Source organism: Hyla sarda, chromosome 5 (assembly GCF_029499605.1).
Source record: "Hyla sarda isolate aHylSar1 chromosome 5, aHylSar1.hap1, whole genome shotgun sequence".
Classification (NCBI taxonomy): Eukaryota; Metazoa; Chordata; class Amphibia; order Anura; family Hylidae; genus Hyla; species Hyla sarda.
In genome coordinates this window covers 67191067-67335245 of record NC_079193.1, presented here as the reverse complement: position 1 = coordinate 67335245, position 144179 = coordinate 67191067, and the positions used below count along the sequence as shown (strand labels likewise).

Here is a 144179-nt window from a genome sequence, read left to right as displayed (position 1 = left end):
TACTTGCCAGCAATTGTTATGATTTTTTTGTATTCCTACTTGTACCATTTTTTTTAACCCAAATCATAGTTTTTTTTTTACTGTCCATGATTTTTAACCAAAATCATGAGACTGAAACCTTTTTTCTTCACTTCAACAGCATGTAACTTCTTGAGACGTTATGTATGTTGACTTGACAAAATTGGTGAATTTTAAAAATTTGGGTTAAAATTTTTTGAGATTGTAGGCTATGGAAGTGTTTCTGTGTGCTGTCATTTGCATAAAATGATGCAAAGAATTGGTAAGGCACCAATTTTGGAGATGGATAGGAAGGCTGTAAGGGGAGGAGGAGGCCTCTATTAGGGCACAGTGTCTTTCATTTCGCTGTGCTCTTAATAGATAATACAGTAATGTTCCCATAGCCAGCTATCGTAACTCAGTTTAACATTGTGCTATTTGTTTTTGACAGGAAGTGGCACTCAAAAGCCTAGTAAGAAGAAATCTTGTTGTTTTCAATCTGTATGTAAAATGTGTAGTTTTGCTATGTGTAAATTTGTACCAATAGTGTGCTGTACTTGCCAGCTATTGTGATAATTTTTTTAATTCCTTTTTGTAACTTTTTTTTACCCAAATTATAGTTTTTTTTTTACTGTCCATGATTTTTAACCAAAATCATGAGACTGAAATTTTTTTTCTTCACTTCAACAGCATATAACTCCTTGAGACGTTATGTATGTTGATTTGACAAAATTGGTGAATTTTAAAAATTTTGTTAAAATTTTTTTCAGATTGTAGGCTATGGAAGCATTTCTGTGTACTGTCATTTGCATAAAATGATGCAAAGAATTGGTAAGGCACCAATTTTGGAGATGGATAGGAAGGCTGTAAGGGGAGGAGGAGGCCTCTATTAGGGCACAGTGTCTTTCATTTCGCTGTGCTCTTAATAGATAATACAGTAATGTTCCCATAGCCAGCTATCGTTACTCAGTTTAACATTGTGCTATTTGTTTTTGACAGGAAGTGGCACTCAAAAGCCTAGTAAGAAGAAATCTTGATGTTTTAAATCGTTACGTAAAATGTGTAGTTTTGCTATGTGTAAATATGTTCCAATAGTGTGCTGTACTTGCCAGCTATTGTTATGATTTTTTTGTATTCCTATTTGTACCATTTTTTTTAACCCAAATCATAGTTTGGTTTTTTACTGTCCATGATTTTTAACCAAAATCATGAGACTGAAACATTTTTTCATCACTTCAACAGCATATAACTTCTTGAGACGTTATGTATGTTGATTTGACAAAATTGGTGAATTAAAAAAATTTGGGTTAAAATTTTTTTGAGATTGTAGGCTATGGAAGCGTTTCTGTGTACTGTCATTTGCATAAAATGATGCAAAGAATTGGTAAGGCACCAATTTTGGAGATGGATAGGAAGGCTGTAAGGGGAGGAGGAGGCCTCTATTAGGTCACAGTGTCTTTCATTTCGCTGTGCTCTTAATAGATAATACAGTAATGTTCCCATAGCCAGCTATCGTAACTCAGTTTAACATTGTGCTATTTGTTTTTGACAGGAAGTGGCACTCAAAAGCCGAGTAAGAAGAAATCTTGTTGTTTTACATCTGTATGTAAAATGTGTAGTTTTGCTATGTGTAAATTTGTACCAATAGTGTGCTGTACTTGCCAGCAATTGTTATGATTTTTTTGTATTCCTACTTGTACCATTTTTTTTAACCCAAATCATAGTTTGTTTTTTACTGTCCATGATTTTTAACCAAAATCATGAGACTGAAACCTTTTTTCTTCACTTCAACAGCATATAACTTCTTGAGACGTTATGTATGTTGATTTGACAAAATTGAATTTTAAAAATTTGGGTTAAAATTTTTTGAGATTGTAGGCTATGGAAGCATTTCTGCGTACTGTCATTTGCATAAAATGATGCAAAGAATTGGTAAGGCACCAATTTTGGAGATGGATAGGAAGGCTGTAAGGGGAGGAGGAGGCCTCTATTAGGGCACAGTGTCTTTCATTTCGCTGTGCTCTTAATAGATAATACAGTAATGTTCCCATAGCCAGCTATCGTAACTCAGTTTAACATTGTGCTATTTGTTTTTGACAGGAGGTGGCACATTTTTTTTTATTACAAAAGCCTAGTAAGAAGGAATCTTGTTGTTTTTAAATCTGTTTGTAAAATGTGTAGTTTTGCTATGTGTAAATTTGTACCAATAGTGTGCTGTACTTGCCAGCTATTGTGATAATTTTTTTTAATTCCTATTTGTACCTTTTTTTAACCCAAATCATAGGTTTTTTTTTACTGTCCATGATTTTTAACCAAAATCATGAGACTGAAATTTTTTTTCTTCACTTCAACAGCATATAACTCCTTGAGACGTTATGTATGTTGATTTGACAAAATTGGTGAATTTTAAAAATTTGGGTTAAAATTTTTTGAGATTGTAGGCTATGGAAGCATTTCTGCGTACTGTCATTTGCATAAAATGATGCAAAGAATTGGTAAGGCACCAATTTTGGAGATGGATAGGAAGGCTGTAAGGGGAGGAGGAGGCCTCTATTAGGGCACAGTGTCTTTCATTTCGCTGTGCTCTTAATAGATAATACAGTAATGTTCCCATAGCCAGCTATCGTAACTCAGTTTAACATTGTGCTATTTGTTTTTGACAGGAAGTGGCACTTTTTTTTATCACAAAAGCCTAGTAATAAGAAATCTTGTTGTTTTAAATCTGTATGTAAAATGCGTAGTTAAGCTATGTGTAAATTTGTACCAATAGTGTGCTGTACTTGCCAGCTATTGTTATGATTTTTTTGTATTCCTATTTGTACAATTTTTTTAACCCAAATCATAGTTTGTTTTTTTTACTGTCCATGATTTTTAACCAAAATCATGAGACTGAAACATTTTTTCTTCACTTCAACAGCATATAACTTCTTGAGACGTTATGTATGTTGATTTGACAAAATTGGTGAATTTTAAAAATTTGGGTTAAAATTTTTTGAGATTGTAGGCTATGGAAGCGTTTCTGTGTACTGTCATTTGCATAAAATGATGCAAAGAATTGGTAAGGCACCAATTTTGGAGATGGATAGGAAGGCTGTAAGGGGAGGAGGAGGCCTCTATTAGGGCACAGTGTCTTTCATTTCGCTGTGCTCTTAATAGATAATACAGTAATGTTCCCATAGGCAGCTATTAGAGATGAGCGAACTTACAGTAAATTCGATTTGTCACAAACTTCTCGGCTCGGCGGTTGCTGACTTTTCCTGCATAAATTAGTTCAGCTTTCCGGTGCTCCGGTGGGCTGGAACAGGTGGATACAGTCCTAGGAAAGAGTCTCCTAGGACTGTATCCACCTTTTCCAGCCCACGGGATTATCTGAAAGCTGAACTAATTTATGCAGGAAAAGTCATCAACCGCCGAGCCGAGAAGTTTGTGACTAATCTAATTTACTGTAAGTTCGCTCATCTCTACCAGCTATCTTAACTCAGTTTAACACTGTGCTATTTGTTTTTGACAGGAGGGGCACTTTTTTTTATTACAAAAGCCTAGTAAGAAGGAATCTTGTTGTTTTTAAAATGTGTAGTTTTGCTATGCGTAAATTTGTACCAATAATGTGCTGTACTTGCCAGCTTTTGTGATAATTTTTTTGTATTCCTATTTGTACCTTTTTTTTTAACCCAAATCATAGTTTGTTTTTTTTACTGTCCATGATTTTTAACCAAAATCATGAGACTGAAACATTTTTTCTTCACTTCAACAGCATATAACCCCTTGAGACGTTATGTATGTTGATTTGACAAAATTGGTGAATTTAAAACATTTTTGTTAAAAATTTTTGAGATTGTAGGCTATGGAAGTGTTTCTGTGTACTGTCATTTGCATAAAATGATGCAAAGAATTGGTAAGGCACCAATTTTGGAGATGGATAGGAAGGCTGTAAGGGGAGGAGGAGGCCTCTATTAGGGCACAGTGTCTTTCATTTCGCTGTGCTCTTAATAGATAATACAGTATTGTTCCCATAGCCAGCTATCTTAACTCAGTTTAAAATTGTGCTATTTGTTTTTGACAGGAAGTGGCACTTTTTTTTATCACAAAAGCCTAGTAAGAAGGAATCTTTTTGTTTTAAATCTGTATGTAAAATGTGTAGTTTTGCTATGTGTAAATTTGTACCAATAGTGTGCTGTACTTGCCAGCTATTGTTATGATTTTTTTGTATTCCTATTTGTACAATTTTTTTTAACCCAAATCATAGTTAGTTTTTTTTACTGTCCATGATTTTTAACCAAAATCATGAGACTGAAACATTTTTTCTTCACTTCAACAGCATATAACTCATTGAGACGTTATGTATGTTGATTTGACAAAATTGGTGAATTTAAAAAATTTTGGTTAAAATTTTTTGAGATTGTAGGCTATGGAAGCATTTCTGCGTACAGTCTTTTGCATAAAATGATGCAAAGAATTGGTAAGGCACCAATTTTGGAGATGGGTAGGAAGGCTGTAAGGGGAGGAGGAGGCCTCTATTAGGGCACAGTGTTTTTCATTTCGCTGTGCTCTTAATAGATAATACAGTAATGTTCCCATAGGCAGCTATTAGAGATGAGCGAACTTACAGTAAATTCGATTTGTCACAAACTTCTCGGCTCGGCGGTTGCTGACTTTTCCTGCATAAATTAGTTCAGCTTTTCGGTGCTCCCGTGGGCTGGAAAAGGTGGATACAGTCCTAGGAAAGAGTCTCCTAGGACTGTATCCACCTTTTCCAGCCCACGGGATTATCTGAAAGCTGAACTAATTTATGCAGGAAAAGTCATCAACTGCCGAGCCGAGAAATTTGTGACTAATCTAATTTACTGTAAGTTCGCTCATCTCTACCAGCTATCTTAACTCAGTTTAACACTGTGCTATTTGTTTTTGACAGGAGGGGGCACTTTTTTTATTACAAAAGCCTAGTAAGAAAGAATCTTGTTGTTTTTAAATTTGTATATAAAATGTGTAGTTTTGCTATGCGTAAATTTGTACCAATAGTGTGCTGTACTTGCCAGCTTTTGTGATAATTTTTTTGTATTCCTATTTGTATCTTTTTTTTTTACCCAAATCATAGTTTGTTTTTTTTACTGTCCATGATTTTTAACCAAAATCATGAGACTGAAACATTTTTTCTTCACTTCAACAGCATATAACTCCTTGAGACGTTATGTATGTTGATTTGACAAAATTGGTGAATTTAAAACATTTTTGTAAAAAATGTTTGAGATTGTAGGCTGTGGAAGCATTTCTGTGTACTGTCATTTGTATAAAATGATGCAAAGAATTGGTAAGGCACCAATTTTGGAGATGGATAGGAAGGCTGTAAGGGGAGGAGGAGGCCTCTATTAGGGCACAGTGTCTTTCATTTCGCTGTGCTCTTAATAGATAATACAGTAATGTTCCCATAGCCAGCTATCATAACTCAGTTTAACATTGTGCTATTTGTTTTTGACAGGAAGTGGCACTTTTTTTTAATCACAAAAGCCTAGTAAGAAGGAATCTTGTTGTTTTAAATTTGTATATAAAATGTGTAGTTTTGCTATGCGTAAATTTGTACCAATAGTGTGCTGTACTTGCCAGCTTTTGTGATAATTTTTTTGTATTCCTATTTGTATCTTTTTTTTTAACCCAAATCATAGTTTGTTTTTTTTACTGTCCATGATTTTTAACCAAAATCATGAGACTGAAACATTTTTTCTTCACTTCAACAGCATATAACCCCTTGAGACGTTATGTATGTTGATTTGACAAAATTGGTGAATTTAAAACATTTTTGTAAAATTTTTTTGAGATTGTAGGCTTTGGAAGTGTTTCTGTGTACTGTCATTTGCATAAAATGATGCAAAGAATTGGTAAGGCACCAATTTTGGAGATGGATAGGAAGGCTGTAAGGGGAGGAGGAGGCCTCTATTAGGGCACAGTGTTTTCATTTCGCTGTGCTCTTAATAGATAATACAGTAATGTTCCCATAGCCAGCTATCTTAACTCAGTTTAACATTGTGCTATTTGTTTTTGACAGGAGGTGGCACTTTTTTTTATTTCAAGAGCCTAGTAAGAAGGAATCTTGTTGTTTTTAAATCTGTATATAAAATGGGTAGTTTTGCTATGCGTATATTTGTACCAATAGTGTGCTGTACTTGCCAGCTATTGTGATAATTTTTTTTATTCCTATTTGTACCTTTTTTTAACCCAAATCATAGTTTTTTTTTACTGTCCATGATTTTTAACCAAAATCATGAGACTGAAATTTTTTTTCTTCACTTCAACAGCATATAACTTCTTGAGACGTTATGTATGTTTATTTGACAAATATGGTGAATTTTAAAAATGTTGGTTTAAATTTTTTGAGATTGTAGGCTACGGAAGCGTTTCTGCGTACTGTCATTTGCATAAAATGATGCAAAGAATTGGTAAGGCACCCATTTTGGAGATGGATAGGAAGGCTGTAAGGGGAGGAGGAGGCCTCTATTAGGGCACAGTGTCTTTCATTTCGCTTTGCTCTTAATAGATAATACAGTAATGTTCCCATAGCCAGCTATTAGAGATGAGCGAACTTACAGTAAATTCGATTCGTCACGATCTTCTAGGCTCGGCGGTTGCTGACTTTTCCTGCATAAATTAGTTCAGCTTTCCGGTGCTCTGGTGGGCTGGAAAAGGTGGATACAGTCCTAGGAAAGAGTCTCCTAGGACTGTATCCACCTTTTCCAGCCCAGGGGAGCACCTGTAAACTGAACTAATTTATGCAGGAAAAGCCATCAACTGCCGAGCCGAGAAGTTTGTGACGAATCGAATTTACTGTAAGTTCGCTTATCTCTGCCGGCTATCTTAACTCAGTTTAACATTGTGCTATTTGTTTTTGACAGGAGGTGGCACTTTTTTTCATTACAAAAGCCTAGTAAGAAGGAATCTTGTTGTTTTTAAATCTGTATGTAAAATGTGTAGTTTTGCTATGTGTAAATTTGTACCAATAGTGTGCTGTACTTGTCAGCTATTGTGATGATTTTTTTGTATTCCTATTTGTACCTTTTTTTTAACCCAAATCATAGTTTTTTTTTTACTGTCCATGATTTTTAACCAAAATCATGAGACTGAAATTTTTTTTCTTCACTTCAACAGCATATAACTCCTTGAGACGTTATGTATGTTGATTTGACAAAATTGGTGAATTTTAAAAATTTGGGTTAACATTTTTTGAGATTGTAGGCTATGGAAGCGTTTCTGTGTACTGTCATTTGCATAAAATGATGCAAAGAATTGGTAAGGCACCAATTTTGGAGATGGATAGGAAGGCTGTAAGGGGAGGTGGAGGCCTCTATTAGGGCACAGTGTCTTACATTTTGCTGTGCTCTTAATAGATAATACAGTAATGTTCCCATAGCCAGCTATCTTAACTCAGCTTAACATTGTGCTATTTGTTTTTGACAGGAGGTGGCACTTTTTTTTATTACAAAAGCCTAGTAAGAAGTAATCTTGTTGTTTTTAAATCTGTATGTAAAATGTGTAGTTTTGCTATGTGTAAATTTGTACCAATAGTGTGCTGTACTTGCCAGCTATTGTGATAATTTTTTTGTATTCCTATTTGTACCTTTTTTTTAACCCAAATCATAGTTTTTTTTATTTTACTGTCCATGATTTTTAACCAAAATCATGAGACTGAAACATTTTTTCTTCACTTCAACAGCATATAACTCCTTGAGACGTTATGTATGTTGATTTGACAAAATTGGTGAATTTAAAAAATTTAGGTTAAAAAAATTTGAGATTGTAGGCTATGGAAGCGTTTCTGTGTACTGTCATTTGCATAAAATGATGCAAAGAATTGGTAAGGCACCAATTTTGGAGATGGATAGGAAGGCTGTAAGGGGAGGAGGAGGCCTCTATTAGGGCACAGTGTCTTTCATTTCGCTGTGCTTTTAATAGATAATACAGTAATGATCCCATAGCCAGCTATCTTAACTCTGTTTAATATTGTACTATTTGTTTTTGACAGGAGGTGGCAATTATTTTATTACAAAAGCCTAGTAAGAAAGAATTTTGTTGTTCCTATATCTGTATGTGAAATGTGTAGTTTTGCTATGTGTACTTTTATACCAATAGTGGGCTGTACTTGCCAGCCATTTTGATGGGTTTTCTGTATTCCTATTTGTACTTTTTTTTTTTAAACCCAAATCATAGTTTTTTTTTTTACTGGCCATGATTTTTAACCAAAATCATGAGACTGAAACATTTTTTCTTCACTTCAACAGTATATAACTCCTTCAGACGCTATGTAAGTTGATTTTACAAAATTAGTGAATTTGAAAAATTTGGGTTAACATTTTTTGAGATTGTTGGCTATGGAAGCCTTTCTGAGTGCTGTCATTTGCATAAAATGGTGCAAAGAATTGGTAAGGCACCAATTTTGGAGATGGATAGGAAGGTTGTACAGGAGGAGGAGGCATCTATTATGGCACAGTGTCTTACATTTCGCTGTGCTCTTAATAGATAATACAGAAAAGTTCCCATAGCCAGCTATCTTTAATCTGTTTAATATTGTACTTTTTGTTTTTGACAGGAGGTGGCAATTAGTAAGAAGGAACTTTGTTGTTCTTATATCTGTATGTGAAATGTGTAGTTTTGCTATGTGTACATTTATACCAATAGTGGGCTGTACTTGCCAGCTATTTTGATGATTTTTCTGTATTCCTATTTGTATCTTTTTTTTTTTTTTTTTAAACATTAGAACAAATGTTTTATTAAGTGCATAAAACAATAAACACGTGGACATAAATCACACAGAAGCTTTGGCATGAGGATAAAACAGCTCTGAAATACAAACAGAAGATCGCATAAGAACAATATCAGGTCCACTAAAGGATATCGGCAGATCTAGAAGAATACACTGAAAAGACCATGTCAACAGTAAGAAATAGCAAAAATAAAATTTGCAACCTAGGAACATAACGGAAAAGTTGAAAATAACCTTTTTTTTTACCCAAATCATAGTTTGCTTTTATTATTGTCCATGATTGTTAACAAAAATCATGAGACTGAAACATTTTTTCTTCACTTCAACAGTATATAACTCCTTGAGACGTTATGTATGTTGATTGGACAAAATTGGTGAATTTCAAAAATTTTGGTAAATTTTTTTTTGAGATTGTAGGCTATGGAAGCTTTCTGCGTACTGTCATTTGCATAAAATGATGCAAAGAATTGGTACAGCACCAATTTTGGAGATGGATAGGAAGGCTGTAAGGGGAGGAGGAGGCCTCTATTAGGGCACAGTGTCTTTCATTTCGCTGTGCTCTTAATAGATAATACAGTAATGTTCCCATAGCTAGCTATCTTTACTCAGTTTAACATTGTGCTATTTGTTTTTGACAAGAGGGGGCACTTTTTATTATTACAAAAGCCTAGTAATAAGGAACTTTGTTGTTTTTAAATCTGTATGTAAAATGTGTAGTTTTGCTATGTGTACATTTGTACCAATAGTGTGCTGTACTTGCCAGCTATTGTGATGATTTTTTTGTATTCCTATTTGTACCTATTTTTTTTAACCCAAATCACAGTTTTTTTTTTTTTACTGTCCATGATTTTTAACCAAAATCACGAGACTGAATTTTTTTTCTTCACTTCAACAGCATATAACTTCTTGAGACGTTATGTATGTTGATTTGACAAAGTTGGTGAATTTTAAACATTTGAGTGAAAATTTTTTGAGATTGTAGGCTATGGAAGCGTTTCTGTGTAGTGTCATTTGCATAAAATGTTGCAAAGAATTGGTAAGGCACCAATTTTGGAGATGGATAGGAAGGCTGTAAGGGGAGGAGGAGGCCTCTATTAGGGCACAGTATCTTTCATTTCGCTGTGCTCTCAATAGATAATATAGTAATGTTCCCATAGCCAGCTATCTTAATTCAGTTTAACATTGTGCTATTTGTTTTTGACAGGAGGTGGCACTTTTTTTTATTACAAAAGCCTAGTAAGAAGGAATCTTGTTGTTTTTAAATCTGTATGTAAAATGTGTAGTTTTGCTATGTGTACATTTGTACCAATAGTGTGCTGTACTTTGCCAGCTATTGTGATTATTTTTTGTATTACTATTTGTACAGTAACCCCCCAACATTCGATGGCCCCGACATATGATCAAATCGACATACGATGGCCTCTGTGAGGCCATGGCATGTCGATGTCAGCATCGACACACGATGCTTTTATATGTCGGGTCCATCGCATTAAATGCTATCCGGCAGTGCAAAATGCTTAAGCTGCTGTCAGTTAGCAGTGTTATGTGCCCCAGCAGGTTCACTTACCTATCCCTGCTGCTCTGGGTCCTCTCCGGGGTCTGGGCCTCGCTTTCCGGCATCATTATTACATAGCTGCGCACGCCGTCCCGGCGCAACAACGTAATAACGTCACCAGAAAGTGATGCCCGGACACTGGTGAAGACACTGGGCCGCAGGACCCAGAAGAAGATGCCGGAGCAGCGGGACCCCATCGTGATCCCCTGGGAGACATCGGGAGCAGTGAGGACGCGGTGCGGAGCGGCGGGGACAGGTGAGTATTTAATGCACTTTTACATTGCACGAATCCCTCAACATACGATGGATTCGACAAACGATGGGTCGTTTGGAACGAATTACCATCGTATGTAGAGGGACCACTGTGCCTTTTTTTTTAACACAAATCATAGTTTGTTTTCATTATTGTCCATGATTTTTAACCAAAATCACGAGACTGAAACATTTTTTCTTCACATCAACAGCATATAACTCCTTGAGACGTTATGTATGTTGATTTGACAAAATTGGTGAATTTTAAAAATTTGGATTATTTTTAGATTGCATACACTTACCAATGCTGTTCCATAGCACAGAATTGATCAGTGTTATCGGCGCTATCTTACTACAGGCTGTTGAAGCTTTCTGCACTAATGGAGCATAGATCAGACGAGCCGGAGGCAGATAGGCACCCTCCGCTGAGCTGATCGGGACACCACAATTTTGCCGTGGTCCTGATCAGCTCCTCTGGGCTATCTGACAACCTATTTTCATACTTTTAGATGCTGCAATGAACTTTGATTGTGGCATCTAATGTGGTTAATGCTGGACATCACCCTGATTGGTGAACTCTGACATTAGCCACATGTCCCAGCTTTGGTGATAGCAGGCGGAACCAACCGGTTATGAAGCATAGAACTGGAGGGGGGACAGGACGTACATTTACACCCTGCATCCTTAAGGAAATACACATACACATATGCGTACACAGTCTCTATATACTCATACACAGCGCCAATACACACATACAGTCATGGCCGTAAATGTTGGCACCCCTGACATTTTTCAAGAAAATTAAGTATTTCTCACAGAAAAGGATTGCAGTAACACATGTTTTGCTATACACGTTTATTCCCTTTGTGTGTATTGGAACTAAACCAAAAAGGGGAGGAAAAAAAGAAAATTGCACATAATGTCACCAGACTCCAAAAATGGGCTGGACAAAATTATTGGTACCCTTTCAAAATTGTGGACAAATAAGATTGTTTCAAGCATGTGATGCTCCTTTAAACTCACCTGGGGCAAGTAATAGGTGTGGGCAATATAAAAATCACACCTGAAAGCAGATAAAAAGGAGAGCAGTTCACTTAGTCTTTGCATTGTGTGTCTGTATGTGCCACAATAAGCATGGACAACAGAAAGAGGAGAGAAGAATTGTCTGAGGACTTGAGAACCAAAATTGTGGAATAATTTCAACAATAACAAGTCCATCTCCAGAGATCTAGATTTGCCTTTGTCTACAGTGCCCGACATTATCAAGAAGTTTGCAACCCATGGCACTGTAGCTAATCTCCCTGGGCATGGATGGAAGAGAAAAATTCATTAACCCCTTCCCGCTATAGGACGTATGCATACGTCCAATCATCCGACATGTTCGTGCAATTGGACGTATGCATACGTCATAGCGATCTCCTGCACTGCCGCGGGCAATCACAGCCAGTCAATCACAGCCGGATTCCCGCCGGTCCCCGCAGCATTAACCCCATAAATACCGTGATCCTGATCACGGCATCTATGATGTTGACAGGGGGAGCGCTCTCCCTCTGTTTTCCAGCGGCTGCGCCACAATACAATCGCGGGTCGCCGTTGGTTGCTATAGCAGCAGGAGGTCAGATCATGACTTCCTGTATGCCTGCTACGGAAGCCTGTGAGATCCAGCCAGAGGCTGAATCGCATAGGCTGTAGTGTCTGCAGCTCATCAAGTTATACTGTGCTGCAGTACAAATGTATTGCAGCATAGTATAACCTGTAAAAAATAAAAAGTTCTAAAGTTCTTCAATAAAAGTATGAAGTGTAAAAAAAAAATAAAAAAATGCCCCTTTCCCAATAAAAGCCCTGTATTATTACCAAAAAACATCAAAAACACAAATCATATACATAATAGGTATTGCCATGTCCATAATGACGTGTACTAAAAAATTATAATATAAATTATCCCGCACGGTGAACACTGTAAAAAAAAAAAAAACATACACAAAAATGCAAAATTCGCCAATTTTGGTACAAATAGCGGAAAGTGAAATATGGTGGAAGTTCAATGATGTTTTGGGGTTGTTTTGCTGCCTCTGGCACTGGGTGCCTTGAATGTGTGCAAGGCATCATGAAATCTGAGGATTTCCAATGAATTTAGGGTCGCACTGTACAGCCCAGTGTCAGAAAGCTGGGTTTGCATCCGGGTCTCGGGTGTTAGAGCAGGATAATGGGGGACATGTATCAAAGAATTTACACCGTTTTTGTGTGTAAATTCTTGCGCAAAATTTTGCGCAAGCAGTTTTTTGCGTCTTTTTTTTTGCGTTCATTCCTCCTGATGTTGTGATATGGGGTACCTTGGAGTGACATCTATAGTATGCAAGGATTTATTAACTGCGTACTTTTCTTTTACACACAAACATTTTCCGCAAGTAAATTTTTTTGAACACACATATAAGCCATCTTGGACTGCACTTAGCGAGATGCTCTAAATCATCGATATCATTTTACAGAGCGGATTGCGGAGATTACTCTGCTTCTGCCACTAGTCAGATTATTCCTATGATACTTAAAATCTTTCCATGTACCTTTAAATAACAATGAAATTATTATGGACACTTGTGATCACCCGTTCACTCGCAGTCTAATCGGATACACCCGATAATACACCGGGTTATAGTGCGGGAGAAATACTTCCCGACACAGATCACTGTGTAAAATTCAAACTCCCCACTTTCTTGATGAGTACAGGAGATTCCCTCCTGTGTAATGTAACTATGGTGACCACAGCTAAGAATATGCAACTGTAATGTGCAGGGAGGGAGAAGGAGGTACAGCTGTTGTGTGTATGTAGAGTGTGTATGCAGAGCTGAGTATGTTGTGTGTGTGTATGTAGCAGAGCTGAGTATGTTGTGTGTGTGAATGTAGCAGAGCAGAGTATGTTGTGTATGTGAATGTAGCAGAGCCGAGTATGTTGTGTGTGTGAATATAGCAGAGCTGTGCGTGTGAATGTAGCAGAGCTGAGTATGTTGTGTGTGTGAATGTAGTAGAGCTGAGTATGTTGTGTGTGTGAATGTAGCATAGCTGAGTATGTTGTGTGTGAATGTAGCAGAGCGGAGTATATTGTGTGCGTGAATGTAGCAGAACTGAATATGTTGTGTGCTTGTATGTAGCAGAGTTGAGTATGTTGTGAGTGTGTGTGTGTGTGTGTGTGAATGTAGCAGAGCTGAGTATGTTGTGTGTGTGTGTGTGAATGTAGCAGTGCTGAGTATGTTGTGTGTGTGTGAATGTAGCAGAGCATGTTGTGTGTGTGAATGTAGCAAAGCTGAGTATGTTGTGTGTGAGTGAATGTAGCAGAGCTGAGTATGTTGTGTGTGAGTGAATGTAGCAGAGCTGAGTATGTTGTGTGTGTGAATGTAGCAGAGCTTAGTATGTTGTGTGTGTGTGAATGTAGCAGAGCTGAGTATGTTGTGTGTGAATGTAGCAGAGCTGAGTATGTTGTGTGTGAATGTAGCAGAGCTGAGTATTTTGTGTGTGAATGTAGCAGAGCTGAGTATGTTATGTGTGTGTGAATGTAGTAGAGCTGAGTATGTTGTGTGTGTGTGAATGAATCAGAGCTGAGTATGTTGTGTGTGTGAATGTAGCAGAGCTGAGTATGCTTTGTGTGTATGTAGCAGAGCTGAGTATGTTGTGTGTGTATGTAGCAGAGCTGAGTATGTTGTGTGTGTATGTAGCAGAGCTGAGTATGTTGTGAGTGTATGTAGCAGAGCTGAGTGTTGTGTGTGAATATAGAAGAGCTGAGTATGTTTTGTGTATGTATCAGAGCTGAGTATGTTGTGTGTGTATGTAGCAGGGCTGAGTATGTTATGTGTGTATGTACAGAGGTGAGTGTGTTATGTGTGTATGTAGCAGAGGTGAGTATTAGGGATCGACCGATATCGCTTTTTTAGGGCCAATACCGATAATTTGAGATGAGCGAATCGAACTTGACGAACCCCAATTCATTACGATTTTCATGAAAAATTTGATTCGCAACGAATACGAATATCGCCGCGATTCTATCGCACGAATCGCTTCATTAAACTTCATTTTACAGCGTTCCAGGCTATTGTAGAGCTAAGATGGCGGATCCACATGTGAGTACATGGGGCAGGGGATTATGGGAGGGCGGGAAACAGCGGCGGGAATGAAGGTAGGCGGGCTGACCCTGAACCACATGTGAGATACAGCCTGTCAGTGTTCACTGACCCCTGTGATGTCACAGCCCCTATATAATCGGCGGCCATCTTGCTTCTCTTCATTTCATCTATGCACTCAGATGGAGAGGACGGGACTGTGTGTGTGTGAATAGCTCATACCACAGCGTTACACTGCAACTGCTAGTCACATCAGCATTAGGGAAAGGCAGGAGTGCAGAGTGCTGTGCTGTTACACTGAGAAGGATCATTGATTGCTAAAACTCCTATACACGTTATTGAGCATTGCAGCAGAGAGGGGCAGATAGCTGTCAGCTGCCTCATACAGATCTCCAAGCTGCCTGAACTTTCTGAAGTATGTTTTCTCCTCATTTTTTAGCCCGATTGAGTTTTTTTTTTTTTTGCTCCACAAATCTTCTGCTGCTCTGAATTGTGTGACAGAGTGCAATTTAGGGTTCAATCCCTGGATTTTTTTTTTTGTGGTGCTGCACTGTTAGTTCCTGCTGCTGTTCAGAAATAAGTCATATTAGTGTGGACTTTAGTGCCTTTTTGCAATTTTTCACCTGTTACTCTGTCTCTGTGCTAAATTCAGTGTTGTACCACATGTTATACACCTGCTGGTGTATTAAAGAAAAAAAAGGTTTTCCTGTGTAAAAATACGCTTAACAGTGGCCTTATCATTGCAAAGGGCCTAAATACAAGAAAATAGCATACCATCTACTATCTTTTTTTCTGTCTCTGTGCTAAATTAAGTGTTATACCACACGTTATACACCTGCCGGTGTATTCAAGAGAAAAAAGTTTTTCCTGTGTACAAATATGCTTTTTCAGTGGCCTTATCATTGCAAAGGGCCTACATACAAGCAAATAGCGTATCATATACCACCTTTTTTTCTGTCTCTGTGCTAAATTCAGTGTTATACCACAAGTCATACACCTGCCGATGTATTAAAGAAAAAAAAGTTTTTCCTGCGTAAAAATATGCTTAACAGTGGCCTTATCATCGCAAAGGGCCTAAATTCAAGCAAATAGCGCATCATATACCATCTTTTTTTCTGTCTCTGTGCTAAATTAAGTGTTATACCACACGTTAAACACCTGCCGGTGTATTAAAGAAAAAAAAACAAATACAAATACGCTTAACAGTGCGCTCATCATTGCAAAGGGCATACATACAACAAAGGAGTGTACTATTTAGTAACTGTTATTCTGTCTAGAGCCTATATACTTTGAAGCCGAAGGTGGGTTGTGTGGAGCTGTAACTACGGGCAGGGACAATACATGTCTTTTACGGCCCACTGGGTAAATGTTGTTCCTGCACAGCCACAACAGCAACTTGGACAGGTCACACCGCTTCCTCCTCTATGCTTTGGCTCCCAGGCAGTTGGTCCTTTTACAGTGTGTGCCTCCTCCTCCTCCCCCGTGTCCACGGCCTCCACTGCACGTCCAAATCTTGGTGGCCCTTCATCATTCCACGTGTGTAGGGCACAGCGGTGTCAAGCCGTCCTTCACATGGTTTGCCTCGGCGAACGGAGTCACACAGGGGAGGAACCCCTAAAGTTCATTAGGGAAGAAATGCGAGTATGGCTTACTCCACGAAATCTGGAAATGGGAACCATGGTGACCGACAATGGGAAGAACATTGTGGCCGTGCTGCGACAAGGAAGTGTGAACCATTCGCCCTGCATGGCACACGTGTTGAATCTGGTTGTCAAGAAGTTCATCAAGTCTTCACATCATTTGCAAGACATCCTGACAATGGCAAGGAAACTATGCATGCACTTCAGCCACTTGTACACCGCCAAGCACACTTTGCTTGAGCTGCAGCGTCAGAACGGTATCCCACAACATAGTTTCATTTGTGACGTTGCCACACGTTGGAATTTCACCCTCCATATGTTGGACAGACTATAAGAACAAAGAAAAGCCATCACGGATTTTTTGATGATACAAGCAGATAGGAGTGCTACCCTGTGTAACTTCAATGTGAACGAGTGGCAGCTCATATGTGACACCTGCCGTTTGCTGAGGCCCTTTGAGGAAGCCACATTTTTTGTTAGTCTCTCGAATTACGCCATGAACGACGTAATTCCACTCCTACATTTACTCCAAAAAATGATTGAAAACATGGCTGGTCACGGCAATGGAGATGTTGCGCCTACATCAGAAGGCTACATGAGTCCTGTGGGGGATGAACTGGAGGAGGATGATGAGGGGCAGAACGGGGCACTGTTTACGGTGGATGAGATGGCCGGTGTTTCTGGTCATTGGACAGGAGAGGAGGAGCAGGAGCAGCCAGAGGAGCTGGAGGGTTATTACGAGGGAGGCGAGACAGAGGACCCAGACGCACCGTGGCAGTATGCAGTGGAGATGGAGGCAGGTAGTCCCAGCGAGTCACTGTTACAAATGGCACTATGCATGCTGAGTTGCTTGCGTAGTGACCCCCGAATTGTCAAAATTCATCAGCGCCATGACTTCTGGATCTCCACCTTATTAGACCCTCGCTACTGGCCCAGAATGGGGGCCTTTTTTACACCCACTGAGAGGGAGGATAAACTGACCTACTTCTGGGAGCTTCTACGTAGTCGGTTGGCCGAAGCCATCGGCCACATGGTCCATCCACTCGCAGGTCTTACTCGGGGGGCCCTCTGCTCTCACCTTCCACTGCCACGGCTGCTGGGGAGGGGAGGGGTGGCAGGAGCAGTACCGGCTTAATCAGCAGCAGCCTGAGTCTACAGTCGCTGATGAGTAGCTTCCTTCAGCCGCATAGTGAAGCTACTCATCAGCAGCAGGTGGACATGGAGCAGGACCTGAACCAGCAGGTGGTGGCTTACCTCGACATGACCCTGCCAACAACCGTTGAAGATCCGCTGGACTTCTGGGCAGCCAAATTCGATTTATGGCCGCAAGTAGCGGAGTTTGCCCTGGAAAAGCTGTCCTGCCCGTGCCATCAGAGCGGGTGTTTAGTACGGTGTTTAGTGCGGCCGGGGCCAGAGTCACCCGAAGGCGAACTCGTCTGTCCACTAAAAATGTGGAGAGACTGACATTTGTCAAGATGAATCAGGGATGGATCAACCAGGATTTCCAGCCACCAATGACAGATGGGTCTGAGTAGATTGACCATGCTCCTACAACAACATTTTCTCTATGGTGGTTGGTTATGAAACCCTCTGGGGCAGACCTGGGCATTGTACAGCCCGCTTGCCACATACGGCCCTTTGATTGGCTCTGACAGGCCCGCGCTGATTGGGGGACAACTATGCTGACTAATCTGGGGGATATCTATGCTGCCTAATCTGGGGGACATCTATGCTGCCTAATCTGGGGGACAACTATGCTCCTAATCTGGGGGACATCTATGCTGCCTAATCTGGGGGACAAGTATGCTCCTAATCTGGGTGACATCTATGCTGCCTACTTTGGGGGACAAGTATGCTCCTAATCTGGGGGATATCTATGCTGCCTGATCTGGGTAACATCTATGCTGCCTAATCTGGGGGACAGCTATGCTCCTAATCTGGGTGACATCTATGCTGCCTAATCTGGGTAACATCTATGCTGCCTAATCTGGGGGACAACTATGCTCCTAATCTGGGGGACATCTATGCTGCCTAATCTGGGTGACATCTATGCTACCTAATCTGGGGGACAAGTATGCTCCTAATCTGGGGGACATCTATGCTGCCTAATCTGGGTGACATCTATGCTGGACAACTATGCTCCTAATCTGGGGGACATCTATGCTGCCTAATCTGGGGGACAAGTATGATCCTAATCTGGGGGACATCTATGCTGCCTAATCTGGGTGACATCTATGCTGCCTAATCTGGGGGACAACTATGCTCCTAATCTGGGGGACAACTAAACTCCTAATCTGGTGGACATCTATGCTGCCTAATCTGAGGGACATCTATGCTTCCTAATCTGGGGGACATCTATGCTGCCTACTCTGGGGGACGAGTATGCTCCTAATCTGGGGGACATCTATGCTGCCTAATCTGGGTGACATCTATGCTGGACAACTATGCTCCTAATCTGGGGGACATCTATGCTGCCTAATCTGGGGGACAAGTATGCTCCTAATCTGGGGGACATCTATGCTGCCTAATCTGGGTGACATCTATGCTGCCTAATCTGGGGGACAACTATGCTCCTAATCTGGGGGACAACTAAACTCCTAATCTGGTGGACATCTATGCTGCCTAATCTGAGGGACATCTATGATGCCTAATCTGGGTGACATATATGCTGCCTACTCTGGGGGACGAGTATGCTCCTAATCTGGGGGACATCTATGCTGCATAATCTGGGTGACATCTATGCTGCCTAATCTGGGGAACAAGTATGCTCCTAATCTGGGGGATATCTATGCTGCCTAATCTGGGGAAAAACTATGCTCCTATTCTGGGGGACATCTATGCTGCCTAATCTGGGGGACAACTATGCTGCCTAATCTGGGGGACAGCTATGCTCCTAATCTGGGTGACATCTATGCTACCTAATCTGGGTGACATCTATGCTGCCTAATCTGGGGGACAACTATGCTCCTAATCTGGGGGACATCTATGCTGCCTAATCTGGGTGACATCTATGCTACCTAATCTGGGGGACAAGTATGCTCCTAATCTGGGGGACATCTATGCTGCCTAATCTGGGTGACATCTATGCTGGACAACTATGCTCCCAATCTGGGGCAGACCTGGGCATTGTACAGCCCGCTTGCCACATACGGCCCTTTGATTGGCTCTGACAGGCCCGCGCTGATTGGGGGACAACTATGCTGACTAATCTGGGGGATATCTATGCTGCCTAATCTGGGGGACATCTATGCTGCCTAATCTGGGGGACAGGTATGCTCCTAATCTGGGGGACATCTATGCTGCCTAAGCTGGGTGACATCTATGCTGCCTACTCTGGGGGACGAGTATGCTCCTAATCTGGGGGACATCTATGCTGCACAATCTGGGTGACATCTATGCTGCCTAATCTGGGGAACAAGTATGCTCCTAATCTGGGGGACATCTATGCTGCCTAATCTGGGGGACAAGTATGCTCCTAATCTGGGTGACATCTATGCTGCCTAATCTGGGTGACATCTATGCTGCCTAATCTGGGGGACAACTATGCTCCTAATCTGGGGGACATCTATGCTGCCTAATCTGGGTGACATCTATGCTGCCTAATCTGGGTGACATCTATGCTGCCTAATCTGGGGGACAACTATGCTCCTAATCTGGAGGACATCTATGCTGCCTAATCTGGGGGACAAGTATGCTCCTAATCTGGGTGACATCTATGCTGCCTACTCTGGGGGACAAGTATACTCCTAATCTTGGGGACATCTATGCTGCCTAATCTGGGTGACATCTATGCTGCCTAATCTGGGGAAAAACTATGCTCCTATTCTGGGGGACATCTATGCTGCCTAATCTGGGGGACAACTATGCTTCTAATATGGGGAAAACTGATGCTTATGGCCTTGGGCCTATAATTTTTTGAAGTTTAACAGTAGCTAAATACATGCTTAATGCAAATGTCAACATTGATCTTTAAATGTAAGGGGTTATGAAACCCTCTTGGGTACTGCGAATGACTGCTCCAGACTCATTCTGTGTCTTTCACAAACTACTTGCCTCCTTGGTGCCTCAGGCCTTGGGCCTATAATTTTTTGAAGTTTAGCAGTAGCTAAATACATGCTTAATGCAAATGTAAACATTGATCTTTAAATGTAAGGGGTTATGAAAATCTCTTGGGTACTGCAAATGCATGCTCCAGACTCATTCTGTGTCTTTCAGGAACTACTTGCCTCCCTGGTGCCTCTGGCCTTGGCCCTTAAATTTTTGGATGTTTAGCATTAGCTAAATACATGCTTAATGCAAATTTCAACAATGATCGTTATATTCTCGGCGCTCTGCCAGGGCCTTCTCCTACCCCGCCTGGGCCGATCCGAGGACCTCACTAACCAACTCACTAACTAATCCAATCGCTTATAGCAACGGGCGGTGTGTACAAAGGGCAGGGACTTAATAAACCCCAGCTTATGACCCTCACTTACTGGTAATTCCTTGTTTTAAGATTAAATAATTGCAATCACAGATCCCTATCACAAACTGGTTTCAGCGTGCAACACCCACCTGTTCTTGAAAGATAGAGACACGCTAATCCGTTCAGTGGAGCGCTAGTGCGGCCCAGGACATCTGAGGCCATAACACACCTGTTATTGCTCGATCTCGCAATTGATCGGGCAAGGTAAGGGGTTATTAAAGCCTCTTGGGTACTGCTGAGGCCTACTCCTGACTTCTCCTGGTGCAATGTATGGGGTAATTAAAGGGTACCTCTCATCAAATAAACTTTTGATATATTTTAGATTAATGAATGTTGAATAACTTTCCAATAGCATGTTAATGAAAAATATGCTTCTTTCTATTGTATTTTTCCCACAAGCATTTCTGATTCATGCTGGAGTCCTAAACACTCAGAGCTGCCAGCATGCTTTGTTCACAGCCAAACAGGCTGTGAACAAAGCAGGCTGGTAGCTCTGAGTGTTCTCCTTTGTGAACAAAGAAGACTGGCAGCTCGTAGTGTTTAGGACTCCAGCATGAGTCTGAAATGCTTGCTGCCAGGACTGGTAGGGAGACCCCTAGTGGTCATTTCTTCAAAGTGGAAAATTAAATAGAAAGAAGCATATTTTTTAATAACATGCAATTGTAAAGTTATTCTGCATACATTAATCTATAATAAGGAAAAAAGGGGGTACCAAAAGCCTCTAGACTAATACCATAAATGGTAGATGATGATAAAATTGCAAAGGAATAGAGTCAGACTGTGCTTCACTTTAAATGATGAATAATATTTAATATAAAATAATTACAAATAAGACATAAATGTAAAAATAATATAAATAGTATAAATCAAATACATAAATATCTCCTTCCACAGGGCCCTTGTGGGGAGCTGATAGTATAGTAATAAAATAATTTAATGATTTAAAATCCGCATGTATGGTATATTCTTCCGCTAATCCAATTTTGTGTAAACCAGCATAGTTCACTTTTTATAAAGTGCACTCCGTGATCATAGAATTTGAAACAGTTCATATAGTAATATAGTTACCAACTCCCATGGATGATGTGATTGTATGGCTGGACGTCCCAGAGGCAGATGCAAGTGCTGTGGAGGCTATGTCCAGCGCTGGCATGCGCTTGCGGTGACGGGCCCGGTTGCCACAGGCCTAAGAGAAGTCGCCGGTCACGGAGTTAGATGGATTACTCCGGAGATGGAAGCACACTCTGAGACAGATGGATCTACTCCGGGGACAAAGCAAAGCCTCATGGAGAATCTCTCGGCGTCTGGTGGTGAAGCAGGTAAAATACAGCCAGGTGTAAAAGCAGCGTATAACGGAGCATGGCAGGAGTGGTATCGGAGGTAGGAAGTTGCGGTTAGTGGATTGCGGTGGTCATGCGGTTAGTCTCTTTCCCTAGACGCGTTTCAGGGTACTTTGTAAACGACCCTTTCCTCAGTAGAGATATCTTTAACATTGAAGCTCAAAGTCCTTTTATACATGTTGCCTGTCTAATTGTAACAGGTGTGTTTCTGTTTAGATCTTCCACAAATAGCGGAGTGGAACAGAAACCAAACGGTTATTTCATCTTGATGTTCACATTTAGTATCATTATACATGCGTTCGCAATTGAATACAGTGTCATATATATTGTAAACATCGAAAACAATACATGTAGCAAACAACAAGATATTTAAAATATACAGACTAAATAAACTGAAATAAAAATAAAATATGAAAATAAATATAAATAAAAATGAAAATAAGAATATAAATATAAATAGAGAATAATAGATAACTAATATAATGTAAAACGAATAAATAAAAATAAATGGAAATGTAAAAATAAAATAAAAAAAATTGACATAAAAGTAAAAATAAAAATAGATATGATAAGGATGAAAATGAATAAAAATAGAAATAAATGAATATAGAAGAAAATAAAATAAATAAGTAAGAGAAAAAAATATATAAAAAAATATATATATATATATAGAAAATAATAATAATAGAAAATGATAAAAAATAAAATACAAAAAACATGTGGAGTAAATCAATATAAAATCAGTAAACATAATTAAACTTAGGGGATGGCTTGTCACGCAGAACAGAATAGGGTGGGTCCAACTCCCCCATGGGGGCCCCCATTGTTGAAAAAATTGAGGGGGGCCCCCATGGGGGGAGTGAGACACACCCTAAAGAAATCCAAAAAGTTCAAAGTTTGAATTCAGGCCATTCGGCTCTAAAGAATTAAATTCATAAATCTTCTGACTTTCGGCCTTAGACATTTTGACAATGAAGCTGACAATGTCAAAAGGCCGAAAGTCAGAAGATTTATGAATTTAATTCTTTAGAGCCGAATGGCCTGAATTCAAACTTTGAACTTTTTGGATTTCTTTAGGGTGTGTCTCACTCCCCTCATGGGGGCCCCCCTCAATTTTTTCCACAATGGGGGCCCCCATGGGGGAGTTGGACCCACCCTATTCTGTTCTGCGTGACAAGCCATCCCCTAACTAAGTTTAATTTTGTTTACTGATTTAATATTGATTTACTCCACATGTTTTTTGTATTTTATTTTTTATCTTTTTCTATTATTATTCTTTTTTTTCTATATATATATATATATATATATTTTATATATTTTTTTTCTATTACTATTATTTTATTTATTTCATTTTATTCTATATTCATTTATTTCTATTTTTATTCATTTTCATCCTTATCATATCTATATATTTTTTTATAAATATATGTTTTTATTTTAATAATAAAAATTTACAAAAATACATTGTACAATTCAGATATAACAACGTCCCCAATCAAGAAAAGACCAAAAACAAAAAGGCCAAATAGCCATACTTATACTTGTTTACATCTGAGAAGTATACCTACTCATTATTAACACCGACCCCCACCGCCACCCTACCCCCACCCCACCTACTGGCACCGAGAAAAGGAAAGAGGAAAGAAAAAAAAATATTTTTTTTTTTAGTAAATAATTGTTTATGTTTAAGTCTACCATACATTCCAAATTTTTCTACATTCTCTTTGACCCTTCTTACTCCTCATCCATCTAAACTCCTTATTTTTCATGATTTTTAACCCTTCCTTCCATTCCTCTATCTGCAATTCTTTAGGGGATATCCAATTCCTTAGTATGATCAGTCTGGCGAAGAACAAAATCCGATGTAATAGGCACTCAAATTTCCCCATATTACCAATAGCTCCCAGCAGTATAAACTCTATCGTACGAGGTACCTTCACAGGGATTTTACTTTCTATCTCTTTTATTACAGATTCCCAGAAAACAGATATCTTCTCACACGACCAGAAGCTATGTAAATAATCCGCTTCTTCCAAACCACATTTAACACACTGTGACGTAATTTTCACCCCTATCCTATATAAATGAAGCGTGGAATAGTGGGTCCTGTGTAGTATCTTAAATTGTGTGATTTTATGTTCCATGTTATGAGAAACCTTACTTATATTTTGGGCCATAATGTCCCACTCATCTTCAGACACAGTACCCACTATCCCGGACCATTTTTCTTTAATTCTATCGGTCCCCCTTACTCCAATAATCTTATTTAATTTCTTATACAAAATTGATATTCCTTTTTTTTTTTAAGTGCTCTATTTGGATTAGTGCTTCTATCAAATTGTGTTTCTGTGCTACATATACCTCCTTATCTATCGTGTTATGGACTGCATGATTAACCTGCCAATAGTACAGCCAATCATTATCACTGATGTCATACCCCCTTTTTATGTGCTCAAATTAAAAAAGTTGTCCTTTATCAAATATTTGTTCCAATCGTTTTATACCCTTACTATCCCAAAAAGTTGACTCACAATCCACCAATTCTTTAAATTTGTTGTTACCCCATAAGGGTGTGAACCCAAAACTATTTTCTATATGTAATTCTTCCTTTAATCTTTCCCATACTTTTCTGTATTTATGCAGTAGCATCGTGTTATTTGAACCGCTCTTCTCATAATCATCTAATTCCAACACCTCATATATGTTCTCTTTCTCCTTATCTACTACAATCTTCTCCAGATATCTAGAATTCCTCCAATTCACGACTCGTACCAACTGCGCGGCCAAGTAATAAACAAGAAAGTTGGGCATGTCCAATCCCCCCCTATCTCCAGGGGCCATAAAATATCTGTACTTCAGACGGACCCTTTTTCTTCCCCATAACAATCTGCCCAGTATCACTTCTATCTTCAGGAACCAGCACTTGCCGATCTACATTGGCGAGGCACTAAGGAAAAAAAAGGATCTGTGGGAGGACCACCATTTTTACTATCGCCATCCTTTCTGACATAGAGAAAGGCATTTTAATCCATACTTCTACTCTCTTCACTAGACTATTTAATAGGGGGCGTATATTGTTAATCACAAACCTATCATTTGTGGCTGCTATTTTTACTCCCAGATAGGGGAAACATTCGTTTTTTTAGCACGGATAGTCTTCCCACCATCTCCCCCATATCTTCATCCAGGGGAGCATAGTAGATTTACTCCAGTTTATCTCCAACCCAGATAGAGGGGCAAACACCTCGAACAGCTTAATGATACGATGTATTTTTTCTTGTGGGTTAGTTACAAAAAGGAGGATATCATCTGCAAATAATAAGATCTTACTCATTTCTCCATTTACTCCAAATCCCTCATAGACATTGTTATCTCTTATCCAAGCCGCTAAGGGTTCAATATAAATTAAAAATAAAGAAGGTGAGAGGGGGCAGCCCTGCCTTGTTCCTCTACTTAGTTTGAATGGGTAGGAGGGAATTCCATCCACCACTACACTCGCCTCCGGGTTAGTATACAATAACTGAATATAACTCAAAAATCTAGGGCCCACCCCCACCCTCTTCAAAACTTCCCAGAGGTATCCCCACTCCACCCTGTCAAAAGCTTTAGTAGCGTCCAGTGGCAGAATGGAGCGGGGGCCCCGGGATCCATTCTGGATTGCCTCATACACCTGGTGGATATTGTCATGGACCGTTCTTCCTGACCTAAATCCTCCCTGGTCATTCCCCACCACTACCTCCACCACTTTATCTAATCTCCTTGTCAATACTTTCGCTATTATCTTTATATCTGTATTAAGCAAGGAGATAGGGCGATATGAACCCAAATCCAAAGGATCTTTATCTTTTTTCCTAATGAGTCTAATATTAGCCTCACACATTGATTTAGAGAGAACCCCCTCCAGGATTCATTAATGATACCCAGCAGTTTTGGAAGTAGCAGGGTTGAATATATCCTATATATCTGGAATGGAATACCATCGGACCCGGGGGATGTATTCCCTTGAATTGATGCCAATGCTTTCTCCAGCTCCTGGAGGGAGATTGGGTCATCCAAGGAATCCTTGGCATCCTCTGTCAGACTTGGAATATTAATTCCCCTCAAAAATTCCACTACATCAGCCCTATTAATATTGCTACTTATATAGAGATTGGAGAAAAAAGAGCTAACCATTTGGGCTATTTCTTCTCATTCTGTGGTTATGCTGCCATCCTCCCTCCTCAGAGCAATAATACCACATTCCTCACCTTGATTTTTAAGTAATCTTGACAATGTCTTATTTGGTTTCCCTTTCTCAAAAAAGTTAAATTGCCCACTAAAGAATAGTTTATTTTGTGCCTTTTTAAGTAGATATTCTTTATATTCCTCTTGAGCTGCCTTCAATTCTAACAGCCGTTCACCCCCACTGTCCTCATCTATCTCTGCTTCTAATGTTGCCACTTTACTATTCAGTGTTGATTCTTCCTGTGAAAATTCCTTTTTCTTTTTATTAATTCGCCCTATATATAGGCCCCTCAAATATGCCTTCATGGTATCCCATACTACCTGAGGGTTCGCTGACTTATGATTAATCTCCCAGAATGCCTCTATTTCCTGTCTAAACCAGTCCTGGTCTCCCACTAATTCTATCCAGTGGGGGTTGTGCCGAAAGCCCAACCTTTTCCCACCCATTGCCTTACCTCCGATTTCCACCACCACTGGGCAATGGTCCGATAGGGTTTTAGCTTTATACTGCACCCTACTGGTCCAGGTCATCGCATTCTTATCACAAAGACAAAGGTCAATTCGGGAAGCAGTGTTATGTGAGGTACTAAAGCATGAGTACTGTCTTACTCCTGGGTTTAATTTCCGCCACCCATCAACCCAATTCATCTCTCCACAGTACCTCGCCAATGCTGTTTCACTCCCCCCTACATTCCTACCTAATTTGTATCTGTCCATACTAGGGTCCATTACATTATTCAAATCTCCAACTATCCATAATGCCGCATGTGTCTTACTTTCGCTATAACTCACGAGGTCCCTCAGAACATCCACTCTAAAAGGTGGAGGAATATAAACAAAGGCCAAGATAATGGCCCTATTTTCCCATATTCCATAAAGAAATACGTATCGACCATACTTGTCTACCTTTGCATTTTTAGTTTCGAATGGTACCTTCCTATGGACATATACTGATACTCCCATGGAATAAGAAGAGAGTAAGACTAAGCATATGATCGCAGGAAGGCACCTCCGAATATAATCAAAGATTGCACACTTTTTAATTCTATCCGACATGCCCCGCACGTTCCAGACTAACAATTTAAGCATAGACATATTAACCTAAAAAAAAAAAACACCTCTTTCCACCCCCTCCCCATAATGCACCGTACTTCTACTATGCATTCCTATCCTAGTGACACCCCAAAGGTCCCCCCCACCCCCCCTCCCCCCTGAGACGTAGATTTAATACTCAGCTATTACTTCCAACCCCTAATGCCACAATAGTATCTTATATTACATGCCTTCTTCATCCATCCAATCTGAGACTTCCTGTGGGGTTCCAAATATTGTTACCTTTCCCTTATGCTCTACCCGGAGTCTTGTTGGAAACAAAAGAGAGAAAGGCACCCCCGCATTCTTTAGCCGCCTTTTTATCTCCCGAAAGGATGCCCTTTTCCTCTGGGTCTCCCAGGAGAAATCCGGATATACAAAAATATTCTGCCCATTGTACTGTAGGTCCCTCACCTCTCTTGCCCTCCTAAGGATAGTGTCCCTATTCTGGGAGGTATATAACTTAATTAGGATTGTCCTAGGGGGGCCCCCGGAGGGGGCATCCGCCTTGGTACCCGATGAGCTCGTTCAATCCCAAACATTGGGGTAAAATGCCCTTCACCTATCACGTCCTTCAGCCATCTACTGAGAAACTGGATAGCAGAGTCCCCCCCCTCCGCCCCTTCAGGAAATCCCACCATCCTTATATTACAACATCTAGATCTATCTTCAAGGTGAGTGAGCTTATCTTTGATGGATATCTTCTCCTTTTTCAAATCATTAACCTCCTCCTCCAGAACCTTAATCCTATTTTCTGTTTTAGGGGCTTCTTTCTCCAGTCTGGAAATCCTATCTCTAATCTTAGTCATATCGTGTCTTATCAGAGATACCTCAGTAGATACCACACCCAGTTGTTTATCTCCTCAATTGCACAGTTAGATTTTTTTACCCCTCCCAAGATCTCCTCCAACATCTGAGTTCCCATAGGGGGCACAGTCTGCCTATCCTCAGTTTCTTCCACCTCCAAAACCGAGTACCTAGAGCCTGTTTTACTAGGGGAGAGATCCTTCTGGGTTCTAGTTTTAATACCCACAGCTGGAGACTTCCATATTTTATCCAGTTTACCCATAGCCCCCTTATCTTTTTGTGGCGAGCTGCCCCCTGATCTTCTGGGGTTCACCTTAGGGGCCATTTCTCCCGCTTTATCTCTTCGCTTTATATTTGTAAGGTGTACGTATCGCCACCAGGGTGTCACCTATTATCTTAGCGACTTTATGCACCATAGGCCCCTCCCACCCAGAAATTTACATCCAATTATTTACAACATACAAAGGTGAGGATTCGCAGTCCCACACGGCTCTGGGATGCGCTTTGAACAGAGGGTATCACAGCCTGATCTAGCAGTATCCACCACCAAATATAGCATACTAATATGCAACTAAAGAATCGTTAGCGTGTTCACGCTCCCCCTGATAGACAGTCCGATCTCCCCCTAGAGTCACTGATCTTATTGGGTCCAGGGAGAGGGTCCAATTCCATGGAAGAGGGGGTCTGCTAAGGCCAAGTTGTTCGATTTAGTCCGTGAGTCCAGGTTTCTCCAAGTCGCTAGGAGGAGTGACCAGGCAGGGAGTCTGGCATCCAGTATTGTCTATTCCACATGGGACCAGTGCTGGGGGCTGCTGCTGTTCAAAATATTGCCGAGGTATTAATAACTGGTTTCACCTGCTTAAAGGCTGTTAAGATAATTATCACATGTAGCATCAGATCGTTTTCTCAATTCCTCTCTCCTTTCCACAAGAAAGGGTCTGGTCCGGCCTAATCAAGTCCCAGCAAGGAGTAGCGGAGCTCCACGCGTACCCCTCACCACCTCCACGCCGCTATACCGCGCTGTGAGGCAGGTGCCACCATATATGGGCTTCCGGAGCAAGCCCAAAACTCCTCTCAGTGACTGGCCGCAAAGTCCACACCTCCCTCTCTCTCACCTCCTCTCCGGCGTCTCCTTCCGCAGCACACGGGGGGAGAGAAGACATCCGCCCCGCCACCTCCGCCTCCCGTCCGACAACGGGTCGCGCCACCACCATCTCACTCCTCCCTCCTCCCGCGGCCAAATCCAGCGCCCCAAGCTCTCACAGGGTGTCCGGGTAGGCAAGCATTGCTGGCGGCATTACTCTGTGAGTATCCCGGCATCCTGGGGTCAGCATCAGCTCCACGTCCGTCCCGAGGGCTCAGGGGGCGGGGCCAGAGCCCCGGAGTGCGCGGCCCTAGCTCATGCCGCCGTCACTTCCTCATTCCCATCTATTTTTATTTTTACTTTTATATCTATTTTTTTATTTTATTTTTACATTTCCATTTATTTTTATTTATTCGTTTTACATTATATTTATTATCTATTATTCTCTATTCATATTTATATTCTTATTTTTATTTATATTTATTTTCATCTCTTTTATTTTTTATTTTTATTTCAGTTTATTTAGTCTGTATATTTTAAATATCTTGTTGTTTGCTACATTTATCGTTTTCGATGTTTACAATATATATGACACTGTATTCAATGGCGAACGCATGTATATTGATACTAAATGTGAACATTGTTCTCTCAAGATGAAATAACCCTTTGGTTTCTGTTCCACTCCGCTATTTGTGGAAGATCTAAACAGAAACACACCTGTTACAATTATACAGGCAACATGTATAAAAGCACTTTGAGCTTCACTGTTAAAGATATCTCTACTGAGGAAAGGGTCTGTCACGATTCGGCTTACGGGTTGTGGATCCGCTGTGTCAGCGAGGGATTGGCGTGGACCGTGCTAGTGGACCGGTTCTAAGAGGCTACTGGTTTTCACCAGAGCCCGCCGCAAAGCGGCATGGTCTTGCTGCGGCAGTAGCAACCAGGTCGTATCCACTAGCAACGGCTCAACCTCGCTGACTGCTGAGAAGGCGTGGGACAGAAGGACTAGGCAGAGGCAAGGTCAGACGTAGCAGAAGGTCGGGGGCAGGCGGCAAGGTTCGTAGTCAGGATGGATAGCAGAAGTTCAGGTACACAGGCTTTGGACACACTAAACGCTTTCACTGGCACAAGGCAACAAGATCCGGCAAGGGAGTGCAAGGGAGGAGATCAGATATAGCCAGGGAGCAGATGGAAGCCTATTAAGCTAATTGGGCCAGGCACCAATCATTGGTGCACTGGCCCTTTAAGTCTCAGAGAGCTGGCGCGCGCGCGCCCTAGAGAGCGGAGCCGCGCGCGCCAGCACAAGACAGCAGGGGACCGGGACGGGTAAGTGACCTGGGATGCGATTCGCGAGCGGGCGCGTCCCGCTGTGCGAATCGCATCCCCGACGGCCATGACAGTGCAGCGCTCCCGGTCAGCGGGACTGACCGGGGCGCTGCAGGGAGAAAGACGCCGTGAGCGCTCCGGGGAGGAGCGGGGACCCGGAGCGCTAGGCGTAACAGTACCCCCCCCCTTAGGTCTCCCCTTTTTTTTGTCCGGTAACTGCCTCCCCTGGGATGAGGACACCGGGAAAGAATGGAGGGTTTCCTCAACGGCAGGCAGTACAGCAGGAGTTGGAATGGGGAGGGAGGGCAGAGGGTGAAGCTTGGCACGGGGCAGGGTGACACAAGGACGGGAGCCATGAGGAGGCACAGAGGCTTGCCTGACGGGACCGGGAGGGGGGGAGAGGCACTTCCTAAGGCAGGCAGAGTCCCAGTTCTTGATCTCCCCGGTGGTCCAATCAAGGGTGGGAGAATGAAGCCGGAGCCATGGCAGACCGAGGAGGACCTCAGAGGTACAGTTGGGGAGAACGAAGAGCTCAATCCTTTCGTGGTGGGGACCAATAAACATCAGGAGGGGTCCTGTGCGGTAACGCACGGTGCAATCCAGTCTGACTCCATTGACCGCGGAAATGTAGAGCGGCTTGACGAGACGGGTCACCGGGATGCTGAATTTATTCACAAACGACTCCAAAATAAAATTACCAGAGGCACCAGAGTCCAAGCAGGCCACGGCTGAGAGGGAGGAGTTGGCTGAAGGAGAAATCCGCACGGGCACCGTGAGACGTGGAGAAGCAGACTTGGAACCAAGAGACGCCACACCCACGTGAGCTGGGTGCGTGCGTTTCCCAGACGTGGAGGACGGATAGGGCAATCCACCAAGAAATGCTCGGTACTGGCACAGTAAAGACAGAGATTTTCTTCCCTACGGCGATTCCTCTCTTCCTGGGTCAGGCGAGACCTATCCACTTGCATGGCCTCCTCGGCGGGAGGCCCAGGCGTAGATTGCAACGGATACTGTGGGAGAGGTGCCCAGAGATCTAAGTCTTTTTCCTGGCGGAGCTCTTGGTGTCGCTCAGAAAAACGCATGTCAATGCGGGTAGCCAAATGGATGAGTTCTTGCAGGTTGGCAGGAATCTCTCGTGCGGCCAGCACATCCTTGATGCGACTGGATAGGCGTTTTTTAAAGGTCGCGCAGAGAGCCTCGTTATTCCATGATAACTCGGAAGCAAGAGTACGAAATTGGATGGCGTACTCGCCCACTGAAGAATTACCCTGGACCAGGTTCAACAGGGCAGTCTCGGCAGAAGAAGCTCGGGCTGGCTCCTCGAAGACACTCCGGACTTCAGCGAAGAAGGCCTGGACTGAGGCTGTGGCAGGATCATTGCGGTCCCAGAGCGGTGTGGCCCAAGACAAGGCCTTTCCTGAAAGAAGGCTTACTACAAACGCCACCTTAGACCGTTCTGTAGGAAACAAGTCCGACAACATCTCCATATGCAGGGAACACTGAGACAAAAATCCACGGCAGAGTTTAGAGTCCCCATCAAATTTGTCCGGCAGGGACAAGCGGAGGCTAGGAGCGGCCACTCGCTGCGGAGGAGGTGCAGGAGCTGGCGGAGGAGATGGTTGCTGCTGTAGCAGAGGCAGAAGTTGCTGTAACATGGCGGTCATCTGCGACAGCTGCTGTCCTTGCTGGGCAATCTGCTGCGATTGCTGAGCGACCACCGTGGGAAGGTCAGCGAGACTTGGCAGCGGCACCTCAGCGGGATCCATGGCCGGATCTACTGTCACGATTCGGCTTACGGGTTGTGGATCCGCTGTGTCAGCGAGGGATTGGCGTGGACCGTGCTAGTGGACCGGTTCTAAGAGGCTACTGGTTTTCACCAGAGCCCGCCGCAAAGCGGGATGGTCTTGCTGCGGCAGTAGCAACCAGGTCGTATCCACTAGCAACGGCTCAACCTCGCTGACTGCTGAGAAGGCGTGGGACAGAAGGACTAGGCAGAGGCAAGGTCAGACGTAGCAGAAGGTCGGGGGCAGGCGGCAAGGTTCGTAGTCAGGATGGATAGCAGAAGTTCAGGTACACAGGCTTTGGACACACTAAACGCTTTCACTGGCACAAGGCAACAAGATCCGGCAAGGGAGTGCAAGGGAGGAGATCAGATATAGCCAGGGAGCAGATGGAAGCCAATTAAGCTAATTGGGCCAGGCACCAATCATTGGTGCACTGGCCCTTTAAGTCTCAGAGAGCTGGCGCGCGCGCGCCCTAGAGAGCGGAGCCGCGCGCGCCAGCACAAGACAGCAGGGGACCGGGACGGGTAAGTGACCTGGGATGCGATTCGCGAGCGGGCGCGTCCCGCTGTGCGAATCGCATCCCCGACGGCCATGACAGTGCAGCGCTCCCGGTCAGCGGGACTGACCGGGGCGCTGCAGGGAGAAAGACGCCGTGAGCGCTCCGGGGAGGAGCGGGGACCCGGAGCACTAGGCGTAACAGGGTCGTTTACAAAGTACCCTGAAACGCATCTAGAGAAAGAGACTATTACCGCATGACCACCGCAATCCACTAACCGCAACTTCCTACCTCCGATACCACTCCTGCCAAGCTCCGTTATACGCTGCTTTTACACCTGGCTGTATTTTACCTGCTTCACCACCAGACACCGAGAGATTCTACACGAGGCTTTGCTTTGTCCCCAGAGTAGATCCATCTGTCTCAGAGTGTGCTTCCATCTCCGGAGTAATCCATCTAACTCCGTGACCGGCGACTTCTCTAAGGCCTGTGGCAACCGGGCCCGTCACCGCAAGCGCATGCCAGCGCTGGACATAGCCTCCACAGCACTTGCCATCTGCCTCTCGGACGTCCAGCCATACAATCACATCATCCATGGGAGTTGGTAACTATATTACTATATGAACTGTTTCAAATTCTACAATCACGGAGTGCACTTTATAAAAAGTGAACTATGCTGGTTTACACAAAATTGGATGGAAGAATATACCATACATGCGGATTTTAAATTATTAAATTATTTTATTACTATACTATCACCTCCCCACAAGGGCCCTGTGGAAGGAGATATTTATGTATTTGATTTATACTATTTATATTATTTGTAATTATTTTATATTAAATTTTATTCATCATTTAAAGTGAAGCACAGTCTGACTCTATTCCATTGCAATTTTATCATCATGTACCATTTATGGTATTAGTCTAGAGGCTTTTGGTACCCCCTTTTTTCCTTATAAACTACTTTATATTTGTATTTTTTGGTGTAAATACTTTCCATATAGCCTCGACTAATTTATTTTGTGAGCTGCACATACCCCAATTTTTTCTATTAATCTATAATATATCAAAAGTTTTTTTGATGAGAGGTACCCTTTAAACTCTCTTGGGTAGTGTTATTGTTAAATTTACTGGTCATTCTATCAGTAATAAAATTGAATTTTACAGAATGCTAACCGTTACACAACAGAACGCTTGTTGTGTGTGATTTTTTAATGAAAAAAAAAATTTGATGGAGAGGGATTAACTCTGCTTGATAATTTTTGGCGATTAGAATCCTTTTGCCATCTGATTTTTTGGAGACAGATGCGCTTACACACTTGTAATAATTTTTTTAACCAAATTTCAAACATTGTGTGGTTTATTATTTTTGAGAAGAATGTCTTTTGGTGGTCCACCATCCTGCATTGTAGAGTCTTCTGAACTGCTGTATATGCGCTTTAAAAAAAAAAAAAAAAAAAAGGTATTTTGTCAGAGAATTTCGATAAAATTTTGCATTTTTTTGGGGTGGATTGTGAAGCCTGGGTGATGGGTGTGTAGTGTGTACTCGTGCATCAGTCAACTCCAGTCTGTGTCCGTTAGGCAATATATGGGTTACTGATGCAGCAGAGGTGGGGCCTTGGTCTTGGAATTTCAATTATTTAAAAAAATTTAACATATTGTGTGGTTTATTATATTATAAAAAGAATGTCTTTGGGTGGTCCACCGTCCTGCATTATAGAGTCTTCTGAACTGCTGTATATGCGCTTGTTTTAACATAAAGGTATTTTATCAGACAATTTCAAAAAAATTTGCGTTTTTTTGGGGTGGATTGTGAAGCCCGGGTGTGTACTCGTGCATCAGCCAACTCCAGGCTGTGTCTTTCAGACAACCTATGGGTTACTGATGCAGCTAAGGTGAGGCCTTGGTCTAGGAATTTCAATTTAAAAAAAAAATTCAACAATTGTGCGGTTCATTATTTTTGAGAAGAAAGTCTTTGGGTGGTTCACCGTCCTGCCTTATAGAGTCTTCTGAAATTTTGGATATGCGCTTGTGCTTACACAAAGTTGTAAATTAAAAAAAAAATTCATACAATTTTGATGATTTTGGGGCGGATTGTGAAGCCCTGGTGTGTACTGGTGCATCAGCCAACTCCAGGCTGTGTCCTTCAGGCAATATATGGGTTACTGATGCCGCAGAGGTGGGACCTGGGTCTGTTAATTTCAAATTTTTGGATAACGGGTGCTACCAATGAGAAATCTTTGTCAAAAATGTCATATATTGTGTTGTTTTTTGGGGGGGGATTGTGAAGCCCTGGTGTGTAGTGTACTAGTGCATCAGCCAACTCCACGCTGTGCCATTCAGCCACTAAATGGTCTCCTCTTGCTGCCAACATGTCCACGCTATGTCATTCAGTCACTATATGGTCTCCTGACACTGATGCCACCACCAGGCTCTGTAATTGTGCTGCTGTGCGGCAGTGATTCTAAGAGCGATGCCGGTAATCTGCATGCTATTCTGAATAACAGTATTATTTCACTACCCCAGCACACTCCATATGCATTTTAGGACACAGCAAAGTGTTCTATACCCCTATAGAGGCTGTATGTAGGCTAGAAATAGCCTTTTTTAATATCGATTTGCCGCAAATAAATTTGGATCGAAACAAACTTTTCAGGAAAATTCGGCGAATCGGCCGAATCGGATTTTTGAAAAGTTTGCTCATCTCTACCGATAATCTGTGGAGGTTAGGGCCGATAGCCAATAACTTATACCGATATTCCGGTATAAGTTATCGACTATTTATCCCCCCGCGACAATGCTGCAGATCACTGATTTAAAGCGGGTGCTTTAAATCAATGAACTGCAGCGGCTTTTGCGGTGCCATAGACCACCGCTGCCTCTCGCTTCTCTCCCCTGCCTGTCCGGGGGTCCTCCTGAGTCCTATCACCGCCACCGCGACCGCCCTCCCCCCCACCGCTGCACCGCTCCGCGATCCCTACAGTGCCACTGCACCACGCCGCACCCCCCACCGCACTGCTCCGGCCCCATTGCCTCCCCCATCCCCGGTTTTATAATTACCTGTTCCCGGGGTCCACTCTACATCTGGCTCCGGTGGTTTCCTCCTGAGCTGTCACTGTGCGCACTGACGGTGACGTCGCGTCATGTCACTCGTCATTGCGCACAGCGTAACGCAGGACGCAGAAGGAGCCAGAAGTAGCGTGGACCCCGGGAACAAGTAATTATAAAACTGGGGATGGGGGAGGCAATGGGGCCGGGGCGGTGCGGTGGGGCTTTTGCAAAACTGCAACTCACAGCATGCCACGTTTTGCAACACTTGGAGGCATTCTGGTTGGTAAACACAGATATAGAGGTAAGGGGACAGATTGTTCAGCAAAATTACATATTTTTTAAACCCAGACATTCTGGGGGAGATTCACAAAAACTACTGTAATTTCTGTTCCAGCGATATTATTCACAATTTTTTTTTCTCCTCACATTTCAAATGTCTCTTTTGCTGCTTTGAAAATATGTGAAAATTAATTTTTGCACCACTTTTTTTTTTTTGTGCCAAAATTGTCGATTTTTGCGCCAACTTTTACATCCAGGAAAATTCTGGTGGAAACATCTCACGAAATATTCCATGGTTACTAGTGCCCAGACAAGGGATAACTGTATAAATAAAACATTTCTGAGCTTAAATGTGAGTGCAGGTGCAGTTACCAAGAAAAAAATTTAAATAAAAGTGTGTATATATATATATATATATATATATATATTTATATATATATATATATATAACATTATTCAATAAGAATTTTTTTTCATTAATACTTACATAACCCCCCCCCCCAAAAAAAAAAAACACTAAACAATAAAACTGCAACCATTTCTGTGATTTCTACACTATCAAAAAGCTGGTGTGAAATTTTTGATGCAAACTGGACTCTCACCCCACGTATAAATATCATGTAAAGCAGAAAATATACGCGGACACGCCCACTTTTACAAAACTGACGTGAACAGTGTAAACTGCGGCACAAAGCTCTTTAAACATGTGGTGATACTTTTCGCACAAAAATTGATTTTTCATTTTATTTTTTGGTGCAAAATTCTTTGAGAATCTCCCACTCTGTGTACTTTATACAGATTTATGATTTTACTATTATACAGAGTTTTGTTCGGCCCACCTGCTGCTCCAGCACTTCTAGCTATGAGCAGTGAGCAGTGTACCGTGGGAGGTAGAGAAGGAGTGCACGGTAGAGCGAGGGGGGGGGGGCGTTTCTATATTTGCACAAAATTTATCAAAGGACATGCACAACTTTAGTAAATCTTGAGCAACAGTGTAAATTAGAGAAGCAGTGTAAAGGGGTAGAACTGTGTCTACAACAGACACCTAATGATACATGTCCCCCACTGCCCCTATATACACACACATGGCCATCATACACAGCTTCTATATGCACATACACTGCCACTATATAGACACACATCCATCATAAATATATACACTGGCCCACATTTATCATTGTAGGTGTAAGTGAAGCATTTTTTTGTGTGCTGGTAATGTGTAGGAGCACCATATTTATTAAATGTTCACAGAGCATATGATAAATTTTATGCAGGTCACATTTTCTCAAATTTCTCTCTTCACATACACTAAAAATCTACGCCAGGTCTGGGAGACTTTTCAGTGGCTTTGCGCCTTTTTACAAAAAGGCGCAGTTCATAAATCCCTTCTATATCATGTGTATTGCCAAAATCAGTGGATTGCAACTCAAAATCAGCAGAAATGTGTAAACAAAAAGGCGGAAATAAACCCTGCTTGCGCATTTTTGTGCCTTTTGTAGAGACAAAAATCAGTCTAAAGACAATGATAAATGTCGGCCACTGCCTCTATATACACACACTGCCCCTTTATACACACATGGCTAGGGCTGCAACGATTAATCGATGCAATCGATAAAAAAATCGATAACGGGATTCGTTGTCGACTAATCCCGTTATCGAATAATCGCCCGATTCGTTGTCTGCCATCAGTGGCGGCAGTGAATGAATGAATGAAGCCGACATGTCTCCGCCGCTGCCCTGCTTCTAGTGCAATCAGCCACCGCCGGGACATGTTTATTCTATGCTGCTCATCTCTGTTGGGTAAAGAGATGAGCAGCAGAGAATAGACATATCCCGGCGCTGCGCTAGGAGCAAGGCAGCAGTGGGGACATGTCGGGCTGCGGCAGCAGGGCCCCCTTTAGACCGCAGCCCCCACCCTTGTATACAGCTCACCTACAGCTGTACTCTGTCGCGTACTGCCGCTCCGCTGCCCCGTTCTCTCGTCCGCATCACGTTGTCCTATGGAGGACCATGTGACATACATGTCACTCCTCCTCCTCCCCTGCGCCCGACGTAACGTTACGGAGTGACGTGTGTGTCACATGGTCCTCCATAGCACAACGTGATGCGGACGGGAGAACTGTGCAGCGGAGCGGCAGCCCTGACAGAGGACAGCTGCAGGTGAGCTGTCTACAAGGGTGGGGGCTGCGGTCTAAAGGGGGGGCCTATTCTCTAAAGGGGGGGCCTGCGGTCTAAAGGAGGGCCCTGCTGTCTAAAGGGGGGGGGTGCTGTCTAAAGGGGGGTCCCTGCTGTCTTAAAAAAAAAAAAACCACTAAACAATAAAACTGCAACCATTTCTGTGATTTCTACACTATCAAAAAGCTGGTGTGAAATTTTTGATGCAAACTGGACTCTCACCCCACGTATAAATATCATGTAAAGCAGAAAATATACGCGGACACGCCCACTTTTACAAAACTGACGTGAACAGTGTAAACTGCGGCACAAAGCTCTTTAAACATGTGGTGATACTTTTCGCACAAAAATTGATTTTTCATTCAGCTAGAATGTCCTGCTGTCTAAAGGGGGGGGGCTGCTATCTAAAGGGGGGGTCTTCTGTCTAAAGGGGGGGCTGCTGTGTAAAGGGGGGGGCTGCTGTCTAAAGGGGTCTGTAAAAGCAATGTTCTGCAGTCTGCATATACACATGTGTATAGGAGTGCTATATAACAAAAAAGTTTAAAAAAAAAGAAATAAAATTACATTTACTTCTCCCCCAATAAAAATGAGCTCCCCCATTTCCTATAGCAATACAAAAAAAGTTAAATAATTATTTTTTTTAAATATTTGATACTACCGCATGCTAACTGTCTGAACTATTAATATATTAGTGAATCATTAACATTTTTTTTATAGTTTAATAGTTACCCATGCGGCAGTATCAAATTACGCTGGTTTCTGTACAGGATCATTAATAATGATCCTGTACAGCAACCGGTTTAAACTTGAAAAAAATTTTTTTTTATAAAATTGCTGCTATTTGGTCACATCACATGCTAGAAACTTTTAATATGGCCATTGTACATAGTTTTTCAAGTAGAATCAGCTGAACCCCTTTTTATGGCATTTTGACATTTTTTCCAATTAATCGATAAAATAATCGACAACTAATCGATTATTAAAATAATCGTTAGCTGCAGCCCTACACATGGCCATCATACACACATACACAACTTCTATATGTATATACACTGCCACTACATATACACACACTGCCATCATACACACATATACAACCACTATATACACATACACTGCCACTGTATATACACACACATCCATCATAAATATATACACTGTCTCTATATACACACACTGCCCCTTTATACACACATGGCCATCATACACACATACACAACTTCTATATGTATATACACTGCCACTACATATACACACACTGCCATCATACACACATACAACCACTATATACACATACACTGCCACTGTATATACACACACATCCATCATAAATATATATACACTGCCTCTATATACACACACTGCCCCTTTATACACACATGGCCATCATACACACATATACATCCACTATATACACATACACTGCCACTGTATATACACACACAGCCATCATACACACATATACAGCCACTATATACAAACACTGCCACTGTATATATACACACACATCCATCATGAATATATATACACTGCCTCTATATACACATACACTGCCACTGTATATACACTGACATCCATCATAAATATATACACTGCCTCTATATACACACACTGCCCCTTTATACACACATGGCCATCATACACACATACACAGCTTCTATATGCATATACACTGCCACTATATAGACACACACTGCCATCATACACATACACAGCTTCTATATGCATATACATTGCCACTATATAGACACACACTGCCATCATACACATATATACAGCCCCTATATACGCATACACTGCCACTGTATATACACATACAGCCATAATAAATATATACACTGCCTCTATATACACACACTGCCCCTTTATACACACACATGGCCATCATACAAATACACACACAGCTTCTATATACACACACTGCCCCTTTATACACACATGGCCATCATACACATACACAGCTTCTATATACACACACTGCCTCTTTATACACACATGGCCATCATACACACATTCACAGCTTCTACCTGTATATGCATATACACTGCCATTATATAGACACACACTGCCATCATACACACATCTACAGCCACTATATACACACATACACTGCCACTGTATATACACACACATCCATCATAAACACATACACAGCTTCTATATACACACACTGCCCCTTTATACACACATGGCCATCATACACACATACACAGCTTCAATATACACACACTGCGCAGGGATGTGGAAATCCTATCGCCCGACGCCCGGGACATGTAGTTTCGGGCGTTGGGCAGGTGAATTTGTCATATATTTAGCCCTGTATTGGACAAGCAGGGACAGACCGACTTCCCCCTTATTTTTCTTTTATGCCGGTGTGAGGCGCAGGAGCCTATGCAAGTCTGAACCTCACACCGGCGCTCAGGGTGTATGGAGGGGGCGGTGGCGGCCCTCAGCTGATTTCAGTAGCCGGGGGCCGCTGCTCAGAGTCCCCCCAGCCAGTGTGAGTCCCCCCAGCCAGTGTGAGCTCCTCGCCTCCGCTCTTCAAAGTTTGCCGAAGCTAGAGCCAGGAGGAGCGAGGGCAGAGCCCGAGGTCGCACGTCTGAAGGAGATGATTAAGCCACGCCCCCTCATCCCCCCTCCCGGAGTATGGAGAGCGCAGCTCTGCATAATAAAAGACAGGGGGAGAATGAGGACGTACACAGCTCCTCCCCTCCCCTGCTCTGTCTATACAGGACCTAATTTACAACGGGGAGGTTTCAAGTTTTCACAGGGGAAAATACTGAGCAGGGGGAGGGGAGAGGACATGTGTGAGGAGACATACTGCACTGCACTGCACAGGCTGGGGATTTCACCTCACACCGGCTCAGGTGGTTGTATATGTATGTAATGTATGATTGGGGGGGGGGGGGGGGTGTATCAGCGGCAGGTGTATGTATGATGTGTGCATATGTATGGTGTATGTGTGATATTTGTATGTAATGTATGATATAGGGGGCAGTGGCAGGTGTATGTATGATGTGTGCAAATATATGGTGTGAGTGTATGTGTATATATGATGTGTGTATGGTGTATGTGCGTATGTAATGTATGATGTGGGGTGGGCAGCAGCAGGTGTATGTATGATGTGTGCATATGTATGGTGTATATTTATGGTGTGAGTGTATGTGCATATATGATGTGTGTATGGTGTATGTGTGATGTGTGTATGTAATGTATGATATAGGGGGCAGTGGCAGGTGTATGTATGATGGGGGGGATTCATCAATCTATATAGAGTAATTTTAAGTGTATTTTCTTGCGCAAAATCTTGCGCAATTATATTTTCTGCGTTCTTTTTGTGCATCTTTTTTGGTGGAACTTTTTCTACAGATGTCACCCTTCGGGTGTACCGTAGAGCCATTTTTCCCATAGACATCGATTTACAAACTGTGGGGTTTTTTTTTGGGACGCACAAAAAGAACGCAAGTGTCATTTTTTTTGCGCAAATATACACCACCTCGGAGGACACGTACCGAAGTGTGTATTTTCACACAATAAGGACTGAAACTCCCATCATAGACAGACTCTGCCCATGATGGAAGTTATAGTCCAGGGGCTGAGGTGCAGATCGCACCGGGTCATTATCCAGAGACCCGCTGCGATCCGCATTTATTAACTGTAAAAGCCGGCGATACATACGGCTTCACTGCGCTGACACGACTTCTATATACACTGTCATAATTCATAATCCCCGCCGCCGGGAGAGGAGAGCTCTGATTGGTCAATAGCTATTCTCCAATCAGAGCTCCCCTCTCCCGGCAGGGATTATGAATCATTACAGTCTATATAGAAGCCGGTGGCAGCGTGATGTAGCTGCATGTACCACCAGCTTTTTAATTTAAATGCAGATTGCAGCAGATCATTTTGGAAATTTGCTGCGATCTGCATTACATCAGTGGCTCCCCAATTTAACCTGTTCCTGCAGAATGACATATATAAATGTCATGATGTGCAGGTAGTTCGCGCATCATGACATTTATATATGTCATGCAGTTAACCCGGCGATGCGCGGCATCGCACGGGTTAACTGGCAGAAGTCCCGCTGTTACCAGCGGGGGACAACTTCTGCAAGCCCCCCCAGGACCATCAGTGGATGTCCTGGTCAGCGATCATTGTGGTTGGTCCCTGTGGACCAATCACAGTGATCGCTGACTGTGGGGGGTTAAAGTTCAGATCCGCCGCTCTTCCAGCACCTAGAAGTTGGGTAGAGCGGGGGAAGAGGATCCCGGAAGCTGCGGGGGGCCGCAGCACATACCTGCTGTGGGACCGGCGGGGACGGCATGGACCGGGGACCGTCTAGAAGGCAGCTGCGGCAGGTAAGTGGAAGCAGCAGTGAAGATCGCCGTAAAGTGATATTCACTGCTGCTTCTAGTAGTTTCAAAACTACAACTCCCAGCATGCCCAGACAGCCTTTGGCTGTCTGGGCATGCTGGGAGCAGGGGCGGATCCAGAGTCGAGTCTCGGGAGGGGCACTATTAGAGTATTTTGTGTTGGCGGACAGAAAATAAGATGTTGCTTACGGAACATACAATATTATTAAATGTATCATACAGTCCTAACCTTGTTTAAGACTCTTAGGCCATGTTCACATGTCAGAATAATTATCAAATATACCAATTACCACAGAATGGGAAAGTGCTAAAGAAGTTTTTACCATTTAAAACTACAGCTCCCAGTATCACCTAAGCAGTGGTACGGGGATGCTGGGAGTTGTTGTTTCACCCATCATTACTGCAGAACTTCTTCAGTGACTACAGCTCTGATGGGACACACACAGGAGGATACAAATGATATCAGTGATTACAGGTGACGTCTTCTCTATAGTCTTTCCTTATCTAATTCAGATGTACATACCACCGGGACTTGTTCCAGCTAAATCTTCTCTCTGCAGAACTTGACGCCCAGATGGTTCCTCACTATGTCAGCGGATTCTGATCCTTTATATGAAAACAATAATTATTATAAACCTGCCAGACACTGTATTCTTCGAATATAATACTGGCACATACCTTCTGAATATAATTCTGACACACTGTACCCCAGAATAAACAACACACTGTACCCTCTGAATATAATACCGCCACACACCGTACCCTCTGAATATAATACTATCATATACTGCACCCTCTGAATATAACACTACCACACACTGTGCCCTCTAAATTTAATACTAGCAAACACTGCACTCTCTGAATATAATACTACCACACACTGTGCCCTCTGAATTTAATACTACCACACTGTGCCCTCTAAATTTAATACTACCAAACACTGCACTCTCTGAATATAATACTACCACACACTGCACTCTCTGAATATAATACTACCACACACTGTGCCCTCTGAATATAATACTACCACACACTGTGCCCTCTGAATATAATACTACCACACTGTGCCCTCTAAATTTAATACTACCAAACACTGCACTCTCTGAATATAATACTACCACACACTGCACTCTCTGAATATAATACTACCACACACTGTGCCCTCTGAATATAATACTACCACACTGTGCCCTCTAAATTTAATACTACCAAACACTGCACTCTCTGAATATAATACTACCACACACTGCCCTCTCTGAATATAATACTACCACACACTGTGCCCTCTGAATATAATACTACCACACACTGTGCCCTCTGAATATAATACTACCACACTGTGCCCTCTAAATTTATTACTACCAAACACTGCACTCTCTGAATATAATACTACCACACACTGAACTCTCTGAATATAATACTAGCACACACTGTACCCTCTGAATATAATACTACCACACACTGTGCCCTCTGAATATAATACTACCACACTGTGCCCTCTGAATATAATACTACCACACTGTGCCCTCTAAATTTAATACTACCAAACACTGCACTCTCTGAATATAATACTACCACACACTGAACTCTCTGAATATAATACTAGCACACACTGTACCCTCTGAATATAATACTACCACACACTGTACCCTCTGAATATAATGCTACCACACTGTACCCTCTGAATATAATACTACCACACACTGTGCCCTCTGAATATAATACTACCACACTGTGCCCTCTGAATATAATACTACCACACTGTGCCCTCTAAATTTAATACTACCAAACACTGCACTCTCTGAATATAATACTACCACACACTGCCCTCTCTGAATATAATACTACCACACACTGTGCCCTCTGAATATAATACTACCACACACTGTGCCCTCTGAATATAATACTACCACACTGTGCCCTCTAAATTTAATACTACCAAACACTGCACTCTCTGAATATAATACTACCACACACTGCCCTCTCTGAATATAATACTAGCACACACTGTACCCTCTGAATATAATACTACCACACTGTGCCCTCTGAATATAATACTACCACACTGTGCCCTCTGAATATAATACTACCACACTGTGCCCTCTAAATTTAATACTACCAAACACTGCACTCTCTGAATGTAATACTACCACACACTGCACTCTCTGAATATAATACTACCACACACTGTGCCCTCTGAATATAATACTACCACACTGTGCCCTCTAAATTTAATACTACCACACACTGCACTCTCTGAATATAACTTGCTGTGCAGTGCACCCTCTGAATAAAATACCCAAATGTTTTGTGGCCCATAAAAAAACGTACCACCCCAGAAATTCCTCAGAATCTACAATATACTTCTGAAATGCAGAACACTCTGTGCCTTCGCATATAGTAATAATGCCCCATCTTGTGCCCCTACATATAATAATTATGACCCGTCCTGTTCCCCCCACATAATAATGCCCTGTGCCCCTAACATATATTGCCCCCTGTGCTGTGCCCTTCACATATAATTCCCCCGTTCTTTGCCCCTCACATATAATGCCCCCATCATGCACCCCTCATGTATAATGCCCCCATCATGCACCCCTCACATATAATGCCCCGTGCTGTGCCCTTCACATATAATGCCCCCGTTCTTTGCCCCTCACACATAATGCCCCCATCATGCGCCCCTCACATATAATGCCCCCTGTCCTGTCCCCTCAGGGGGCATTATAAGTGAGGGGCACAGCACAGGGGGCATTATATGTTTGGGTCACATGACAGGAGCATTATATGTGAGGGGCGCATGATGGCGCATTATATATGAGGGGCACAGGATGGGGGCATTATATATGAGGGGCGCATGATGGGGGCATTATATGTGAGGGGCACAGCACAGGGGGCATTATATGTGCGGGCAAAGCACAGGGGGCATTATATGTGATGGGCACAGAACAAGGGGCATTATATGTGTGGGGCACAGCATGGGCATTATATGTGAGGGGAACAGCAAAGGGGACATTATGTGTGGGGCACAGGGGGCATTATATGTGTGGGGCACAGCACAGGGGGCTTTATATGTGTGGGGCACAGTACAGGGGGAATTATATGTGTGGGGCACAGCACAGGGGGCATTATATCATATAATGCCCCCTGTGCTGTGCCCCATACATATAATGCCCCCTGTGCTGTGCCCCATACATATAATACCCCCTGTGCTGTGCCCCTCACATATAATATCCCCTGTGCCCCCCACACATATAATTTATATGTGTGGGCACAGCACATGGGGGCATTATATGTGAGGGGCACAGCACAGGGGGTATTATATGTGTGGGGCACAGCACAGGGGGCATTATATGTGAGGGGCAGCCCCTCACATTAAAAATTCCCCCCTAAGTTTTTAAATCCCCCTCCCCACTCCTCCTGTACGATATAGTGCCCTTAACAGTGGCACATATTCTATCCCCCAAATCCCCTGGGCCCTGAGCATACTCTTAGTACTTACAGTATGCTGGCCGCGGGGACGGAATTTCCGGGCGCCGGCGCGATGATGTGACGTCATCGCGCCGGCCTGCAGTGGATCGCGACCCCGCAGCTCACACGCTGTGTACTCACAGCGTGTGACAGTCAAGGTTAGTGAATGGTGGAGCGGTAGCTTACAGCTTCGGCTCCACCATTCTAGGGGGCAGCAATCTCGGGTGGGGGGGGGGGGGGGATGTGCCCCGTTGCCCCCCCCCCCCCCCCTGGATCCGCCACTGGCTGTGAGTTGTAGCTTTGCAATATCTGGAGGGCCGCAGTTTGGACACCACTGTGCAGTGGTCTCCAATCTGTGCTCTTCCAGATGTTGCAAAACTACAACTCTCAGCATGGCCAGACAGTCCAGGCATGCTGGGAGCTGTAGTTCTGTAACATCTGGCCCTTCAGATGTTGCCGAACTACAACATCCAGCATGCCTGGGCAGTCTGGGCATGCTTGAAGTTGAAGTTTTGCAACAGCTGGAGGCACACAGGTTGGGAAACACTGAGTTTCCCAACCAGTGTGCCTCCAGTTGTTGCAAAACTACAACTCCCAGCATGCTCAGACAGCCGAAGGGAATGCTGGGAGTTGTAGTTTTGCAACAACTGGAGGAGAACAGTTGGGAGACCGCTAAGTAATGGTGTCCAAACTGTAGCCCTCCAGATGTTGCAAAACTTCAACTCCAAGCATGCCCAGACTGCCCAGGCATGCTTTGAGTTGTAGTTAGGCAACGTTTGAAGGGCCAGATGTTACAAAACCACAACTCCCAGCATGTCTGGACTGCCTGGGCATGCCGGGAGTTGTAGTTTTGCAACAACTGGAGGCGCGCTGGTTGGGAAACATTGTCTGTTTTCTAACTCAGTGTTTCCCTACCTGTGTGCCTCCAGCTGTTGCAAAACTATAACTCCCAGCATGCACTGACAAACCGTACATGCTGGGAGTTGTAGTTTGGCAACAGCTGGAGGCGTACGGGTTGGGAAACACTGAGTTAAGTAACAAACTCTCAGTGTTTTGCAACCAGTGTGCCTCCAGCTGTTGCTTAACTACAGCCCCCTATGATGGGAGTTGTAGTTTAGCAACAATTGGAGGCTCCCTTTTTAATAATACGCTGCATTATGTGCGCTCTTCCCAGGGGAGAGCACAAAAAATGTACTAACCCATATTTCTTGTTTTTCTCTTCATTTCAGATACGTGAATGCGGAGGACTACTTCAGATTCGGTGGACTTCGACGATGACCAGCGTTTTTTTTTATTTATTTTAATAAAATGGTTAAAGAGGCCTGTGGAGGAGTGATTTTTTTTTATAAAATTTTTTTTTCAATGTGTCCGTGTTTTTTATAATTGAATTTTCAGGGTTAGTAGGGGAAGCTGTCTTATAGACAGAATCCATTACTAAGCCAGGGCTTATCGCTAACCCCCAATTATTACCCCGGTACCCACCACCACAGGGGTGCCAGGAATAGTCGGTACCAACAGGCCCGGAGCATCAAAGATGGCGCTTCTGGGCCTAGGCGGTAACAGTCTGGCGTTATTTAGGCTGGGGACCCTGGTAACGTCAGGCTGTTGCTGCTTGGTTGGTATCTGGCTGATACTGAAAATAGGGGGAACCCTATGTGTTTTTTTTTATAAATAAAAAAAGTGTGTGGTTCCCTAATTTTTTCAGTATCAGCCAGATACCAACCAAGCAGCAACAGCCTGTGGCGGTAGGTACCGGGGTAATAATTGGGGGTTTGCATTAGCTGTTTTGGGGGCTAACGCTAAGCCCCAGCTTAGTAATGGATTCTGTCTACAAGATGGCTTCCACTACTAAGCCTGAAAATTCAATTATAAAAACACAACACAATGAAAAAAACATTTTATTTAAAAAAACACTCCCCTACAGCCCTCGTTAACCCTTTTATTGACATAAAAAAAGAACGCTGTTCATCATTCCAATCCACAAAATCTGACATAGTCCTCCGCATTCACGTATCTAAATTTAAAAGATAAAAAAAAATATTTAGTAAATTTTTTTTGTTTCCACACACATGCAAAAATGCAATAAAAAAAACACAAGAAAAACTGACAAAGCGCAGGAAAAAGCTGGGACAGTTTTTCTGGCGTTTTTTATGATGCATAAAAAATCTCAATGGAATCCTGGCCTCAAAGCAATAGAACAAAATCCCTGTGTCCACTTTTCCTGTGAGGTAGAGAAGGAGTGAACGGTAGAGCGAGGGGGGGGGGGGGGGCGTTTCTATATTTGCACAAGATTTATCAAAGGAGTGCAACAGCCTTAGTAAATTCTGAGCAAGAGTGTACCATAGACAAGAAGTGTAAATGGATAGAACTGTGTCTACAATAGACACATAATGATGAATCCCCCCCGGATGTGTGCATATGTATGGTATATATTTATGGTGTGAGTGTATGTGTATATATGATGTGTGTATGGTGTATGTGTGATGTAAGTATGTAATGTATGATATAGGGGCAGTGGCAGGTGTATGCATGATGTGTGCATATGTATGGTGTATATTTATGGTGTGAGTGTATGTGTATATATGATGTGTGTATGGTGTAAGTATGATGTGTGTATGTAATGTATGATATAGGGGCAGTGGCAGGTGTATGCATGATGTGTGCATATGTATGGTGTATATTTATGGTGTGAGTGTATGTGTATATATGATGTGTGTATGGTGTATGTGTGATGTGTGTATGTAATGTATGATATAGGGGCAGTGGCAGGTGTATGCATGATGTGTGCATATGTATGGTGTATATTTATGGTGTGAGTGTATGTGCATATATGATGTGCGTATGGTGTAAGTATGATGTGTGTATGTAATGTATGATATAAGGGCAGTGGCAGGTGTATGCATGATGTGTGCATATGTATGGTGTATATTTATGGTGTGAGTGTATGTGTATATATGATGTGCGTATGGTGTAAGTATGATGTGTGTATGTAATGTATGATATAGGGGCAGTGGCAGGTGTATGCAAGATGTGTGCATATGTATGGTGTATATTTATGGTGTGAGTGTATGTGTATATATGATGTGCGTATGGTGTAAGTATGATGTGTGTATGTAATGTATGATATAGGGGCAGTGGCAGGTGTATGCATGATGTGTGTATGTAATGTATGATATAGGGGCAGTGGCAGGTGTATGCATGATGTGTGCATATGTATGGTGCCTTGGGTGTAAAAGGAGCTAGATACAGCTCTCTCGCTGCTAATAGCCTGGCATGCTTCGATCGCTGTGGCCGGCTATTAAACCATTAGATCACCACTGTCAAAGTTGACAGCAGTGTCTAAAGGGATCTTATAACCATCCCTGGTGGTCTAGTGGAGTGGATCATACTATTTTGGTTGAAATTATTTTATCTACCAGGACAAGTGGATTTTCTTGAGGGACAAGTAGATTGTGTTCCGCTTTAGTCCCTTGGACAAGTAGTTTTTTTTTTTTTTAATTTCCACACCCCTGCTGCCACATTATACACACATGGCCATCATACACATACACAGCTTCTATATGCACATACACTGCCACTATATAGACACACACTGCCATCATACACACATATACAGCCACTATATACACATACACTGCCACTGTATATACACACACAGCCATCATAAATATATACACTTCTCCTATATACACATACACTACCCCTTTATACACACATGGCCATCATACACATACACAGCTTCTATATGCATATACACTGCCACTATATAGACACACACTGCCATCATACACACATATCCAGCCACTATATACACATACACTGCCACTGAATATACACATACAGCCATCACAAATATATACACTGCCTCTGTATACACACACTGCCCCTTTATACACACATGGCCATCATACACATACACAGCTTCTATATACATATACACTGCCACTATATAGACACACACTGCCATCATACACACATAGACATCCACTATATACACATACACTGCCACCGTATATACACACACATCCATCATAAATATATACACTGCCTCTATATACATACACTGCCCCTTTATATACACATGGCCATCATACACACATACACAGCTTCTATATACATATACACTGCCACTATATAGACACACACTGCCATCATACACACATATACATCCACTATATACACATACACTGCCACTATATATACACACACAGCCATCATAAATATATACACTGCCTCTATATACACACACTGCCCCTTTATACACACATGGCCATCATACACATACACAGCTTCTATATGCATATACACTGCCACTATATAGACACACACTGCCATCATACACATATACAGCCACTGTATACACACACTGCCACTGTATATACACACACATCCATCATAAATATATACACTGCCTCTATATACACACACTGCCCCTTTATACACACATGGCCATCATACACATACACAGCTTCTATATGCATATACACTGCCACTATATATACACACACTGCCATCATACACACATATATACATCTACTATATACACATACACTGCCACTATATATACACACACAGCCATCATAAATATATACACTGCCTCTATATACACATACACTACCCCTTTAAATACACATGGCCATCATACACATACACAGCTTCTATATGCATATACACTGCCACTATATAGACACACACTGCCATCATACACATATATACAGCCACTATATACACATACACTGCCACTGTATATACACACACATCCATCATAAATATATACACTGCCCCTTTATACACACACATGGCCATCATACACATACACAGCTTCTATATACCGTATTTTTCGTCCTATAGGACGCACCGGCATATAAGACGCACCCAATTTTTAGGGACAAAATCTAAAAAAATAAAGATTTTGAACCCAATAGTGGTCTTCAACCTGCGGACCTCCAGATGTTGCAAAACTACAACTCCCAGCATGCCCGGACAGCCGTTGGCTGTCCGGGCATGCTGGGAGTTGTAGTTTTGCAACATCTGGAGGTCCGCAGATTGAAGACCACTGCAGGAGGAGGTAAGACTCACGTGTCCCCGCCGCTCCGGACCCGTCACCGCTGCCCTAGATGTCGCTCCATCGCTGTCGCCGTGTCCCCGTCGCTCCGGAACGTCTCTACTGCCGGCCGGGAATCCTCGCTCTCCGTCGCCGCCATCACGTCGTTACGCACGCCGACGCACGTACGCGACGACGAGGAAGGAGAGCGCCGGCCATACAGGGGATCCCTGAACGGAGAAGACACCGAGGAGGCAGGTAAGGTCCCCCCCGGTGTCCTGTAAGCACTAACCCGGCTATTCAGTCGGGCTGTTCGAGACCGCCGCGGTGAAATCGCGGCGGTCCCGAACAGCCCGACCAAACAGCCGGGTTAGTGTCACTTTCCCTTCAGACGCGGCGGTCAGCTTTGATCGCCGAGTCTGAAGGGTTAATACAGGGCATCACCGCGATCGGTGATGTCCTGTATTAGCCGCGGGTCCCGGCCGTTGATGGCTGCAGGGACCGCCGCCATAGGGGTGTATTCGCCGTATAAGACGCACCGACTTTTTCCCCCCAGTTTTGGGGAAGAAAAAGTGCGTCTTATACGGCGAAAAATACGGTACATATACACTGCCACTATATAGACACACACTGCCATCATACACACATATATACATCCACTATATACACATACACTGCCACTGTATATACACACACAGCCATCATAAATATATGCACTGCCTCTATATACACACATATACAGCCACTATATACACATACACTGCCACTGTAAATACACACACATCCATCAAAAATATATACACTGCCTCTATATACACACATATACAGTCACTATATACACATACACTGCCACTGTATATACACACACATCCATCATAAATATATACACTGCCTCTATATACACACACTGCCCCTTTATACACACATGTCCATCATACACATACACAGCTTCTATATGCATATACACTGCCACTATATAGACACACACTGCCATCATACACACATATACAGCCACTATATACACATACACTGCCACTGTATATACACACACAGCCATCATAAATATATACACTGCCTCTGTATACACACACTGCCCCTTTATACACACATGGCCATCATACACATACACAGCTTCTATATGCATGTACACTGCCACTATATATACACACACTGCCATCATACACACATATACATCCACAATATACACATACACTGCCACTGTATATACACATACAGCCATCATAAATATATACACTGCCACTATATAGACACACACTGCCATCATACACACATATACAGCCACTATATACACATACACTGCAACTGTATATACACACACAGACATCATAAATATATACACTGCCTCTATATACACACACTGCCCCTTTATACACACATGGCCATCATACACATACGCAGCTTCTATATACATATACACTGCCACTATATAGACACACACTGCCATCATACACACATATACAGCCACTATATACACATACACTGCCACCGTATATACACACACAGCCATCATAAATATATATACACTGCCTCTCTATACACACACTGCCCCTTTATACACACATGGCCATCATACACACATATACATCCACTATATACACATACACTGCCACTGTATATACACACACAGCCATCATAGATATATACACTGCCTCTATATACACACACTGCCCCTTTATACACACATGGCCATCATACACATACACAGCTTTTATATGCATATACACTGCCACTATATAGACACTCACTGCCATCATACACACATATACAGCCACTATTGTCACGATTCGGCTTCCAGGTAGTGGATCCTCTGTGTCAGCGAGGGATTGGCGTGGACCGTGCTAGTGGACCGGTTCTAAGAGGCTACTGGTGTTCACCAGAGCCCGCCGCAAAGCGGGATGGTCTTGCTGCGGCAGTAGCAACCAGGTCGTATCCACTAGCAACGGCTCTACCTCGCTGACTGCTGAGAAGGCGTGGGACAGAAGGACTAGGCAGAGGCAAAATCAGACGTAGCAGAAGGTCGGGGGCAGGCGGCAAGGTTCGTAGTCAAGATGGATAGCAAGGGTTCAGGTAACACAGGCTTTGGACACACTAAACGCTTTCACTGGCACAAGGCAACAAGATCCGGCAAGGGAGTGCAGGGGCAGTGAGCAGATATAGTCTGGGAGCAGGTGGAAGCCAATTAAGCTAATTGGGCCAGGCACCAATCATTGGTGCACTGGCCCTTTAAGTCTCAGAGAGCTGGCGCGCGCGCGCCCTAGAGAGCGGAGCCGCGCGCGCCAGCACATGACAGCAGGAGACCAGGACGGGTAAGTGACCTGGGATGCGATTCGCGAGCGGGCGCGTCCCGCTGTGCGAATCGCATCCCCGACGGCCATGACAGTGCAGCGCTCCCGGTCAGCGGGACCGACCGGGGCGCTGCAGGGAGAGAGACGCCGTGAGCGCTCCGGGGAGGAGCGGGGACCCGGAGCGCTAGGCGTAACAGTAGCCCCCCCCCTTAGGTCTCCCCTTTTCTTTGTCCGGTAACTGCCTCCCCTGGGATGAGGACACCGGGAAAGGATGGGGGGTTTCCTCAACGGCAGGCAGTACAGCAGGAGTGGGAATGGGGAGGGAGGGCAGAGGGCGAAGCCTGGCACGGGGCAGTGTGTCACCAGGACGGGGGCCATGAGGAGGCACTGAGGCTTGCCTGACGGGACTGGGAGGGGGGGAGAGGCACTTCCTATGGCAGGCAGAGTCCCAGTTCTTGATCTCCCCGGTGGTCCAATCAAGGGTGGGAGAATGAAGCCGGAGCCATGGCAGACCGAGGAGGACCTCAGAGGTACAGTTGGGGAGGACGAATAACTCAATCCTTTCGTGGTGGGGTCCAATAGACATCAGGAGGGGTTCTGTGCGGTAACGCACGGTGCAATCCAATCTGACTCCGTTGACCGCGGAAATGTAGAGCGGCTTGACGAGACGGGTCACCGGGATGCTGAATTTATTCACAAACGACTCCAAAATAAAATTCCCAGAGGCACCAGAGTCCAAGCAGGCCACGGCTGAGAGGGAGGAGTTGGCTGAAGGAGAAATCCGCACGGGCACCGTGAGACGTGGAGAAGCAGACTTAGAACCAAGAGATGCCACACCCACGTGAGCTGGGTACGTGCGTGCGTTTCCCAGACGTGGAGGACGGATAGGGCAATCCACCAAGAAATGCTCGGTACTGGCACAGTAAAGACAGAGATTTTCTTCCCTACGGCGATTCCTCTCTTCCTGGGTCAGGCGAGACCGATCCACTTGCATGGCCTCTTCGGCGGGAGGCCCAGGCGTAGATTGCAACGGATACTGTGGGAGAGGTGCCCAGAGATCTAAGTCTTTTTCCTGGCGGAGCTCTTGGTGTCGCTCAGAAAAACGCATGTCAATGCGGGTAGCCAAATGGATGAGTTCTTGCAGGTTGGCAGGAATCTCTCGTGCGGCCAGCACATCCTTGATGCGACTGGATAGGCCTTTTTTAAAGGTCGCGCAGAGAGCCTCGTTATTCCATGATAACTCGGAAGCAAGAGTACGAAATTGGATGGGGTACTCGCCCACTGAAGAATTACCCTGGACCAGGTTCAACAGGGCAGTCTCGGCAGAAGAAGCTCGGGCTGGCTCCTCGATGACACTCCGGACTTCAGCGAAGAAGGACTGGACTGTGGCTGTGGCAGGATCATTGCGGTCCCAGAGCGGTGTGGCCCAAGACAAGGCCTTTCCTGAAAGAAGGCTTACTACGAACGCCACCTTAGACCGTTCTGTAGGAAACAAGTCCGACAACATCTCCATATGCAGGGAACACTGAGACAAAAATCCACGGCAGAGTTTAGAGCCCCATCAAATTTGTCCGGCAGGGACAAGCGGAGGCTAGGAGCGGCCACTCGCTGCGGAGGAGGTGCAGGAGCTGGCGGAGGAGATGGTTGCTGTTGTAGCAGAGGCAGAAGTTGCTATAACGTGGCGGTCAACTGCGACAGCTGCTGTCCTTGTTGGGCAATTTGCTGCGATTGCTGAGCGACCACCGTGGTAAGGTCAGCGAGACTTGGCAGCGGCACCTCAGCGGGATCCATGGCCGGATCTACTGTCACGATTCGGCTTCCAGGTAGTGGATCCTCTGTGTCAGCGAGGGATTGGCGTGGACCGTGCTAGTGGACCGGTTCTAAGAGGCTACTGGTGTTCACCAGAGCCCGCCGCAAAGCGGGATGGTCTTGCTGCGGCAGTAGCAACCAGGTCGTATCCACTAGCAACGGCTCTACCTCGCTGACTGCTGAGAAGGCGTGGGACAGAAGGACTAGGCAGAGGCAAGGTCAGACGTAGCAGAAGGTCGGGGGCAGGCGGCAAGGTTCGTAGTCAAGATGGATAGCAAGGGTTCAGGTAACACAGGCTTTGGACACACTAAACGCTTTCACTGACAAAAGGCAACAAGATCCGGCAAGGGAGTGCAGGGGCAGTGAGCAGATATAGTCTGGGAGCAGGTGGAAGCCAATTAAGCTAATTGGGCCAGGCACCAATCATTGGTGCACTGGCCCTTTAAGTCTCAGAGAGCTGGCGCGCGCGCGCCCTAGAGAGCGGAGCCGCGCGCGCCAGCACATGACAGCAGGAGACCAGGACGGGTAAGTGACCTGGGATGCGATTCGCGAGCGGGCGCATCCCGCTGTGCGAATCGCATCCCCGACGGCCATGACAGTGCAGCGCTCCCGGTCAGCGGGACCGACCGGGGCGCTGCAGGGAGAGAGACGCCGTGAGCGCTCCGGGGAGGAGCGGGGACCCGGAGCGCTAGGCGTAACAACTATATACACATTCACTGCCACTGTATATACACATACAGCCATCATAAATATATACACTGCCTCTATATACACACACTGCCCCTTTATACACACATGGCCATCATACACACATATACAGCCACTATATACACATACACTGCCACTGTATATACACACACAGCCATCATAAATATACACACTGCCCCTTTATACATACTTGTCAATCTAACACATACACAGCTTCTATATGCATATACACTGCCACTATATATATATATATATATATATATATATATACATATATATATATATGTATATATATACACACACTGCCATCATACACACATATACAGCCACTATATACACATACACTGTCACTGTATATACGCACACGGCCATCATAAATATATACACTGCCTCTATATACACACACAGCCATCATAAATATATACACTGCCCCTTTATACACACATGGCCATCATACACATACACAGCTTCTATATGCATATACACTGCCACTATATATACACACACTGCCATCATACACACATATACAGCCACTATATACACATACACTGCCACTGTATATACACACACAGCCATCATAAATATATACACTGCCTCTATATACACACACTGCCCCTTTATATACACATGGCCATCATACACATACACAGCTTCTATATGCATATACACTGCCACTATATAGACACACACTGCCATCATACACACATATACATCCACTATATACACATACACTGCCACTGTATATACACACACATCCATCATAAATATATACAATGTCTCTGTATACACATACACTGCCACTGTATATACACACGCACATCCATCATAAATATATACACTGCCTCTATATACACACACTGCCCCTTTATACACACATGGCCATCATACACATACACAGCTTCTATATGCATATACACTGCCACTATATAGACACTCACTGCCATCATACACACATATACATCCACTATATACACATACACTGCCACTGTATATACACAAACATCCATCATAAATATATACACTGCCACTATATAGACACTCACTGCCATCATACACACATATACAGCCACTATATACACATACACTGCCACCGTATATACACACACAGCCATCATAAATATATACACTGCTTCTATATACACATGCACTCCCCCTTTATACACACATGGCCATCATACACATACACAGCTTCTATATGCATATACACTGCCACTATATAGACACACACTGCCATCATACACACATATACAGACACTATATACACATACACTGCCACTGTATATACACACACATCCATCATAAATATATACACTGCTTCTATATACACACACTGCCCCTTTATACACACATGGCCATCATACACATACACAGCTTCTATATGCATATACACTGCCACTGTATATACACACAGCCATCATAAATATATACACTGCCACTGTATATACACACACAGCCATCATAAATATATACACTGCCTCTATATACACATACACTGCCACTGTATATACACACACATCCATCATTAATATATACACTGCCTCTATATACACATACACTTCCACTGTATATACACACACATCCATCATAAATATATACACTGCCTCTATATACACACACTGCCCCTTTATACACACATGGCCATCATACACATGCACAGCTTCTATAAGCATATACACTGCCACTATATATACACACATTGCCATCATACACACATATACAGCCACTATATACACATACACTGCCACCGTATATACACACACAGCCATCATAAATATATACACTGCTTCTATATACACACACTGCCCCTTTATACACACATGGCCATCATACACATACACAGCTTCTATATGCATATACACTGCCACTGTATATACACACACAGCCATCATAAATATATACACTGCCACTGTATATACACACACAGCCATCATAAATATATACACTGCCTCTATATACACATACACTGCCACTGTATATACACACACAGCCATCATAAATATATACACTGCTTCTATATACACATACACTGCCACTGTATATCATAAATATATACACTGCTTCTATATACACATACACTGCCCCTTTATACACACATGGCCATCATACACATGCACCGCTTCTATAAGCATATACACTGCCACTCAGGGGCGTACCTAGAGCATTTGGCACTCGGGGCGGACCCTTTGTTTGGCACCCCCCCCCCCCCCCCCACACACACACACACTTTAATTACACCCCCTCCCCCAAGGAGCGGACTGACAACACTCGGGGCCACCGGACCAAAGAAAAAAGCAAGGGCCCCTGCAGCTCTTCAAACTTCTGCCACACTCCTATTCCACCCAAATCCCACACATAATAAACTAAAATTTATATATGCAAGAAACACTTTAACGTAGGTAAATTTCTATAACCAATAATACTGGTATACAAGGAGTAAATATATACCACCACACAATAACTGGATAATACCACCATACTGTACTGAATAAAACCACTATACACAGACCAATATACTATACAGGATCTGTATACAATATAAGTGATTATACACAGGACCATATGGCGGTAGATATCAGCTGTACACACGATCTGTACATCATATAAGCGATTACAGTTACATTTTGGGACTCACAATTATGTATTTTCTGATCAGCGGCGTCCTCTTTCCTTTTCTTCTCCGTCCGGATAAGACCGCCATGTGGATCTCTTAACATCTGCAGGAAAAACATGTCAGACTCTGCATATTTTCAGTGCCCTCCCCTCCTCTACACAATCTTCCCATCTATAGGCCCACAAACTGTAATAATGCCCTCCTTGGTGTCCTGCACAGTAAAAGGGCAGGTAGGTAGGTAGGTAGCCAGGTAACCCCCTCTTTCCCATAGGTATATGCAGAGCTACACCCCCCCCCCCCCCTCTTTCCCATAGGTATATCTAGGGCTGGGCGGTATACTGGTTCATACCGAATACCAAATTTTTTGGGCTGCACAATATGGATTTTCCCCCATACCGCAATACCGGTTGGGCCCCTCCCCCTCGGGAATGTATTATCAGCCTAGCACAGCGCTGTCCCCACATCGGGGAACTAATCCTATGTTACCCGCCAGCACTGTTCTGCTCCCCCCAATTAATGATCAGCCCAGCGGGGTACTACTCACATATGTCAAGCACTGCCCTCCTCCTCTTTGTTGGGGGCCGCCGGGCGCTGGAACTCTATACTGTACGCCAGTGGTCTCCAACCTGCAGACCTCCAGATGTTGCAAAACTACAACTCCCAGCATGCCCGGACAGCTGGCGATGGAACTCTCTGTACGCCAGTGGTCTCCACCCTGCGGACCTCCAGTTGTTTCAAAACTACAACTCCCAGCATGCCTGGACAGCCAACAGCTGTCCGGGCATACTGGGAGTTGTAGTTTTGCAACAGCTGGAGGTCCGGAGGTTTGAGACCACTGCTGTACGCTGTATACCTATGCCCGGGCTGCAAAAGATACAGAAAATAAACTTTTAACTCACCCATGTCGCTGGGGATGGGAACGCCGGATAGCCGTCAGCCTATCACCGGCCAGAGCGATGCCCCGCCCCTGCCAGAGATAGGCTAAGCCCACTGTCATGTATGACGCCGTATACAGCGTACAGCAGTGGTCTCAAACCTGCTGACCTACAGCTGTTGCAAAACTACAACTCCCAGCATGCCCAGACAGCCGTTGGCTGTCCGGGCATGCTGGGAGTTGTAGTTTTGCAACAACTGGAGGTCTGCAGGATGGAGACCACTGGCTTGACATATGTGAGTAGTACCCCGCTGGGCTAATCATTAATTGGGGGGAGCAGAACAGTGCTGGCGGGTCACATGATTTTTTATTGGGGGGGGGATACCGGTATATACCGCGGAACCACCGTAAGTTAAAAAAATACCGTGATACACATATGGTCATACCGCCCAGTCCTAGGTATATGCAGAGCACCCCCCTCTCCCCCCTTCCCTAGATGTATACGCAGAGCACCCCCCTCCCCCCTTCCCTATAGGTAAATGCAGAGCACCCCCCTCCCTCTCCCCCCCTTCCCTATAGGTAAATGCAGAGCACCCCCTCCCTCTCCCCCCCTTCCCTGTAGGTAAATGCAGAGCACCCCCCCCCCTCTCCCCCCTTCCCTATAGGTAAATGCAGAGCCCCCCCCTCTCCCCCTTCCCTATGGGTAAATGCAGAGCACCCCCCCCTCTCTCCCCCTTCCCTATAGGTAAATGCAGAGCACCCCCCTTCCCTTTAGGTAAATGCAGAGCACCCCCCCGTCCCTATAGTAAATGAAGAGCACCCCCCTCCCTCTCCCCCTTCCCTATAGGTAAATGCAGAGCACCCCCCTCCCTCTCCCCCTTCCCTATAGTAAATGCAGAGCACCCCCTCCCTCTCCCCCCTTCCCTCTAATAAATGCAGAGCACCCCTCCTCCCTTTCCCCCCCTTCCCTATAGTAACTGCAGAGCACTCCCCCTCCCTCTCCCCCCTTCCCTATAGGTAAATGCAGAGCACCCCCCCCCCTCTTCCCCCCCCCTTTCTTATAGGTAAATGCAGAGTGTCCCGGACCTCAGCAGCGGCGGCGGCGGGTCAGTCCGCCCCTGGCACCCCCCTTGAGAGTGGCACCAGGGGCGGGCTGCACCCCCCGCCCCTCCTTGGTACGCCACTGCTGCCACTATATATATACACACTGCCATCATACACACATATACAGCCACTATATACACATACACTGCCACTGTATATACACACACAGCCATCGTAAATATATACACTGCCTCTATATACACACACTGCCCCTTTATACACACATGGCCATCATACACACATATACATCCACTATATACACATACACTGCCACTGTATATACACACACATCCATCATAAATATATACACTGCCTCTATATACACACACTGCCCCTTTATACACACATGGCCATCATACACATACACAGGTACTATATGCATATACACTGCCACTATATATACACACACCCATCATAAATATATACACTGCCTCTATATACACACACTGCCCCTTTATACACACATGGCCATCATACACACATATACAGCCACTATATACACATACACTGCCACTGTATATACACACACATCCATCATAAATATATACACTGCCTCTACATACACACATATACAGCCACTATATACACATACACTGCCACTGTATATACACACACATCCATCAAAAATATATACACTGCTTCTATATACACACATATATTTACAAGGGGTAAAAGGAGAAAATGTATACTTATATTTGTAGCCCAATTTCTCTCGAGTAAGGACATACCTCATATGTCTATGTAAATTGTTCGGCGGGTGCAGTAGAGGGCTCAGAAGCGAAGGAGCGACAAGGGGATTTTGGAGAGTACGTTTTTCAGAAATGGTTTTTGGGGGGCATGTTGCATTTAGGAAGCCCCTATGGTGCCAGAACAGCAAAAAAAAAAAACATGCCATACCATTTTGGAAACTAGACCCCTTGGGGAACGTAACAAGGAATAAAGTGAGCCTTAATACCCCACGGGTGTTTCACGACTTTTGCATATGTAAAAAAAAAAATAATAAATTCTTTTCACCAAAATGTGTGTTTCCCCCCCCCCCCCCCAAATTTCACATTTTTGCAAGGGTTAATAGCAGAAAATACACCCCAAAATTTGTAACCCCATCTCTTCTGAGTATGGAGGTACCCCATAAGTGGACCTGACGTGAACTATGGGCGAACTACAATGCTCAGAAGAGGAGGAGCACCATTGAGCTTTTGGAAAGAGAATTCGTTTGGAATGGTAGTCAGGGGCCATGTGCATTTACAAAGCCCCCCGTGGTGCCAGAACAGTGGTCCCCCTCCCACATGTGACCCTATTTTGGAAACTACACCCCTCACAGAATTTAATAAGTGGTGCAGTGAGCATTTACACCCCACTGGCGTTTGACAGATCTTTGGAACAGTGGGCTGTGCAAATGGAAAATAACATTTTTCATTTTCATGGATTACTGTTCCAAAAATCTGTCAGACACCTGTGGGGCGTAAATGCTCACTGTACCCCTTATTACATTACATGAGGGATGTAGTTTCCAAAATGGGGTCACATATGGGGGGGTCCATTGTTCTGGTACCATGGGGGCTTTGTAAACACAAGTGGCCTTCAATTCCGGACAAATTTTCTCTTCAAAATCCCAATGGCGCTCCTTCTCTTCTGAGCATTGTAGTGCACCCATAGAGCACTTTACATCCACATATGGGGTATTCTCTTACTCAGAAGAAATTGGGTTACAAATTTTGAGGGGATTTTTTTATTTTCCCTTTTAGGGATACCAGCATTTTAGTGAAAAAAAATTTTTTTTTCATTTTCCCATCCAACTTTAATGAAAATTTATCAAACACCTGTGGGGTGTTCAGGCTCACTATACACCTTGTTACGTTCCGTGAGGGGTGTCGTTTCCAAAATGGGGTCACATGTGGGTATTTCTTTTTTTGGGTTTGTGTCAGAACCGCTGTGCAAATCACCAATTTAGGCCTCAAATGTACATGGTGCGCTCTCACTCCTGAGCCTTGTTGTGCGTCCGCAGAGCATTTTACGCCCACATATGGGGTATTTCCGTACTCAGGAGAAATTGCGTTACAAATTTTGGGGGTCTTTTTTTCCTTTTACCTCCCGTATTCTACGCCAGTGATTCCCAAACAGGGTGCCTCCAGCTGTTGCTAAACTCCCAGCATGCCTGGACAGTCAGTGGCTATCCGGAAATGCTGTGAGTTGTTGTTTTGCAACAGCTGGAGGCTCTGTTTTGGAAACGCTGCCGTACAATACGTTTTTTATTAGGGGGACAGTGTAAGGGGGTGTAAATGTAGTGTTTTACCCTTTATTATGTGTAAGTGTAGTGTAGTGTAGTGTAGTGTAGTGTTTTTAGGGTACGTTCACACAGGCGGAGGTTTACAGTGAATTTATCGCTAGGAGTTTGCGCTGCTGAGAAAAATTTGCCGCAGCTCATACTTGAAGCAGAAAACTTACTGTAAACCCGCCAGTGTGAATGTACCCTGTACGTTCACATGGGGGGGCAAACCTCCAGCTGTTTCAAAACTACAACTCCCAGCATGTACTGACAGACCTTGCATGCTGGGAGTTGTACTTTTGCAACAGCTGGAGGCACACTGGTTGGAAAACCTTCCGTTAGGTTCTGTTACCTAACTCAGTATTTTCCAACCAGTGTGCCTCCAGCTGTTGCAAAACTTCAACTCCCAGCATGCACTGATCGACGAAAGGCATGCTGGGAGATGTAGTTATGCAACAGCTGGAGGGATCGCAACAACAACTCCCAGCATGCAGAGACAGCTGTTTGCTGTTTAGTCATGCTGGGAGTTGCAGTTTTGCAACATCTGGAGAGCTATAGTTTAGAGACCACTGCACAGTGGTCTCCAAACTGTGGACCTCCAGATGTTGCAAAACTACAACTCCCAGCATGCCCAGACAGCAAACTGCTGTGTGGGCATGCTGGGAGTTTTAGTTTTGCAAGATCTGGAGGTGCACAGTATAGAGATCACTTTGCAGTGGTCTCAAACTGTAGACCTCCAGCTGTTGCAAAACTGCAACTCCCAGCAAGCCTAAACAGCTCTCTGGGCATGCTGGAAGTTGTAGTTTTGCAACATCTGGAGGGTTACAGTTTAGAGACCACTATAGTGGTCTCAGACTGTAGCCCTCCAGATGTTGCTAAGTAACTCACTGGCTTCCGTCGGATCCAGGAAGCTGCGTCGCCGTCCTCTTCTTCCGCCGATCGTCGCCCGCTGCCGTCGCCGATGGGTAAGTGGATCTCGGCGCCGGTCCCTGTCGGTTTCCCCATTCTGCCCCGCCTATTGTGGGTGGGCAGAACGGGGAAACCCAAAGTAAACCCCTCCGCCCCCGATCTGCTATTGGTGGTCGCGTCTAGACCACCAATAGCAGAGATAGGAGGGGTGGCACCTCTGCCACCTCACTCCTATCGCTACAGGGGGATCGTGGGTGTCTAGGACACCCGCGATCCCCTTTCTATTCCGGGTCACCGCATCACCATAGACCCGTAATGACCCGTAATCGGCGCAAATCGCAGGTGTGAATTCACTTGCGATTTGCGCTGATCGCCGACATGGGGAGTCTAATGACCCCCCTGGGCATTTGCGCGGGGTGCCTGCTGATAGATATCAGCAGTCACCCCGGCCCGATCCCCGCCCAGCACGCAGCGGGGACCGAAATTCCCACGGGCGTTCAGGTGCGCCCTTGGTCCTTAAGTACCAGGGAGCAAAGGCGTACCTATACGCCCTTGGTCCTTAAGGGGTTAAACTCCCAGAAGTGGGTGTGCCTTCTCTAGGAAGGCTGTATAAAAGCCTGGGAGTAGCCTCAGTTCAGTCTCTTTGGAATCTGCAGCTTGCTCTGACACTACTGCTTATTGCTTTGTGCTGTCAGTTGCTTCTGTAACTATCTTCTTATATATCTCAGTGTGTTACCCCTTCTTTTTCCTTGTACAGGTTCCTTTGTGGTTATTTATTTCCTACTAATGAAAGAATTTTTTATTTTTTTAATAATCTCTCTTTTATAGATGTCTTCAAGAGAGTCTAGCGTGTCTCATCCCCGTAAATCTTTGGATAAAATACATAATGTATCCTGTAAAAAATGCAACATACCATCACCGGATGATAGTGAATACACCACTTGTGGTTCTTGTCGACCTCTTCCCGCACTACCTCCAGCTGGTGAACCAGATATCAGGGACGTCTATGTCTGGGTCAAGGACTTTGTAGCAGGTTCCATAAAGGACCTGAAATAATCCCTTTCTATTCCCAGAAAACGCTCCCGGTACAGTCACCCCGCTCCTGCTCCCATGGAAGTGGATGACGGCGAAGATAGAGAGACTGTGGTCGATTCCTCTGATGAGGATGTAATGGAGGATACCTCAACATTTTTCTTTCTGCCAGAGAAAACACAAAAATTGTTTGTACAGGCGGATTCTCACCATAAACCTAAGGAGGATGCCCCTTCTACCTCCAGAGTTTTAGGTCCTTTCAGGTGGACGATGTTCTGTCTGCACTTATGTCTGCAGAGTGGGAGAAACCGGACAGAGCTCCGGTAATCTCAAAAAGATATAAAATGATGTTTCCCCTTGACCAGTCCCAGTGTAAGATCTGGATTAACCCCCCTAAGGTGGACATGGCTATTGCCAAAATGCCCAAGAGGACAGTTCTTCCTGCTGAGGATGGATCTAATCTGAGAGATCCTTTAGACCGTAAAATGGAGATTGCCTTTAAGCGCACCTACATAGCAGGAGCTTGCCAGAGTTCGGTGGCTGTTGCCTCTAACAACGTGGCGGTTGCCCTAAGAGGCTGGCTTAATAGCCTTCAGGAAGACATTTCCTCTGGAATTCCTAGGAAGGATTTGCTCTCCTCCTTTGGAAAGATTAATCTAGCTATAGATTTTCTCTGTGACTCCTCTTCTCAGCAACTAAAACTCGGGGCAAGGACTATGGGGCTTTCCACAGCTGGCAGAAGAGCCCTTTGGCTTCGCCCTTGGCCAGGAGACAGCTACTCTAAAACGCAGCTTTGTAACATGTTGTTTACCCCTGGTAAACTGTTTGGGTCTGTGTTAGACACTCTAATGGAAGAACTGTCTGATAGGAAGGGGAAATCCTTGCCTCTTACTCCTAATGCTTCCAAGATATACACTAGGAAGTAGTCCTCCTAAGAAATAGATATTCTAGCCATGGTAGGGGGTTTAGGACCTCTAGGAGAGGCAATCAGGGTAAGAGCGCTTCTGACCAAAAGAAGCAATCCTTTTGACGGGGTAGATACTCCAGTGGGCGGCCGCCTTGCTTTATTTTTTCTGGTTTGGCACAAAGGATCAAGGATCCTTGGGTGTTGGAGATAATAAAAACGATTATTCTCTCCCCTTAATTGTTCTGCCCTCAGAAAAATTTCTAATTTCCGCTATTCTTCAAGAACCAAAGCAAGTACAATTAGAAAGCTCTATTCTAGAGTTAATTTCTTTGGCCGCACTGGAGCCTGTTTCCCCCTTAGGAGCAAGGCCGGGGCGTATACTCCCCGGTTTTCCTTGCACCCAAGCCTTCAGGGAAACATCGTCTTATAATAAACTTACCCCTTAAGGACTCAGCCCATTTTGGCCTTAAGCCTCTTATATTTTCATCCACAGACTAGTATGAGGGCTTGTTTTTTGCGTGACCAGTTGTCCTTTGTAATGACATAACTCATATCATAAAATGTATGGCGCAACCAAAAAACACTATTTTTTGGGGGAAATTAAAACGAAAAACGCAATTTTGCTAATTTTGGAAGGTTTCGTTTTCACGCCGTACAATTTATGGTAAAAATAACGTGTATTCTTTATTCTGAGGGTCAATACGATAAAAATGATACCCATTATTACATACTTTTCTATTATTGTTGCGCTTAAAAAAAATCACAAACTTTTTAACCAAATTAGTACGTTTATAATCCCTTTAGTTTGATGACCTCTAACTTTTTTATTTTTCCGTATAAGCGGCGGTATGGGGGCTAATTTTTGTGGGCCATGATCTGTACTTTTTTTTGATACCACATTTGCATATAAAAAGCTTTTAATACATTTTTTATAATTTTTTTTAATAAAATGTATTAAAAAAAAGTTGCAATTTTGGACTTTTTAAAATTTTTTTTGTTCACGCCGTTCACCGTACGGGATCATTAACATTTTATTTTAATAGTTCGGACATTTACGCACGCGGCGATACCAAATATGTCTATAAAATTTATTTTTTACGCTTTTTGGGGGTAAAATAGGAAAAAACAGACGTTTTACTTTTTTATTGGGGGAGGGGATTTTTCACTTTTTTTTTACTTTTACTTTTAAATTTTTTTACATTTTTTTTTACACTTGAATAGTCCCCATAGGGGACTATTCATAGCAATACCATGATTGCTAATACTGATCTGTTCTATGTATAGGACATAGAACAGATCAGTGTTTTCAGTCATCTTCTGCTCTGGTCTGCTCGATCTCAGACCAGAGCAGGAGACGCCGGGAGCCGGATGGAGGAAGGTGAGGGGACCTCCGTGCGGCATTCTGAATGATCGGATCCCCGCAGCAGCGCTGCGGGCGATCCGATCATTCATTCAAATCGCACACTCCTGCAGATGCCGGGATCTGTATTGATCCCGGCACCTGAGGGGTTAATGGCGGACGCCCGCGAGATCGCGGGCGTCGGCCATTGCCGGCAGGTCCCTGGCTGCGATCAGCAGCCGGGATCAGCCGCGCATGACACGGGCATCGCTCCGATGCCCGCGGTTATGCACAGGACGTAAATGTACGTCCGGGTGCGTTAAGTACCACCGCACCAGGACGTACATTTACGTCCTGCGTCCTTAAGGGGTTAAGGTACTTGAACCGTCACTTTCAAAAAAGAAAGTTCAAAATGGAGACTATAAGGTCAGTCAGACCTCTTCTGTCCAGAGGGGAATACATGGCATCTTTGGACCTGAAAGATGCTTATTTCCATTTTCCAATACATCAGGAATCATGGAAAATCCTAAGGATTGCTGTCAGAATCCGAGGGGTTCTGTTCCATCTTCAATTCAAAGTCCTCCCATTCGGGATCACCTCTGCTCCATTTGTGTTTACCAAGGTGGGGTCCTCCATGATGACGGTTCTAAGGTTGTCAAGGATAAGAGTTATCCCATACTTAGACGACTGGCTTCTAATAGCCAAGTCAGAATTGACTCTACTGGACCATGTTCAGATTACCTTAGAGTTGCTCCAGAGCTTGGGTTGGTTAGTCAACTGGGACAAATCAGATTTGATCCCGACCACGACCAAACAATTTCTCGGTTTCATCCTAGATTCTGTAGAGCTGAAACTGTACCTCTCTGCACCCAGGAAGGATCGTATCCTAAGCAGTGGCGGATCCAGGGGGGGGGGGGGGGGGCAAGGGGCCAATTGCCCCCCCCCCCGAGATTGCTGTCCCCCGCCCCCTAGAATGGTGGAGCCGAAGCTGTAAGCTTCCGCTCCACCATTCACTAACCTTGGCAGTCACACGCTGTGAGTACACAGCGTGTGAGCTGTGGGGACGCGATCCTCTGCAGGCCGGCGCGATGACGTCACATCATCGCGCCGGCGCCCGGAAATCCCGTCCCCGCGGCCAGCATACAGTAAGTAAGAAGAGTATGCTCAGGGCCCAGGGGATTTGGGATTTGGAATATGTGCCACTGTTAAGGGCACTGTATCGGAGGGGGATTTAAAAACTTAGGGGGGGGGGGAGAGAAAGGGGAATTTTTAATGTGAGGTGCTGCAGGGCAAAGCACTGGGGGCACTATATGTTAAGAGCACATGACAGGGGGGGGCCCCTGTGCTGTGCCCCTCACATTTAATGCCCCCTGTGCTGTGCCCCACACATAATGCCCCCTGTGCTGTGCCCCACACATAATGCCCCCTGTGCTGTGCCCCACACATATAATGCCCCCTGTGCTGTGCCCCACACATATAATGCCCCCTGTGCTGTGCCCCTCACATATAATGCCCTCTGTGCTGTGCCCACACATATAAATTATATGTGTGGGGGGCACAGCACAGGGGGCATTATATGTGTGGGGCACAGCACAGGGGGTATTATATGTGTGGGGCACAGCACAGGGGGCATTATATGATATAATGCCCCCTGTGCTGTGCCCCACACACATAATGCCCCCTGTGCTGTGCCCCACAAATATAATGCCCCCTGTGCTGTGCCCCCCACACATATAATTTATATGTGTGGGCATTACAGGGGGCATTATATGTGAGGGGCACAGCACAGGGGGCATTATATGTGTGGGGCACAGCACAGGGGGCATTATGTGTGGGGCACAGCACAGGGGGCATTATATCATATAATGCCCCCTGTGCTGTGCCCCACACATAATTCCCCCTGTGCTGTGCCCCACACATATAATGCCCCCTGTGCTGTGCCCCACACATAATGTCCCCTGTGCTGTTCCCCTCACATATAATGCCCGTGCTGTGCCCCACACATATAATGCCCCTTGTTCTGTGCCCATCACATATAATGCCCCCTGTGCTGTGCCCCACACATATAATGCCCCCTGTGCTGTGCCCCTCACAAATAATGCCCCCATCATGTGCCCCTCATATATAATGCCCCCATCCTGTGCCCCTCATATATATTGCGCCATCATGCGCCCCTCACATATAATGCCCCCTGTCCTGTGCCCCTCACATATAATGCTCCTGTCATGTGCCCCAAACATATAATGCCCCCTGTGCTGTGCCCCTCACATATAATGCCCCCTGACTGGACAGGACAGGGGGCATTATATGTGAGGGGCGCATGATGAGGGCATTATATGTGAGGGGCAAAGAACGGGGGCATTATATGTGAAGGGCACAGCACGGGGCATTATATGTGTGGGGCATATGACAGGAGCATTATATGTGAGGGGCACAGCATGGGGGGCATTATATGTGAGGGGCACAGCACAGGGGGCATTATATGTGAGGGGAACAGCACAGGGGACATTATATGTGAGGGGCACAGCACGGGGGGCATTATATGTGAGGGGCACAGCACAGGGGGCATTGTATGTGAGGGACGCATGATGGGGGCATTATATGTGAGGGGCAAAGAACGGGGAATTATATGTGAAGGGCACAGCACAGGGGGCAATATATGTTAGGGGCACAGGGCATTATTATGTGGGGGGAACAGGACGGGTCATAATTATTATATGTAGGGGCACAAGATGGGGCATTATTACTATATGTGAAGGCACAGAGTGTTTTGCATTTCAGAAGTATATTGTAGATTGAGGAACTTCTGGGGTGGTACATTTTTTATGGGCCACAATACATTTGGGTATTTTATTCAGAGGGTGCACTGCACAGCAAGTTATAATCAGAGAGTGCAGTGTGTGGTAGTATTAAATTTAGAGGGTACAGTGTGTGGTAGTATTATATACAGAGGGTACAGTGTGTGGTAGTATTCTATTCAGAGAGTGCAGTGTGTGGTAGTATTCTATTCAGAGAGTGCAGTGTGTGGTAGTATTAAATTTAGAGGGCACAGTGTGTGGTAGTATTAAATTTAGAGGGCACAGTGTGGTAGTATTATATTCAGAGAGTGCAGTGTGTGGTAGTATTATATTCAGAGAGTGCAGTGTTTGTTAGTATTAAATTTAGAGGGCACAGTGTGTGGTAGTGTTATATTCAGAGGGCACAGTGTGTGGTAGTATTATATTTAGATGGCGCAGTGTGTGGTAGTATTATATTCAGAGGGTACGGTGTATGATAGTATTATATTCAGAGGGTACGGTGTGATGCGGTATTATATTCAGAGGGTACAGTGTGTCAGAATTATATTCAGAAGGTATGTGCCAGTATTATATTCGAAGAATACATGTCTGGCAGTATTATAATAATTATTGTTTTCATATAGAGGATCAGAATCTGCTGACATAGTGAGGAGACGTCTGGGCATCAAGTTCTGCAGGGAGAACATTTAGCTGAAACAAGTCCCGGTGGTATGTACATCTGAATTAGATAAGGAAAAACTATAGAGAAGACGTCACCTGTAGTCACTGATGTCATCCTGTATCCTCCTGTGTGTGTCCCATCAGAGCTGTAGTCACTGAAGAAGTTCTGCAGTAATGATGGGTGAAACAACAACTCCCAGCATCCCCGTACCACTGCTTAGGTCATACTGGAAGCTGTAGTTTTAAATGGTAAAAACTTCTTTAGCACTTTCCCATTCTGTGGCAATTGGTATATTTGATAATTATTCTGACTTGTGAACATGGCCTAAGAGTCTTAAACAAGGTTAGGACTGTATGATACATTTAATAATATTGTAAGTTCCGTAAGCAACATCTTATTTTCTGTCCGCCAACACAAAATACTCTAATAGTGCCCCTCCCGAAACTCGACTCTGGATCCGCCCCTGATCCTAAGAGGATATTGCTTCCTAAGAACACCTCGCAGGGTCTCCCTCAGAACCCTAATGAGTTTTCTAGGTCTATTGTCATCAGCAGCGGAAGCAGTTCCCTGGGCTCTGTGGCACATTAGACCCTTACAGTCAGAAGTTCTACGCATCTGGAACCGGACAATTTCAGGTTTGGACTCCCTACATATTCTTTCAACCACTACCAGACAGTCCCTCCTTTGGTGGGCCGACCTGAAAGACTGTCTGTCTCTAGAAGATCCAGTTTGGACAATTGTTACCACAGATGCCTCGGGCACAGGGTGGGGAGCCCACATGATGGATGTCACGGTCTCAGGAACATGGAGCCCAGAGGAGATGGACCTAGCCTCCAACACAAAGGAGCTGAGAGCCATATTCTATGCCCTCAGGAAATTCGAACATCACCTTTCCGGAGCTGCGGTTCGGATTCAATCGGACAATATGGCCTCGGTGTTCTACATCAACAAGCAGGGAGGTACCAAATCCCGCACACTTCTCCAGGAAGTGGGGAAAATCTTCAATTGGGCGGAAACAAGGGTAACAAGGTTATCCGCAGTCCATATCAGAGGAGTCCAGAATACTTTGACGGATCGTCTGAGCCGTCTGAGCACAGTTCCGGGGGAATGGTCCCTATGTTCACTAATGTTTCAGCAGATTTGCCAACTCTGGGGTCTTCCGGACATCGACTTGATGGCGACCAAATACAACAGGAAGCTTCCTCGCTTCTGCTCCCTTTACATGGAGGATCACCCTTGGGCAGTGGATGCGATGTCGATCCCATGGAACTTCAGACTGGCGTACATTTCAGGCCTCAGTAATAGCAATAATTCCATTCTGGCCAAAAAGATCCTGGTTCTCCCTCCTCATGATGCTGAGTCAGGGAACATTCTGGGGACTCCCTCTGAGGCACAATCTGGTAGCCCAGGGCAACCAACTCTGCCACAACTTAACATCTCTCAATCTGACGGCTTGGAGGTTGATAGGTCCATATTAAAAGCCAAGGGTTTTTTGGACCATATATTGGACACGCTGTCCCACTCAAGGAGTGTGGCGACCAATAAAACATATGCCAGACTAAAGAGTTTTCCGGTTGGTGCACTGCTTGGCAGCTCGACTCTTCTTCTCCTTCAATACCGCAAATGCTTGAATTTCTTCAAGATGGATTCGACAGGGGCCTGTCCCCCAACACCCTGAAGGTTCAAATAACCGCTATGTCAGCTTTTTGGGGGAAAAAGCTCTTTCACATTCCAGAGGTTGGAAGCTTTATTAAGGCAGTCTCTAGAGTGCGCCCAAGAATTGTTAGGCCTGTTGCTACCTGGGACTTGGGTCTAGTCCTTAAACATATATGTTTTTCTCCTTTCAAGCCTTTACAGGATGTGAACATCAAGTTCCTCTCCATGAAAGTCAGCTTCCTTCTTGCAATTACCACTGCCAAGAGACTTGGAGAACTTCAAGCTTTCTCCTCAGCTGAGCCCTACACTATATTTCTACCGGACAGAGTCCTTTTATGGTACTTACCTGATTTTTCTCCTAAAGTTTCTTCTTTTTCTAACAGAAATCAGTTGATTTCCTTACCAAAATATATTCCTGATTCTTCCGCTGGGGAAGAAGACCATCTTAAAAATTTGGACTTGGTCAGGGCTCTTCAGGTGTATATAGAAAGAACTGCCACTTTCAGGAAGGGAGAAAACCTATTTGTGGTTTTTCAGGGTCCAAATAAGGGGAAAAAAGCCTCTAAGCCCACGTTCGCCCGTTGGATATGTGAATGCATCAAGGATGCTTATTGTGTTGCTGATTTGGAACCTCCAAAGTTCACAGCTCACTCTACCAGGGCCTTAGCTACCTCCTAGGGCTGAGCGAGGCTCAGTTCCTTTGGAACATATTTGTCAGAGTGCCTCTTGGAGCACTCTATCTACCTTCTTTAAACATTACAAGATGGACTGTTCATCTTCTGTTGATTTTTCCTTTACAAGGTCTATTATTAATTCTGTTAATATTTGATCCCACCCTTCTTTCGGGTACTATGTAAATCCCCATCATTGTGCTGCTGGTCAGACGATAGGGAATAGTAAATTTAAGTAGTTCATTTGTTTTCCCTTAGTCTGACAGCAGCACAAGGCTTCCTCCCTGATTATAATCTGTTGTTTTTCTGTACTATATATTAAACTCAAAGGGGGCCCATTGTAGGGGGTTTTATGCCCCAGGGGGCGTTTCTCTAATTTGTTTTTTTCATAAAAAATTCCTGGGTCCTGCAGCTCACAGGGGCGGAGATACACACCCATCATTTTGCTGCTGTCAGACTAAGGGAAAACAAATTAACTACTTAAATGTACTATTATACACACACTACCATCATACACAGCTTCTATATACACTGCCACTATATAGACACACACTGCCACTGTATATACACACACATCCATCATAAATATATACACTGCCTCTATATACACACACTGCCCCTTTATACACACGTGGCCATCATACACACACACAGCTTCTATATGCATATACACAGCCACTATATAGACACACACTGCCACTGTATATACACACACATCTATCATAAATATATACACTGCCTCTATATACACACACTGCCCCTTTATACACACGTGGCCATCATACACACACACAGCTTCTATATGCATATACACAGCCACTATATAGACACACACTGCGATCATACACACATATACAGCCACTATATACACATACACTGCCACTGTATATACACATACAGCCATCATAAATATATACAATGCCTCTATATACACACACTGCCCCTTTATACACACACAGCCATCATAAATATATACACTGCCTCTATATACACACACTGCCCCTTTATACACACGTGGCCATCATACACATACACAGCTTCTATATGCATATACACTGCCACTATATAGACACACACTGCCATCATACACACATATACAGCCACTATATACACATACACTGCCACTGTATATATACATACAGCCATCAAAAATATATACACTGCCTCTATATACACACACTGCCCCTTTATACACACATGGCCATCATACACATACACAGCTTCTATATACATATACACTGATTTTGTACACTGGGATAATGCAATAAACTTTTCACCTTTTTTGCACCTAATTTTTGTGTGCTGCTGGTCTCTTGTTTTTTTCTCTAGTACATGTGAACCTCTCACCAAGGTACACACCCAGCGTGCACCATTGCATCGTTTTTCTCTAATTTGTTGTGCTGCTCTTCTGGAATTTTTTTCATATACACTGCCACTATATAGACACTCACTGCCATCATACACACATATACAGCCACTATATACACATATACTGCCACTGTATATACACACACACATCCATCATAAATATATACACTGCCTCTTTATACACATACACTGCCACTGTATATACACACACAGCCATCATAAATATATACACTGCCACTTTATACACACATGGCCATCATACACATACACAGCTTCTATATGCACACACTGGGGGACATGTATTATTGCCTTTAGACTACTTTTCATGTCTACAGATTTTGCGCAATTGCACTTTTTTTTGCACTGCAATACTACAACTACTCCCATCATGGGACAGAATCTGTCCCATGATGGTAGTAGTTGTAGTACCGCAGCGCTGAAGGACAGCTCCTGCACATCTCCCGGCTGCGGGACTCTATTGGGACTGTTATAACTACTACTCCCATCATGGACAGACTCCATGATGGGAGATGTAGTCCTGGGGCTGAGGTGCAGATCGCAGCAGGTCATTTTCTAGAGATCCACAGCGATCCGCATTTATTAACTTAATGAGCCAGGGGTACATGCGGCTCCACTGCACTGCTGCCGACTCCTGTATACACTGTCATAATTCATAATCCCCACCGCCGGGAGAGGGGAGCTCTGATTGGTGAAAAGCTATTAACCAATCAGAGCTCCCGTCTCCCGGCGGGGATTATGAATTATTAGAACTGTATATAGCAGTCGTCGTGCAGCGCAGTGTAGCCGCATGTACCGCTGGCTTGTATAGTTAATAAATGCGGATTGCAGCAGGTCGCTGGAAAATGATCTGCTGCGATCTGCCCCTCTGCCCTTGGACTACTACTTCCATCATGGGACAGTCTGTAGTATTGCGTTGCTGCTGAGGGATTGCACTTGCGCATTCCCCAGCTGCGGGACATTTAGAACTACTACTCCCATCATGGACAGACTCTGCCCATGATGGGAGTTGTAGTCCAGGGGTTGAGGTGCAGATCGCACCGGGTCATTCTGCAGAGACCCGCTGCAATCCGCATTTATTAACTGTAAAAGTCGGCGGTACATGTGGCTATATCACACTGCCACCGGCTTCTATATACACTGTCATAATTCATAATCCCCGCCGCCAGGAGAGGAGAGCTCTGATTGGTCAATAGCTATCCACCAATCAGAGCTCCCGTCTCCCGGCGGGAATTATGAATTATGAAAACTGTATATAGGAGCCGGTGGCAGCGCGATGTAGCCGCATGTACCACCAGCTTTTTAATTTAAATGCGGATCGCAGCAGATTATTCTGTAGATCTGCTGCGATCCGCATTGCATAATGCCATTGACGGCAGATTGCACAGGTCCTTCGCGCATTCCGTCGTTTAAAAACGCCTGCGCGGCATCGCACGGGTGGACCAATCACAGTGAATGAGCTGACTGGGGGTAAAGTTTATTTCCACAGCTCTGCTGGGTGGGTACCCAGGTGGGGGTAGCGTATTCCTTGCCGGTGAGGGTAGCTTGGTATGCAGGCCAGCAGCGTGAGGACGGAGCCCAGGGGAGAGTCCGTAGAGTAATGCAGAGGTATAGGAGAAAAAAGCTGCAATGGCTCCCAAGGAAATAACCCCAAGTCATGGGTATTGGTGAAAAATAAATGAATAATTTATTCTTACAGCATAAGAAATCAAAGAAAATAATAAATATAAAGCAAGACGCGTTTCGGGAGTCACAGCTCCCTTTTTCAATTGCAGGTGGTTGCTGTATACAGCAACCACCTGCAATTGAAAAAGGGAGCTGTGACTCCCGAAACGCGTCTTGCTTTATATTTATTATTTTCTTTGATTTCTTATGCTGTAAGAATAAATTATTCATTTGTCTGCTCAACAGTTGGAGGCACACGAGTTGGCGGCTGCGGCGGTGGGTAAGTGGAGGAGGCGGCGGCGGCATCAGAGGCAGCAGTGAAACTACAACTCCCAGCATGCCCAGACAGCCTTTGGCTGTCTGGGCATGCTGGGAGTTGTAGTTTTGCAACATCTGGAGGGCCGCAGTTTGGAGACCACTGTGCAGTGGTCTCCAATCTGTGCTCTTCCAGATGTTGCAAAACCAAAACTCCCAGCATGCCCAGACAGTCCCAGCATGCTGGGAGTTGTAGTTCTGTAACATCTGGCCCTTCAGATGTTGCCGAACTACAATTCCCAGCATGCCTGGGCATGCTGAGAGTTGTAGTTTTGCAACATCTGGAGGGCTATAGTTTGGACACCACTACACAGTGGTCTCCAAACTGTTCTCCTCCAGTTGTTGCAAAACTACAACGCTCAGCATGCCCTTCGGCTGCCTGGGCATGCTGGGAGTTGTAGTTTTGCAACAAATGGAGGCACACTGGTTGGGTAAAATTGTCTGTTTCTTAACTCAGTGTTTCCCTACCTGTGTGCCTCCAGCTGTTGCAAAACTATAACTTCCAGCATGCATTGACAAACCGTACATGCTGGGAGTTGTAGTTTTGCAACAGCTGGAGGTGCACGGGTTGGGAAACACTGAGTTAAGTAACAAACGCTCAGTGTTTTGCAACCAGTGTGCCTCCAGCTGTTGCTTAAATACAGCCCCCATGATGAGCGTTTTAGTTTAGCAACAATTGGAGGCTCCCTGTTTAGGAACATGCTGCATTATATGCGCTTTTCCCAGGGAAGAGCACAAAAAATGTACTAAACCATATTTCTTGTTTTTCTTTTCTTCTCATTTCAGATGCGTGAATGTTGAGGACAATGTCAGATTCGGTGGACTGCAACAATGACCAGCATTTTTTTTTTATTTCAATAAAATGGTTAATGAGGGCTGGGGAGTGTTTTTTTTTTTTTTTTTTTTTTTTTTTTCAATGTGTCAGTGTTTTTTTATAATTGAATTTTCAGGGTTAGTACTGGAAGCCATCTTATAGACGGAATTCATTACTAAGCCGGGGCTTAGCGTTAGCCCCAAAATCAGCTAGCGCTAACCCCCAATTATTACCCCGGTACCCACCGCCACAGGGGTGCCGGGAAGAGCCAGTACCAACAGGCGCAGCGCATCAAAAATGGCGCTCCTGGGCCTAGGCGGTAACGGGCTGGCATTATTTAGGCTGGTGAGAGCCAGTAACAATGGTCCTCGCTCACCCTGGTAACGTCAGGCTGTTGCTGCTTGGTTGGTATCTGGCTGATACCGAAAATAAGGGGAACCCTATGCATTTTTTTTATTTTTTATAAACAAATAAAAAAAACTTGTGGTTCCCTCATTTTTTCAATATCAGCCAGATACCAACGAAGCAGCCTGATGTTACCAGGGTGGGCGAGGACCATTGTTACTGGCCCTACCCAGCCTAAATAACGCCAGCCTGTTACCGCCTAGGCCCAGGAGCTCCATTTTTGACGCTCCGGGCCTGCAGGTACCGGCTCTTCCCGGAACCCCTTTGGTGTTGGATACCGGGGTAATAATTGGGGGTTAGCGCTAGCTGTTTTGGGGGCTAACGCTAAGCCCTGGCCTAGTACCGTATTTATCGGCGTATAACACGCACTTTTTAGGCTAAAATTTTTAGCCTAAAGTCTATGTGTGTGTTATACGCCGATACACCCCCAGGAAAGGCAGGGGGAGAGAGGCCATCGCTGCCCGCTTCTCTCCCCCTGCCTTTCCTGGGGTCTAGAGCCCTGCTGCCGGCCCTTCTCTCGCCCTGGCTATTGGCGCCGCTGCCCGTTCTGTCCCCCTGACTATCGGTGCCGGCGCCTCACTGCCGGGGCCGATAGCCAGGGGGAGAGAAGCGGCGCCGACAGCCAGGGGGAGAGAAGGGGCAGCGGCACCCATTGCCGGCGCCGCTGCCCCGTTGCCTCCCCCCATCCCCGGTGGCATAATTACCTGTTGCCGGGGTCGGGTCCGCGCTGCTGCAGGCCTCAGACGTGCGTCCCCTGCGTCGTTGCTATGCACGGCGGGCGCACTGACGTCATGCGCCGCGCCGTGCATAGCAACGACGCAGGGGACGCACGCCAGAGGCCTGCAGTAGCGCGGACCCGACCCCGGCAACAGGTAATTATGCCACCGGGGATGGGGGGAGGCAACGGGGCAGCGGCGCCGGCAATGGGTGCCGTTGCCCCTTCTCTCCCCCTGGCTGTCGGCGCCGCTTCTCTCCCCCGGCTATCGGCGCCGGCAATGGGGCGCCGGCACCGATAGCCAGGGGGAGAGAAGGGCCGGCAGCAGGGCTCTAGACCCCAGGAAAGGCAGGGGGAGAGAAGCGGGCAGCGATGGCCTCTCTCCCCCTGCCTTTCCTGGGGGTGTATCGGGGTATACACGCGCATACACGCACCATCATTTTACCATGGATATTTGGGTAAAAAACTTTTTTTACCCAAATATCCTTGGTAAAATGAGGGTGCATGTTATAGGCCGGTGCGTGGTATACCCCGATAAATACGGTAATAGATTCTGTCTACAAGATGCCTTCCACTACTAAGCATGAAAATTCAATTATAAAAAAACACAACACATTGAAAAAATATATTTATTTAAAAAGAACTCCCCCACAGCCCACGTTAACCCTTTTATTGACATTTTAAAAACAAAACGCTGTTCATTGTCGCAGTCCACCAAATCTGATATAGTCCTCCGCATTCACGCATCTAAATTTCGAAGAAAAAAAAACAACAAAAAGTTTTGTACTTTTTTTTTGTTTCCAAACACCAGCAAAAACGCTAGAAAAAAATGCAAGAAAAACTGACAAAACGCAGGAAAAAGCTGGGACAGTTTTTCTGGCGTTTTTGCTGTTGGACAAAAAACATCAATGGAATCCTGGCCTCAAAGCAATAGAGCAAAACCCCTACGTCCACTTTTCCTGTGAGGTGTAGATCAGGTGTACAATTAGAACTGTGTGTAAATTTCGAACTTTGCACAAAATTTATCATGCGCCTTGCACAAGTATGGTAAATTTGGTGCAATTGCACCAAATTTAGGCCAACAAAAATTATCTAAAAAAAGACGTTTACCTACACCAACATTGATACATGTCCCCCACTGCCCCTTTATACACACATGGCCATCATACACACATACACAGCTTCTATATACACACACTGCCCCTTTAAACACACATGGCCATCATACACATACACAGCTACTATATGCATATACACTGCCACTATATATACACACACTGCCATCATACACACATATACATCCACTATATACACATACACTGCCACCGTATATACACACACAGCCATCATAAATATATACACTGCCTCTATATACACATACACTGCCCCTTTATACACACATGGCCATCATACACATACACAGCTACTATATGCATATACACTGCCACTATATATATATATATATATATGTATATATATATATATATATATATATACACACACTGCCATCATACACACATATACAGCCACTATATACACATACACTGCCACTGTATATACACACACAGCCATCATAAATATATACACTGCTTCTATATACACACACTGCCCCTTTATACACACATGGCCATCATACACACATACACAGCTACTATATGCATATACACTGCCACTATATAGACACACACTGCCATCATACACACATATACAGCCAGTATATACACATACACTGCCACTGTATATACACACACAGCCATCAAAAATATATACACTGCTTCTATATACACACACTCCCCCTTTATACACACGTGGCCATCATACACAGCTTCTATATGCATATACACTGCCACTATATAGACACAGGCTGCCATCATACACACATATACATCCACTATATACACATACACTGCCACTGTATATACACACACAGCCATCATAAATATATACACTGCCTCTGTATACACACACTGCCCCTTTATACACACATGGCCATCATACACATACACAGCTTCTATATGCATATACACTGCCACTATATAGACACTCACTGCCATCATACACACATATACATCCACTATATACACATACACTGCCACTGTATATACACACACAGCCATCATAAATATATACACTGCCTCTATATACACATGCACTGCCCCTTTATACACACATGTCCATCATACACATACACAGCTTCTATATGCACATACTGTCCCTTTATACACACATGGCCATCATACACACATACACAGCTTCTATATGCATATACACTGTCACTATATAGACACACACTGCCATCATACACACATATGCAGCCACTATATACACATACACTGCCACTATATATACACACACAGCCATCATAAATATATACACATACACTGCCACTGTATATACACACACAGCCATCATAAATATATACACATGGCCATCATACACACATACACAGCTTCTATATGCATATACACTGCCACTATATAGACACACACTGCCATCATACACACATATACAGCCACTATATACACATACACTGCCACTGTATATACACACACATCCATCATAAATATATACACTGCCTCTATATACACACACTGCCCCTTTATACACACATGGCCATCATACACACATACACAGCTTCTATATGCATATACACTGTCACTATATAGACACACACTGCCATCATACACACATATACAGCCACTATATACACATACACTGCCACTGTATATATACACAGCCATCATAAATATATACACTGCCTCTATATACACATACACTGCCCCTTTATACGCACACTGCCATCATACACACATACACAGCCACTATATAGACACACACTGCCACTGTATATACACACACATCAATCATAAATATATACACTGCCTCTATATACACATACACTGCCCCTTTATACACACATGGCCATCATACACATACACAGCTTCTATATGCATATACACTGCCACTATATAGACACATACTGCGATCATACACACATATGCAGCCACTATATACACATACACTGCCACTGTATATACACACACATCCATCATAAATATATACACTGCCTCTATATACACACACTGCCCCTTTAAATACACATGGCCATCATACACATACACAGCTTCTATATGCATATACACTGCCACTATATAGACACACACTGCCATCATACACACATATACAGCCACTATATACACATACACTGCCACTGTATATACACACACAGCCATCATAAATATATACACTGCTCCTATATACACACACAGCCATCATAAATATATACACTGTCTCTATATACACACACTGCCCCTTTATATACACATGGCCATCATACACAGCTTCTATATGCATATACACTGCCACTATATAGACACACACTGCCATCATACACATACACAGCTTCTATATACATATACACTGCCACTGTACATACACACATGGCCATCATACACATACACAGCTTCTATATACATATACACTGCCACTGTATATACACACACATCCATCATAAATATATACACTGCCTCTATATACACATACACTGCCACTGTATATACACACACATCCATCATAAATATATACACTGCCTCTATATACACTCACTGCCCCTTTATACACACATGGCCATCATACACATACACAGCTTCTATATACATATACACTGCCACTGTATATACACACACATCCATCATAAATATATACACTGCCTCTATATACACATACACTGCCACTGTATATACACACACATCCATCATAAATATATACACTGCCTCTATATACACTCACTGCCCCTTTATACACACATGGCCATCATACACATACACAGCTTCTATATGCATATACACTGCCACTGTATATACACACACTGCCATCATACACACATATACTGCCACTATATACACATACACTGCCACTGTATATACACACACATCCATCATAAATATATACACTGCCTCTATATACACTCACTGCCCCTTTATACACACACATGGCCATCATACACATACACAGCTTCTATATGCATATACACTGCCACTATATAGACAGATACTGCCATCATACACACATATACAGCCACTATATACACTGCCACTGTATATACACACACATCCATCATTAATATATACACTGCCTCTATATACACATACACTGCCCCTTTATACACACATGGCCATCATACACACATACACAGCTTCTATATGCATATACACTGCCACTATATATACACACACTGCCATCATACACACATATACAGCCACTATATACACATACACTGCCACTGTATATACACATACAGCCATCATAAATATATACACTGCCTCTATATACACACACTGCCCCTTTATACACACACAGCCATCATACACATACACAGCTTCTATATACATATACACTGCCACTATATATACACACACTGCCATCATACACACATATACATCCACTATATACACATACACTGCCACTGTATATACACACACATCTAGGGCTGGGCGGTATTCCGGTTCATACAGAATACCAACATTTTTGGGCTGCACGATATGAATTTTCCCCCATACCGCAATACCGGTATGGCCCCTCCCCCTCCCCCTTGGGAATGAATAATCAGCCCAGCGCAGCGCTGTCCCCACATCTGGGAACTAATCATACGTGACCCGCCAGCACTGTTCTACTCCCCCCACCAAATCATGTGTCCCGCCAGCACTGTTCTGCTCCCCCCCCATTATCAGCCCAGCGGGGTCCTACTCATATGTATCCCGCAAGAACTGCCCTCCTCCTCTTCGTTGGGGGCTGCCGGCGCTGGAACTTACTGTACGCCAGTGGTCTCCAACCTGCGGACCTCCAGATGATGCAAAACTACAACTTTCAGTATGCCTGGACAGCCAACGGTGTCCAGGCATGCTGGGAGTTGTAGTTTTGCAACAGCTGGAGCACCGCAGGTTTGAGACCACTGCTGTATGCTGTATCCCTATGCCCGGGCTGCAAAAGATAAAGAAAATAAACTTTAACTTACCTACGTCTGCTTTACGCTGGGGAATGGAACGTCAGACAGCCGTCAGCCTATCACCGGCTGGAGCGATGTCCCGCCCCGGCCAGTGATAAGCTGAGCCCACTGTCATGTAAGAAGCTGGCTTATCTTTTGTAGCCCGGGCATAGGGATACAGCGTATAGCAGTTGTCTCAAACCTGCGGACCTCCAGCTGTTGCAAAACTACAACTCCCAGTATGCCCGGACAGCCTTTGGCTATTAGAGACCACTGGCGTGCAGTATAGAGTTCCATCGCCGGCGGCCCCCAACAAAGAGGAGGAGGGCAGTGCTTGCGGGTGACATATGTGAGTAGTACCCCGCTGGGCTGATAATTAATTGGGGGGGAGTAGAACAGCGCTGGCAGGTAACATGATTTGGGGGGGGAGCAAAAGAGTGCTTGCGGGTCACATGATTTGTGGTGGGGTGGGGGTGAAAGAAATACCATTATATATCGTGGAACCGCCATACTTTACAAAAATACCGTGATACACATATTTGGTCATACCGCTCAGCTCTACACACATCCATCATAAATATATACACTGCCTCTATATACACATACACAGCTACTGTATATACACTCACATCCATCATAAATATATACACTGCCTCTATATACACACACTGCCCCTTTATACACACATGGCCATCATACACATACACAGCTTCTATATGTATATACACTGCCACTATATAGACACACACTGCCATCATACACACATATACAGCCACTATATATACATACACTGCCACTGTATATACACACACAGCCATCAAAAATATATACACTGCTTCTATATACACACACTCCCCCTTTATACACACGTGGCCATCATACACATACACAGCTTCTATATACATATACACTGCCAATATATAGACACACACTGCCATCATACACACATATACATCCACTATATACACATACACTGCCACTGTATATACACATACAGCCATCATAAATATATACACTGCCTCTGCATACACATACACTGCCACTGTATATACACACACAGCCATCATAAATATATACACTGCCTCTATATACACACACTGCCCCTTTATACACACATGGCCATCATACACATACACAGCTTCTATATACATATACACTGCCACTATATAGACACACTCTGCCATCATACACACATTTACAGCCACTATATACACATACACTGCCACTGTATATACACATACAGCCATCATAAATATATACAATGCCTCTATATACACATCCACAGCTACTGTATATACACACACATCCATCATAAATATATACACTGCCTCTATATACACTCATTGACCCTTTATACACACATGGCCATCATACACATACACAGCTTCTATATGCATATACACTGCCCCTATATATACACACACACTGCCATCATACACACATATACAGCCACTATATACACTGCCACTGTATATACACATACAGCCATCATAAATATATACACTGCCTCTATATACACATGAACTGCCCATGTATATACACACACTGCCATCATACACACATATACAGCCACTATATACACATACACTGCCACTGTATATACACACACAGCCATCATACACACATATACAGCCACTATATATACATACACTGCCACTGTATATACACACACAGCCATCAAAAATATATACACTGCTTCTATATACACACACTGCCCCTTTATACACACGTGGCCATCATACACATACACAGCTTCTATATACATATACACTGCCAATATATAGACACACACTGCCATCATACACACATATACATCCACTATATACACATACACTGCCACTGTATATACACATACAGCCATCATAAATATATACACTGCCTCTGCATACACATACACTGCCACTGTATATACACACACAGCCATCATAAATATATACACTGCCTCTATATACACACACTGCCCCTTTATACACACATGGCCATCATACACATACACAGCTTCTATATACATATACACTGCCACTATATAGACACACTCTGCCATCATACACACATTTACAGCCACTATATACACATACACTGCCACTGTATATACACATACAGCCATCATAAATATATACAATGCCTCTATATACACATCCACAGCTACTGTATATACACACACATCCATCATAAATATATACACTGCCTCTATATACACTCATTGACCCTTTATACACACATGGCCATCATACACATACACAGCTTCTATATGCATATACACTGCCCCTATATATACACACACACTGCCATCATACACACATATACAGCCACTATATACACTGCCACTGTATATACACATACAGCCATCATAAATATATACACTGCCTCTATATACACATGAACTGCCCATGTATATACACACACTGCCATCATACACACATATACAGCCACTATATACACATACACTGCCACTGTATATACACACACAGCCATCATAAATATATACACTGCCTCTATATACACTCACTGTCCCTTTATGGACACATGGCCATCGTACACATACACAGCTTCTATATGCATATACACTGCCACTATATAGACACACACTGCCATCATACACACATATACATCCACTATATACACATACACTGCCACTATATATACACACACATCCATCATAAATATATACACTGCCTCTATATACACACACTGCCCCTTTAAACACACATGGCCATCATACACATACACAGCTACCATATGCATATACACTGCCACTATATATACACACACTGCCATCATACACACATATACATCCACTATATACACATACACTGCCACCGTATATACACACACAGCCATCATAAATATATACACTGCCTCTATATACACATACACTGCCCCTTTATACACACATGGCCATCATACACAGCTTCTATATGCATATACACTGCCACTATATATATATATATATATATATATATATATATACACACTGCCATCATACACACATATACAGCCACTATATACACATACACTGCCACTGTATATACACACACAGCCATCATAAATATATACACTGCTTCTATATACACACACTGCCCCTTTATACACACATGGCCATCATACACATACACAGCTTCTATATGCATATACACTGCCACTATATAGACACACACTGCCATCATACACACATATACAGCCACTATATACACATACACTGCCACTGTATATACACACACAGCCATCAAAAATATATACACTGCTTCTATATACACACACTCCCCCTTTATACACATGTGGCCATCATACACAGCTTCTATATGCATATACACTGCCACTATATAGACACACACTGCCATCATACACACATATACATCCACTATATACACATACACTGCCACTGTCTATACACACACAGACATCATAAATATATACACTGCCTCTGTATACACACAGTGCCCCTTTATACACACATGGCCATCATACACATACACAGCTTCTATATGTATATACACTGCCACTATATAGACACACACTGCCATCATACACACATATACAGCCACTATATACACATACACTGCCACTGTACATACACACACAGCCATCAAAAATATATACACTGCTTCTATATACACACACTCCCCCTTTATACACACACAGCCATCATAAATATATACACTGCCTCTATATACACACACTGCCCCTTTATACACACATGGCCATCATACACATACACAGCTTCTATATGCATATACACTGCCACTATATAGACAGATACTGCCATCATACACACATATACATCCACTATATACACATACACTGCCACTGTATATACACACACAGCCATCATAAATATATACACTGCCTCTGTATACACACAGTACCCCTTTATACACACATGGCCATCATACACATACACAGCTTCTATATGCATATACACTGCCACTATATAGACACTCACTGCCATCATACACACATATACAGCCACTATATACACATACACTGCCACCGTATATACACACACAGCCATCATAAATATATGCACTGCCCCTTTATACACACACAGCCATCATAAATATATACACTGCCTCTATATACACACACTGCCCCTTTATACACACATGGCCATCATACACATACACAGCTTCTATATGCATATACACTGCCACTATATAGACAGATACTGCCATCATACACATATATACAGCCACTATATACACATACACTGTCACTGTATATACACACACATCCATCATAGATATATACACTGTCTCTATATACACATACACTGCCCCTTTATACACACATGGCCATCATACACATACACAGCTTCTATATGCATATACACTGCCACTATATAGACACTCACTGCCATCATACACACATATACAGCCACTATATATGTTACGCCGAGCGCTCCGGGTCCCCGCTCCTCCCCGGAGCGCTCGCTTCTCTCTCTCCGCTGCAGCGCTCCGGTCACGTCCTCTGACCCGGGGCGCTGCGATCCCGCTGCCAGCCGGGATGCGATTCGCGATGCGGGTAGCGCCCGCTCGCGATGCGCACCCCGGCTCCCCTACCTGACTCGCTCCCCGTCTGTTCTGTCCCGGCGCGCGCGGCCCCGCTCCCTAGGGCGCGCGCGCGCCGGGTCTCTGCGATTTAAAGGGCCACTGCGCCGCTGATTGGCGCAGTGGTTCCAATTAGGGTAATCACCTGTGCACTTCCCTATATTACCTCACTTCCCTTGCACTCCCTTGCCGGATCTTGTTGCCTTAGTGCCAGTGAAAGCGTTCCTTGTGTGTTCCTTGCCTGTGTTTCCAGACCTTCTGCCGTTGCCCCTGACTACGATCCTTGCTGCCTGCCCCGACCTTCTGCTACGTCCGACCTTGCTTCTGCCTACTCCCTTGTACCGCGCCTATCTTCAGCAGCCAGAGAGGTGAGCCGTTGCTAGTGGATACGACCTGGTCACTACCGCCGCAGCAAGACCATCCCGCTTTGCGGCGGGCTCTGGTGAAAACCAGTAGTGGCTTAGAACCGGTCCACTAGCACGGTCCACGCCAATCCCTCTCTGGCACAGAGGATCCACTACCTGCCAGCCGGCATCGTGACAGTAGATCCGGCCATGGATCCCGCTGAAGTTCCTCTGCCAGTTGTCGCTGACCTCACCACGGTGGTCGCCCAGCAGTCACAACAGATAGCGCAACAAGGCCAACAGCTGTCTCAACTGACCGTTATGCTACAACAGTTACTACCACAGCTTCAGCAGTCTTCTCCTCCGCCAGCTCCTGCACCTCCTCCGCAGCGAGTGGCCGCTCCTGGGATACGCTTATCCTTGCCGGATAAATTTGATGGGGACTCTAAGTTTTGCCGTGGCTTTCTTTCCCAATGTTCCCTGCATCTGGAGATGATGTCGGACCTGTTTCCCACTGAAAGGTCTAAGGTGGCTTTCGTAGTCAGTCTTCTGTCCGGAAAAGCCCTGTCATGGGCCACACCGCTCTGGGACCGCAATGACCCCGTCACTGCCTCTGTACACTCCTTCTTCTCGGAAATCCGAAGTGTCTTTGAGGAACCTGCCCGAGCCTCTTCTGCTGAGACTGCCCTGTTGAACCTGGTCCAGGGTAATTCTTCCGTTGGCGAGTATGCCGTACAATTCCGTACACTTGCTTCAGAATTGTCCTGGAATAATGAGGCCCTCTGCGCGACCTTCAAAAAAGGCCTATCCAGCAACATTAAAGATGTTCTGGCCGCACGAGAAATTCCTGCTAATCTACATGAACTTATTCACCTAGCCACTCGCATTGACATGCGTTTTTCTGAAAGGCGTCAGGAACTCCGCCAAGATATGGACTCTGTTCGCACGAGGCGTTTCGTCTCCTCGGCTCCTCTCTCCTCTGGTCCCCTGCAATCTGTTCCTGTGCCTCCCGCCGTGGAGGCTATGCAGGTCGACCGGTCTCGCCTGACACCTCAAGAGAGGACACGACGCCGTATGGAGAACCTCTGCCTGTACTGTGCTAGTACCGAACACTTCCTGAGGGATTGTCCTATCCGTCCTCCCCGCCTGGAAAGACGTACGCTGACTCCGCACAAAGGCGAGACAGTCCTTGATGTCTACTCTGCTTCTCCACGTCTTACTGTGCCGGTGCGGATGTCTGCCTCTGCCTTCTCCTTCTCTACAGTGGCCTTCTTGGACTCTGGATCTGCAGGAAATTTTATTTTGGCCTCTCTCGTCAACAGGTTCAACATCCCGGTGACCAGTCTCGCCAGACCCCTCTACATCAATTGTGTAAATAATGAAAGATTGGACTGTACCATACGTTTCCGCACGGAGCCCCTTCTTATGAGCATCGGATCTCATCATGAGAGGATTGAACTTTTGGTCCTCCCCAATTGCACCTCGGAAATTCTCCTTGGACTTCCCTGGCTTCAACTTCATTCCCCAACCCTGGATTGGTCCACTGGGGAGATCAAGAGTTGGGGGTCCTCTTGTTCCAAGAACTGTCTAAAACCGGTTCCCAGTAACCCTTGCCGTAACTCTGTGGTTCCTCCAGTAACCGGTCTCCCTAAGGCCTATATGGACTTCGCGGATGTTTTCTGCAAAAGACAAGCTGAGACTCTACCTCCTCACAGGCCTTATGATTGCCCTATCGACCTCCTCCCGGGCACTACTCCACCCCGGGGCAGAATTTATCCTCTCTCTGCCCCAGAGACTCTTGCCATGTCCGAATACGTCCAGGAGAATCTAAAAAAGGGCTTTATCCGTAAATCCTCCTCTCCTGCCGGAGCCGGATTTTTCTTTGTGTCCAAAAAAGATGGCTCCCTATCCTTGCATTGACTACCGCGGTCTTAATAAAATCACGGTTAAGAACCGCTACCCCTTACCCCTCATCTCTGAACTCTTTGATCGCCTCCAAGGTGCCCACATCTTCACTAAATTGGACTTAAGAGGCGCCTATAACCTCATCCGCATCAGAGAGGGGGACGAGTGGAAAACGGCATTTAACACCAGAGATGGACACTTTGAGTATCTGGTCATGCCCTTTGGACTGTGCAATGCCCCTGCCGTCTTCCAAGACTTTGTCAATGAAATTTTTCGTGATCTGTTATACTCCTGTGTTGTTGTATATCTGGACGATATCCTAATTTTTTCTGCCAATCTAGAAGAACACCGCCAGCATGTCCGTATGGTTCTTCAGAGACTTCGTGACAACCAACTCTATGCCAAAATTGAGAAATGTCTGTTTGAATGCCAATCTCTTCCTTTTCTAGGATATTTGGTCTCTGGCCAGGGACTACAGATGGATCCAGACAAACTCTCTGCCGTCTTAGATTGGCCACGCCCCTCCGGACTCCGTGCTATCCAACGCTTTTTGGGGTTCGCCAATTATTACAGGCAATTTATTCCACATTTTTCTACCATTGTGGCTCCTATCGTGGCTTTAACCAAAAAAAATGCTGATCCCAAGTCCTGGCCTCCTCAAGCAGAAGACGCCTTTAAACGACTCAAGTCTGCCTTTTCTTCGGCTCCCGTGCTCTCCAGACCTGACCCTTCCAAACCCTTCCTATTGGAGGTTGATGCCTCCTCAGTGGGAGCTGGAGCTGTTCTTCTACAAAAAAATTCTTCCGGGCATGCTGTCACTTGTGGTTTTTTCTCTAGGACCTTCTCTCCAGCGGAGAGGAACTACTCCATCGGGGATCGAGAGCTTCTAGCCATTAAATTAGCACTTGAGGAATGGAGGCATCTGCTGGAGGGATCAAGATTTCCTGTTATTATCTACACCGACCACAAGAACCTCTCCTACCTCCAGTCTGCCCAACGGCTGAATCCTCGCCAGGCCCGGTGGTCTCTGTTCTTTGCCCGATTTAATTTTGAGATTCACTTTCGTCCTGCCGATAAGAACATTAGGGCCGATGCTCTCTCTCGTTCCTCGGATGCCTCAGAAGTTGATCTCCCTCCGCAACACATCATTCCACCTGACTGCCTGATCTCCACTTCTCCTGCCTCCATCAGGCAGACTCCTCCAGGAAAGACCTTTGTTTCTCCACGCCAACGCCTCGGAATCCTCAAATGGGGTCACTCCTCCCATCTCGCAGGTCATGCGGGCATCAAGAAATCTGTGCAACTCATCTCCCGCTTCTATTGGTGGCCGACTCTGGAGACGGATGTTGGGGACTTTGTGCGAGCCTGCACTATCTGTGCCCGGGATAAGACTCCTCGCCAGAAGCCCGCTGGTTTTCTTCATCCTCTGCCTGTCCCCGAACAGCCTTGGTCTCTGATTGGTATGGATTTTATTACTGATTTACCCCCTTCCCGTGGCAACACTTATTTGGGTGGTCGTTGATCGATTCTCCAAAATGGCACATTTCATCCCTCTTCCTGGTCTTCCTTCTGCGCCTCAGTTGGCTAAACAATTTTTTGTACACATTTTTCGTCTTCACGGGTTGCCTACGCAGATTGTCTCGGATAGAGGTGTCCAATTCGTGTCTAAATTCTGGAGGGCTCTCTGTAAACAACTCAAGATTAAATTAAATTTTTCCTCTGCATATCATCCCCAGTCCAATGGACAAGTAGAAAGAATTAACCAGGTCTTGGGTGATTATTTGCGACATTTTGTTTCCTCCCGCCAGGATGACTGGGCAGATCTCCTTCCATGGGCCGAATTCTCGTATAACTTCAGGGTCTCTGAATCTTCCTCCAAATCCCCATTTTTCGTGGTGTACGGCCGTCACCCTCTTCCCCCCCTCCCTACCCCCTTGCCCTCTGGTCTGCCCGCTGTGGATGAAATTTCTCGTGACCTTTCCATTATATGGAGAGAGACCCAAAATTCTCTCTTACAGGCTTCTTCACGCATGAAGAGGTTCGCGGATAAGAAAAGAAGAGCTCCCCCCGTTTTTTCCCCTGGAGACAAGGTATGGCTCTCCGCTAAATATGTCCGCTTCCGTGTCCCTAGCTACAAGTTGGGACCACGCTATCTTGGTCCTTTCAAAATTTTGTGTCAAATTAATCCTGTCTCTTATAAACTTCTTCTTCCTCCTTCTCTTCGTATCCCTAATGCCTTTCACGTCTCTCTTCTCAAACCACTCATCCTCAACCGTTTTTCTCCCAAATCTGTTCCTCCCACTCCTGTTTCCGGCTCCTCGGACGTCTTCTCGGTCAAGGAAATCTTAGCTGCCAAAAAGGTCAGAGGAAAAAATTTTTTTTTAGTGGACTGGGAGGGTTGTGGTCCTGAAGAGAGATCCTGGGAACCTGAGGACAACATCCTAGACAAAAGTCTGCTCCTCAGGTTCTCAGGCTCTAAGAAGAGGGGGAGACCCAAGGGGGGGGGGTACTGTTACGCCGAGCGCTCCGGGTCCCCGCTCCTCCCCGGAGCGCTCGCTTCTCTCTCTCTCCGCTGCAGCGCTCCGGTCACGTCCTCTGACCCGGGGCGCTGCGATCCCGCTGCCAGCCGGGATGCGATTCGCGATGCGGGTAGCGCCCGCTCGCGATGCGCACCCCGGCTCCCCTACCTGACTCGCTCCCCGTCTGTTCTGTCCCGGCGCGCGCGGCCCCGCTCCCTAGGGCGCGCGCGCGCCGGGTCTCTGCGATTTAAAGGGCCACTGCGCCGCTGATTGGCGCAGTGGTTCCAATTAGGGTAATCACCTGTGCACTTCCCTATATTACCTCACTTCCCTTGCACTCCCTTGCCGGATCTTGTTGCCTTAGTGCCAGTGAAAGCGTTCCTTGTGTGTTCCTTGCCTGTGTTTCCAGACCTTCTGCCGTTGCCCCTGACTACGATCCTTGCTGCCTGCCCCGACCTTCTGCTACGTCCGACCTTGCTTCTGCCTACTCCCTTGTACCGCGCCTATCTTCAGCAGCCAGAGAGGTGAGCCGTTGCTAGTGGATACGACCTGGTCACTACCGCCGCAGCAAGACCATCCCGCTTTGCGGCGGGCTCTGGTGAAAACCAGTAGTGGCTTAGAACCGGTCCACTAGCACGGTCCACGCCAATCCCTCTCTGGCACAGAGGATCCACTACCTGCCAGCCGGCATCGTGACAATATACACATACACTGCCACCGTATATACACACACAGCCATCATAAATATATACACTGCCTCTATATACACATGCACTGCCCCTTTATACACACATGGCCATCATACACATACACAGCTTCTATATGCACATACTGTCCCTTTATACACACATGGCCATCATACACACATACACAGCTTCTATATGCATATACACTGCCACTATATAGACACACACTGCCATCATACACACATATACAGCCACTATATACACATACACTGTCACTGTATATACACACACATCCATCATAAATATATACACTGTCTCTATATACACATACACTGCCCCTTTATACACACATGGCCATCATACACATGCACAGCTTCTATATGCATATACACTGCCACTATATAGACACATACTGCGATCATACACACATATGCAGCCACTATATACACATACACTGCCACTGTATATACACACACATCCATCATAAATATATACACTGCCTCTGTATACACACACTGCCCCTTTATACACACATGGCCATCATACACATACACAGCTTCTATATGCATATACACTGCCACTATATAGACACTCACTGCCATCATACACACATATACATCCACTATATACACATACACTGCCACTGTATATACACACACAGCCATCATAAATATATACACTGCCTCTATATACACATGCACTGCCCCTTTATACACACATGTCCATCATACACATACACAGCTTCTATATGCACATACTGTCCCTTTATACACACATGGCCATCATACACACATACACAGCTTCTATATGCATATACACTGTCACTATATAGACACACACTGCCATCATACACACATATGCAGCCACTATATACACATACACTGCCACTATATATACACACACAGCCATCATAAATATATACACATACACTGCCACTGTATATACACACACAGCCATCATAAATATATACACATGGCCATCATACACACATACACAGCTTCTATATGCATATACACTGCCACTATATAGACACACACTGCCATCATACACACATATACAGCCACTATATACACATACACTGTCACTGTATATACACACACATCCATCATAAATATGTACACTGTCTCTATATACACATACACTGCCCCTTTATACACACATGGCCATCATACACATACACAGCTTCTATATGTATATACACTGCCACTATATAGACACACACTGCCATCATACACACATATACAGCCACTATATACACATACACTGCCACTGTATATACACACACATCCATCATAAATATATACACTGCCTCTATATACACACACTGCCCCTTTATACACACATGGCCATCATACACACATACACAGCTTCTATATGCATATACACTGTCACTATATAGACACACACTGCCATCATACACACATATACAGCCACTATATACACATACACTGCCACTGTATATATACACAGCCATCATAAATATATACACTGCCTCTATATACACATACACTGCCCCTTTATACGCACACTGCCATCATACACACATACACAGCCACTATATAGACACACACTGCCACTGTATATACACACACATCAATCATAAATATATACACTGCCTCTATATACACATACACTGCCCCTTTATACACACATGGCCATCATACACATACACAGCTTCTATATGCATATACACTGCCACTATATAGACACATACTGCGATCATACACACATATGCAGCCACTATATACACATACACTGCCACTGTATATACACACACATCCATCATAAATATATACACTGCCTCTATATACACACACTGCCCCTTTAAATACACATGGCCATCATACACATACACAGCTTCTATATGCATATACACTGCCACTATATAGACACACACTGCCATCATACACACATATACAGCCACTATATACACATACACTGCCACTGTATATACACACACAGCCATCATAAATATATACACTGCTCCTATATACACACACAGCCATCATAAATATATACACTGTCTCTATATACACACACTGCCCCTTTATATACACATGGCCATCATACACAGCTTCTATATGCATATACACTGCCACTATATAGACACACACTGCCATCATACACATACACAGCTTCTATATACATATACACTGCCACTGTACATACACACATGGCCATCATACACATACACAGCTTCTATATACATATACACTGCCACTGTATATACACACACATCCATCATAAATATATACACTGCCTCTATATACACATACACTGCCACTGTATATACACACACATCCATCATAAATATATACACTGCCTCTATATACACTCACTGCCCCTTTATACACACATGGCCATCATACACATACACAGCTTCTATATACATATACACTGCCACTGTATATACACACACATCCATCATAAATATATACACTGCCTCTATATACACATACACTGCCACTGTATATACACACACATCCATCATAAATATATACACTGCCTCTATATACACTCACTGCCCCTTTATACACACATGGCCATCATACACATACACAGCTTCTATATGCATATACACTGCCACTGTATATACACACACTGCCATCATACACACATATACTGCCACTATATACACATACACTGCCACTGTATATACACACACATCCATCATAAATATATACACTGCCTCTATATACACTCACTGCCCCTTTATACACACACATGGCCATCATACACATACACAGCTTCTATATGCATATACACTGCCACTATATAGACAGATACTGCCATCATACACACATATACAGCCACTATATACACTGCCACTGTATATACACACACATCCATCATTAATATATACACTGCCTCTATATACACATACACTGCCCCTTTATACACACATGGCCATCATACACACATACACAGCTTCTATATGCATATACACTGCCACTATATATACACACACTGCCATCATACACACATATACAGCCACTATATACACATACACTGCCACTGTATATACACATACAGCCATCATAAATATATACACTGCCTCTATATACACACACTGCCCCTTTATACACACACAGCCATCATACACATACACAGCTTCTATATACATATACACTGCCACTATATATACACACACTGCCATCATACACACATATACATCCACTATATACACATACACTGCCACTGTATATACACACACATCTAGGGCTGGGCGGTATTCCGGTTCATACAGAATACCAACATTTTTGGGCTGCACGATATGAATTTTCCCCCATACCGCAATACCGGTATGGCCCCTCCCCCTCCCCCTTGGGAATGAATAATCAGCCCAGCGCAGCGCTGTCCCCACATCTGGGAACTAATCATACGTGACCCGCCAGCACTGTTCTACTCCCCCCACCAAATCATGTGTCCCGCCAGCACTGTTCTGCTCCCCCCCCATTATCAGCCCAGCGGGGTCCTACTCATATGTATCCCGCAAGAACTGCCCTCCTCCTCTTCGTTGGGGGCTGCCGGCGCTGGAACTTACTGTACGCCAGTGGTCTCCAACCTGCGGACCTCCAGATGATGCAAAACTACAACTTTCAGTATGCCTGGACAGCCAACGGTGTCCAGGCATGCTGGGAGTTGTAGTTTTGCAACAGCTGGAGCACCGCAGGTTTGAGACCACTGCTGTATGCTGTATCCCTATGCCCGGGCTGCAAAAGATAAAGAAAATAAACTTTAACTTACCTACGTCTGCTTTACGCTGGGGAATGGAACGCCAGACAGCCGTCAGCCTATCACCGGCTGGAGCGATGTCCCGCCCCGGCCAGTGATAAGCTGAGCCCACTGTCATGTAAGAAGCTGGCTTATCTTTTGTAGCCCGGGCATAGGGATACAGCGTATAGCAGTTGTCTCAAACCTGCGGACCTCCAGCTGTTGCAAAACTACAACTCCCAGTATGCCCGGACAGCCTTTGGCTATTAGAGACCACTGGCGTGCAGTATAGAGTTCCATCGCCGGCGGCCCCCAACAAAGAGGAGGAGGGCAGTGCTTGCGGGTGACATATGTGAGTAGTACCCCGCTGGGCTGATAATTAATTGGGGGGGAGTAGAACAGCGCTGGCAGGTAACATGATTTGGGGGGGGAGCAAAAGAGTGCTTGCGGGTCACATGATTTGTGGTGGGGTGGGGGTGAAAGAAATACCATTATATATCGTGGAACCGCCATACTTTACAAAAATACCGTGATACACATATTTGGTCATACCGCTCAGCTCTACACACATCCATCATAAATATATACACTGCCTCTATATACACATACACAGCTACTGTATATACACTCACATCCATCATAAATATATACACTGCCTCTATATACACACACTGCCCCTTTATACACACATGGCCATCATACACATACACAGCTTCTATATGTATATACACTGCCACTATATAGACACACACTGCCATCATACACACATATACAGCCACTATATATACATACACTGCCACTGTATATACACACACAGCCATCAAAAATATATACACTGCTTCTATATACACACACTGCCCCTTTATACACACGTGGCCATCATACACATACACAGCTTCTATATACATATACACTGCCAATATATAGACACACACTGCCATCATACACACATATACATCCACTATATACACATACACTGCCACTGTATATACACATACAGCCATCATAAATATATACACTGCCTCTGCATACACATACACTGCCACTGTATATACACACACAGCCATCATAAATATATACACTGCCTCTATATACACACACTGCCCCTTTATACACACATGGCCATCATACACATACACAGCTTCTATATACATATACACTGCCACTATATAGACACACTCTGCCATCATACACACATTTACAGCCACTATATACACATACACTGCCACTGTATATACACATACAGCCATCATAAATATATACAATGCCTCTATATACACATCCACAGCTACTGTATATACACACACATCCATCATAAATATATACACTGCCTCTATATACACTCATTGACCCTTTATACACACATGGCCATCATACACATACACAGCTTCTATATGCATATACACTGCCCCTATATATACACACACACTGCCATCATACACACATATACAGCCACTATATACACTGCCACTGTATATACACATACAGCCATCATAAATATATACACTGCCTCTATATACACATGAACTGCCCATGTATATACACACACTGCCATCATACACACATATACAGCCACTATATACACATACACTGCCACTGTATATACACACACAGCCATCATAAATATATACACTGCCTCTATATACACTCACTGTCCCTTTATGGACACATGGCCATCGTACACATACACAGCTTCTATATGCATATACACTGCCACTATATAGACACACACTGCCATCATACACACATATACATCCACTATATACACATACACTGCCACTATATATACACACACATCCATCATAAATATATACACTGCCTCTATATACACACACTGCCCCTTTAAACACACATGGCCATCATACACATACACAGCTACTATATGCATATACACTGCCACTATATATACACACACTGCCATCATACACACATATACATCCACTATATACACATACACTGCCACCGTATATACACACACAGCCATCATAAATATATACACTGCCTCTATATACACATACACTGCCCCTTTATACACACATGGCCATCATACACAGCTTCTATATGCATATACACTGCCACTATATATATATATATATATATATATATATATATACACACTGCCATCATACACACATATACAGCCACTATATACACATACACTGCCACTGTATATACACACACAGCCATCATAAATATATACACTGCTTCTATATACACACACTGCCCCTTTATACACACATGGCCATCATACACATACACAGCTTCTATATGCATATACACTGCCACTATATAGACACACACTGCCATCATACACACATATACAGCCACTATATACACAAACACTGCCACTGTATATACACACACAGCCATCAAAAATATATACACTGCTTCTATATACACACACTCCCCCTTTATACACATGTGGCCATCATACACAGCTTCTATATGCATATACACTGCCACTATATAGACACACACTGCCATCATACACACATATACATCCACTATATACACATACACTGCCACTGTCTATACACACACAGACATCATAAATATATACACTGCCTCTGTATACACACAGTGCCCCTTTATACACACATGGCCATCATACACATACACAGCTTCTATATGTATATACACTGCCACTATATAGACACACACTGCCATCATACACACATATACAGCCACTATATACACATACACTGCCACTGTACATACACACACAGCCATCAAAAATATATACACTGCTTCTATATACACACACTCCCCCTTTATACACACACAGCCATCATAAATATATACACTGCCTCTATATACACACACTGCCCCTTTATACACACATGGCCATCATACACATACACAGCTTCTATATGCATATACACTGCCACTATATAGACAGATACTGCCATCATACACACATATACATCCACTATATACACATACACTGCCACTGTATATACACACACAGCCATCATAAATATATACACTGCCTCTGTATACACACAGTACCCCTTTATACACACATGGCCATCATACACATACACAGCTTCTATATGCATATACACTGCCACTATATAGACACTCACTGCCATCATACACACATATACAGCCACTATATACACATACACTGCCACCGTATATACACACACAGCCATCATAAATATATGCACTGCCCCTTTATACACACACAGCCATCATAAATATATACACTGCCTCTATATACACACACTGCCCCTTTATACACACATGGCCATCATACACATACACAGCTTCTATATGCATATACACTGCCACTATATAGACAGATACTGCCATCATACACATATATACAGCCACTATATACACATACACTGTCACTGTATATACACACACATCCATCATAGATATATACACTGTCTCTATATACACATACACTGCCCCTTTATACACACATGGCCATCATACACATACACAGCTTCTATATGCATATACACTGCCACTATATAGACACTCACTGCCATCATACACACATATACAGCCACTATATATGTTACGCCGAGCGCTCCGGGTCCCCGCTCCTCCCCGGAGCGCTCGCTTCTCTCTCTCCGCTGCAGCGCTCCGGTCACGTCCTCTGACCCGGGGCGCTGCGATCCCGCTGCCAGCCGGGATGCGATTCGCGATGCGGGTAGCGCCCGCTCGCGATGCGCACCCCGGCTCCCCTACCTGACTCGCTCCCCGTCTGTTCTGTCCCGGCGCGCGCGGCCCCGCTCCCTAGGGCGCGCGCGCGCCGGGTCTCTGCGATTTAAAGGGCCACTGCGCCGCTGATTGGCGCAGTGGTTCCAATTAGGGTAATCACCTGTGCACTTCCCTATATTACCTCACTTCCCTTGCACTCCCTTGCCGGATCTTGTTGCCTTAGTGCCAGTGAAAGCGTTCCTTGTGTGTTCCTTGCCTGTGTTTCCAGACCTTCTGCCGTTGCCCCTGACTACGATCCTTGCTGCCTGCCCCGACCTTCTGCTACGTCCGACCTTGCTTCTGCCTACTCCCTTGTACCGCGCCTATCTTCAGCAGCCAGAGAGGTGAGCCGTTGCTAGTGGATACGACCTGGTCACTACCGCCGCAGCAAGACCATCCCGCTTTGCGGCGGGCTCTGGTGAAAACCAGTAGTGGCTTAGAACCGGTCCACTAGCACGGTCCACGCCAATCCCTCTCTGGCACAGAGGATCCACTACCTGCCAGCCGGCATCGTGACAGTAGATCCGGCCATGGATCCCGCTGAAGTTCCTCTGCCAGTTGTCGCTGACCTCACCACGGTGGTCGCCCAGCAGTCACAACAGATAGCGCAACAAGGCCAACAGCTGTCTCAACTGACCGTTATGCTACAACAGTTACTACCACAGCTTCAGCAGTCTTCTCCTCCGCCAGCTCCTGCACCTCCTCCGCAGCGAGTGGCCGCTCCTGGGATACGCTTATCCTTGCCGGATAAATTTGATGGGGACTCTAAGTTTTGCCGTGGCTTTCTTTCCCAATGTTCCCTGCATCTGGAGATGATGTCGGACCTGTTTCCCACTGAAAGGTCTAAGGTGGCTTTCGTAGTCAGTCTTCTGTCCGGAAAAGCCCTGTCATGGGCCACACCGCTCTGGGACCGCAATGACCCCGTCACTGCCTCTGTACACTCCTTCTTCTCGGAAATCCGAAGTGTCTTTGAGGAACCTGCCCGAGCCTCTTCTGCTGAGACTGCCCTGTTGAACCTGGTCCAGGGTAATTCTTCCGTTGGCGAGTATGCCGTACAATTCCGTACACTTGCTTCAGAATTGTCCTGGAATAATGAGGCCCTCTGCGCGACCTTCAAAAAAGGCCTATCCAGCAACATTAAAGATGTTCTGGCCGCACGAGAAATTCCTGCTAATCTACATGAACTTATTCACCTAGCCACTCGCATTGACATGCGTTTTTCTGAAAGGCGTCAGGAACTCCGCCAAGATATGGACTCTGTTCGCACGAGGCGTTTCGTCTCCTCGGCTCCTCTCTCCTCTGGTCCCCTGCAATCTGTTCCTGTGCCTCCCGCCGTGGAGGCTATGCAGGTCGACCGGTCTCGCCTGACACCTCAAGAGAGGACACGACGCCGTATGGAGAACCTCTGCCTGTACTGTGCTAGTACCGAACACTTCCTGAGGGATTGTCCTATCCGTCCTCCCCGCCTGGAAAGACGTACGCTGACTCCGCACAAAGGCGAGACAGTCCTTGATGTCTACTCTGCTTCTCCACGTCTTACTGTGCCGGTGCGGATGTCTGCCTCTGCCTTCTCCTTCTCTACAGTGGCCTTCTTGGACTCTGGATCTGCAGGAAATTTTATTTTGGCCTCTCTCGTCAACAGGTTCAACATCCCGGTGACCAGTCTCGCCAGACCCCTCTACATCAATTGTGTAAATAATGAAAGATTGGACTGTACCATACGTTTCCGCACGGAGCCCCTTCTTATGAGCATCGGATCTCATCATGAGAGGATTGAACTTTTGGTCCTCCCCAATTGCACCTCGGAAATTCTCCTTGGACTTCCCTGGCTTCAACTTCATTCCCCAACCCTGGATTGGTCCACTGGGGAGATCAAGAGTTGGGGGTCCTCTTGTTCCAAGAACTGTCTAAAACCGGTTCCCAGTAACCCTTGCCGTAACTCTGTGGTTCCTCCAGTAACCGGTCTCCCTAAGGCCTATATGGACTTCGCGGATGTTTTCTGCAAAAGACAAGCTGAGACTCTACCTCCTCACAGGCCTTATGATTGCCCTATCGACCTCCTCCCGGGCACTACTCCACCCCGGGGCAGAATTTATCCTCTCTCTGCCCCAGAGACTCTTGCCATGTCCGAATACGTCCAGGAGAATCTAAAAAAGGGCTTTATCCGTAAATCCTCCTCTCCTGCCGGAGCCGGATTTTTCTTTGTGTCCAAAAAAGATGGCTCCCTACGTCCTTGCATTGACTACCGCGGTCTTAATAAAATCACGGTTAAGAACCGCTACCCCTTACCCCTCATCTCTGAACTCTTTGATCGCCTCCAAGGTGCCCACATCTTCACTAAATTGGACTTAAGAGGCGCCTATAACCTCATCCGCATCAGAGAGGGGGACGAGTGGAAAACGGCATTTAACACCAGAGATGGACACTTTGAGTATCTGGTCATGCCCTTTGGACTGTGCAATGCCCCTGCCGTCTTCCAAGACTTTGTCAATGAAATTTTTCGTGATCTGTTATACTCCTGTGTTGTTGTATATCTGGACGATATCCTAATTTTTTCTGCCAATCTAGAAGAACACCGCCAGCATGTCCGTATGGTTCTTCAGAGACTTCGTGACAACCAACTCTATGCCAAAATTGAGAAATGTCTGTTTGAATGCCAATCTCTTCCTTTTCTAGGATATTTGGTCTCTGGCCAGGGACTACAGATGGATCCAGACAAACTCTCTGCCGTCTTAGATTGGCCACGCCCCTCCGGACTCCGTGCTATCCAACGCTTTTTGGGGTTCGCCAATTATTACAGGCAATTTATTCCACATTTTTCTACCATTGTGGCTCCTATCGTGGCTTTAACCAAAAAAAATGCTGATCCCAAGTCCTGGCCTCCTCAAGCAGAAGACGCCTTTAAACGACTCAAGTCTGCCTTTTCTTCGGCTCCCGTGCTCTCCAGACCTGACCCTTCCAAACCCTTCCTATTGGAGGTTGATGCCTCCTCAGTGGGAGCTGGAGCTGTTCTTCTACAAAAAAATTCTTCCGGGCATGCTGTCACTTGTGGTTTTTTCTCTAGGACCTTCTCTCCAGCGGAGAGGAACTACTCCATCGGGGATCGAGAGCTTCTAGCCATTAAATTAGCACTTGAGGAATGGAGGCATCTGCTGGAGGGATCAAGATTTCCTGTTATTATCTACACCGACCACAAGAACCTCTCCTACCTCCAGTCTGCCCAACGGCTGAATCCTCGCCAGGCCCGGTGGTCTCTGTTCTTTGCCCGATTTAATTTTGAGATTCACTTTCGTCCTGCCGATAAGAACATTAGGGCCGATGCTCTCTCTCGTTCCTCGGATGCCTCAGAAGTTGATCTCCCTCCGCAACACATCATTCCACCTGACTGCCTGATCTCCACTTCTCCTGCCTCCATCAGGCAGACTCCTCCAGGAAAGACCTTTGTTTCTCCACGCCAACGCCTCGGAATCCTCAAATGGGGTCACTCCTCCCATCTCGCAGGTCATGCGGGCATCAAGAAATCTGTGCAACTCATCTCCCGCTTCTATTGGTGGCCGACTCTGGAGACGGATGTTGGGGACTTTGTGCGAGCCTGCACTATCTGTGCCCGGGATAAGACTCCTCGCCAGAAGCCCGCTGGTTTTCTTCATCCTCTGCCTGTCCCCGAACAGCCTTGGTCTCTGATTGGTATGGATTTTATTACTGATTTACCCCCTTCCCGTGGCAACACTGTTATTTGGGTGGTCGTTGATCGATTCTCCAAAATGGCACATTTCATCCCTCTTCCTGGTCTTCCTTCTGCGCCTCAGTTGGCTAAACAATTTTTTGTACACATTTTTCGTCTTCACGGGTTGCCTACGCAGATTGTCTCGGATAGAGGTGTCCAATTCGTGTCTAAATTCTGGAGGGCTCTCTGTAAACAACTCAAGATTAAATTAAATTTTTCCTCTGCATATCATCCCCAGTCCAATGGACAAGTAGAAAGAATTAACCAGGTCTTGGGTGATTATTTGCGACATTTTGTTTCCTCCCGCCAGGATGACTGGGCAGATCTCCTTCCATGGGCCGAATTCTCGTATAACTTCAGGGTCTCTGAATCTTCCTCCAAATCCCCATTTTTCGTGGTGTACGGCCGTCACCCTCTTCCCCCCCTCCCTACCCCCTTGCCCTCTGGTCTGCCCGCTGTGGATGAAATTTCTCGTGACCTTTCCATTATATGGAGAGAGACCCAAAATTCTCTCTTACAGGCTTCTTCACGCATGAAGAGGTTCGCGGATAAGAAAAGAAGAGCTCCCCCCGTTTTTTCCCCTGGAGACAAGGTATGGCTCTCCGCTAAATATGTCCGCTTCCGTGTCCCTAGCTACAAGTTGGGACCACGCTATCTTGGTCCTTTCAAAATTTTGTGTCAAATTAATCCTGTCTCTTATAAACTTCTTCTTCCTCCTTCTCTTCGTATCCCTAATGCCTTTCACGTCTCTCTTCTCAAACCACTCATCCTCAACCGTTTTTCTCCCAAATCTGTTCCTCCCACTCCTGTTTCCGGCTCCTCGGACGTCTTCTCGGTCAAGGAAATCTTAGCTGCCAAAAAGGTCAGAGGAAAAAATTTTTTTTTAGTGGACTGGGAGGGTTGTGGTCCTGAAGAGAGATCCTGGGAACCTGAGGACAACATCCTAGACAAAAGTCTGCTCCTCAGGTTCTCAGGCTCTAAGAAGAGGGGGAGACCCAAGGGGGGGGGTACTGTTACGCCGAGCGCTCCGGGTCCCCGCTCCTCCCCGGAGCGCTCGCTTCTCTCTCTCCGCTGCAGCGCTCCGGTCACGTCCTCTGACCCGGGGCGCTGCGATCCCGCTGCCAGCCGGGATGCGATTCGCGATGCGGGTAGCGCCCGCTCGCGATGCGCACCCCGGCTCCCCTACCTGACTCGCTCCCCGTCTGTTCTGTCCCGGCGCGCGCGGCCCCGCTCCCTAGGGCGCGCGCGCGCCGGGTCTCTGCGATTTAAAGGGCCACTGCGCCGCTGATTGGCGCAGTGGTTCCAATTAGGGTAATCACCTGTGCACTTCCCTATATTACCTCACTTCCCTTGCACTCCCTTGCCGGATCTTGTTGCCTTAGTGCCAGTGAAAGCGTTCCTTGTGTGTTCCTTGCCTGTGTTTCCAGACCTTCTGCCGTTGCCCCTGACTACGATCCTTGCTGCCTGCCCCGACCTTCTGCTACGTCCGACCTTGCTTCTGCCTACTCCCTTGTACCGCGCCTATCTTCAGCAGCCAGAGAGGTGAGCCGTTGCTAGTGGATACGACCTGGTCACTACCGCCGCAGCAAGACCATCCCGCTTTGCGGCGGGCTCTGGTGAAAACCAGTAGTGGCTTAGAACCGGTCCACTAGCACGGTCCACGCCAATCCCTCTCTGGCACAGAGGATCCACTACCTGCCAGCCGGCATCGTGACAATATACACATACACTGCCACCGTATATACACACACAGCCATCATAAATATATACACTGCCTCTATATACACATGCACTGCCCCTTTATACACACATGGCCATCATACACATACACAGCTTCTATATGCACATACTGTCCCTTTATACACACATGGCCATCATACACACATACACAGCTTCTATATGCATATACACTGCCACTATATAGACACACACTGCCATCATACACACATATACAGCCACTATATACACATACACTGTCACTGTATATACACACACATCCATCATAAATATATACACTGTCTCTATATACACATACACTGCCCCTTTATACACACATGGCCATCATACACATGCACAGCTTCTATATGTATATACACTGCCACTATATAGACACACACTGCCATCATACACACATACACAGCTTCTATATACACATACACTGCCCCTTTATACACACATGACCATCATACATAGCTTCTATATGCATATACACTCAGGGATGTGGAAATCCTATAGCCTGACGCCCGGGACAAGTAGTTTTGGGTGCCGGGCAGGTGAATTGTTTATAGATTTAGCCCTGTATCGGGCAGGGACAGACCGACTTCCCCCTTATTTTTCTTTAATGTCGGTGTGAGGCGCAGGAGCCGATGCAAGTCTCCACCTCACACCGGCCTCAGAGTGTATGGAGGAGGCGGCGGCCTCCAGCTGACTGCAGAGCCCCCTTATCTCCCCTCCCGGACGCAGCTCAGAAGACACAGCAGGGGGAGAGAAAGGACGTAGACAGCTCCGTGCACAGCTCCATCCCCCGCACACAGCTCCATCCCCCACACTCAGCTCCCCCTCCCCCCCTGCTCTGTCTAGACAGGACCTAATCCACCACGGGGAGGTTGCTTGTTTGCACGAGGAAAACACAGAGCAGGGGGGGGTGAGGGGGAGGACGTAAATCTCACCTCACACCGGCCGGGACTACAGCTCTGATGTCCACTCATGGCGGCTCAGGTGAGGAGGCCGAGAATACAGGCGGCGGCAGGAAGGGTGGTTGTATATGAATGGTGTGAGTGTATGTATGTATGATGTCTGTGTGTGATGTGTATGTAATGTATGATGTGTATATGATGTCTGTGTGTGATGTGTATGTAATGTATAATGTGTGTATGATGTCTAAGTGTGATGTGTATGTACACACATATACAGCCACTATATATACATACACTGCCACTGTATATACACACACATCAATCATAAATATATACACTGCCTCTATATACACATACACTGCCCCTTTATACACACATGGCCATCATACACATACACAGCTTCTATATGCATATACACTGCCACTATATAGACACATACTGCGATCATACACACATATGCAGCCACTATATACACATACACTGCCACTGTATATACACACACATCCATCATAAATATATACACTGCCTTTATATACACACACTGCCCCTTTAAATACACATGGCCATCATACACATACACAGCTTCTATATGCATATACACTGCCACTATATGGACACACACTGCCATCATACACACATATACAGCCACTATATACACATACACTGCCACTGCATATACACACACAGCCATCATAAATATATACACTGCTCCTATATACACACACTGCCCCTTTATACACACATGGCAATCATACACATACACAGCTTCTATATGCATATACACTGCCACTATATAGACACTCACTGCCATCATACACGACTGCTGAGACACAATTAGCTCCTAGCAGGCTATAACTACCCCTCCCCCTTACTACAATAAATACTTAAATAATAACTGACACAACAACAATTTAACTTTTCCGTGGGTGGGGATCGGCCACAGCTTTATTTATAAAGTTACTTATATAAATAACAATTTAACTGTAACAAAGACACCGATTGGCTTCTTACCAACCCGAGAGGTGCTGCCACACCGTCCTGTGTGGAGGTCTACCCCGGGTTGACCCCGCTTTCACCGTCTTCTTACCGCCAAGCTGTGACTTACAATAAACAAAGATACAAAAAGGGAGGGAGGGAGGGCAAAACTCCGGGTCCTGGGCAGATTGAGGGGGGAAGGGAGGCACCACAGCTATAAATACCCAGGGGAGGGCCTCTGAAAGCCCGGGAAACTATTAAACCCCTGATTGGTGCACTCCTTCCCCCCCCCCCACCCATGGGACATACCACTGTAGCCATTTGCAAGTTTTACAGGCGGGGGAGGGGGCTAAAAACCTTGCCTGTATATTTCTTAACCTCTTACTGCTCACCAGTCAGGGGGCAAGCTAGTTATGCACAGCTTGCCCCTCCAGACTGCTGAGACACAATTAGCTCCTAGCAGGCTATAACTACCCCTCCCCCTTACTACAATAAATACTTAAATAATAACTGACACAACAACAATTTAACTTTTCCGTGGGTGGGGATCGGCCACAGCTTTATTTATAAAGTTACTTATATAAATAACAATTTAACTGTAACAAAGACACCGATTGGCTTCTTACCAACCCGAGAGGTGCTGCCACACCGTCCTGTGTGGAGGACTACCCCGGGTTGACCCCGCTTTCACCGTCTTCTTACCGCCACGGAGGAGACCAGTTAGCCCTACACTGGGCTCCGACCCCCACCCAAGAGATAGTGGATAGCCAACACCTGGGGCCACCTCCAGCCCCCCAGCACACCCAACACTTTTCCTCTCCAGGAAATCCGCTCAGCGCTTTTCCTCTCCAGGATATCCGCTCAACACTTTTCCTCTCCAGGAAATCCGGGTACCTGCCACCAGGACCAATTTTTAAAAATTTTTTTTTTTTTTTTATAACCCGTGTGAACTCATCTCTCAGACTCGCCCATACACCGAAGGGTGCTGCAGCACTCGCACCACCTCAAAAGCCGCTCTCAAAACAAAAACACACCTGGGAGACATCAAACTGGGCGAATATAGCAACACAACATGCAGATCGCCCGCGGCCGTCGTGCAGCGCTACCCTCTCCGGAAACCCAGCCACCTCCGCCGGCCCCGATACAAAAAGAGCAAATCCAGAACTCACAAAACAGTCATTCGCGGACCCTCATGGAGCACGAGCTGCGTGTCCCGGATCGCCTAAACAGTCTCGGACCGACGGGCCTTTATTAGTTTTATTTTTTATTTTATTTTTTTAAACTTTTACCATGAAACGCACAAAATAGGCACCCAAAAACACAGACACCCAAGTCCCATGGAAGGAGACGAGGAGAAAGAAAAAGTGTCCCATCCACATAGCCCTGAAAAAAGCTAGCGCAAAAACTCGGATCAGAAAAATTACGCAAAACGAAAACCAAAAACCTGCAGCCGCCACTAAGCGACCCAAAAACAGATAGGAAAAACCGGTCGCCGACAGCAAGGCCACCCACTCGCGGGCCCAGCCCCTATGTATACACCACCCGCAAAGCAGAAAGAAAATCACCCCCTGCCATGTGCCGTGCAGCACAGCGGGAAAGCCACCCAACTTTTTATTTATTTATTTTTTTAGATTATTTATTATTTTTATTTTATTTTTATTTTTAGCTGATTCACATGAACAGGTGAAGATCCCACATCACATACTCAGAATGTTATTTGGATACACTGAGAACACTGCCCAAATCTCGAACCTCCTTGGAGAGGTGACACAGCAGATAACTTCCGTTATCACATCCTATTAAAACGAAACAGGAAATCAAACATCAGCCTCGTAAGGTCACTTCAAAGGGCATTCCAGGTACCGAAACCAATATATATTTATTATTTATTTATTTTTTTTTTTTTTTATGTTTTTATCCCCTGTCCACAGACCCTTTAGAACCTCCGGGACCCTCCACAACTGTAGATAGACATCCCGGCCTCCACACCAACACCAACCACTCGCAAGTACCGTACCGTGAGTGCGACCAAGTCGCAGGAGCCACCAAAGCGGACCACAAATTACACCACTCTCCCCGATGACCCACGGGCCGGCCACACAAGCAACCCTCCGGAACTACAGCCAGAGAAAACAGGGCAAAGCGTCAACACCCAATACCGACCCAGGGAGCATAGCCCTGAAAGAAATTGTAACCCCAAACAGCGAAGCACTAGATGCAACAGACAGAGCACAGGAAGAAAAACACGCCCCGTGATCACTCAAATCACACACTAGAAAAGAAGAAAAGCATCACAAAATTAGCGCGCAACCAAGCGCAGGGGACTTGCAACCCACACAGTAACGTTACAAGCCTAGAACATGAGCTGCCGAAGCAAGCAACCAAAGTCCCACAACCAACACCAAGGGAGAAGCACAAACAAAACCCCAAGCATGGCAGAAACCCACTGACTACCAAGACCCAGGGGTAAACCACCCCACAGCACCACTGGAAAACCAAACACCACACCAACAACCGACCAAACCAGCCACATCCGAGAACAAAGCGAGCTCCCCGTGCAGGGAACTGAAAGCAGGCCAGGCCACCGCATGACCCTTGAAAAAACCCCAACCAACCGAAATGTCAGCCCAAAGCGTACCAGGGGCACATATGCGGGGGCCCAAATACCAGACACCCTCGGCGGCCAAAGACAACCTGCAGGAAAAAACTCCGCCCAGAACCATATTCCATGCGGAACTTACAGTAAACCAGCAAGGACCGGAACAGGGGCACCTAGCGAGCCCCGAGGAAACCAAAGCAGAGAAAACGCAATCACTCCCCGTCCACAGGAAAACTGCAGACCAACGCCAACGCGGCATGCGGAAGACTGCAACAAACCACACCCCAACAAGCGTAGAGCACAGGAGTATCCCCCTCCGGAAAACCACCACAAACAAAAGAAACCACGAGGAAAGACAAACTGAGACTCAAAGCGAAACCTACCCACCGCCACATCAGCTAAAGCACCCAGCACGACATACAGGAGTCCCATGCCTACCAAAGATCGGGAGCAAAACAGGAGAAAACATCAGACAATACACTAGGACAAACAGAGCAGCGGAGAGGGACTACAACTAGTGACGGAGAGAAACACCAAACAAAGGGGGAGAAAACCAAAAGAAACAAAACCGTAACTGGGTGCCACCGATTCAAAATAAGGAACAAGCCTCAGGAGCTAAATCCACAAAACCCGGTCATCCAGAGCGTAAGGCCAAAAGACCACTCACCTAAGCGTGCACCGCAGAAATTGATACCACACCAAAGCACCCTGTCAAGAAGAGACGTACCCAACTCACAACCAGAGACCAACATAGACATACACCTATATCCGAGACCCAAACCCAACAAACCCACAGGAACAAAAGGTGGAAACTACCAGAACAGCCATAAGCACACTAACCGGGGAAGGAGAGGGAACCAACCCAGCTAGCCAGTTGAAGACAACTGGCCTGCCAAAGCACCAAGGGCAGGCACGAAAATAGAGCCCCCCCCTGCCCCCCCGCAACAGCACACTCACTAAGTCCAGAAGATGGAGAAGGCACAAAAGCAGGAGGAACCACTTCACCACCGCAGGCGTTGAACAAGGCACGCTGGAGACCACCTGGTTGCAGGTACTCTGCCGCCGCCCGGAATGGCGCCGGGAAACCAGCAGCAGAGAACTCAGGAAGAGGGACAGCAGCGGAGAGGGTTTGGGGTGCAGTGGCTGCCTGAACCATGCGCCGTGATCCGAAGTTTACAGCGATACAATTGTCGTGTCAAACAGAGTTGCGATATCAATATATATATATATATATATATATATATATATATATATATTTTATTATTTTTTTTTTTTTTTTTTTTTTTATAGGTATGAAAAAAGCGACCAAAATACGCTATATGGGACTGTAGAATTTATATATTTAATTTTTAATTCGCGCTTACACGCGGATCAAATGAGGATATATAACTTGATAGTGCGGACATTGACGCACGTGGCAATACCACATGTGCCTGTGTATTGAAATCTACACAGTTTGTACTTTTATTTATTTTTTTTTTTTATTGTAATTTTTCTTTTCTTTTTTTATTTTTTTTTTTATTTTTTGTATTTTTTTATTTTTTTATTTATTTAATTATTTATTTTTTAAAATAATTAATTAAGTAAATTGTTTTTTTTTTTTTTTTTTTTTTTTTTTGCGCATACGCCATTGAAGGAATGCTGCAATCGAAGACATATTTAGATAGTACGGACATGTACGCACGCAGCGATACCATATACATGCTTGATGTAATACAGTTTTTATTTTATTTATTTATTTAATTTTTATTAGTTATGTATTTATATTTTAATTCATGTTTTTATGTATGGGGGAAAAAGGGGGGGGGAGGAGTGATCCAAACATTTATCATGGCAAGGGTTAAATTTTTTTTTTTTTTTTTTTTTTTTGTGCGCAATGCTATAGCTCCATAGGGAGCCACAACACTGCACACACAGATCACTTGCCATGTATTAACATGGCAATGATCTGGGTTGTCAGAGATTGATTGCTCAAGCCTGAATTTCAGGCTTGGAGCAATCAATCCACGAGCGGACGCGCAGGAGGCAGGTGAGTGACCCTCCTGCTGCGTTCCAGCTGATCGGGACATCGCGATTTAATCGCGATGGTCCCGATCAGCCCGACTGAGCAGCCGGGACGCCTATACATACATTCAGATGCGGCGATCAACTTTGATCGCCGCATCCAAAAAGGTAATGCCGGACATCTGCCCGATCGGCGATGTCCGGCATTAGCACGGGTCCTGGTTGCTAATAGCAACTGGGACCCGACAGCTATGATGCGCGCTCGCCTTGTGAGCGCGCATTATAGCTGGGAACACGCAAATGGACGTTAATAAACGTCCATTTGCGCAAGGCTACACAAAACAGCCGCAGCAACCCAGGGGCCGCCACCGCAGACGGAGGGGACAGCAACGGGGAAGGAGGCAAAGCGCGCACATAAGGAGCACGCCTGGCAAAGGGGCTCGGGCCAGGGGCAGAGAAGTGGATTGGAGGAACGGGCAAGGAAAAGGATTAAAGGTACGGGAAGGGAATTAAAGGAACGGGGCAGGGAAGAGGAGTAAAGGAACGGGCAGGACGGGCGGACGGGGGGGGGGGCAAAGGAGAGCGGGACTGTGAGAGGGCGAGAGGTCCGCCAGCCTCCCGAACCTAACGCCAGGGTGCAACAGGAGGGGAGGCCAGCTCAGCCACAAGCGAGCATGCCAACCCTCACCCTCCTGCTCCATCCGGGCCATAATATAAGGGGCAGATACATACCAACCGGCAGACAAAACTCCGGGTCCTGGGCAGATTGAGGGGGGAAGGGAGGCACCACAGCTATAAATACCCAGGGGAGGGCCTCTGAAAGCCCGGGAAACTATTAAACCCCTGATTGGTGCACTCCTTCCCCCCCCACCCATGGGACATACCACTGTAGCCATTTGCAAGTTTTACAGGCGGGGGAGGGGGCTAAAAACCTTGCCTGTATATTTCTTAACCTCTTACTGCTCACCAGTCAGGGGGCAAGCTAGTTATGCACAGCTTGCCCCTCCAATACACAGCTTCTATATACACATACACTGCCACTATATATACACATACAGCCATCATACACACATATACAGCCACTATATACACATACACTGCCACTGTATATACACATACAGCCATCATAAATATATACACTGCCTCTGCATACACATACACTGCCACTGTATATACACACACAGCCATCATAAATATATACACTGCCTCTATATACACACACTGCCCCTTTATACACACATGGCCATCACACACATACACAGCTTCTATATGCATATACACTGCCACTGTATATACACACACACTGCCATCATACACACATATACAGCCACTATATACACATACACAGCCACTATATATACACACACTGCCATCATACACACATATACAGCCACTATATACACATACACTGCCACTGTATATACACATACAGCCATCATAAATATATACAATGCCTCTATATACACATACACAGCTACTGTATATACACACACATCCATCATAAATATATACACTGCCTCTATATACATTCATTGACCCTTTATACACACATGGCCATCATACACATACACAGCTTCTATAAGCATATACACTGCCCCTATATATACACACACTGCCATCATACACACATATACAGCCACTATATACACTGCCACTGTATATACACACACATCCATCATAAATATATACACTGCCTCTATATACACACACTGCCCCTTTATACACACATGGCCATCATACACATACACAGCTTCTATATGCATATACACTGCCCCTATATATACACACACTGCCATCATACACACATATACAGCCACTATGTACACTGCCACTGTATATACACATACAGCCATCATAAATATATACACTGCCTCTATATACACATGAACTGCCACTGTATATACACACACTGCCATCATACACACATATACAGCCACTATATACACATACACTGCCACTGTATATACACACACAGCCATCATTAATATATACACTGCCTCTATATACACTCACTGTCCCTCTATGGACACATGGCCATCATACACATACACAGGTACTATATGCATATACACTGCCACTATATAGACACTCACTGCCATCATACACACATATACAGCCACTATATACACATACACTGCCACCGTATATACACACACAGCCATCATAAATATATACACTGCCTCTATATACACACACTGCCCCTTTATATACACATGGCCATCATACACATACACAGCTTCTATATGCATATACACTGCCACTATATAGACACACACTGCCATCATACATACATATACATCCACTATATACACATACACTGCCACCGTATATACACACACAGCCATCATAAATATATACACTGCCTCTATATACACACACTGCCCCTTTATATACACATGGCCATCATACACATACACAGCTTCTATATGCATATACACTGCCACTATATAGACACACACTGCCATCATACATACATATACATCCACTATATACACATACGCTGCCACCGTATATACACACACAGCCATCATAAATATATACACTGCCTCTATATACACACACTGCCCCTTTATATACACATCGCCATCATACACATACACAGCTTCTATATGCATATACACTGCCACTATATATACACACACTGCCATCATACACACATATACAACCACTATATACACATACACTGTCACCGTATATACAAGCCATCATAAATATATACACTGCCTCTGTATACACATACACTGCCACTGTATATACACACACTGCCATCATACACACATATACAGCCACTATATACACTGCCACTGTATATACACTCACATCCATCATAAATATATACACTGCCACTATATATACACACACTGCCATCATACACACATATACAGCCACCATATACACTGCCACTGTATATACACTCACATCCATCATAAATATATACACTGCCACTATATATACACACACTGTCATCATACACACATATACAGCCACTATATACACATACACTGCTCCTTTATATACACATGGCCATCATACACATACACAGCTTCTATATACACAAACACTGCCACTATATAGACACACACTGCCATCATACACACCTATACAGCCACTATATACACATACACTGCCACTGTATATACACACACATCCATCAAAAATATATACACTGCCTCTATATACACACACTGCCCCTTTATACACACATGGCCATCATACACATACACAGCTTCTATATGCATATACACTGCCACTATATAGACACACACTGCCATCATACACACATATACAGCCACTATATACACATACACTGCCACTGTATATACACACACAGCCATCATAAATATATACACTGCCTCTATATACACATACACTGCCCCTTTATACACACGTGGTCATCATACACAGCTTCTATATGCATATACACTGCCACTATATAGACACACACTGCCATCATACACACATATACAGCCACTATATACACACACTGCCACTGTATATACACACACATCCATCATAAATATATACACTGCCTCTATATACACACACTGCCCCTTTATATACACATGGCCATCATACACATACACAGCTTCTATATGCATATACACTGCCACTATATAGACACACACTGCCATCATACATACATATACATCCACTATATACACATACGCTGCCACCGTATATACACACACAGCCATCATAAATATATACACTGCCTCTATATACACACACTGCCCCTTTATATACACATCGCCATCATACACATACACAGCTTCTATATGCATATACACTGCCACTATATATACACACACTGCCATCATACACACATATACAACCACTATATACACATACACTGTCACCGTATATACAAGCCATCATAAATATATACACTGCCTCTGTATACACATACACTGCCACTGTATATACACACACTGCCATCATACACACATATACAGCCACTATATACACTGCCACTGTATATACACTCACATCCATCATAAATATATACACTGCCACTATATATACACACACTGCCATCATACACACATATACAGCCACCATATACACTGCCACTGTATATACACTCACATCCATCATAAATATATACACTGCCACTATATATACACACACTGTCATCATACACACATATACAGCCACTATATACACATACACTGCTCCTTTATATACACATGGCCATCATACACATACACAGCTTCTATATACACAAACACTGCCACTATATAGACACACACTGCCATCATACACACCTATACAGCCACTATATACACATACACTGCCACTGTATATACACACACATCCATCAAAAATATATACACTGCCTCTATATACACACACTGCCCCTTTATACACACATGGCCATCATACACATACACAGCTTCTATATGCATATACACTGCCACTATATAGACACACACTGCCATCATACACACATATACAGCCACTATATACACATACATTGCCACTGTATATACACACACACATCTAGGGCTGGGCGGTATACCGGTTCATACAGAATACCGAAATTTTTGGGCTGCACGATATGAATTTTCCCCCATACCGCAATACCGGTATGGCCCCTCCACCTCCCCCTTGGGAATGAATAATCAGCCCAGCGCAGTGCTGTCCCCACATCGGGGAACTAATCATACGTGACCCGCCAGCACTGTTCTGCTCCCCCCACCAAATCATGTGTCCCGCCAGCGCTGTTCTGCTCCCCCCCACCAAATCATGTGACCTGCGAGCGCTGTTCTGCTCCCCCCACCAAATCATGTGACCTGCGAGCGCTGTTCTGTTCCCCCCCACCAAATCATGTTACCCGCCAGCGCTGTTCTGCTCCCCCCCCCCCCCCATTATCAGCCCAGCGGGGTCCTACTCATATGTATCCTGCAAGAACTGCCCTCCTCCTCTTCGTTGGGGGCTGCCGGCGCTGGAACTTACTGTACGCCAGTGGTCTCCAACCTGCGGACCTCCAGATGATGCAAAACTACAACTTTCAGTATGCCTGGACAGCCAACGGTGTCCAGGCATGCTGGGAGTTGTAGTTTTGCAACAGCTGGAGCACCGCAGGTTTGAGACCACTGCTGTATGCTGTATCCCTATGCCCGGGCTGCAAAAGATAAAGAAAATAAACTTTAACTTACCTACGTCTGCTTTACGCTGGGGAATGGAACGTCAGACAGCCGTCAGCCTATCACCGGCTGGAGCGATGTCCCGCCCCGGCCAGTGATAAGCTGAGCCCACTGTCATGTAAGAAGCTGGCTTATCTTTTGCAGCCCGGGCATAGGGATACAGCGTATAGCAGTTGTCTCAAACCTGCGGACCTCCAGCTGTTGCAAAACTACAACTCCCAGTATGCCCGGACAGCCTTTGGCTATTAGAGACCACTGACGTGCAGTATAGAGTTCCATCGCCGGCGGCCCCCAACAAAGAGGAGGAGGGCAGTGCTTGCGGGTGACATATGTGAGTAGTACCCCGCTGGGCTGATAATTAATTGGGGGGGAGTAGAACAGCGCTGGCAGGTAACATGATTTGGGGGGCGGGGGAGCAAAGGAGTGCTTGCGGGTCACATGATTTGTGGTGGGGTGGGGGTGAAAGAAATACCATTATATATCGTGGAACCGCCATACTTTACAAAAATACCGTGATACACATATTTGGTCATACCGCTCAGCTCTACACACATCCATCATAAATATATACACTGCCTCTATATACACATACACAGCTACTGTATATACACTCACATCCATCATAAATATATACACTGCCTCTATATACACTCACTGCCCCTTTATACACACATGGCCATCATACACATACACAGCTTCTATATGCATATACACTGCCACTGTATATACACACACTGCCATCATACACACATATACAGCCTCTATATACACATACACAGCTACTGTATATACACACACATCCATCATAAATATATACACTGCCTCTATATACACTCACTGCCCCTTTATACACACATGGCCATCATACACATATATACAGCCACTATATACACATACACTGCCACTGTATATACACACACATCCATCATACATATATACACTGCCTCTATATACACTCACTGCCCGTTTATACACACATGGCCATCATACACATACACAGCTTATATATGCATATACACTGCCACTATAGAGACACACACTGCCATCATACACACATATACAGCCACTATATACACATACACTGCCACTGTATATACACATACAGCCATCATAAATATATACAATGCCTCTATATACACATACACTACCACTGTATATACACTCACATCCTTCATAAATATATACACTGCCTCTTTATACACACACATGGCCATCATACACATACACAGCTTCTATATATACACACTGCCCCTTTATACACACATGGCCATCATACACACATACACAGCTTCTATATACACACACTGCCCCTTTATACACACATAGCCATCATACACACATACACAGCTTCTATATACACACACTGCCCCTTTATACTTTATACACACATGGCCATCATACACATACACAGCTTCTATACACACACACACTGCCCCTTTATACACACATGGCCATCATACACACATACACAGCTTCTATATACACACACTGCCCCTTTATACACACATGGCCATCATACACACATACACAGCTTCTATATACACACACTGCCCCTTTATACTTTATACACACATGGCCATCATACACACATACACAGCTTCTATATACACACACTGCCCCTTTATACACACATGGCCATCATACACACATACACAGCTTCTATATACACACACTGCCCCTTTATATATATATATATATATATATATATATATATATACACACACACACACAGCCCCCATACAAGTAAGTACCTGTGTGCAGTGTAGCTTGCTGCTCCGCTCCTCTATTGCAGAACTGGGCAGGAAGAGGAGGGACACGTGAGCCGACGTCACTGGCCAGCTGCTACTAGCAGGCCCTGCTGGTAACTGAGAGCCGCGCACAGGCATGTCTCATACCAACTGCAACCCCTGCCATTTTAAAGTGACAGTGTGCTGCCCTCCTCGCAAGAAAGAGTGTTGGGGCCAAGTGGCCCCCCTGAGGGTCCGGGCCCCTTACTGTACCCCCCTGATGGCGGCCCTGTCTGTGTGACCCTATTCTTAAGAGGTTAATTACATTTCAGTATAGAGGTAAAATTAACCAATCAGCAAAGTCTTACCAAGCGAAAATAAAAGCCTGGACTGAACCATTGACTGGTGGGTAAAATAAACTAGCAGGTCAACGGCAGCGAAATGGATGATATTAAAAGAAATGAGAGCAAGAAGACAAAGCACTTTCCCATCTTTGTTTCAATCATATAGCTACCATCTTTATCATTTTTACTGTGTTTTTGGGGCAGTTTATATGTTCCTGTAGTAGTACAGTCCAGCTAGGAGCAGTTGCTATGACAACTGTTATGCTGCAGCAGCCATTTTAACTGCCATCCTAGAAACAGCTTAACGACCAGTCGAGCGCCTGTCCTGAGTGCCCCCCAAATGTATGAAGAAGACGCCACTTCTCTCTGTGCCCTGGTCTGATAATGTAAGGTGATTACAGATTGCGTACAGGTTTGGGCAGTGTTGGCACAGATGTGAGCGCTCCCATTACACCAAATATCTACAGTCTAGGACAGTGTTTCCCAACCAGTGTGTCTTCAGCTGTTGTAAACTACAACTTTCAGGGCGCACAAACAACAGAAGGCTGTCTGGGCATGTTGGGAGCTGCAGTTTTGCAAAAGCTGGAGATGGGTTGGAATTCCACTTGTTTTTTTTGGGCAAAAACACCAAGAAAAACTCAAATTCTGCCGCATGGCGTTTTTTCGGCTAAAAAATGCTGCGGCCAGATGTCAGCTGTAAATCAATGAGAAATCGCAAAATTCTTATTCCACTTGGCATTTTTTACTTTAGCGTTTTTTTTATACTTTTGGCGTTTTTTCCACTCACTTTTGGCGTTTTTCAGATCGTTGGTAATCGCAGCATGTTGAGCCACTGGCATTTTTTTTTTGTCAAAATCATGGCGTTTTTCTCCCATTGAAGTCTAAGGGAGTGAATAAAATTTCCAAGAAAAACTTTGGCGTTTTTTCATGCGGTTTTCATTCTTTTTTGGACTTTAGCGATCCAAAAAAGTGATGGAGATACCTTTTTTAATAAAATTTCATGGGTACCATTAAAAAAAATAAAAAAGATACAATAGTGAAGGAAAAAATTGTATCTAACGAAATGTATCTTTTTTATAATAACATTTTCCTCTGGACAGGTTTTGAGAGGAAAAGTTGCTGAGTTGCCCATAGCAACAAATCAGATCGCTTCTTTCATTTTTAACAAGGCTTCTGAAAACTGAAAGTAGTAATCTGATTGGTTGCTATGGGCAACTCAGCAGATTTTCCTCTGGACAGGTTTTGATAAATCTCCCCCTATGTGTTTTTCACTTTTTTTTCTTTTTTCTTTTTTTTACATTTTTTAGGTAGTACTACTACTCCCAGCATAGAAAACACTGTTCCAGTTAGTACCTGTACTAATTGACAGATTGCCTGTTGTGATCCTCCTGTATAATTACTAGATGCAGCGGCCGCTCTTCTATGGTCCCCTACACTGCCGTATATATACACCTATTCATATTTCCAGCAGAGAGCTGTGATTGGCCAGATGGTTCCAGCCAATCACAGCTCTCTGTGGGAAATAGGAATATGGGTATATGTACGGCCGCTGCATCTATACATTATACAGGAGGATCACAGCGGGTGTCAGGAGGAGTGATACCCGCTGTGATCTTTCCTTACCTGCAGGTACTACTACTCCCAACATGGAGCACACTCTGCTCACTGCTGGGAGATGTAGTATCTGCATTAATAGCCAGATCGTAGTGAGTGTCAGAAGTTACACTCGCTGCGATCTGTGTATTAATGCAGGTACTACAGCTTCCAGCATGGAGCAGAGTCTGCTCCATGTTGGGAGTAGTAGTACTTGCAGTTAAGGACACATCACAGTGGATGTCACTACTGGCACCTGATGTGATCGTCTTGTCTATTGCAGAGATGGAGCGGCTGTATATAGCACTCGCATGTCTGCTCTGTACTCCGGCCACTCAATCATTGATATTTCCCTCAGAGCTGTGATTGACTGCAACCATCCGGCCAATCACCACTCTGGGTGGGAAATATGAATGAGTGATGTTCTATTCCCATCACTGGCCGGAGTACAGAGCAGAGATGTTAGTGCTGTGTAGAGCTGCATCTCTGCTATATAATGGACGATCGCATCGGGTGTCAGGACTGAGACCTGGGGCGATATGTCTATTACTACAGGAATTACTGCTCCCATCATGGAACACTCTGTTCCATGCTAGGAGTAGTAGTACTACCTAAAAAATTTAAAAAATAGAGAAAAAAAGTGAAACACACACACTTTATTAAACATTAATTAAAATTTAGTTATACAAAATTTAGATTTCATTAAATACATTTTTTGCCATCACTACTGCATCCTTTTTTTTTTTTTTTTTTTTTTTTTGTTACCAAACAAATTTTGGATACCAAAAAAAAAAAAAAAAAAAAAAAGTAAAACCAAAAGGTGCCAAGAATGCAATTTCCACACAAATGAAAAAACAACAAAAAAAAAAGACAGATGCAGGACATTGCACTGGCGCTTTTTCAGGCGTTTTTATCAACCCAAAAAACGCAGGACAAAAAAACAAGTATAAACTTAGCCTTACACTGGTAGGGAAATACTGGTCTTAAAATTGGCAGAGTGGAATACTAAACACACACACACACATATATATATATATATATATATATATATATATATATATATATATTGCTATCTACTTAATATATGTGGAAATATAGATATGTATAAAGTGTAGTGTAATGTAGAACAAAACTATGTCAAAGCACCTCTCAGTAAGATAACACCTGATTGGCTGATGAAACAAAGAGACCATTAGAACATTGGCTGCTGACATCACAGTAGGGCAGCTGGTGACATCATCATAACAGCCATGATACGTAGCCAGATGAACAGAAAAATCTCTCATTTGCTCACTAGAGTTTAGCAGATGTCAGAGCCCATTGCCCATTGCTGTAGTTTCCTAGTGACTTTATCGTCTTTTTCCATTGTCATAAAATGAAGTAAACAAAGAAAAAATAATTTAGTGGAGAAAGGAGAAGATGGAAGAGAGCCGAGCGGAGACCAGAACAGTGGAAACGATGTCCAGGAGCCGCCCAGTACAACTAAGGTACAGAGAAAGAAAAGGTTATTACATTCCTGCTAAATATCTGGGCCTGAATGACCTAAAAGAGAAAGAAAACTTCCAGCAAAGAAGAGAGAAGTGTAAGTGGCCTTCAAGGACCCTGCTACATCCATCTGATGGGCAGCACAGGTAGGAGGACATCATGGAAGAGCTAGAATTGTCTATCACTTTTACCACAGGACTCCAGGTTACAGCCACAATAGGCCAGATTTACTATTGCAAGGGGGCCAAATTGGTGCCATATTTAGGGTAGGTTCACACGTACAGGATCTGCTACATATTTTCTGTGGCTGATTTTGCTACCCCTTGACCTCAGTATATGTAGCAGATCCTGTACACATTATGAGTTTTATACACTTTTCAGATGCATTCCAAAAATGGGGAGTGGTTTAATAAAAAGGTGGTCTGACCTAGGCTGCGGCATCATGCGCTAAAAATGCACCAAACTTCTGGAGTAAATTTCTGCTACAGTTTGCAACCTGAGGAAAGGTGTGGTGATGTTTTTGGAAGACCACTTTAAAGCTATGTTCATACATTGAATTTTCAATGGTATTTATAGCTGTAAAAAAAATATGGCCGTTTGTCTACAGTGGGAAATCCACCACTACAAGCGGACACAAAGCTATCCAGCGACAGCCAGTGGCGTCGCTAGGGGGGGGCCAGAGGGGGCCATGCCCCCCCCCTAGATCAGGCCGTGCCCCGCCTTGGGCCCCCCCAATTTAAAATAAATAGGGATGTCCCAATACATTGATGGCTCCGCCCCCAGCACAGGAGAGGACAGGCCGAGAGCTGACAGGTCACACTGTAGAGCGTCCCTTTCATGTGAGGTGAGTGATGTCCCGTGTCCTCCCTCTCTCCCCCTGATCAGCAGTATAACCCAGGGCTGAGTAATGTGTATGGTAGCAGTCCAGAGGGGTCACTTTCCCTCCTCCAGTGTCCACAGGTCACCAACAGGTCACATTATCACAACAATTTTTGGGAAAAATCGCGGCAAAAATTGCGCTCTTTTACCGCGATTTTTCGTAAATCGCGGTAAAACAGCGCAATTTTTGCCGCGATTTTTCCATAAATTGTTCTGGTAATGTGACCTGTTGGTGACCTGTGGACACTGGAGGAGGGAAAGTGACCCCTCTGGAAGGACAACATGTAAACACATTAACCCCTCAAGGGTACATTCACATGTACAGGTTCTGCTGCATATTTTTGCTGCATATTTTGTGCAGCTGATTTTGCAACCCATTAGCTTCAATAGGTAGCAAAATCAGCTGCAGAAAATATGCAGCAGATCCTGTACGTGTGAGCGTATCCTAAGGGCTCATTCAGGGGTGGATCCGCAGTGTATTTTACGCTGCGGATCCGCCGACAATGGACCCTACAGTGCTGCCTCTATCTGTGTCTGCTCATAATGGCAATCCTCCACTACGAGCAGACACGCTTTGATGTATATACTCGCGCACATCATGGCTGCTCCTCCTGCTCTCTGAGCTAGGCCGAGAGCAGCCGCGATGTGTGCATTGTCGGGGGATCCGCAGCGTAAAATATGCTGGGGATCCATCCGTGTAAATGAGACCTAAGGACACAAGACGTATGTGTACGCACAGTGTCGGCTCCCACTGTGTTGTATAAATCATTAGCTAGAACCCTCGGCTAATGCCAGACATCACCAATTAGGCTGATGTCCGACATTAACACTTTAGATGCCGCTATCAAAGTTGATGGTAGTGTCCAAAAGTTTTAACGCCTTAAGGTCCGAACGTTTTTCCGTTTTTGCACTTTTGTTTTTTCCTCCTCACCTTTTAAAAATCATAACCCTTTCAATTTTGCACCTAAAAGTCCATATGATGGCTTATTTTTTGCACCACCAATTCTACTTTATAATGACATCAGTCATTTACCCAAAAATCTATGACAAAAACAGAAAAAAACATCATTGTGTGTTTATATATATATATATATATATATATATATATATATATAAAAATATATATATATATGTGTGTGTATATATATATATATATATATATATATATATATACACATACACACGTTTTAAAATTGCCCCCCCAACTTTTGTCACTGGCCCCCCATGTGCCCCCCCTAAATTTGAATGCTGGAGACGCCACTGGCGACAGCAGGGGGCTTGCTCTATTGACTGCCATTGTTGCTTCCGCAGTGGGAAATACACTACGGATATGCTCTGTGTGACCCAACATTTTAATATAGAGGTAAAATCAACCAATCAGCAGAGTCTTACCAAGTACAGTGCCAGTCCCGAGTATCCCCCCAATTGTATAGAGATGATGCCGCTTATCTTTTTGTCCTGTTTCTTTAATGGAAGTTGATCACAGATGGCACACAGGTTTGGACAGTGTTGGTAGAGAAGTGAGTGCTCCCATTACACTTAGTACTAAATATTCTACAGTCTAGGACAGTGTTTTCCAACCAGTGTGCCCTCGGCTGTTGCAAAACTACAATTTAGCATGCTGGGAGTTGTAGTTTTACAAAAGCTGGAGGTACACTGCTTGGGAAACAGTCTTGTCTTGGAGATGGAAACATACATTCATTCTGACTTCCTGATCCTCATGTCACCTTTGCATGTGGATTTGTCTTTCTTTGGCCGGATTGTACAATGTAAAAACCTAATAAAGTTCTATGGGGCCACACTTTGCTTCTATATGGCGACCATTGGGAAAGCATTTGCTACATTTTCCTTGATTTTCCTTATCAATCTGCCCTAGATTTGTTTTCTATATTATTAATAACTGCTACATGAACTCTTTCAAGACTAAGGCCCCCACTTCTCTGAATATCAACAGCACAATGTTACCCTGACACATACTGAAAGATAATGGGGGAGATTTATCAAAACCTGTCCAGAGGAAAAGTTGCCCAGTTGCCCATAGCAACCAATCAAATGTCTTCTTTCATCCTTAACAAACATCTGGCCCTTCAGATGTTGCCAAACTACAACTCCCAGTATGCCTGGGCAGTCTGAGCATGCTTGGAGTTGTAGTTTTGCAACATCTGGAGGGCTACAGTTTGGACACCACCTCACAGTGGTCTCCAAACTGTTCTCCTCCAGTTGTAGCATAACTACAACTCCCAACATGCCCTTCGGCTGTCTGGGCATGCTGGTAGCTGTAGTTTTGCAACAACTGGAGGCACACTGGTTGGGAAACATTGTCTGTTTCCTAACTTAGTGTTTCCCAACCCGTGTGCCTCCAGCTGTTGCAAAACTATAACTCCTAGCATGCACTGACAGACCATGCATGCTGGGAGTTGCAGTTTTGCAACAGCTGGAGGCACACAGGTTGGGGAACACTGAGTTAAGTAACAAACTCTCAGTGTTTTGCAACCAGTGTGCCTCCAACTGTTGCATAACTACAACCCCCAGCATGTACGGACAGCTAAAGGGCATGCTGGAAGTTGTAGTAGTATGCCTCCAGCTGTTGCATAACTACAAGTCCCAGCATGCCCTTCAGCTGTCACTGCATGTTGAGAGTTGTTGTTTTTGCAAAAGCTGAAGGCACACTGGTTGCAAAACACAGAGTTTGTTACCTAACTCAGTGTTTCGCAACCAGTGTGCCTCCAGCTGTTGCAAACTACAACTCCCAGCATGCCCTATAGCTGTGCGTACAAGCTGGGAGTTGCACTTTTGCAACAGCTGGAGGCACACTGGTTGCGAAACTTTGAGTTAAGTAACAAACTCTTAGTGTTTTGCAACCAGTGTGCCTGCATAACTACAACCCAAGCATGCACGGACAGCCAAAGGGCATGCTGTGAGTTGTATTTTTGCAACAGCTGGAGGTTAGCCTCTTCCCCCCCCATGTGAATGTATAGGTTTACAGTGAATGAAGTTTTAGATGTAGCAAATTTTCCGCTGCAGCTCAAACTCCCAGAGGGAAACTTGCTGTAAACCCCCGCCCATGTGAATGTACCCTAAAAACACTACACTACACTACACAAAATAAATAGTGAAAATACTACTTCTACACATTCCCCTACACATTTACCCCCCTCCCCAATAAAAATGAGAAACGTCTGGTACAGCACGGTTTCTAAAACAGAGCCTCCAGATGTTGCAAAACAACAACTCCCAGTGTTGCAACAGCTGGAGGCACCCAGTTTGGGAACACTGCGATAGGGTAATTTTGGTATCTGAGTGTAATCCCTGTGCAAATCCCTAATTTAGGCATCAAATGCACATGGTGCTCTCTCACTTTGGAGCCCTGTCGTATTGCAAGGCAACAGTTTAGGGCCACATATGGGGTATTTCCATACTCGGGAGAAATTGCATTACAAATTTTGGGGGGCATTTTCTCCTTTTACCCCTTATGAAAAGGTAAAGTTGGGGTCTACTCCAGCGTGTTTTTTCTTTTTTACACTAACATGCTGGTGTTTCCCCATACTTTTCATTTTCACAAGAAGTAAAAGGAAAAAAAAGACCCCCAAAATGTGTAACACAATTTCTTCTGAATACTGAAATACCCCATATGTGAACGTAAAATGCTCTGCGGGCACACAACGAGGCTCAGAAGTGAGAGCGCCATGTACATTTGAGGTGATTTGTACAGGGGTGGCTTATCGTTACAGCGGTTCTGACATAAACGCAAAAAAGAAACACCCACATGTGACCCCATTTTGGAAACTACACCCCTCACCGAATGTAAAAAGAGCTATAGTGAGTCTTAACACCCCACAGGTGTTTGAAGAATTTTCATTAAATTTGGACGTGAAAATAAAAAATTTGTATTTTGTTCACTAAAATGCTGGTGTTATCCCAAATTTTTCATTTTCACAAGGGGTCATAGGAAAAAAGCCCCCCATAATTTGTAACCCCATTTCTTCTGAGTATGGCAATACCGCCATTGGGCTTTTGGAGAGAGAATGTGTCTGGAATTAAAGGCCATGTGCGTTTACAAAGCCCCCATGGTGCGAGAAAAATGCCCCCCCTCCACATGTGACCCCATTTTGGAAACTATACCCTTAACGGAATGTAACAAGGGATGCAGTGAGCATTTACACCCCACTGGTGTCTGACAGATTTTTTTGAACAGTGGTCCATGAAAATGAAAAATTTAATTTTTCATTTGCACTGCCCACTGTTCCAAAGATCTGTCAAACACCAGTGGGTGTGAATGCTCACTGCACCCCTTATTACATTCTGTGAGGGGTGTAGTTTCCAAAACGGGGTCACATGTGGGGCGGGGGTCCATTAATCTGGCCCCCAACTTCCATTCCAAACAGATTCTCTCTCCAAAAGCCCAATGGAACTCCTTCTCTTCTGCGCATTGTAGTTCGCCCGCAGAGCACTTTAAATCCACATATGGGGTATTTCCATACTCAGAAGAAATGGGATTAAAATTTTGGGAGGCTTTTTCTCCTATTACCCCTTGTGAAAATAGAAAAAATTGGGGTAACTCCAGCATTTTGGTGAAAAAAAAAATCACATTTTTCATTTTCACCTCCAACTTTAGCAGAAATTTGTCAAACACCTGTGGTTTTCGACCACGTTTTTGCTTGCGGTCGGGAAACCGCATACGGCCGAAAACGCAGGCTGCGGTTCACTCCGGTCGGCTCATAGACATACATTAACTGCGATTCCCGAATACGGCTGAGTGGGGGCGCCGCGATTAAGACCCGCCCACCCATCCTCCCAGCCTGAAATTTTTTTTCTTAACTTCAACAGCATATAACTCCTTAAGACGTTATGTATGTTGATTTGACAAAATAGGTGAATTTTAAAAATTTGGGATAAAACATTTTGAGATTGTAGGCTATGGAAGCGTTTCTGTGTACTGTCATTTGCATAAAATGATGCAAAGAATTGGTAAGGCACCAATTTTGGAGATGGATAGGAAGGCTGTAAGGGGAGGAGGAGGCCACTATTAGGGCACAGTGTCTTACATTTCGCTGTGCTCTTAATAGATAATACAGTAATGTTCCCATAGCCAGCTATCTTAACTCAGTTTAACATTGTGCTATTTGTTTTTTACAGGAGGTGGCACTTTTTTTTTATTACAAAAGCCTAGAAAGAAGGAATCTTGTTGTTTTTAACCCCTTAAGGACCGAGCCCTTTTTCACCTTATGGACCAGAGCATTTTTTGCAATTCTGACCACTGTCACTTTAAACATTAATAACTCTGGAATGCTTTTAGTTATCAATCTGATTCCGAGATTGTTTTTTCGTGACATATTCTACTTTAACATAGTGGTAAAATTTTGTGATAACTTGCATCCTTCCTTGGTGAAAAATCCCAAAATTTTATGAAAAATTTGAAAATTTTGCATTTTTTTTTTTAACTTTGAAGCTCTCTGCTTGTAAGGAAAATGGATATTCCAAATAATTTATTTTTTATTCACATATACAATATGTCTATTTTATGTTTGCATCATAAAATTTATGTGTTTTTACTTTTGGAAGACACCAGAGGGCTTCAAAGTTCAGCAGCAATTTTCCAATTTTTCACAAAATTTCCAAACTCACAATTTTTCAGGGACCAGTTCAGGTTTGAAGTGGATTTGAAGGGTCTTCATATTAGAAATACCCCACAAATGACCCCATTATAAAAACTGCACCCCCCAAAGTATTCAAAATGACATTCAGTCTGCGTTTTAACCCTTTAGGTGTTTCACAGGAATAACAGCAAAGTGAAGGAGAAAATTCAAAATCTCCATTTTTTACACTCTCATGTTCTTGTAGACCCAATTTTTGAATTTTTACAAGGGGAAAAAGGAGAAAATGTATACTTATATTTGTAGCCCAATTTCTCTCGAGTAAGCACATACCTCATATGTCTATGTAAAGTGTTCGGCGGGCGCAGTAGAGGGCTCAGAAGCGAAGGAGCGACAAGGGGATTTTGGAGAGTACGTTTTTTTGAAATGGTTTTTGGGGGGCATGTTGCATTTAGGAAGCCCCTATGGTGCCAGAACAGCAAGAATCCCCCACATGGCATACCATTTTGGAAACTAGACCCCTTGAGGTACGTAACAAGGAATAAAGTGAGCCTTAATACCCCACAGGGGTTTCACGACTTTTGCATATGTAAAAAAATAAAATTTCACTAAAATGTGTGTTTCCCCCACGTTTTTGCAAGGGTTAATAGCAGAAAATACCCCCCAACATTTGTAACCACATCTCTTTTGAGTATGGAGGTACCCCATAAGTTGACCTGAAGTGCACTACGGGCGAACTACAATGCTCAGAAGAGAAGGAGTCATATTTGGCTTTTTGAGAGCAAATTTTGCTCGGGGGGCATGTCGCATTTAGGAAGCCCCTATGGTGCCAGAACAGCAAAATAACCCCCACATGGCATACCATTTTGGAAACTAGACCCCTTGAGGAACGTAACAAGGCATAAAATGAGCATTTACCCCCCACTGGTGTCTGTCATATCTTTGGAACAGTAGGCTGTACAACATTTTTAATTTGCACAGCCCACTCTTCCAAAGATCTGTCAGACACCTGTGGGGTGTAAATTCTCACTGCACCCCTCATTACATTCCGTGAGGGGTGTAGTTTCCGAAATGGGGTCACATGTGGATTTTTTTTTTTTTTTGCGTTTGTCAAAACCGCTGTAACAATCAGCCACCCCTGTGCAAATCACCTCAAATGTACATGACGCACTCTCCCTTCTGGGCCTTGTTGTGCGCCCCCAGAACACTTTACGCCCACATATGGGGTATCTCCGTAGTCGGGAGAAATTGCGTTACAAATTTTGGGGGGCTTTTTTCCCCTTTACCTCTTGTCAAAATGAAAAGTATAGGGCAACACCAGCATGTTAGTGTAAAAAGTTTATTTTTTTACACTAACATGCTGGTGTAGACCCCAACTTCACCTTTTCATAAGGGGTGAAAGGAGAAAAAGACCCCCAAAATTTGTTAGTCAATTTCTCCCGAGTACGGCGATACCCCATATGTGACCCTAAACTGTTGCCTTGAAATACGACAGGGCTCTGAAGTGAGAGCGCCATGCGCATTTGAGGGCTGAATTAGGGATTTGCATAGGGGTGGACATAGGGGTATTCTACGCCAGTGATTCCCAAACAGGGTGCCTCCAGCTGTTGCAAAACTCCCAGCATGCCTAGACAGTCAACGGCTGTCTGGCAATACTGGGAGTTGTTGTTTTGCAACAGCTGGAGGCTCCATTTTGGAAACCGTGGCGCACCAGGCGTTTTTCATTTTTATTGGGAGGGGGGCTGTGTAGGGGTATGTGTATATGTAGTGTTTTTTACTTTTTATTTTATTTTATTTTGTGGTAGTGTAGTGTAGTGTTTTTAGGGTACAGTCGCACGGGCGGGGGGTTACAGCGAGCATCGCAAACTTGCAGCCCGATACTCACTGTAAGCCCCCTGCCCATGTGAATGTACCCTGTACATTCACAGGGGGGGGGGGGACCTCCAGCTGTTGCAAAACTACTACTCCCAGCATGCCTGAGAATGTTTGGGAGTTGTGGTTTTGCAACAGCTGGAGGCACACGGGTTGGGAAACACTGAGTTAGGAAACAATGTTTCCCAACCAGTGTGCCTCCAGCTGTTGCAAAACCACAACTCCCAAACATTCTCAGGCATGCTGGGAGTAGTAGTTCGGCAACATCTTTAGAGCCAGATGTTGCCGAACTACAACTCCCAGCATGCTGGGAGTTGTAGTTTTGTAACATCTGGAGGACTACAGTTTGCAGACCACTAATACAGTGGTTCCCAATCTGTGCCCTTCCAGATGTTGCAAAACTACAACTCCCAGTATGCCAAAACTGTCCAGGCATGCTGGGAGTTGTAGTTCTGCAACATCTGAAGGGCCAGATGTTACAGCACTACAACTCCCAGCATGCCTGGACAGTAAGGGCATGCTGAGGATGTGTAGTTTTGCAACATCTGGAAGGGCACAGTGGTCTCCAAACTGTGGACCTCCAGATGTTGCAAAACTGCAACTCCCAGCATGCCCAGACGCCAAGGGCTGTCTGGGCATGCTGGGAGTTGTAGTTTACAGGGTCCTATTACAGCAATGCATGTCGCTTTACGACGACGTGCATTGCTGTAAAGGGCCCGACCGCGGCTGAAGATGTACTCACCTGTCGCCGCCGCCGCCATCTTCCTCGCCGGGATCCGGATCTTCAGGGACGAGGTAAGTACCGGGGCCGGTCCCCAGCACTCCCCCGTCCCCCGCCGCGTCCTCCGGTCTTCCTCCCGTCCTCTCCGGACTTTCAGGGGCCGGGCAGGACGGGAGGAAGTAACCGCCCCCCCTCCTGCGATTGGTCGGTTAACTAACCGACAGATCGCAGGGTATAGGAGGAGGTGGCCGGCTTGCCACCTCGCTCCTATACGTTAGCATGGTCCTGGCTGTCTGTGACAGCCGGGATCATTCGAAATTACCGGGTGGTCGGGTCCCAGAGACCCGATCAGCCCGGTATCGCCGCAGATCGCAAGGGCGATTTCTCTTGCGATTTGCGGCGATCGCCGACATGGGGGGCCTACATGGCCCCCCTCGGCGTTTGCCCTGGATGCCTGCTGAAGGATTCCAGCAGGCATCCGGTTCCGATCTCTGCCCGGCGAGCGGCAGAGACCGGAAAACGCCATGACGTATGCATACGTCATGGGTCCGTAAGACCCAGGGTGTGATGACGTATGCATACGTCATGGGTCCTGAAGAGGTTAACCAAAATCATGAGACTGAAATATTTTTTCATCACTTCAACAGCATATAACTTCTTGAGACGTTATGTATGTTGATTTGACAAAATTGGTGAATTTTAAAAATTTGGTTTAAATTTTTTTGAGATTGTAGGCTATGGAAGCATTTCTGTGTACTGTCATTTGCATAAAATGATGCAAAGAATTGGTAAGGCACCAATTTTGGAGATGGATAGGAAGGCTGTAAGGGGAGGAGGAGGCCTCTATTAGGGCACAGTGTCTTTCATTTCGCTGTGCTCTTAATAGATAATACAGTAATGTTCCCATAGCCAGCTATCGTAACTCAGTTTAACATTGTGCTATTTGTTTTTGACAGGAAGTGGCACTCAAAAGCCTAGTAAGAAGAAATCTTGTTGTTTTAAATCTGTATGTAAAATGTGTAGTTTTGCTATGTGTAAATTTGTACCAATAGTGTGCTGTACTTGCCAGCTATTGTTACGATTTTTTTGTATTCCTATTTGTACAATTTTTTTAACCCAAATCATAGTTTTTTTTTTTACTGTCCATGATTTTTAACCTCCCTAGCGGTACGATTCCGTCTGGAAATTTGTACCAAAAGCGGTACAATTTTTTGCATTGAAATTCCACATCTCCCCCCGTCACATTCCCCCTCCCTTGTCACATTCCCCCCCCCCCATATCACATTCCCCCCCTGTCACATTCCCCCCCCTTGTTGCATTCTCCCCCCCCCTGTCACATTCATCCCCCCTGTCACATTCTCCCCCCTTGTTACACTCTCCCCCCGTCACATTCATCCCCCCTGTCACATTCCCCCCTTGTTACATTCTCCCCCCCCCCCTTGTTACCTTCTCCCCTCTCCATGTTACATTCCACTCCCCCCCTGTCACATCCCCCCTTTGTCACATTCTCCCCTCTGTCACATTCCCCCTATGTCACATTCCCCCCTATGTCACATTCCCCCCCCTTGTCACATTCCCCCCTATGTCACATTCCCCCCCCCCTTGTCACATTCCCCCCCCCCCCCTTGTTACATTCTCCCCTGTGTCACATTCCCCCCTTGTTACATTCTCCCCTGTGTCACATTCCCCCCTTGTCACCTTGTCATCTTCTTGTCCTGCAGCAAATACACTAGGTTTGCCGGCAGATTTCAAACCTAGTGTATTTGCTGCAGAACAAGTCCTTTCCCCTTCAGCCAATCACAGGCTTTACACCACTGCGGCCTGTGATTGGCTGAAAAGGGAAAGGTCCTGTAAGATGAATAGAGCAGTGAACAGAGCGCACGGAGGGGAACGACATCTTCAGGGACCGGGACTAGGTGAGCAAAAGGTTTTTTTATTTTCTTCCTTCTTACTTTTACACTTAGTTCAGGGTTTTCTACCAGGGGGCCTCCAGCTGTTGTGAAACTACTGCTCCCAGCATGCCCGGACAGCCTTTGGCTGTCCGGGCATGCTGAGAGTTGTAGTTTTGCAACATCTGGAGGCCCCCTGGTAGGGAAACACTGACTTTTAGTATATGTCTTTACCTGCTCTGGCCGGCCCCCGCAACGGGAGCCAACCCGAGCAGATAATCACATATTTTCCCGGGGGCTGCATCACTACATCGCAAAAAGCAAAAATCGCGATTTGATTGCTTTTGTGATATACTGTGCAGCCCGCACAGCAACTCTGCAATTCTACCCCGAGCGTGACTCGGGGTTACCGAATCTAGCAGCGAAAATTAACCCCGAGTCACGCTCGGGAATACCGCTAGGCTGGTTAATCAAAATCATGAGACTGAAATATTTTTTCTTCACTTCAACAGCATATAACTTCTTGAGACGTTATGTATGTTGATTTGACAAAATTGGTGAATATTAAAAATTTGGGTTAAAATTTTTTGAGATTGTAGGCTATGGAAGCGTGTCTGTGTACTGTCATTTGCATAAAATGATGCAAAGAATTGGTAAGGCACCAATTTTGGAGATGGATAGGAAGGCTGTAAGGGGAGGAGGAGGCCTCTATTAGGGCACAGTGTCTTTCATTTCGCTGTGCTCTTAATAGATAATACAGTAATGTTACCATAGCCAGCTATCGTAACTCAGTTTAACATTGTGCTATTTGTTTTTGACAGGAAGTGGCACTCAAAAGCCTAGTAAGAAGAAATCTTGTTGTTTTAAATCTGTATGTAAAATGTGTAGTTTTGCTATGTGTAAATTTGTACCAATAGTGTGCTGTAGTTGCCAGCAATTGTTATGATTTTTTTGTATTCCTACTTGTACCATTTTTTTTAACCCAAATCATAGTTTCTTTTTTTACTGTCCATGATTTTTAACCAAAATCATGAGACTGAAACATTTTTTCTTCACTTCAACAGCATATAACTTCTTGAGACGTTATGTATGTTGATTTGACAAAATTGGTGAATTTTAAAAATTTGGGTTAAAATTTTTTGAGATTGTAGGCTATGGAAGTGTTTCTGTGTACTGTCATTTGCATAAAATGATGCAAAGAATTGGTAAGGCACCAATTTTGGAGATGGATAGGAAGGCTGTAAGGGGAGGAGGAGGCCTCTATTAGGGCACAGTGTCTTTCATTTCGCTGTGCTCTTAATAGATAATACAGTAATGTTCCCATAGCCAGCTATCGTAACTCAGTTTAACATTGTGCTATTTGTTTTTGACAGGAAGTGGTACTCAAAAGCCTAGTAAGAAGAAATCTTGTTGTTTTAAATCTGTATGTAAAATGTGTAGTTTTGCTATGTGTAAATTTGTACCAATAGTGTGCTGTACTTGCCAGCTATTGTTACGATTTTTTTGTATTCCTATTTGTACAATTTTTTTTAACCCAAATCATATTTTTTTTTTTTACTGTCCATGATTTTTAATCAAAATCATGAGACTGAAATATTTTTTCATCACTTCAACAGCATATAACTTATGGAGACGTTATGTATGTTGATTTGACAAAATTGGTGAATTTTAAAAATTTGGGTTAAAATTTTTTGAGATTGTAGGCTATGGAAGCGTTTCTGTGTACTGTCATTTGCATAAAATGATGCAAAGAATTGGTAAGGCACCAATTTTGGAGATGGATAGGAAGGCTGTAAGGGGAGGAGGAGGCCTCTATTAGGGCACAGTGTCTTTCATTTCGCTGTGCTCTTAATAGATAATACAGTAATGTTCCCATAGCCAGCTATCGTAACTCAGTTTAACATTGTGCTATTTGTTTTTGACAGGAAGTGGCACTCAAAAGCCTAGTAAGAAGAAATATTGTTGTTTTAAATCTGTATGTAAAATGTGTAGTTTTGCTATGTGTAAATTTGTACCAATAGTGTGCTGTAGTTGCCAGCAATTGTTATGATTTTTTTGTATTCCTACTTGTACCATTTTTTTTAACCCAAATCATAGTTTTTTTTTTTACTGTCCATGATTTTTAACCAAAATCATGAGACTGAAACATTTTTTCTTCACTTCAACAGCATATAACTTCTTGAGACGTTATGTATGTTGATTTGACAAAATTGGTAAATTTGAAAAATTTGGGTAAAAATTTTTTGAGATTGTAGGCTATGGAAATGTTTCTGTGTACTGTCATTTGCATAAAATGATGCAAAGAATTGATAAGGCACCAATTTTGGAGATGGATAGGAAGGCTGTAAGGGGAGAAGGAGGCCTCTATTAGGGCACAGTGTCTTTCATTTTGCTGTGCTCTTAATAGATAATACAGTAATGTTCCCATAGCCAGCTATCGTAACTCAGTTTAACATTGTGCTATTTGTTTTTGACAGGAAGTGGCACTCAAAAGCCTAGTAAGAAGAAATCTTGTTGTTTTAAATCTGTATGTAAAATGTGTAGTTTTGCTATGTGTAAATTTGTACCAATAGTGTGCTGTACTTGCCAGCTATTGTGATAATTTTTTTAATTCCTATTTGTACCTTTTTTTACCCAAATCATAGTTTTTTTTTTTACTGTCCATGATTTTTAACCAAAATCATGAGACTGAAATTTTTTTTCTTCACTTCAACAGCATATAACTCCTTGAGACGTTATGTATGTTGATTTGACAAAATTGGTGAATTTTAAAAATTCTGGTTAAAATTTTTTGAGATTGTAGGCTATGGAAGCATTTCTGCGTACTGTCATTTGCATAAAATGATGCAAAGAATTGGTAAGGCACCAATTTTGGAGATGGATAGGAAGGCTGTAAGGGGAGGAGGAGGCCTCTATTAGGGCACAGTGTCTTTCATTTCGCTGTGCTCTTAATAGATAATACAGTAATGTTTCCATAGCCAGCTATCGTAACTCAGTTTAATATTGTGCTATTTGTTTTTGACAGGAAGTGGCACTCAAAAGCCTAGTAAGAAGAAATCTTGTTGTTTTAAATCTGTATGTAAAATGTGTAGTTTTGCTATGTGTAAATATGTACCAGTAGTGTGCTGTACTTGCCAGCTATTGTTATGATTTTTTTTTATTCCTATGTGTACCATTTTTTTTAACCCAAATCATAGTTTTTTTTTTTTTTACTGTCCATGATTTTTAACCAAAATCATGAGACTGAAACATTTTTTCTTCACTTCAACAGCATATAACTTCTTGAGACGTTATGTATGTTGATTTGACAAAATTGGTGAATTTTAAAAATTTGGGTTAAAATTTTTTGAGATTGTAGGCTATGGAAGTGTTTCTGTGTACTGTCATTTGCATAAAATGATGCAAAGAATTGGTAAGGCACCAATTTTGGAGATGGATAGGAAGGCTGTAAGGGGAGGAGGAGGCCTCTATTAGGGCACAGTGTCTTTCATTTTGCTGTGCTCTTAATAGATAATAGAGTAATGTTCCCATAGCCAGCTATCGTAACTCAGTTTAACATTGTGCTATTTGTTTTTGACAGGAAGTGGCACTCAAAAGCCTAGTAAGAAGAAATCTTGTTGTTTTAAGTCTGTATGTAAAATGTGTAGTTTTGCTATGTGTAAATTTGTACCAATAGTGTGCTGTAGTTGCCAGCAATTGTTATGATTTTTTTGTATTCCTACTTGTACCATTTTTTTTAACCCAAATCATAGTTTTTTTTTTTTACTGTCCATGATTTTTAACCAAAATCATGAGACTGAAACATTTTTTCTTCACTTCAACAGCATATAACTTCTTGAGACGTTATGTATGTTGATTTGACAAAATTGGTGAATTTTAAAAATTTGAGTTAAAATTTTTTGAGATTGTAGGCTATGGAAGTGTTTCTGTGTACTGTCATTTGCATAAAATGATGCAAAGAATTGGTAAGGCACCAATTTTGGAGATGGATAGGAAGGCTGTAAGGGGAGGAGGAGGCCTCTATTAGGGCACAGTGTCTTTCATTTCGCTGTGCTCTTAATAGATAATACAGTAATGTTCCCATAGCCAGCTATTAGAGATGAGAGAACTTAAAGTAAATTCGAATCGTCACGATCTTCTATGCTCGGCGGTTGCTGACTTTTCCTGCATAAATTAGTTCAGCTTTCCGGTGCTCTGGTGTGCTGGAAAAGGTGGATACAGTCCTAGGAAAGAGTCTCCTAGGACTGTATCCACCTTTTCCAGCCCAGGGGAGCACCTGTAAGCTGAACTAATTTATGCAGGAAACGCCATCAACTGCTGAGCCGAGAAGTTCGTGACAAATCGAATTTACTGTAAGTTTGCTTATCTCTACCAGCTATCTTAACTCAGTTTAACATTGTGCTATTTGTTTTTGACAGGAGGTGGCACATTTTTTTTATTACAAAAGCCTAGTAATAAGAAATCTTGTTGTTTTAAATCTGTATGTAAAATGTGTAGTTTTGCTATGTGTAAATTTGTACCAATAGTGTGCTGTACTTGCCAGCTATTGTGATAATTTTTTTAATTCCTATTTGTACCTTTTTTTTACCCAAATCATAGGGTTTTTTTTTACTGTCCATGATTTTTAACCAAAATCATGAGACTGAATTTTTTTTTCTTCACTTCAACAGCATATAACTCCTTGAGACTTTATGTATGTTGATTTGACAAAATTGGTGAATTTTAAAAATGTTGGTTAAAATTTTTTGAGATTGTAGGCTATGGAAGTGTTTCTGTGTACTGTCATTTGCATAAAATGATGCAAAGAATTGGTAAGGCACCAATTTTGGAGATGGATAGGAAGGCTGTAAGGGGAGGAGGAGGCCTCTATTAGGGCACAGTGTCTTTCATTTCGCTGTGCTCTTAATAGATAATACAGTAATGTTCCCATAGCCAGCTATCGTAACTCAGTTTAACATTGTGCTATTTGTTTTTGACAGGAAGTGGCACTTTTTTTTTTATCACAAAAGCCTAGTAATAAGAAATCTTGTTTTAAATCTGTATGTAAAATGTGTAGTTTTGCTATGTGTAAATTTGTACCAATAGTGTGCTGTACTTGCCAGCTATTGTTACGATTTTTTTGTATTCCTATTTGTACAATTTTTTTTTAACCCAAATCATAGTTTTTTTTTTTTACTGTCCATGATTTTTAATCAAAATCATGAGACTGAAATATTTTTTCATCACTTCAACAGCATATAACTTATTGAGACGTTATGTATGTTGATTTGACAAAATTGGTGAATTTTAAAAATTTTGATTAACATTTTTTGAGATTGTAGGCTATGGAAGCGTTTCTGCGTACTGTCATTTGCATAAAATGATGCAAAGAATTGGTAAGGCACCAATTTTGGAGATGGATAGGAAGGCTGTAAGGGGAGGAGGAGGCCTCTATTAGGGCACAGTGTCTTTCATTTCGCTGTGCTCTTAATAGATAATACAGTAATGTTCCCATAGCCAGCTATCGTAACTCAGTTTAACATTGTGCTATTTGTTTTTGACAGGAAGTGGCACTCAAAAGCCTAGTAAGAAGAAATCTTGTTGTTTTAAATCTGTATGTAAAATGTGTAGTTTTGCTATGTGTAAATTTGTACCAATAGTGTGCTGTACTTGCCAGCTATTGTGATAATTTTTTTAATTCCTATTTGTACCTTTTTTTTACCCAAATCATAGGGTTTTTTTTTTACTGTCCATGATTTTTAACCAAAATCATGAGACTGAAACATTTTTTCTTCACTTCAACAGCATATAACTTCTTGAGACGTTATGTATGTTGATTTGACAAAATTGGTGAATTTTAAAAATTTGGGTTAAAATTTTTTGAGATTGTAGGCTATGGAAGTGTTTCTGTGTACTGTCATTTGCATAAAATGATGCAAAGAATTGGTAAGGCACCAATTTTGGAGATGGATAGGAAGGCTGTAAGGGGAGGAGGAGGCCTCTATTAGGGCACAGTGTCTTTCATTTCGCTGTGCTCTTAATAGATAATACAGTAATGTTCCCATAGCCAGCTATCGTAACTCAGTTTAACATTGTGCTATTTGTTTTTGACAGGAAGTGGCACTCAAAAGCCTAGTAAGAAGAAATCTTGTTGTTTTAAATCTGTATGTAAAATGTGTAGTTTTGCTATGTGTAAATTTGTACCAATAGTGTGCTGTACTTGCCAGCTATTGTGATAATTTTTTTAATTCCTATTTGTACCTTTTTTTTACCCAAATCATAGGGTTTTTTTTTTACTGTCCATGATTTTTAACCAAAATCATGAGACTGAAACATTTTTTCTTCACTTCAACAGCATATAACTTCTTGAGACGTTATGTATGTTGATTTGACAAAATTGGTGAATTTTAAAAATTTGGGTTAAAATTTTTTGAGATTGTAGGCTATGGAAGTGTTTCTGTGTACTGTCATTTGCATAAAATGATGCAAAGAATTGGTAAGGCACCAATTTTGGAGATGGATAGGAAGGCTGTAAGGGGAGGAGGAGGCCTCTATTAGGGCACAGTGTCTTTCATTTCGCTGTGCTCTTAATAGATAATACAGTAATGTTCCCATAGCCAGCTATCGTAACTCAGTTTAACATTGTGCTATTTGTTTTTGACAGGAAGTGGCACTCAAAAGCCTAGTAAGAAGAAATCTTGTTGTTTTAAATCTGTATGTAAAATGTGTAGTTTTGCTATGTGTAAATTTGTACCAATAGTGTGCTGTAGTTGCCAGCAATTGTTATGATTTTTTTGTATTCCTACTTGTACCATTTTTTTTAACCCAAATCATAGTTTTTTTTTTACTGTCCATGATTTTTAACCAAAATCATGAGACTGAAACATTTTTTCTTCACTTCAACAGCATATAACTTCTTGAGACGTTATGTATGTTGATTTGACAAAATTGGTGAATTTTAAAAATTTGGGTTAAAATTTTTTGAGATTGTAGGCTATGGAAGTGTTTCTGTGTACTGTCATTTGCATAAAATGATGCAAAGAATTGGTAAGGCACCAATTTTGGAGATGGATAGGAAGGCTGTAAGGGGAGGAGGAGGCCTCTATTAGGGCACAGTGTCTTTCATTTCGCTGTGCTCTTAATAGATAATACAGTAATGTTCCCATAGCCAGCTATCGTAACTCAGTTTAACATTGTGCTATTTGTTTTTGACAGGAAGTGGCACTTTTTTTTTTATCACAAAAGCCTAGTAAGAAGAAATCTTGTTGTTTTAAATCTGTATGTAAAATGTGTAGTTTTGCTATGTGTAAATTTGTACCAATAGTGTGCTGTACTTGCCAGCTATTGTGATAATTTTTTTAATTCCTATTTGTACCTTTTTTTTACCCAAATCATAGGTTTTTTTTTTACTGTCCATGATTTTTAACCAAAATCATGAGACTGAAATTTTTTTTCTTCACTTCAACAGCACATAACTCCTTGAGACGTTATGTATGTTGATTTGACAAAATTGGTGAATTTTAAAAATGTTGGTTAAAATTTTTTGAGATTGTAGGCTATGGAAGCATTTCTGCGTACTGTCATTTGCATAAAATGATGCAAAGAATTGGTAAGGCACCAATTTTGGAGATGGATAGGAAGGCTGTAAGGGGAGGAGGAGGCCTCTATTAGGGCACAGTGTCTTTCATTTCGCTGTGCTCTTAATAGATAATACAGTAATGTTCCCATAGCCAGCTGTCGTAACTCAGTTTAACATTGTGCTATTTGTTTTTGACAGGAAGTGGCACTTTTTTTTTTATCACAAAAGCCTAGTAATAAGAAATCTTGTTGTTTTAAATCTGTATGTAAAATGTGTAGTTTTGCTATGTGTTAATTTGTACCAATAGTGTGCTGTACTTGCCAGCTATTGTTACGATTTTTTTGTATTCCTATTTGTACAATTTTTTTTAACCCAAATCATAGTTTTTTTTTTTTTACTGTCCATGATTTTTAATCAAAATCATGAGACTGAAATATTTTTTCATCACTTCAACAGCATATAACTTCTTGAGACGTTATGTATGTTGATTTGACAAAATTGGTGAATTTAAAAAATTTTGATTAACATTTTTTGAGATTGTAGGCTATGGAAGCGTTTCTGTGTACTGTCATTTGCATAAAATGATGCAAAGAATTGGTAAGGCACCAATTTTGGAGATGGATAGGAAGGCTGTAAGGGGAGGAGGAGGCCTCTATTAGGGCACAGTGTCTTTCAATTCACTGTGCTCTTAATAGATAATACAGTAATGTTCCCATAGCCAGCTATTAGAGATGAGCGAACTTAAAGTAAATTCGAATCGTCACGATCTTCTATGCTCGGCGGTTGCTGACTTTTCCTGCATAAATTAGTTCAGCTTTCCGGTGCTCTGGTGTGCTGGAAAAGGTGGATACAGTCCTAGGAAAGAGTCTCCTAGGACTGTATCCACCTTTTCCAGCCCAGGGGATCACCTGTAAGCTGAACTAATTTATGCAGGAAAAGCCATCAACTGCTGAGCCGAGAAGTTCGTGACAAATCGAATTTACTGTAAGTTTGCTTATCTCTACCAGCTATCTTAACTCAGTTTAACATTGTGCTATTTGTTTTTGACAGGAGGTGGCACATTTTTTTTATTACAAAAGCCTAGTAATAAGAAATCTTGTTGTTTTAAATCTGTATGTAAAATGTGTAGTTTTGCTATGTGTAAATTTGTACCAATAGTGTGCTGTACTTGCCAGCTATTGTGATAATTTTTTTAATTCCTATTTGTACCTTTTTTTTACCCAAATCATAGGGTTTTTTTTTACTGTCTATGATTTTTAACCAAAATCATGAGACTGAATTTTTTTTCTTCACTTCAACAGCATATAACTCCTTGAGACGTTATGTATGTTGATTTGACAAAATTGGTGAATTTTAAAAATGTTGGTTAAAATTTTTTGAGATTGTAGGCTATGGAAGCATTTCTGCGTACTGTCATTTGCATAAAATGATGCAAAGAATTGGTAAGGCACCAATTTTGGAGATGGATAGGAAGGCTGTAAGGGGAGGAGGAGGCCTCTATTAGGGCACAGTGTCTTTCATTTCGCTTTGCTCTTAATAGATAATACAGTAATGTTCCCATAGCCAGCTATCGTAACTCAGTTTAACATTGTGCTATTTGTTTTTGACAGGAAGTGGCACTCAAAAGCCTAGTAAGAAGAAATCTTGTTGTTTTAAATCTGTATGTAAAATGTGTAGTTTTGCTATGCGTAAATTTGTACCAATAGTGTGCTGTACTTGCCAGCTATTGTTATGATTTTTTTGTATTCCTATTTGTACCATTTTTTTTAACCCAAATCATAGTTTTTTTTTTTTACTGTCCATGATTTTTAACCAAAATCATGAGACTGAAACATTTTTTCTTCACTTCAACAGCATATAACTTCTTGAGACGTTATGTATGTTGATTTGACAAAATTGGTGAATTTTAAAAATTTGGGTTAAAATTTTTTGAGATTGTAGGCTATGGAAGCGTTTCTGTGTACTGTCATTTGCATAAAATGATGCAAAGAATTGGTAAGGCACCAATTTTGGAGATGGATAGGAAGGCTGTAAGGGGAGGAGGAGGCCTCTATTAGGGCACAGTGTCTTTCATTTTGCTGTGCTCTTAATAGATAATAGAGTAATGTTCCCATAGCCAGCTATCGTAACTCAGTTTAACATTGTGCTATTTGTTTTTGACAGGAAGTGGCACTCAAAAGCCTAGTAAGAAGAAATCTTGTTGTTTTAAATCTGTATGTAAAATGTGTAGTTTTGCTATGTGTAAATTTGTACCAATAGTGTGCTGTAGTTGCCAGCAATTGTTATGATTTTTTTGTATTCCTACTTGTACCATTTTTTTTAACCCAAATCATAGTTTTTTTTTTTTTACTGTCCATGATTTTTAACCAAAATCATGAGACTGAAACATTTTTTCTTCACTTCAACATCATATAACTTCTTGAGACGTTATGTATGTTGATTTGACAAAATTGGTGAATTTTAAAAATTTGGGTTAAAATTTTTTGAGATTGTAGGCTATGGAAGTGTTTCTGTGTACTGTCATTTGCATAAAATGATGCAAAGAATTGGTAAGGCACCAATTTTGGAGATGGATAGGAAGGCTGTAAGGGGAGGAGGAGGCCTCTATTAGGGCACAGTGTCTTTCATTTCGCTGTGCTCTTAATAGATAATACAGTAATGTTCCCATAGCCAGCTATTAGAGATGAGAGAACTTAAAGTAAATTCGAATCGTCACGATCTTCTATGCTCGGCGGTTGCTGACTTTTCCTGC

At 43.9% G+C, this 144179-nt stretch overlaps 1 long non-coding RNA gene across 1 annotated transcript; it reads right to left on the bottom strand.

Moving 5' to 3' along the window:
- Positions 1–43329: 43329 nt before the first annotated feature.
- LOC130273207 (uncharacterized) lies at positions 43330–120875 on the bottom strand. Its single transcript, XR_008843913.1, has 3 exons — positions 119517–120875; positions 58769–58850; positions 43330–43404 (listed from the first exon to the last, which is right to left on the bottom strand). It is a non-coding gene; the product is annotated as an uncharacterized LOC130273207 (long non-coding RNA).
- Between the last annotated feature and the right edge of the window lie 23304 nt (positions 120876–144179).